This window comes from Emys orbicularis, chromosome 13 (assembly GCF_028017835.1).
Source record: "Emys orbicularis isolate rEmyOrb1 chromosome 13, rEmyOrb1.hap1, whole genome shotgun sequence".
Classification (NCBI taxonomy): domain Eukaryota; kingdom Metazoa; phylum Chordata; order Testudines; family Emydidae; genus Emys; species Emys orbicularis.
Window position 1 is genome coordinate 6,498,253 of NC_088695.1, and position 142,884 is coordinate 6,641,136.

Below are 142,884 nucleotides of genomic sequence, written 5' to 3' on the forward strand. Positions count from 1 at the left end.
GCTGTCCTGGTGCCAGTCCCAGCACCAAAGGTCTTCGACCTCATGGATGTTCAGGTCTGGGAAAGAGAGAGACACACACACATTTGTCATTCGGGTTGCAGGGCTTGTGTCCTTCCAATCCCATTGGTGGCTGCACAGTGGGCAGAGCCCAACAGAACTGCGGGGGTGGTGGAGAACACAGAAAGAGATAGAGAGAGACTTATCCGCCAGCCGGGGTCACTCGGAGAGAAATTGGCTGGGGTCCCAGTCTCACTCGTCTAGCGGGTGCCAGTTCCCAGCCGGGTTCCTTACCCCTCTGGCGCAGCAGGAGCTGGTAGAGCCGGTAAACCCCCTCCCTGGCCTGCTGGCTGACGTCCTGGTCTGGGTCACTGATGGACAGAGCCAGCTGTGCCACGTGGTGGCCCATCTTGGGGAATTCGGCTGAGTTCTAATGGAAGGGAGAGGGAGAGGGGACTCCATCAGCATTTTCCTGTCAGCTCCCAGTCCCCGCCTGGGCCAGGACTCTCCTTCCCCTCAGCCCCTCTGCAGGAGATGCTAGAGGATAGGAGCTAGAGCTGGATCCTTAATTCTCTCTGCCCGCAAGGGAGCCCGGACAACAGGGATGCGGGCAGGGCCCTCCATGAGGATTTGCTTCCCCAGCTGCTCCAGGATGACAAGAAGGCAAGAACCTGGAGCATGCTCCCCTTACAAGCGAGAGTTGCCACTTAACCAGGAGAAGAAGAACTTGACTCAAGCCAGGCTCATTCTCTGCTCTGACTCTGCCTCCCCAAGAGGACCACTCCTAGCCCACAGCCCCTGCAGCAGCAGATCCTCCAGCCCGTTGGAGCCAGCCCCCCTACGCCTGGAGTCAGGAAGCTGGGCTCAGAGGCCACTTACGTCAAAGTCAGGGAGGGTGATGACGGACGTGAGCAGGGCCGCGCTGCTCCTGATGGCCCTGGCTCTCTCTTGTGGCACCCTGGACACGGTCCAGTAGTTAATGTGCTGTGGGGAAAGGAGGCAGCTCAGGATTGATGGGGGGGGGGGTGCATGTGTTGTGCTAATGGCCCCTCTCCATCCCCAGGGGGCTAAGACATTGTATGCGGTGGGGGTGGAATATCCGATTCATTGACCGCAGAGCTTTAGAAGGGGACTCTTGCCCCCAGGACGATGCTTGTATCCTGCAGGTCACAGCTTGTCATTGTCTCTCTAGATTGGGACAATACTCAGTGTCGGGGCTGGTCCCATCCTCCCTGAACTCCTGATTCCTGAGCAGCTCCCCAGGAAGGAGACAGACCCCTCCCCCCTCCCTGGTTCTCAAGTCCTTGGCTGGGTGAAGGGACTGAGTGTGAGCACAATCCCCCCAGGAATCTCGGGGCCCGTCAGAGACAAGGGCTGATTCTCTGGGGCCCTCCTGTTTCTCTAGGAATGAGGCTGTGGCTCTTCTCTGAGGACCATCTTCTGGATCTCCCAGGAGGGGTTCAGACTCTCACTCCCCAAGCCAGCCAGCGGCCCTGTGGTTAGTGCTCGACACAACCAGGCAGAGCTCTGGGTGAAGTCCCAGCTCCTTCCTCTGTCCTTCAAGGAGGAAGGGCCTGACCCTGCATTGCACTGACTGCCCTGACCAAGGACGGCCACTGGGGGCCCAGCTAGGAGGACAGACTGGAAAATGGATCTAAGAGTGAAGGTCAAATTGCCCCCACCCCTCTCATCGGGCTCACCTCCAAGATGTAGTGGAGCTTGTCAATGTCTGGGGTCTTTGCCAGCAGGTTCCCCAGCATGGCATCCAGTAGTTCTGCTATGAGCCTATGCAGATCCTGCAAAGCAAGGGAGAGCCATGGGTCAGACTTAGGGAAACTGGGGCTACACCTGCCACAGGATGGGAAGAGGGGTCTCTGGGAAGCACTGGTGAGACCCCCAAACACATATCCTGGCCTCTCTCATTCACATCCCACTGCAGGCAATTAGCAAGGATTCAGGCAGGATGACAGCTGGTTCTTCAATCCATGATTTAGCTGATCTACCTGGACTTGGGTGGTGTCCTTCTCCATGCCCAGGGTGAAGACGGTGTGCAGGGTGGCTTGGAGGAGGTGGGTCTCCAGCTCCGGCTCCAGGGCAGGTGTCATGGTGCTGGCAAGAGAGTGGAGCCGGTATTAAGACTGTGCAGTGCGGGGGTGGGACTGGCACCGACACGGACGTGAAACTGCAGGGAAATAGGCAGAGGCTGGCGAGAATGGAAACTGAGGCACTGAGCCAGGGAATGATAAGGCCAAGGTTTTCCAGACCGACAGTGGCAGGGCAGGAATAGCGCCTGTTCCCTGGACCCTGCTGCCCCTCCTGTATCTGATCCTGGGAGTCAGCCTCTCCCCAAAGCCATTGCAATGTGACTGGAGTGAAAAGAACAGAGCAGCCAGGCGAGGGAGTGACCCTTCCCCGCACCTCTGCCAGAGGAGCCCCCCTGGCTTGGGAGGTGACCTGGGAGTGGGAGGGGCAGTGACTCCCAGCCCTGGGCCTGAGCAGCACCGGGGTTAGGGGAACCGGGTGGGAGGGTCTCGGTACCTGAGGTTGGCCACAGCAAAGAGGGAGTTGGCCAGGACGGCGCCGGGTGGAGAGTCAGGAGGAAGCTCCTCAATGAGCTCCTGTGAGACCCAAAGGAGACAAAGGAGCATGTGAGATTTGGGCCTCACTGACACTTCCCAAAGAGGAGATTACACAGCCAGCAGGATCCCCCCAGCTGCCTCCCGCTCCTCCGATTCCTGCCCACTAGTTCTCCCGTCTCTTCTCCCCAATCTTCAGCCCCAGCAATCCCTGCCCTCAGCTGCCCTCCAGCACCAGCCATCCCCCAACCATCGGCCCGGGGAGACCCCTGCCCCTCCCATGCCTCTGTCCACCCTCCAGCTGCCGGGCGCCGTGTCTCACTCACCACAATCCTCTCCACCACAGCCGCCTTCGAGCAGTGTGGCTCCAATGTGTCCTCCCCTCTCTCCTGGGCAGCGAGGCACGCGGGGTAGATGGCGTGCAGGAACTCGAGCTGCTGCGCCTCGTCCTGCGCCCACCAGGAGTGGGGTTAGGGGAGAGAGAGCCAGTTAGCCAGGGACCTCCCTGCCCCAGCCACACCAGCTGCAGGACTTAGGCCTGAATGGGGGATAGTGGGGACCCGCCTATTGTCCAAATCACCCACGACTCCTCCACAATCAGGGTCAGGAACTGGGACAGTGCCTGTGGGGGGAGGAGACCCCGGCTGGTGTGTGACAAACACCCCCATCTTGGGGGTCCCAGATCATGGAGGAGAAAGGTCCCCATTAGGGCCAAGACCGTCTGCAGGGGGTCGGAATGCTGGGAAGGAGCAGGACAATCTCAGTTCCAGCACAGCTGGGGAACGTTTGTACCTTTTCTCGGCCATGGAGCTGCTCTCGGATGTTCATGAGAGCAGCCTCCTCTGTTACCAAGTCTACCCCTTCTTCTTCCTCCTCGTCGTCCTCGGAGTCCCTGGCGGACGCTGCACCAGGGAGAGAAGGGGACAGGGTGACGCCTGCTGCCACTCGGGGGAAGGACAGGGGCATGGTGGGACAATGTGTCCCCTTCCCACCTCCGGGACATAGGGCAGATTGGGCCCCACACTCCCCCCTCTCAGTGATGTCATCAGCCCCCAACTCCTTCAGGAGCCCATAGCAAAGAGACACCCCCCCCCCCCCCGCACTGTCCTGGACTCCCTTGGAGGTGCCTCCCCCCCCCCCCACGCAAAATGGAGCACCAAGGACCAAAGTGGCAGCATCTAGTGTCGGTGGGGTTCACATGGCTCAGGCCAGACACCTGGGCTGGAGACCCACCCCCATAGCACTGCTCGAGGGCCTGGGCCCAGGCTGTTCACAGCCCCCTCCTCACTCCTCCCTGAACCCAGCCTGGCTCCTCACCTGGAAGAAAGCAGAAGCGTCCATCGGCCAGGGTGCTGTCCGAGTCGCAGGCGCTGCTGCTGTCGGATGGGGAGCGGCCCGAGCTGCTGGGGCTGGCAGAGGGATCCTCCACCTCCTGCCCTGGGGAGGCTGGAAGGTCCTCACTGACCGAGCAGGGCGATGCCCCCTCTTGGAAGTTGGGGCTGGGCTCCTGGGGCCGCTGCTGCCCACACAACCACAAGCCCCAGAGCCACCCTGCCTGGTTCCGCCCCTGGGCTGGGTCCTGCCTGCCCAGCCGCAGCCTGGCCCAGCTCCATTTTGGCCTGGGAGGTGATGCTCCCACCTCGGCGCCTGCGCCGGGAGTGGGTTTCCTCTGCCAGAAGGCTGGGCACTTCCACCTCCTGGCGCGGCCGGGAGCTCCTTCCCCGCCAGCGGGGACGGAGGGGCCGCTCCGCTCCTGGGGAAGATGGTGGCTGCTTCCCTCAGGCTCTGGGGCCACCTGCAGAGCCTTCTTCCTGAACATCCTCAGGAACCTGGCCATCCTGGAACCCAGCGGGGAGCAGGCGTGAGTCTGGGGTCAAGGCAGCCTCTCACTAACCAGCCTGTTTGCTCCCTCCCCATCCCTGCCCCAGCCAGAGCAGCTCCTGCTCCCCCCACGGGGGTGCAGGGAGGGCAAGCTACACACACTGGCAGGAGTTCATTGCATGATCTGCTCCCCCTCAACGCTCCCCCTCGTCATCCCTGGGGCTGCAAGAACCGGGGAGTCTCGTCCTTTTCGAGCACTGGGGTCAGCCACAAAGACCACTGGTCACTTTGGACAAGCAGCTCCCTCCTGCCACCCCAGACCACACTCACCCCCCCCCCATCCCCGCCCAGGCTAGAGAAGGAACAGAACCCAGGCAGGGCCGGCTTTAGGCCGATTCGCCCAATTCCCCGGAATCGGGCCCCGGGCCTAAGAGGGCCCTGCGCACTCACCCCGGCGGCAGTCGTCTTCGGGGGCCCCGCTCCCCTGGCCAGAGCGCCGGCCGGAGCGTGGCAGCCCCGTAGCCCCGCAACCCAGGCTGGAGCACGGCAGCCCTGTCACCCCGTGACCCCGGCCGGAGCGCGGCAGCTCCGCAGCCCCACGACCCAGGCTGGACCGTGACAGCCCCGCGACCCCGGCCAGACCTCCAGACGGAGCGCGGCAAGCCCGGCGGGGCCCGCTCCCCCAGCCGGCAATCCGAAGTGCCTCCCCAGGAATCGGGCCCCGCACTTGCTAAAGCCAGCCCTGAACCCAGGAGTCCGGACTTCTTCTGGGAAACCATTCCCCACTTCAAAGTCCCTAGGCATAGCAAGGCCAGGGCCCCCTCAGTTCTCATTGATTTCCATGCTCAGCAGCTCACCGGGTCTGGCCCAGCTCAGAGACTCTCAGCCTGGGGAACAGTCTCCCACAAGGGAAGGGCTGGGAGCCCCATTGCTGGGACCTTGCCAAACACACTAGAGATGGCTCTGGAGAAGCCCCTCCCCGGTCTGAGTGCGAGGGGTTCCTGGGGGCTGTTTGCAAATCCAATCTCCTTTGGGAGAGATTCTCTCCCCCTCTTTCTGCCTCTCCCCGGACAGACAGGGGATGCCACTGAGGAACCCTAATGCCACTCACTTGCTCTGGTGACGGAGCGATGGATGGAGGATGTTCAGGGTCGTCCCTCGCCCTTCTCCTCACTCTCCAAGCCCAAGGCAGGCTGGAGAGGGTGGTGGTGACCTGAGGAGTTACCCTGCCCAGCAAGCAGGCAGGGTGATGGCACGGGGCGATCAGCTGGCTGTGAAAACAAGAGTCTGTCTTATTTCCAAGGGACAGAGAAACTCGGCCAGCAGCAGGGGGTGCCGGACACCGCCCTAGTGCGGGGGTGACAGCGCGTCCGGGATCCCGACATCCCAGCACTTTACACACCTTCCTGGAGCCTCCCAACCCCCCTGGGCTGTCGGGACTGCGACCCCAACCCCACTGATGAGAACCAGGCCTGGGGCGGGGAAGCTACTGGCTCAGGGTCACACCAAGTGTCAGAAGAATGGATGGGACCCAGCAGGCCTTCTTTCCAGGCCCCTTCGCTAACCACTACTGCGCACTCCCTCCCACAGCTGGCAATCACAAGCAGGCCCTCACGTCCGCTCCCCCTGCTTTGAGAGGGAGTGTGCTCCACTGGAGTGACTGGACCAGGGGATTGGGAGTCAGGACTCCTGAGTTCCATTGCTGGGTTTCCTGTTGGTTCCACTGCTGGGTGTTTTCCTTTCCCTGTGGGACTTTGAGCAAATTGCTCCCCCCTCTCTGGCTCTGTCCCCAGCAGTCAAATGGGGATTTCATACTTTCCCACTATTGGAAAGTCCTGGGAGAAGCCCCCAGCAAAAGCTGCTCTGACAGCGCTAAGCAGCATCTGCCCATTGAAGGTGGGAGCGCACTGCCCAGGAGGAGGAGTGTTTGGCTCTGGGGTTTCACTTCAGCCCAGTCTATAGAGAGGGGCCCAGCCATGGAGTTTGGCTCAAGAAGACCAAGTCTCCAATTTGTTAAGGGCGTTTTGAATTCCAATCCTGTGCTCCAAAGTGCTTGGTGTCATTTGCAAATTGTAGAAGCATGCTCTCCACTCCATTTTCCAAATCCTTAAGGAAAATATTGAATACTACCGGCCCCCGGACTGATCCCTGCCGGACCCAGTAGGTACACCCTCTCCGTTGGACAGCCAGACATGGAGAAGGGCTCTTGGAGTCTGGGCTTTCAACCAGCTCTGCACTCCCATTCCACTGATTACATCTAGACCACATTTCCCTCGTTCGCTTGTGAGAATGTCCCATGGGACTGTGTCAAAAGCCTTAGAAACACCAAGAGAGATCACATCTACTGGTTACCCACCTCCACTAGGCCCGGAACCCTGCCAAAGAAGGAGCTAGGATTGGTTTGGAATGATTTGTTCTTGACAAGTCCATGCTCACTAGTCCTAAGAACCAAATTATCCTGTAGGTGCTGACAAAGGGATTGTTTAATGATGTATTCCAGTCTCTCTCCAGCTATGGAAGTGAGGCTGGCTAGTCTGTAAGTCCCAGGGTTCTCTTTGTTCCCCTTTTACAGATAGGTCCTGTCTTGTTAATGGATGGGAAGAGGTTCTTTTTCAGGGATCGCAGACGAGAACTGGGGCACAGCATCTGGTTTGTTAAGGCCACAAAAATGGAGGCAGGAACCTCTTCTCTCCTGCTGGCAAAGAACCCCAGGTACCTAAAAGACAGGGCCTCACATCCCTGAATGGGCTTTTTAAAAGACAATGCTTAAAAAATTTGGCCCCGACCATTTCTTGTTTCCGCAGACTAGATATTTTAGCAAACTTTAGAATTCCTTGGTGCTAAACACTGAGAAATTCCCCTTTCTCCTTCACAGAGGGCTTTAACGCCCCTTATCTCACTTAGGCTCACGACCGCCCAGAGTTCGAGAATTGTCCCTGTTCGCATTGGACAGATGGGGAGGAGCCTGAGCTACAGAGAAGGGAAGGGACCTATCCAAGGGCCTAGACAGCAAGGCGGTGGCAGAGCCAGAAAGAGAAGCCACCAGTCCTGACTCCTGTTCTAATGGACAACAAACCCCCCCAGAGGCACGGCAGAGGGGAAAGTAAGCCGGTCCGGTCTGGTACAGCGTACCGGCAAGAGCCAGTACGCCGTGCCGGACTGGACCGGCTTCTGCGGCGGTGATTTAAAGGGCCCGGGGCTCCCCGCTGGGGATCGGTGGCATAGCCAGGTTCTAAGAGCAGGGGGAGCAAACTTTAAAAAGGCGCCCCCCCTTGGCTCCTCCTCTGCCCCCCCCATGGCTCCTCCGGCCGTGCCGTTCCGCCCCCGCGACCCCCATGACTCCTCTGGCCGTGCCGCCCCCCCCCCATGGCTCCTCCGGCCATGCGGTGCCGCCCCCGCGGCCCCCCATCAGGGCCGGCTCCAGGCACCAGGCAACCAAGCACATGCTTGGGGCGGCACCTGGTAAGGGGCGGCCAATCTTGGGGTGGCGGGGGGCAGCGCGGCACGGCATTCCACGGGGGGGCGGGGGTGCTCCGGCGGCGCGGCGCTCGGCGGGGGGGGCGGCGCGGGCCGCGGCGCTCGGGGGGAGTCCGGCGGCGCGGCGCAGCGCGGCGCTCGGCGGGGGGGGGGGGGCGGCGCGGGGCGCGGCGCTCGGCGGGGGCGCTCCGGTGGCGCGGCGCCCGGCGGGGGGGCGGCGCAGGGCGCGGTGCTCGGGGGGGGGGGTGTTCCAGCGGTGCGGCGCTCGGCGGGGGGGGGGGCTCGGGGGCGGCGCTTTTTTTTGCTGCTTGGGGCAGCAAAAAAGTTAGAGCCGGCCCTGCCCCCCATGGCTCCTCCGGCCATGCCATTCCGCCCCCGCGGCCCCCCCATGGCTCCTCCGGCCGTGGCGCCCCCCCCTCCCATGGCTCCTCCGGCCGTGCTGCCCCCCCTTTACGTGCAGGAGGTCAGCGCCAGCCAGGCAGGCCAAGCTTCAGAGCGGAGTGTGGGCCCCTCCTGCTGGCGCCATGGTAACCCCTAACTAAGGCACCGCTTTTGGAAAATGTGCTGAGGGGAAGTGGCTGCTTCCCCTGCACCCCCCCTAGCTACGCTACTGGTGGGGATCACTGCCGGGGCACTACTTCAGCCCCACATTTTTGGGTGGACCTCCCCCAGTGGGAGCTGCAGAGCACTCCCCCGCGACACACAAACACACACACCCTGGTGTTGGGAGGGGAACAGGGGAAGGACAAAAGAAGCAAGAGAAGAAAAGAAAGGAGGGAGGGATGGAGGAAAAGGTGAAACCAAAAGGACAAACCCCAATGTCCCCAGTGAGTCTAAGGGACAAAATCCCAGGTGCGGAATCAAATTCTGCCTCCTTAAGCTGGTGTTTTCCATGCCTAGAATTCAACTGTCACCAGATGGATCAGACTGAAGAGGTTTCAAACCTCGAGGAGGCTCTTACCTTCTAAACAGGGACGTCTGCTTTCTAATACAATCACGGAAAGGGAAGGAGAAAACTCGACAGAGGTTCCTCCTGCCGCTCACGTACGTGAACCCGAATATTCTCTCAGTCCTCAAAGAGAGACCTCGAGACAGAGACTTGCTGAAGCAAAGCCACAGGAGTCTCTGAGGTTTCCCGGGCCACTCGCCTCTGTCCTGCCTGGCTGATGTCAGCATCTCTCTGTGAGGTCACCACCTTTGACCAATAGTCTGAGGTCCTGCAAAAGGCCTTTGTGATGTCACTGCCACGCCCCTCCCTTGCTGTGCTAATGTCCTGCCCCTGGCCAGGCACTTTGGAGGTTTGAGCTACTCCCTGTGGATCACCCCACTCAAGGAGTGTTCATTTTAGGAAGCAAGCCGACTAGACGGTAAAACCTCAGACGCTGCTCCCAATGCTACACTCAGTTTTTCGGAAATTAGTAGACTTGATGGCCAGAAGAGACCTTTACAGCATCTAATCTGACCCCCGGCATGTCACAGGCCTCCTGTATGACACAATAGCTACTTTGGGGGCAAACGCATTCCAGAAAGGCATCTAGTCTTCATTCAATGACATCAAGAGATGGAGAATCCACCACTTTCCTTGGTAGCTTGTTCCTGTGGTGAATCATTCTCGCTGTTGAATATTTGTGCTTTATTTGTCATATGAATTTGTCTCTTTTCACCTTCCAGCCACTGGGTCTTGTTCTGCCTTTCTCTGCTCGATTAAAGAGCCCTTTAATACCCAATCTTTTCTCTCCATTAAGGCACTTCAACACTTCAATGAAGTCACCTTTCGATCTTCTTTTGATAAGCTAAAGAGGTTGAGCTCTTTCAATCGCTCACTAGAAGGCATTTTTCTCCAGCCCTCAGAACATTTGGTGGCTCTTTGCTGCCCCAGCTCCAATTTCACAACATCTTTTTCAAAGGTGGACACCAAAACTGGATGCAGTATTCCAATATCAGTCTCACTGATGCCGTGTCACCTCCTGTGACGCTATTGACATAATCTGTAACTGTATAGATCACCGTTGCGACCACTGTTCTATATTTGCAGCCAATATTGTATAAAGGTTGTCGTGGAAGGGGTCTATGGAGAGGTTCTGATTGGCTGATTATAATTATGCTATCTGTATATGTGTATCAGTTTTGTAGTTGACGTTATGAATATTGGCTCTATACTGTCTGTATTTCAAACTTGTGCTATGCTTCCGGGGAACACCCCAGACAAGTTGGTGTTAGTTCTGCCTAGCCTGCTTGATGGCCGACTAAGGACCATGAGCTATACAATTGACCCATTGAGAGAAGGTAGATACACCTTGTGACTCAGCAAGGCATGCAGGGACCTGCCTATGGACAGAACTCTAAGGTTTTTCTATGCCACATGCTGGATAGAGTGTCCTTGGGACAAAGAAAGCAAAGACCACACGGCAAGAGACTATAAAAGGCTGATGCCTTGTCTCCATCTTGTCTTCAATCCTGCTTCATACCTCTGGAGGGACTTTGCTAAAAAAGGAAGCTCTATACAAAGGACTGAATGACCCATCCCAGCTGTGGATGTACACCAAAGACTTGATTTGAACCTGCAGTTTATTCTATCACTGCTACAAGCCTGGACCGAGAACTTTGCCATTACTGTATGCAGGGCTGGCTTTAGGAAGTGCGGGGCCCAATTTGAACATTTTAGGCGGGGCCCCGACAGGGATGACTAAAAAAAAAAAGACGTAAAAAAACCCCTTTCATTTCTTCCATGTATTATTTACTTTCCATAACTATATCAATAAAATCAAAATGATATATTACATATATTCCTTGCTGGCAGGGCAGGGGCAGGGCAGGGGCTGACTGGAGGTAGGGTCTGCCTGGAGGCAGGGCAGGGGGTGCAGCAGGGGCTGGCTGCAGGCAGGGGGTGCGGGGCTGGCTGCAGGCAGGGGCTGGTGCGGGCAGGGCAGGGGGTGCGGGGCTGGAGGCAGGGAAGGGGGTGCAGCAGGGGCTGGCTGCAGGCAGGGGGTGCGGGGCTGGCTGGAGACGGGCTGGCTGAGGGCAGGAGAGGGGGTGCGGGGCTGGAGGCAGGGCAGGGGGTGCAGCTGGGGCTGGCTGCAGGCAGGGGCTGGTGCAGGGCAGGGCAGGGGGTGCGGGGCTGGCAGCGGGGCAGGGGGTGCAGCAGGGGCTGGTGGGGGCAGGGGGTGCTGGGCTGGCTGCAGGCAGGGGCTGGCTGGAGACAGGGGCTGGTGGGGGCAGGGGGTGCGGGGCTGGCTGCAGGCAGGGGCTGGTGCGGGCAGGGTAGGGTGTGTGGGGCTGGAGGCAGGGCAGGGGGTGCAGCAGGGGCTGGCTGCAGGCAAGGGCTGGCTGCAGACAGGCGCTGGTGGGGGCAGGGGGTGCGGGGCTGGCTGCAGGCAGGGGCTGGTGCGGGCAGGGCAAGGGGTGCGGGGCTGGAGGCGGGGCAGGGGGTGCAGCAGGGGCTGGCTGCAGGTAGGACAGGGCCCCCCCTGCTTCTACCACCCTGTTGATGTCATTAGGCCTATATGAGCCAAAGTTCTTCCATGTTTAAACTCTGTCCTTCCATGTTTAACTGTAATCGGCCTCAAAAGCCAAGGACAGAAATTGGAATGTGTAAATAGTAAGTTACCAATTACGACCTTGCTCATACCAGGTACCAAGCAATAATGATGAGGTTTGCATGTTTCTAGCTGGAGAAGGGGTAATAAACTAAGGGTAAACAGAACCAAATAACTGTTTAGAATAATGTTACTAACAAGCTAGATTTATAGCCCTAGAATGATTTAACGGCTTAAATGTATAAACATGCCTTCGGTAGAGAGGGGAGGGGGAGTAGAGGGGGGGTGGTAGAGGGGGAGAGAGGGGGGGGCTTAGTTGTGAAAAGTATAAGAAGAGAGAAACTGTTTTTTGCTGGTGTGCTTGATTTGAGACTTGCCTGTCTCCTTGCACCACTTTGAGATCTCAAATAAACTTTGATTGTTTCTCCACCCCGGTATGTTTATTGGCGCGAAGCACGCCGGGCAACGAACCCCGCTGTTGCTGTCCTCAGGCCTCTGTGCCGGTGTGACGACACGAAACACAACCCTCCCGTTTTGCAACTGGATGCGGTTTCTGCCACGCAACGTGACAGTTTGGTAAACAGTTTGTTAACTTGCTACCGCCTGTCCATGGGGTTGCGAATCAGGAGGGATGGGGTAAGTGGTCAAAAACAATCCCGATCTGCTTCCTGACCAGAGTGGCTCCTTTCGCTGAATTTGTGAAAAGGGAGGTAGGGTTTGGGGGGATGGAGCATGCCCCTGAGCCCAAGGTGAAACCAGAGGGGCCCCTTTCATTTTTTCCACTGGCTTCCTCCTTGCTTATTTCCAATGACTTGGCTGCTCATGCACCTGTCACTGGTCCAGGGATGGTTGCAAAACAGGAGGGATGGGGTTTGTGGTCGAAAACACTCACGGTCTGCTTCCTCTGGGGATGGTAGCAAAACGGGAGGGATGGGGTTTGTGGTCGAAAACACTCACGGTCTGCTTCCTCCTGGCTAATGTGCCAAATTGATCTAGTGGGCAATTGAGGCACGCTGTTTCACTTTTTTGTGTGTGAATCCGTGAAAAGAGAGGTAAAGTTTGGGGGTACGAAGCATGCCCCTGAGCCCAAGGTGATAGCAGAGTGTCCCCTTTGATTGATCTGCTTCCTCCTGGCTAGCATGCCCCTGAGCCCAAGGTGATACCAGAATGGCCACTTTCACTGTTTTCACTGGCTTCCTCCTTGCTTATTTCCAATGACTTGGCTGCTCATGCACCTGTCACTGGTCCAGGGAGGGTTGCAAAATGGGAGGGATGGGGTTTGTGGTCAAAACCACTCACGACCTGCTTCCTCCTGGCTAATGTGACAAATTGATCTATTAGACGATTGCTATATCCTGAATAGTGGTGACTGGGAAGGGGGGGGGGCGGGGAGTGTAGCAGATGCCAATTTGCGATGAATGTTCTCTTGGCCAGATTCTACTGGGTTTATGGTGCTTTGTGCTATGGACTGGAGCAAAGTGGCTGGTGAATAACCAAGAATCTGGTTAATAATTGTTCTCTAAATTCAGCTTTTTTCTTTCTCTCTCTCTCTCTCTGAATTATCACTAATTCAAAATAGTAGTGTGCAAGTTGACTGGATAATGGTAATAGCATAATCTCTTGTTAAAGCATTGTAAACTTACTACCTGATTTTTATATTAAACACTTACTATACTTAATACAATAAATCCGACAGAAACAAAACCTAGGAAAGTTTGTTTTCTGTTTCTTATTTAAAGTTTCCCAGTAATCTCCTCTTGCTTCAGAATGCCTCGTGTCTCACCCATACTGTTTGCAATAGGATTCAACCTGTGGCTTGGCTGATAACTCTTTACTGCTTCCTGAAGAGCTGGGACCTCAATATTCATCTCAGATACTATATGCAGAAGCACAACTCTGTATATATGGGGGGAATTATTGACCTTGTGCATATGTAATGGTGTTTGTAAGACAAGGTATAATAATCACACTTCCCAAATTGCAATGAACTGTGGAAAAGTTCCTGTTTGGTGTGAGAGATGTTACTTATACCTAGATGCACTACCCTTCCCCACCCCCAGCCCTACGCATGCTGGCTTGGGAATATCACTGCTGTAGTGTCAGCTTTTAAGAGAGTTTCACATGCACCACTTCTAGTATTACGGTAAGTTAAAACAAGCTACAGTACATTGGGACATTAATACTCTATTACAGTGTTTGCATTAGCATATTAAAAGCAATAACACTTAACAGACCAGTATATCCAGGACATTACTAGCACACTTTCCCCCCACCGATACCTAGTAGTTGCACTGTCATCTCCCATAGCTACTTACATTGCAGCTTTTTTTGTTAAAACTAAATTGGGAAGAAAGACTACTGATTCAGAACTTGTTTAATGGTTACGTTCTTGCCAAAGGGGGTAGTGGGGTGTAGGCTTGGAGGGAGGAAGGTTTCTATGATGTAGGCAATATCAGGTGTTTTATCCAAAACCGGAATATGAATGGTGCTGGTCTTCTTGGTCTTCTTATTGATAAAGGGATTGGCCTCAAATACCTGGTGGTAGGGCTCTTCCATGGTGTAGTTTTCATCTTGGGTGGCCTGGTCCTAATTATATTAAAACATGTACTTTAGTCTCTGTAATTATCGGTTATAACTCTGTAGCTTTTTATGAAGGCAGCAGTAAAATAAAAGTAGCTGCAATAGTTCCACAGTTAACTAAAACTGAAAATTTACATAATTTAAATCAGACTCCTAATCTTAATTTTTGCTTAATAAATAAGTCCATAAGAAAACTCTATTGGGAAACTGCTACAGTTTACTAAGGAAGTGCACTTCTCCTATATAGGTCATAAGGATCCTATCTGTCTGAATACTGGCTGCTCTTTCTTTCTTTGATCTGCAGAGTGACTGATGCTTTTCAGACATCAGTTGTGGGTACAGAAGGGTTTCATTGCATCTTCTCTCTTGGCCCCAGCTACTGTTCTCCCTCCTTGTTGCATTGATAGTGGGTGGGCGTGTCTCGCCTTTTTTTTTAATCCTATATGCTAGGGACAGTCTTGTCCTCTTCTCCTCTCCTGATGTCAGTGTAGATGCAGGCAGTGCAAAATGTACTACAGTCATATAGTATCTCAAATGCACAGCTGCATTTCAATGTGGAACTAGCTATTCTTCTTCGAGTGATTGCTCCTGTGTATTCCACAGTAGGTGTGCATGCTCGCCACGTGCACCGGTGCCAGAAGTTTTTCCCTTAGCAGTACCCGTAGTGGGGGAGCACCGCTGCGACCCCTGGAGTGGCGCCTCTATAGCGCGCTATAAAGGGAGCTGCGCACTCCCCCCACCCTCAGTTCCTTCTTGCCGCCAGTGAAGGTAGTCGGAACTTTGTGCTCCAGCCTTGCTGTAGCCCTTCCAGTAGCCTTAGTAGTACTCATCTTCCCCTTAGTTGGATAACTTCTTTAGTTTGTTGCCTGGTGCGGGGCATGCCCCGTGCCCCAGGCTTCAAGTCGTGTGACTCCTGTCGCAGTTCTATGCCAAGAAACGACCCGCACACTCCGTGTCTTCACTGCTTGGGCGAGACTCACGTAACCGATCGCTGTAAGATCTGTCGGTCGTTCAAGCCTTGAACGAAATGTGAGAGAGATATCCTGCTCCGGGCCCTGCTGATGGAATCTGCGTTGGCCACGGCACAGGCACGCCGATCGGACTCGGCACAGGGTGCCTCATCCTCGGTGCGGAGCGAGGCGCCCTCCACCAGTCGGCACCGCTCACCTGCTACGAAGCAAGGGAAGACTCAGCGGCGCCGACAAAAGGACAGGGCTTAGGCCGGACTCGCGCTGGGCAGCCCATGATCCCCCCCCAGGACCCAGACCTCTGACTCGTGCCGAGTGGAGTAGTCCAGTCCCGTCCACGCGTGCCTCTCCCGCAGTGAGAATGCCATCGACGCCGGAGGCTGCACAGGCCGCGCATGACATCCTTTCCTTCCCGGTGCCAGGTGCGCCACCCGAGACAGGCCCCCGGTCCTGAGGGAAGTGGCCATTGGGAGCACACCAGCCCTCCCCAGCAACAGACAGCCCGCGCTCCGAGGACCGTGCGCCCCGTTCGCCGAGGTCCTCACATAGCTCGCGTCAGTCCTCCACTCCGATCAGACTGGCTGATTCGCCTGCACGGGAGCCTCGACGGTCCTCCACTCCCCATCGGGAGCGCAGGCACTGAGACAAGCGGCGTCGACGCTCCTCTTTGGATAGGAGCTCCAGGAGCAGATTCCGACGCCATCGTTATGGACGCTCGGGCTCGAGTGCCCGCTCCGCTAGACACCATAGACGGAGCTCTCCTCGGGCGTTACCGGCACCGAAGCGTCGAAGCTACGATCGCCGGGACGACTATGAGAGTAGCACTTCGGTCGAGTACCGCTCCTCCTCCTCATCAAGGTCCAGATCTCGAGGTCGGCACCGGCACGACCGTAGACGCTCCAGTCGTTCCTACGGCACCGTGCGGTCAACAGCGACCTCGGCCTCGGCACCCAGCCACCCGTCCCCGAGCCACTCCAGGCCCCAAGAGCAGCCTGCACCGCTCGGCACCCAAGCCAGTCAGTGGCAAGGGGTGCCGTGGCAGGGCCAATGGTGTCAATGGGCACCGTGGCCACAATTGCCTGCCCAGGCGAGACCCCGCTCGGTAGCCAGGGCGTCCCAGACCCATTCGGTGTCCCTCCCTCGACAGAGTCAGAAGTCGACGGGCACCGAACCGGCGGCACCGGGCCCAGACTCGGTCTTGGGAGTCGAACCAGCGGCACCTCCCGATGCCCTGGTAGCCAGACAGGCCCCCTCGCCGGCACCGGAGGAGACCATAGCGGCACCTCCGTCCGTTGTACAAGAGATCTTTGAAGCTCACCAGGAGCTCCTCAAAAGGGTAGCCTCGAATCTCCAACTCTAGGCTGAGGAGATGGAGGAGCCGTCGGACACCCTTTTCAATGTTCTGTCCTCCTTGGCACTGGGCCGTGTGGCCTTACCCCTTCACCAAGGTGTGGCCAACATATCGACTGCCCTGTGGCAGACCCCAGCTTCCTTGGTGCCCATCTCCAAGAAAGCAGAAAAAAAGTACTTTGTTCCAGCTAAGGGACATGAGTACCTGTACTCCCACCTGGCACCTAACTCCCTGGTGGTGGAGTCAGTCAACCATCGGGAACGCCATGGCCAGCCTGCAAGCACCCCCAAGGACAAAGAAGCCAAGAGACTTGATTCTTTTGGCAGGAAAGTTTATTCTTCTGCGAGCTTTCAACTTTGGGTGGTGCTAAAATTTGCCATATTATGATGGTCTCTTCATATAGTGGTAGAAAGACATACAATATTTGTGGTGTGTTAGGGCACTGGCTCTCAACCAGGAGTGCACGTACCACTGCGGGTATGCAGAGGTCTTCCAGGGGGTACATTAAACCATCTAGATATTTGCCCAGTTTTAAAACAGGCTACAGAAAGCAGTAGCAAAGTCAGTACAAACTAAAATTTCATACAGATAGTGACTTGCTTATACTTATTTATATGCTATACACTGAAAAATAAGTACAATATTTATATTCCAATTGATTTACTTTAGAATTATATGGTAAAATGAGAAAGTAAGCAATTTTTCAATAATAGTGTGCTGTGACACTTTTGTATTTTTATGTCTGATTTTGTAAGCAAGTAGTCTTTAAGTGAGGCAAAACTTGGGGGTATGCAAGACAAATCAGACTCCTGAAAGGGATACAGTAGTCTGGAAAGGTTGAGTGCCACTGTGCTGGGTGATAGAGTTTATTTCTTTACTGAGTGTGGCATGTCTGGTTGTGGCAAGGCATAGTTCAGTTAAATCATATTGCACGTATATTTTGATGCGTAGTTGAGGGACACTTGCTTTATTTCTGACACAATCTATAAAAAGTATAATGATTAAAGTTAAAAATGAACTTTAGTTTCTTCTTCGGGTATGTGTCTGTATGAATCCCACTGTAGGTGCATATGTGCCTTGGGAGTGAGGTCAGGTTTTTTTTGAACAGCATTGTCTGGGGGTGCACATGCACCCTGTATCTCCTTAGGCTCCCGCATGAGGGCATAACGGGTAGAGTGGGTGAAATTTATTTCTCCCCTTGCAGTTCCCTCTTATCAACCATGATAGTGAGCACATCGCTCGCCCGCGCCGCTTCTCGCCACCCCCATTGGCCCGGGACGGCGAACCGCAGCCAGTGGGGGCCGCGATCGGCCGAACCTGCCGTGTCAGCAGGTAAATAAAACTGACCCGGCCCGCCAGGGAGCTTACCCTGACGAGCCGCGTGCAGAACGTTGCCGACCCCTGATCTATGTGCAAACCTCTCATGGACATCACTGGTTTTGTGCAAAAATTTAGGATAGAATGTTAAAGACTTTTTTTTTTTTTTAAAAGAGAGAAATACTTTAGTGCACTCTTTTATACACAAAGTGTACTCATTTCCATGAGACCCAGAAGTGTGACAGATACTGTGGATCAGATACAGCAGGGGTCGGCAACCTTTCAGAAGTGGTGTGCCGAATCTTCATTTATTCACTCTAATGTAAGGTTTCGCATGCCAGCAATATATTTTAACGTTTTTAGAAGGTCTCTTTCTATAAGTCTATAATATATAACTAAACTATTGTTGTATGTAAAGTAAATAAGGTTTTTAAAATGTTTAAGAAGCTTCATTTAAAATTAAATTAAAATGCAGAGCCCCCCCCCCCCCCGACCGGTCGCCAGGACCAAGGCAGTGTTAGTGCCTCTGAAAATCAGCTTGCGTGCCGCCTTCGGCAGGCGTGCCATAGGTTGCCTACCCTACCCCTGAGATACAGTATCTAAACTGTGCTTAGTGCAGTTTGTGAAGGAAAGAGGGGTAAAGGTGCTTTAAGGTTCGAGTTATGTCTCCTGCGTCTCACTGCTGACTAGCTGCAGACCTAGTGCTCAGAATTAAGGAATGTTCTCAGGGCTAGCTACATAACTCTATACTAGTTTTCAATGGCCTGCTAAATGCTTCAGACATGCCACCTTCCTGAATAGCAGGGCCGCCCAGAGGGTTCAGGGGGCCTGGGGCAAAGCAATTTCGGGGCCCCCTTCCATAAATAAAAGTTGCAATACTACAGTAACATGTATTTGGAAATGTAAAAAATAACCAGTGACATACATTCAAAAATTAATTTGTAATAATTTGAAAAAACACTAAATACATTATTTAAAAACATTAAATGCTTTAATGGTATGTATTCATTTGCAATTACATAATGGGCTGTTGCTGGGTGATGGTGATGGTTGGGATGGGGTCGGGGGGTGTGTGTGCCCGGACCCTTACCATGCTGCTTACCCCCTCTCCTGGAGCCTCAGCGTGCTGCGACCAGGAGCGGCCCCGGACAGCGTTGGAGCCACCGCGCTGCAGTGTGCCAGGGCCGCTCCCGGACGCGGCACGCTGAGACACCGGGGGAAGACGGAGGCGGGGGCAGCCTCCGACATATTCGTGGGGGCCCCTGCGGAAAATTGCCCTACTTACACCCCCCCCCCTCTGGGCGGCCCTGCAACACTTGTATAGGATAGAGAGGAGCTGCGGTGATTAAGCTTTGACAGGCTAGGAATTGGAGGCCTGTGCCTTTAAGACCCCAGTCCCAGGAACCCGCCCCCTGCTCCGAGGCTGACATGCAGCGTCCTGTGAGCAGAACGAAAACAGCCTCTGCCCCCCACACCCCTAGATTAGCGAGCACAGTGGGTGGCTCATCCCACGGGGTCACTGTCCCCCCCTCTCCCCCTCCCTAAACGGGGGTTTTGTACCCGCACGGGGTCTGGCAGTGTCTCCCCCCCCCCTTAGCCCCGGCTCTCACCCCCGACCACCGATTTTCCCCCTTCAGCCCCTCTTCTGCCGCTAGCTACAGTAGCTTGAGCCCCCCAGGCCAGTAAAATTCTGCCCCCTGCTCAGACCCTGACAGCCCCCCCCCCGCTGCGCTTTGCCCCCCTTAATCCTTTTAAACCCCCCCAAAGAGGAGGCAGCAAATCGTAAGTAGAAGTGAGGGCAGAGAGAGGGCAGTGGTGACAGCGAAGGTTACTGGGCATGCTCAGTTCGGGTGCGCATGCTCAGTACACCCAAAGTAGCAAAACGGGAGCGAGACCTGTTTGTGCCGCTACCAGCCGCTGCGGGTCTCTGGCTCCCAGCGAGATCCCCAGGCCCCGGCGGCTGGTGCTGGGAGCCCGGAGCCCTGGCTGCAGCCGGGAGAGGGGAATCTCCAGCAGGGCCCTTCCCGCTGCTCCCCGGGAGCCTCTCCCAGGGCAGAGCCCCCGGCCCGGCCCCTGCCCCAGGGGGCCCCGCTCGGAGGGAAGGTAAGAGAGACCCGCCCCCCAGCACACCCGGGCTGCAGGGGGAGGTTTGGCCCCAGGCTGCTCCCAGCGGAGCTGGCTGCGATTCCCGCCCTGGGCCCGGGAAAGCTGCCGCCAGCCCCCGGTGTGCGCGGGGCGGGCAGAGAGGGGACTGGGAGAGGCCCACGGGCGAGGGGGAGCCGAGAGGCGGCAGGGGATGGGTATTAGGGGATTGACGGGGGGGGGACGGGGATGCGTTAGGGGACAGAAGGTGGGTGATGGGGGGCAGGGATACAGGGGGATCGGGGTGGGGGGGAGGATCGTGGGGCTGAGGGGAATGTGGCTGGAATAGAGGGAAGATGTGAGGGAAAGGGGGGATGTGGGGAGGGGAGGCTGTGGGGAGACTGGCTGGGAATGGAGAAGGGGGGACACACACACACAAGGCACCTCCCCAGCCATGGGGTAAGGGAGGGTGAGGGGCTGCCCCGTCCAGCAGCCAGCTGGGAATTTTTTCCCCTGTAGGTGTTCAAACAGCCATGTCGGGGCAGGGGACTAAAGTCTCAGGGCTCAGAAACTACTCGACAAATACCCAGGCCCCTGCCACCCCCCCAACCCCCACCCCCTGCTCCCAGTGTATTATTGTCAGACACACCCGTGCTGCTGGGGTGTGTCTCCTGAGTGTTGGGGGCTGCCCAGGGTCCTGGTCTGATTTTCCTGCAGGATTCAGATCTGAGCCACACCGGAGTCAGACCGGAGTCACTGCTGGCTCTGGCAGGGGTTGAGTGTGGATAGGCCAATGAGATCAGCCTCTGCCTGCCTGTCCCTGGGGGCTGCCGGGGCAGGACAGGGAGGCTCAGGCATTAGCTGCTGCCACCAGAGGGCTCCGGTTCTGGCTACGGGAGAGGAGGAGGCCGGTGCGTGTCTCTTCCTGCTTGTGTGATTACTGCTCAGTCTAGGGTATTTTTTGTTACTAAGGATAGATATACAACCCTGAGATAGATTGGCAACCCAAGAATTCAAACCTTATGAGTTATGCACCCAAAAGTCTAGAATTTAAATAAGGAAATAAATACATTTTGTTTTTCTTTTATTACCTTTTGTGTCTGAGCCTTTGGGGTGTACTAGCTTTATAGGCCTGGTCTACGGGGAGGAGAGGGGGGAAAGAATCGATCTAAGTTACACAGCTTCAGCTCAGTGTGGAAAATGCTGCAAGTGGAGCTAACTCCGTGTTGGACATCATAAGAATGGCTATAGTGGGTCAGAGCAAAGGTCCATCTAGCCCAGTATCCTGTCTGCCGAGAGTGGCCAGTGCCAGGTGCCCCAGAGGGAATGAACAGAACAGGGAATCATCAAATGATCCATCCCCTGTCGCTCATTCCCAGCTTCTGACAAACAGAGACTACGGACACCATCCCTGCCCACCTGGCTAATAGCCATTGATGGACCTATCCACTATGAATTTATCTAGTTCTTATTTGAACCCTGTTATAGTCTTGGCATTCAAAACATCCTCTGGCAAGGAGTTCCACAGGTTGACTGTGCGTTGTGTGAAGAAATACTTCCTTTAATTTGTTTTAAACCTGCTGTCTATTAATTTCATTTGGTGACCCCTAGTTCTTGTGTTATGAGAAGTAGTAAACAACACTTCCTTATCTATTTTCTCCACACCAGTCATGATTTTATAGATCTCAATCATATCTCCCCTTAGCCACCTTTTTTTCAAGCTGAAAAGTACCAGTCTTATTAATCTCTCCTCATACGGAAGCTGTTCCATACCCCTAATAATTTTTGTTGCCCTTTTCTGAACCTTGTTCAATTCCAATCTATCTTTTTTTGAGATGGGGCGACCTCATCTGCACTCAGTATTCAAGATGTGGACATAACATGGATTTATATAGAGGCAAGATGATATTTTCTGTCCTATTATCTATCCCTTTCTTAATTATTCCCAGCATTCTGTTTGCTTTTTTTGACTGCCGCTGCACATTGAGTGGATGTTTTCAGAGAACTATCCACAATGACTCTGAGATCTCTTTCTTGAGTGGTAACAGCTAATTTAGACCCCCTTATTTTATATGTATAGTTGGGATTATGTTTTCCAATGTGCATTACTTTGCATTTATCAACATTAAATTTCATCTGCCATTTTGTTGCCCAGTCACCCAGTTTTGAGAGATCCTTTTGTAGCTCTTCGCAGTCTGCCTGGGTCTTAACTATCTTTAGTAATTTTGCATCATCTGCAAATTTTGCCACATCACTGATTAACCCTTTTTCCAGATCATTTATGAATATGTTGAATAGGACTGGTCCCAGAACAGACCCCTGCGGGACACCACTATTTACCTCTCTCTATTCCGAAAATTGACCATTTATACCTACTCTTTGTTTCCTATCTTTTAATCAGTTAGCAATCCACGAGGGCAGCTTCCCTCTTATCCCGTGGCAGCTTACTTTGCGTAAGAGCCTTTGGTGAGGGACCTTGTCAAAATCTTTCTGAAAATCTAAGTACACTATATCCACTGGATCCCCTTGGTCCACATGCTTGTTGACCTCCTCAAAGAATTCTAGTAGACTGCTGAGGCATGATTTCCCTTTACTAAAATCATGTAAAGGTAGCCATCTTACAGCAAAAAAACTTCAGGACCAGACTCCAAAGAGAAACTGCTGAGCTCCAGTTCATTTGCAAATTTGACACCATCAGATCAGGATTAAACAAAGACTGTGAATGGCTATCCAACTACAGAAGCAGTTTCTCCTCCCTTGGTGTTCACACCTCAACTGCTAGCAGAGCACCTCACCCTCCCTGATTGAACTAACCTCGTTATCTCCATACTGATTTATACCTGCCTCTGGAAATTTCCATTACTTGCGTCTGATGAAGTGGGCATTCACCCACGAAAGCTTATGCTCCAATACTTCTGTTAGTCTTTAAGGTGCCACAGGACCCTCTGTTGCTTTTTACAGATTCAGACTAACACGGCTACCCCTCTGATACTTAAAATCATGTTGACTCTTCTTCTATATGTCTGACAATATTGTTCTTTATTATAGTTTCAACCAGTTTGCCCAGTACTGAAGTCAGGTTTACAGGCCTGTAATTGCCGGGATCACCTCTGGAGCCCTTTTTTAAAAATTGGCGTCAGATTAGCTATCCTCCAGTCATCTGGTACAGAAGCTAATTTAAATGATAGGTTGCAGACTACATTTAGTAGTTCTACAATTTCACATTTGAGTTCCTTCAGAACTCTTGTGTGAATACCATCTGGTCCTGGTGACTTATTGCTGTTTAATTTATCAATTTGTTCCAAAACCTCCTCTAATGATACCTCAATCTGGGACAGTTCCTCAGATCTGTCACCTAAAAAGGATGGCTCAGGTTTGGGAATCTCCCTCACATCCTTCAGCCATGAAGACCGATGCAAAGAATTAGTTTCTCCGCAATGTCCTTATCGTCCTTGAGTGCTCCTTTAGCACCTCAATCGTCCAGTGACCCCACTGGTTGTTTAGCAGGCTTCTTGCTTCTGATGTACTTAAAAATGTTTTGCTATTACTTTTTGAGTCTTTGGCTAACTGTTCTTCAAATTATTTCTTGGCCTTCTAATTGTATTTTTACACTTCATTTGCCAGTGTTTATGCTGCTTTCTATTTTCCTCACTAGGATTTAACTTCCACTTTTTAAAGGATGCCTTTTTGCCTCTCACTGCTTCTTTTACTTCGTTGTTTAGCCACGGTGGCTCTTGTTTGGTTCTCTTTTTATGTTTTTTAATTTGGGGTGTACATTTCAGTTGAGCCTCTACTATGGTGTCTTTAAAAAGTTTCCATGCAGCCTGCAGAAAGATTTCACTTTTGGCACTGTACCCTTTAATTCTGTTTAACCAACCTCCTCATTTTTGTGTAGTTCCCCTTTCTGAAATTAAATGTTACAGTGTTGGGCGGCTGTTGTATTTTTCCTGCCACAGGGATATTAAATTTAATTATATTGTGGTCACTATTACCAAGCAGTCCAGTTATATTCACCTCTTGTACCAGATCCTGTGCTCCACTTAGGACTAAATCAAGAATTGCCTCTCCTCTGGTGGGTTCCAGGACCAGCTGCTCCAAGAAGCAGTCATTTAAGGTGTCAAGAAACTTTATCTCTGCATCCCGTCCTGAGGTGACATGTACCCAGTCAATATGGGGATAATTGAAATTCCCGTCAGAGACTCCTCCCCACAGCAGGGAAATTCTCTCAGGACCCTGATCAGGCCATAATGACAAACCCATTTCCTCGTTCCCACACACGTCAGGGGCTTTTGGCTCCCAAGGATCCAGCTGCCCATGGCTGGGGTGAGGATCCATCAGCAGCCGAGCATCAGCTGGTCAGTGACCCACAGGCTCTCCCTGGTCTAAGCAAACCCCAGACAAAGGAGGAGAAGCCCCGATCAGCCCCTCCTCCCTGCTGCAACCCTGACTGCTGAGCTGACAGGCCACAGTTGGGGAAGGGAGAGAGAGAAACTCCTCCAGCTGCTCCCTCTGCCTGGCTGAAGTTCCCCCCTCTCCCTCCCCCTCCCAGCCGGGATCCCCCTGCCATGGAGATGAGGAGAAGGACACTTGGGCCAGGCCCCACCTTCACTCTAGACACCTGTTCCCATCCCCCATCTTCCACCAGCCCCTGAGATGGGCTCCCCCACTGACTTGAGCTGTTCCCTTTTGGGCAAGTGTCCCTGGGGGCTGGTAATTCCTCCCCTCCCCAAATCCCGCAGGGTGCTGGGCTCTGGGGAATCAAATGTTAAGGGACCAGGACTTTGGGTTCTGTGGATGTCTCTGGGGATTGAATGGCTGGGGCTGGTGGAGCTTGATATCAGGAGGAACTGGGTGCTGGGGTATCAAGTGTTTGGGGAATCATAGGATAAGCGCATTCAGACAGCGCCACTGAGAGGGACTGATTCCCACAGACCGTTTGACAGAGGCTTGGAAATCCCACCTCTGCCGCCGTAGAATCAGCCTCTGAAGTTCTGGCTAGGCTAGGAGGTGTGGTCAGGATTAGCCAGCAGATCTCTGTGACCTCCACCAGATTTCCTAGTATAAACTCACTCTGAGCATCTGATGTGTTCTGACCAGTGTTCCCTCATTTTTTACATCCATGTGTGGAATGAATTTGGTTCTATGCACCAGTATGTGACACATCATCTCCATACTGGTGCACAGAACTTAATTCATGTGGTGGGGGTGGGGCCAAGGGGTTTGGAGTGTGGGAGGGAGCTCAGTGCTGGGACAGAGGGATGGGGTGCGGAGGGTTGAGGGCTCTGGCTATGTGTGTGGGCTGTGGGGTGGGGCTGGGGGTGAGGGCTTTGGGGTGCAGACTGCGGTGAGGAGAGGACTGCCCCCAGCCCTCTCTCACCACAGCAGCTTGGGGCCGGGTGAGAGGCACCTCTCCCCAGCCGTGGCAGCTCCTGTGGTCCTGGGCTGGAGCGAGGGAGGGGTTTCTCTCCCCAGCAGCTCCAGTGGACCTGGGCCAAGCCTGGGGAGGGGCTCCTCTCCCTGCCTGCCTTCACGGCCCTCGATAGCCAGCCGGTCACACCCTCCCCATGTCCCGCTGTGTCCTGCATTGGGATGACAGAGAGTTTCTTTGCCCCAGTCGCCCCACACTGCATCCCTCTTGTGATAACCTCTGCATCCCATGTTCACCACTTGTGTATGGTTATGATATTTTGTGTGCAAAGTGTGCCTGGTGAGGGATCATTGGAAAACTCATGATCTGCTGAATATTGTGCCACTGAAATGCGTGTGACACCAGTGCATGTAGAATAGTGAGATTTTAATGTATGTTTCTTGCTAGGCTGATCATATTCCAGGTGCTCCAAAAGAGGACACTAATGGGGGGTGGGAGCTGACAGGGGGTGTAGAGTTAGGGGTGCTGGAGGGTGTGCGGTGGGGTACTCATGAGGTGAGGGCGGTGTTGGCTGCTGTCACAGTGGCAAGGCACTGGCAACAGCTGTCAGTCAGTGCCGACCTGCGGGATGCCTGGGAGTCTGGGCGTGGGTGGGCAGGATCTGGCACCAATCAATCAGCTATGGATGCAGGGCAATTGGCTAGTTGGGAAGGTGACTAATCAGGGATGTTTCTGAGCTTCAGCCCTTGTGCTCTGCAAACACCCCTGGACATTTGCTGTTATGGCAAAACCCGTTCAGCAGGCTCAAAGACGAGGATCTGTCCATAAAGACCCAGACATATATCAAAGTTCTGGGGATTGTACCACTCAAACTCCTCAGAGATGACAAAGGACCAACTGTGGGTGTTAGAAAACTCTTATCTGGCCATCCATCACCAACAGGAAGAAAGGGGAAACAAAGAAATTTATAATTCACCTGAAGGATGCTTTGGAAGTTGTCTGACCCCATGACTGTTGGCCCCTTACTGAAACTGAGTGAGGGGTTTTTGCTTGGCTTCTCCCAGTACCAAAAGACAGGAAGGGCCAATGAGAAATGAAAACCCTCAGACTAGTCCCCAGGGCGAATGGAGAGCGGCCAAGGCACTAGGTCAACCTCGTTGACAGGGCAGGCAGGCCAATGAGGGAGTCAGTTGCCAATTCTCTGTGTGAGCTGGAGCTGCCTGCCAGAGAAGGGCAGAGCTAAGGGCAGAGGAGCAGCCAGAGCTGGGTTGGAGGCAGAGCAGCAGAAGCACTGATGCAGAGGGTTGCTGGGTCTGCAGCAGTCTGGAGCTGGGTGTGGTGAGCAGCTGGGGAGAGCAAGGTGCAGGACCCTGGGGAGCATGGGATGATACCATGTTTTCCTTTCCCCTTTCCCATTTTTTACTTAATTTTTTTTACTTGCTGTTTAATAAATCGTATTTGTTCTGAACTCAATGCGATGCTGAATGGCGACATCAGGGATGTGTCCGGAGGGAAGAGAGCACCCCAGAGTGGGGATAGGAAACCCTAGCCTCTGTCCTGAGGGATCGCAACAAAATTGGGGATGAAGACCCCGCAGGAATCTTGGGGCCAGCCTTGTCAGGGTTTCAGACACCAGAGTGGAAGGGGGGTCTCCAGGTAAAGGGAGTGGGAGCGAGGACTCAGCTCCTTTTGCTATTCGATTCTATCAGGGTGGTGTATAAGCCAGAAGATTTCCCCACAATAGTAAGACCGTTTCCCCCGCTTACCTCTGTGCATATTTATTGGTTTCTCGTAAAGTTAGTTAGGATTATAGGGGAAAGTGTCAGAGCGGGCACCAGTGAGAGTTGCTGGCCACACTCTGAGGCCACCAAATTTGGTCGTGAGAATCCCTGGGCTAGATGCTCATGATGGGCCCATCGGACCCTAGAGCCTGTGAGTGGAACAGGAGCCGGACACAGAGATGCTGCAGCGCGGTGGGTTGATCGCTAGGACCCAGGAGCAGCTGGGAGGCGGCTCTGGGGGGAGCGATCGCTGGGCTCAGTCCCGGCAGCAGGAAGTGACTCGCAGCCGCTGCGGGTCTCTGGCTCCCAGCGAGATCCCCGAGCCCCGGCGGCTGGTGCTGGGAGCCCGGAGCCCTGGCTGCAGCCGGGAGAGGGGAATCTCCAGCAGGGCCCTTCCCGCTGCTCCCCAGGAGCCTCTCCCAGGGCAGAGCCCCCAGCCTGGCCAGGCCCCTTCCCGGCCCGGCCCCTGCCCCGGGGGGCCCCGCTCGGAGGGAAGGTAAGAGAGACCCCCCCCCCCAGCACACCCAGGCTGCAGGGGGAGGAGGATAAAGACGGGCAGCGGGTGGGTGAGGGCAGACGGGGGGAGCGGGATGGGGGCAGGAGGCGGGTGCTGGGGATGCGGGGGGCAGGCTGGGATGGGGCGGGGGTGCACTGAAGGGAAGATGGGGCGATGCAGGGGGATCGGGGGGGTTGTGGGGCTGAGGGGAGCGAGGCTGGAATGGGGGAAGATGTGAGTGGGGGGCACTGCGAGGGAAGGAGGGTGTGGGGAGACTGGCGGGGGACAGAGCAAAAACCCAGCCCCCACACCCTGCTCCGAGTGTGTTATTGTCAGACACACCCGTGCTGGTGGGGTCTGTGTCTCATGAGTTTTGGGGTCTGCCCAGGGCCCTGGTCTGATTTCTGGGCAGGATTCACATCTCAGCCACACCGGAGTCACTGCTGCTTTGGGCAGGCAGGGAGTGTGGATGGGCCAATGGGATCAGCCTCTGCCTGCCTGTCCCTGGGGGCTGCTGCAGGAGTCCAGGGCAGCTCATTCTTTAGGTGATGCCATCAGAGGGCTCCTGCTGCTCCTAAGGGAGAGGAGTTTACACAGCAGTGTGGGGAAATCCCCTAATGTGGCCCCTTTAGTTCTGCTTTTTTTCTAGCATTTGGCTCAGAGATACTGTTACTGGGAGGGTCTGAAGAGGCTGGGGGGGAGCCGGGGTGTGACATGGACTCCAGCCCCTTTTGTAACCTCCCCAATCGCACCTCTCGCCCCGACAGGCTGAGGAATCATATCCACATTTCGCTCCAGATGGGCCCGTCTTCCAGGACACAGGGAAGGGAAATGTCTGTGATGGAGCCAGCTCAGGTAGGGGATTTTCAGGGAGCTCCTGGGCAGGGGCAGGGAGGAGACAAGGTGTGATAAACCTGCTGATTTTCTGAGTGGGCCCATTGGTGATGGGGGAGGGGAGACGGGACATTCCCCCATTTCTCAAACAGGATACAACCCCCCAGCACAGAGCTGGGAACATTTTCAAGGCTCCCAGTGCTGGAGTGAGACCCCACTAGCCTGAGGCTGCTGTGAAATACGAAGGGAAGCTGTTGGGATTCCTGTCCCTGTCCCTGGCTCAGAGCTCTGCTTCCCGTATCAGCCTGTGTCTGGCAGGTATGTGGGAAATGAGAAGACCCTGCCCTGCTCTGTCTGCTGGGGGGGACAAGGAGCTCTCACCTTCTTCCCACCCCCTGAAGCCTCCTGGCTGCTCGGAGCAGGATGGGGGTGGGATTCTGCTACTCTGGCGCTCCCAGAGCTTCCATTTCTTTATCCGTCCTCACACGTGACTAGTGGGATTGTGGCTGGAGCAGCAGGTGCTGAGTGGGGGCTTTTGGTGTTCCAGATGCCGGTGACCTTCGAGGAGGTGGCTGTGTATTTCACCCAGGGGCAGGGGGCTCTGCTGGACCCCACTCAGAGAGCCCTCTACAGGGACGTCATGCAGGAGAACTATGAGATGGTGACCTCGCTGGGTAAGGGATTCCCATACCCTCAGATACTAGAAGCCGTGAGGTCTGCGTGTCTGAATCTGGTCAGGTTCTTCCCATGTCAGTTAGATCAGAGGCGAGTGGTTCCATAATGCACATCTGCCGTGTGAGAGAGACTTGCATCTCTGTGCCCTTTCCAGTGGGACATGGGTGTCAAAACCCAATGGACAAGCTAAACCGTCCCCACCCCTCCAGCTTTCAAAGGAGCATAAATCCAGCATTGTCCTGTCTGTGTTGTTTCTCGGCTGCACACACAATCCCTGTTCACCTCCCTCCTTGGGAATAGCTCCAGCCATTGGGAGGGCTCTGGGCTCTGCAGGTTTAGAAAGAGGCAGAGGTTTAAGTGCAGAGCTGTGTGTGAGTCAGCAAGGCCCCCAGAACGCACAGATCCTGGGAATGCCTAGTGAGGGTGTAGTAATAATTCAGCTCACCTCCCCAGACAACTTCCTCTGCGCGAGGGGGCTCAGTGACCATTTCCCCATCTTCTTGGATTCCACGTTCCTCCAGCAGAGCGCAGGGACAGGTTCCACTCACGGAATGTCCTTTCAGACAAATACTCCACCCTGATCTGATCTGATTTCACCCTCTGCGCAGGATTTCCCATTCCCAAACCTGAGCTGATCGCCCGGCTGGAACGAGGGGAGGAGCCATGGGTGCCCGATCTCCAGGCCTGCAAAGAAAGAAGGCTTCCGAGATGCACCCGCACAGGTGAGGACTGACACAGAAACCATCTAGGAAATGAAGTCAAAAGTTGAGAATCCCAAAATATGGTAAAAAGAACAGGAGTACTTGTGGCACCTTAGAGACTAACAAATTTATTTCAGCATAAGCTTTTGTGGGCTACAGCTCACTTCTTCAGATGCATAGAGTGGAACACACAGACAGAAGATATTTATACATACAGAGAACATGAAAAGGTGGAAGTATGCATACCAATTGTAAGAGGCCAATCAATTGAGATGAGCTATCAGTAGCAGCAGAAGAAAAAACTTTGAAGTGATAATCGAGATGACCCATAGAAGGTGTGAGAACTTAACATGGGGGGAAAAAAATTCAATTAGTGTAATGACCCAACCATTCCCAGTCTCTGTTTAGGCCTAAGTTAATTGTGTCTAATTTGCATATTAATTTGAGTTCAGCAGTCTCTCTTTGGAGTCTGTTTTTGAAGTATTTTTGTTGCAAAACTGACACCTTCAAGTCTGTCACTGAGTGATTAGAGAGGTTGAAGTGTTCTCCCACTGGTTTTTGTATGTTACCATTCCTGATGTCAGATTTGTGTCCATTTATTCTTTTGCGTAGAGACTGTCCAGTCTGGCCAATGTACATGGCAGAGGGGCATTGCTGGCACATGATGGCATATATCACATTGGTAGATGTGCAGGTGAACGAGCCCCTGATGGTGTGGCTGACGTGGTTAGATCCTATGATGGCGTCACTTGAATAGATATGTGGACAGAGCTGGCATCGAGCTTTGTTGCAAGGATAGGTTCCTGGGTTCGTGTTTTTGTTGTATGGTGTGCGGTTGCTGGTGGGTATTTGCTTAAGGTTGGGAGGCTGTCTGTAAGCGAGGACTGGTCTGTCTCCCAAGATCTGTGAGAGTGAGGGATCATCTTTCAGGATAGGTTGTAGATCTTTGATGATGCGCTGGAGAGGTTTCAGTTGGGGGCTGAAGGTGGCGGCTAGTGACGTTCTGTTATTTTCTTTGTTGGGCCTGTCCTGTAGTAGGTGTCTTCTGGGTACTATTCTGGCTCTGTCAATCTGTTTTTTCACTTCAGCAGGTGGGTATTGTAGTTTTAAGAATAATTTGTAACCAAAATATGGTGTGAGTAAGCACCCTCAGTTCTTCCTCATCTCAGCCAGGACAGGGCTGCAGTCATCAGATATAGCTCACGCCATTCCACCCAGCCTCTTAGCTGCAGGAGTTTGCTTCCCAGCTTTCCTTCCCTGTGAGGGTTTGGGTGGGATGTGGAGGCGGAGTCCAATTGCTCAGTCTTTGTGTTGGGTTTGCCCTTTGTGATATTCCTCTTTCTCCCCAGCACAATGACTCCTGTCTGGATTGTGTCTCTCCCAGCAGGTGCTGAACGAGGGAGTGAGAATGAGGCGGGGAATCATCATGAGGACGTTCCTGGGGAAGTGGAACCGCAGGGGACCTTTGTAGGAAGAGCTGAAGGAAATTTTCCCCAGTGCTTGGAGCAGGCAGAAACCTGGGGAAGTTGGCACAGGTCAGAGAGGCTTCTGGGAAACCACCCAGGGAAGAAAGTGGATGAATCTATTAATGGTGGGGGAGGAGAGGAGGATCCCAGAGCGCCACAGACAAATCCCAAGCAAGAGACACCGTGGCACTACCTTCACTGTGGGAAAGGATTCATTTTGAGATCACAGTTTGTGACACATCAGACAATCCATACTGGAGAGAAACCCCTTCAATGCTTGGACCATGGGGAAAGCTTCAGTAAGCTCTCAGATCTTAATAACCATGGGACAAGCCACACTGGAGAGAAACCCACTCAATCCCTCGAGTGCGGGAAATGTTTCATTTCGAAGACACAAATAATTAGATATCAGTTAAGCCACACAGGGGAGAGACCCCATAAGTGCTTGGTCTGTGGGAAAAGTTTCATACAGAGGTCACACCTAGTTCATCATGAGGCAATCCACACAGGAGAGAGACCCCACAAGTGCTTGGATTGTGGGAAAAGTTTCATAAGAAAGTCAACCCTTGTTGAACATCAGGCATTACACACAGGAGCGAGACCCCACAGGTGCTTGGACTGTGGGAAAAGTTTCATACAGAGGTCACACCTAGTTCATCATGAGGCAATCCACACAGGAGAGAGACCCCACAAGTGCTTGGATTGTGGGAAAAGTTTCATAAGAAAGTCAACCCTTGTTGAACATCAGGCATTACACACAGGAACGAGACCCCACAGGTGCTTGGACTGTGGGAAAAGTTTCATACAGAGGTCACACCTAGTTCGTCATGAGGCAATCCACAAAGGAGAGAGACCCCACAAGTGCTTGGACTGTGGGAAAAGTTTCACACAGTGGTCATACCTTGTTAAACATCAGGCATTACACACAGGAGAAAGACCCCACAAGTGTTTGGACTGTGGGAAAAGTTTCATACAGAGGTCAAACCTAGTTCGTCATGAGGCAATCCACACAGGAGAGAGACCCCACAAGTGCTTGGACTGTGGGAAAAATTTCATAAGAAGGTCACACCTTGTTAAACATCAGGCTTTACACACAGGAGAAAGACCCCACAAGTGCTTGGACTGTGGGAAAAGTTTCATACAGAGGTCATCCCTAGTTCGTCATGAGGCAATCCACACAGGAGAGAGACCCCACAAGTGCTTGGACTGTGGGAAAAATTTCATAAGAAGGTCACACCTTGTTAAACATCAGGCATTACACACAGGAGAAAGACCCCACAAGTGCTTGGACTGTGGGAAAAGTTTCATACAGAGGACACACCTAGTTTATCATCAGGCAATCCATACAGGAGAGAGACCGAACAAGTGCTTGGACTGTGGGAAAAGTTTCATAAAAAAGTCACACCTTGTTCAACATCAGGTAATCCACACAGGAGAGAGACCCCACAAATGCTTGGACTGTGGGAAATGTTTCACAGGGAGGTCAAACCTTGTTCAACATCAGGCAATCCACACAGGAGCGAGACCCCACAAGTGCTTGGACTGTGGGAAAGATTACATACGAAGGTCAGACCTTATTAAACATCAGGCATTACACACAGGAGAGAAACCCCACAAATGCTTGGACTGTGGGAAATGTTTCACAGTGAGGTCAAACCTTGTTCAACATCAGGCAATCCACACAGGAGCAAGACCCCACAAGTGTTTGGACTGTGGGAAAGATTACATACGAAGGTCAGACCTTATTAAACATCAGGCATTACACACAGGAGAGAAACCCCACGAGTGCCTGAACTGTGGGAAAAGTTTTCTACAAAGGTCACACCTTGTTCAACATCAGGCAATCCACAGAGGAGAGACTCCAGAGGTGCTTGGACTGCGGGAAAAGTTTCATACGGAGGTCTGACCTCATTAAACATGGAAGAATCCACACAGGATCTAAACTTCTGTGACACATGGCATGAAAGGGTTAAGCAACTTGTATGTAATTGACTCAGATTCAACTTTTAGAGAGAGATTTTAAAAATGTGTCCACCTTAGATAAGCTAGAGTTTGAAATGTAAATGTGTATTTTTAAAGACTTGGAAGAAGAGGGCACGTCATTTCTGAGTAACCTAATTGCCTTCTATGACGAGATAACTGTCTCTGTGGATGAGGGGAAAGCAGTGGATGTGTTATTCCTTGACTTTAGCAAAGCTTTTGATATGATCTCCTACAGTATTCTTGCCAGCAAGTTAAAGAAGTATGGGCTGGATGAATGGACCATAAAGTGGATAGAAATCTGGCTAGATCGTTGGGCTCAACGCGTAGTGATCAATGGCTCCATGTCTAGTTGGCAGCCGATATCAAGTGGAGTGCCCCAAGGGTCGGTCCTGGGGCCGGTTTTGTTCAGTATCTTCATTAATGATCTGGAGGATGACGTGAACTGCACCCTCAGCAAGTTTGCAGATGACACTAAACTGGGAGGACTGGTAGATACGCTGGAGGGTAAGGATAGGATACAGAGGGACGTAGACAAATTAGAGGATTGGGCCAAAATAAATCTGATGAGGTTCAACAAGGACAAGTGGAGAGTCCTGCACTTAGGATGAAAGAATCCCATTCACTATTACATACTAGGGACCGAATGGCTAGGCAGCAGTTCTGCAGAAAAGGACCTAGGGGTTACAGTGGACGAGAAGCTGGATATAAGTCAACAGTGTGCCATTGTTGCCAAGAAGGCTAACGGCATTTTGGGCTGTATAAGTAGGGGCATTGCCAGCAGATCGAGGGACGTGATTGTTCCCCTCTATTGGACATTGGTGAGGCCTCATCTGGAGTACTGTGTTCAGGTTTGGGCCCCACACTACAAGAAGGATGTGGAAAAATTATGAGGAGAGCCCGAGGGATCTGGGATTGTTTAGTCTACAGAAGAGAAGAAAGAGGGGCGATTTGGTAGCTGCTTTCAACTACCTGAAAGGGGGTTCCAAAGAGGATGGATCTAGACTGTTCTCAGTGGTACCAGATGATAGTTGTCTAAACTGCTCTCAAAAATCTCCAGTGAAGGAGATTCCACAACCTCTCTAGGCAATTTATTCCAGTGTCTAACCACGCTGACATATAATAGTTTTCAAGTACCTAAAATGTTGCTAAGGAGGACGGAGAAAAATAATTCTCCTTAACCTCTAAGGATAGAACAAGAAGCAATGGACTTACATTTCAGCAAGGGAGGTTTAGGTTGGACATTAGGAAAAAGTTCCTAACTGTCAGGGTGGTTAAACACTGGAATAAATTGCCTAGGGAGGTTGTGGAATCTCCATCTCTGGAGATATTTAAGAGTAGGTTAGATAAATGTCTATCAGGGATGGTCTAGACAGTCTTTGGTCCTGCCATGAGGGCAGGGGACTGGACTCGATGACCTCTCGAGGTCCCTTCCAGCCCTAGAATCTATGAATCTATTTACCTCAGACCATTTCTCCAGTTTGTCCAGATCATTTTGAATTTTCATCCTATTCTCCAAAGCTCTTGCAACCTCTCCCAGCTTGGTATCATCTGCAAACGTTATAAGTGTACTCTCTATGCTATTATCTAAATCATTGATGAAGACATTGAAAAGAACTGGACACAGAACTGATCCCTGCAGAACCCCAGTCGTTATGCCCTAAAGCATGACCATTGATAACTACTCTCTGGGAACGATTATCCAACCAGTTGTTCACCCACCTTATAGTAGCTGTATTTTCCTTTCTTTTGTTTAGGGTAGATCAAAGTGATTGTTAAATGTATCTGAATGTATTTGATGTTTAAACTTCCTGGCAACTAATGGGATGTTACTTGCATTGTTTTCACTTATCTATATCCTGTTATAATGTAGTAGTGAATATTTCCATTGTGTATACCCCATAACTAAATAACCCATCAAACGAGGAAGAAGCCTAGTGGAATGCAAATGAAGAACTTTAACATGATACCAGACACCTCTGTGTTCCTGGGGAACCAGGGTGCAGTATCCAGCCGATGGAAGACCCCCCCCCCCCCAGCCTCTGCTTAAACCAAAACCCATCAGAAGAAGAAAACTTGCAGAGAGCAGTGAAGGGTGTTGGGAGACACACCTAGACCCCTCCTGACAAGGGTGACAAGATTAAGACATCTCCATTAGCATACAGAATGGAGAGCAGAGACAACTCCCCTAGCCTCATCTGCATGAAAGATGGGACAGGAAGACCTCTCAATTTACATACAGAATGGAGAACAGAGAATCACACTGAACTCTGGGACCAGAAAAAGCAGGGAAGCACTGCATCATGGGAATCTCTGCTCCAGATGCTAATGAACCTATGTCTGCACACACCCAGCTCAGCAGTTATCAGACCAATTCTAGTAATGAATCCTTAATTGATATCCAAATACTGAAGCAGCCTAGTTGCATTGTGAGCTCCCTGGAAGAAAACACCACCCATAGCCAAGAGTGATCAGCTCCTATTGTCTAGTCTAAAGAAAACCCTTGAGTCATCAGCTTACCTATAAACAAATCTAGTGTTCTCCCTTGAACCATTGTACTTTCTCTACAAAAATCCCTACTCACCCTCTAGTCAGGGTTCTGATGCTTAGATCCAAACTATGCATCAGTTCCACTGGAACTCCGTCTTCTGACTGATCGTGCTGGGGGCTCTGCCTGTCTCCAGCATTCAGGACCCTCAGCTACCACCATCACCTGGGAACCCTGACCAGTTCAAGCCTCATGGAGTGGGTGAGATCCCCCCTCTTTTTCTCTCTCTGTTTTCCTTTCTACCTTAGGTATTAACCTTTAATCATGTATGTTAGGTTGGTTTAGCTCTCCTTGTGTGGTTATCACTATTATTCAATAAATAACTTCTATGGTTAAGTTGGTTGCTTCTCTCTCTCTCTTGCTGAACTTTACTCGTTTGTGTTTTTAGCTTCCCCCATTCGCTCTACAGCAACGCTTCTTTTACCTAAGCTAAAGATCCCTGCAGCACCCAAAATACTGTGGGGTTTGCTCAACAAGTAGGTTACTGCCAGTACAATTGTGTTGGGGGAGTGGGGATAGGGACGTGCTGAATTTGGGACGCATAAGGGTAACAGCTTGAAAGTGCTACTTGACCCAGTCCATGGAGCCCAGGGGCATATAAGGAGAGACAGCTTGAAAGTGCTGCTTCCTCCAGCCCAGTGAGTCCAGAGACATATAAGGGGTCAGCTTGACAGTGCTGATTGACCCGGTCCGCTCAGACTTGCTCTGTTAATGTACGTGTGGGTGTGGGTGTTTATCTGGTTCTGGGGCGGGTGTAACCCAGCCCTAGGGACCCTAGGTCCTGCAGGATAGCTCCATTGGGAGGGGATTTGCAGAAGGGAGAAGTAGAGCTCCATATGAAAACACAAGTGACACAAGCAGTACATTGACAGGATTACAGAACCCCCTTCCCCAGAGGAGTAACCCGAATAAATGAGCATACCCCAAAGTAATGGGCACATCTGGTAACAAATTGGTGAGAGGCACGTGACTCTAATCACATGGTAATTGTTGAGTAGTTGCTGTGGAGTGGGGAAACTGAGGCACAGACCTGAGTAAGCTTTCTGTTCCTTTTTCAGACCAAGGTCCTTTAGCAAGGTCTCTCTCTCATAGACTATTTGGTAACCTTCTGTTAAGAATTGTGCTTAGAATACCTGTAGAACTGTGAAATAAGGAGTTAAGAGTAGTGCCTTCAAAGTAAAGGTGTTAGAAAGAGCTGTTGGTGGGGATCATTATTGAAATAAGGAAATAGAGATGGCTGAAAAAGACCTTTTTGCTGCTCATTTGAGACAGGAGAAAACCAACAGGTTAGAGAGATGGGTAATAAAAAAAAAGGGAAATGCCCCTGGGAAAGGGGGTGTTTTAAGGGTGAGAATCCCTTGACTGAAGCTAGTCTGAGCTTGGAACAATACTGCACAACCTTTAAGCCACGTGGTAGTGCAAAGGACGCAGCTGCTGCATGGGCATCATTTTATGCATGTCTGGACATGGTTGAAATGGTAAAGAGAGGGCAGGAATTAGAGCTTGAGAAAAAGCAGTTACAACAGCGTTTGAACAAATGTGAGACAGACGGGTGTGAACTGATAGCAGAAAAGCTCAGAATGGTGACTGTACTCAGAGATATACAAGAGGAGAGAGACAAGGCCAGCAGGAATGCAGAACAGTATAGAAAAGAGTTAACACACACACAAGTTCTGTTAGAAGAAGCAAGAGCAGCAACTCGCTTCTTGGCAGAAGAGAACAGGGCAGCAAAGGTAGCAGCAGACCATCAGGAGTGTGAGGCAAAAATTAGTAAATTGTGTGCCCAACTTAGTGCCCATAAGGGGGTGATAGCAGCTGTAAGGTTGAGAGAAGATGGTGATTTAGAGCCCCCTGGGAAAATAAAGATACCCCCTGATGCTGTCCCCCAAAACCCATTTAACCCCGATTGGCCACACAGGCATAATGTTGCCCCTGTTTCCACAAGGGAAGTTCAAACTGTTTGTCTAGTCAGAAAAGCAGTTTAAGTTGCAGGAGCTGATCTTCCCACAACAGAGCTGGTCACGGACGTAGTAAGGTGGTCTCCTAGTCAAGCCAAGGCTATTGCTGAGAGACTGGGGCCACTGAACCGTGACACAGCCGTTGCATGGCTGGCCCGTGTTTGGCAAATGTACCCCTCTGCTGATGGCATGGACTTAACCCAATTGGCTCAGTTATGCGCCTCTCCTTGTGATGCAGATGCTCTAGACATAGGCATAGGTCCTTGGGAGCGGACTGCCACTGGACCCCGAGAATGGACGATAAGTGCTCTTAAAATATTACTGCCTGCGTTTTCCCTTAAGAAACTGTATATAATGGAAGAGCAGAAACCAGGAGAGGCCCCAGAAGCTTACCTAATTCGAAAGAAAATGCTGGCTGCCCTCTCTGATTCATTACCCCAGACAGAAGAGAATGGGATTATCACTTTCCAGTATCAGGGACACGAATTAGTACAGAGCACTTATGCAGGACTAAATTCTCAGACAAAATTGACCATGGGGACTGTGGATTTAGAACACCTAACCTGGAGTGAACTAGTGGCAAAAATCAAGCAGGCAGGAGATTTGCTGCGAGAAACTGGTGTCTTGAAAAGACAAGTCAGCAAAAAGACTACCTCAGAGCCTGTGCAGGCTATCACATTTACAAATAATGGTCCTCACTTTGCCAGGCACCCTCCCAATCTTAATTCCCCTACCTCCCACAACCCTGGGCAGCGCCGACCCAAGGAGACCCTTAGGAACATGATTTGGAAGGAGCTGGTGAATTTAGGAGAGGATATGGGAAAATATGATCGCCAACCCCTCAGCATCCTGATTAATGCTTTGTCTCAGGTCATGCGGAAAATGGAGTTAATGCAGGGAGCTCCCCCACAACCCACTGCTCCGGTACAGAGTCCATTCCCCACGTCCACTCCCTGTCAAAGCCAGATCCCTGCCCCCTCTTCTGAGTGGAGGCTCTGGGAGTCTGACGATCAGTAGGGGTGCCTGGTTCCCCACGGGCCTCCCCAGCTGATCGCAAGACGTCAGTGTGACGTATGGAGGAGACCCACTGTGAGGGCTACAGCGGGGAACCCAAGGATGTTAGCCCAATTGCTAGCAGATAGGATCTCCGAAGGGAGACCCACCACTAAGCAGGTTCAGCTCAACGGGTATGAGGGAGAAACTGTCTCCCATGGTTTGTCTCTTGGGAGTGGCAATTTGCCTGTTAAGAAAGCCATCCCAATCTCCCAGTGTTTGTCTGTGAAAAGCCATGTGGTCTGTGACAACGGGGAGGGAAGTTCAAACTGTTTATCTAGTCAGAAAAGCAGTTTAACTGCTGGGGAAGAAAATGGCTCCAGTGTTCTGACTGTGGAACAGGCAGAAAGTACCTCTGAGTTTATGCTGACTGAGAATTTGTCAGTTGTGCCAGAGGTGGTTCTGGACTCAACTAAAACCCAGGAAGGAAGTGTTCCTAAGCCTGTGTCTGTTGGGGGTAATGACTTTCCCATGGAGGGAGCTACCCCAATCTCCAAAAGTTTGTCTGGGAACAAAGGGGAGGAAATTCCAAACCTTGTGACCGTTAAGAATGGCAGTTTATCTGCTGGGGGAGAGTTTGTCTCCAATCTTCTGTCTGAGGAGCAGACAGAATGTGCCTCTCAGCTTATGCTGATTGAGGATATGTCAGTTGTCTCAGAAGTCGTTCTAGACTCAACTGAAACCCAGAAAGATGCTCAGGAAGAAGTTTCTGTAGAGCAACCCCTAGCTGAAAAGGGAAAGGACAAAATTTCTGGGGAAAATGAATTGTTGCCTAAAAGTGCTGAAGGAGTAAAACCTCAGGCTAGCTTTTGCAAGCAGTTTGCTGCAACTGAAGGGTGTGGAAGTGAGTTAATTGAGTTAGCTCAGAGTGAATCCTTGCCTGTAGCAAGCAACAGTGTAGGTGCTGAGGAATTTGGTTCAGTTTCTAGCTGCCAAAGTTTCTCAACTTTGTATGAATCCACTGACTTTGTTTTAGAAGGATCCAGGGTGGAAGCCATCCCTACTAAAACCAACACTGCCTCTGTCACTGCTAAGCATCTCTTTACATGCACCTGGGATGGCTGCAGCTCTGTTGTGAATCAGGCCAGCCCCAGTGTTTGTCAGGTAGAAATCCTGAATGGGAAAAATGGAAAACCGTGGCAGAAATGTTTTAATTCTTCACAGCTCAAAGAATGGAAGGATAAACCACCTGACCCTCAAAACTGTCTTCTCCATCCTGCCGGCCACCCTTCTTGGCCAGCAAGAAGGAACGTCTTTGAGCCGCTGGAAAATACGCATCGAGTGGGCTGGTCAGTGCCTACCCCGATGTTGAGATAGGAAAAGGCCAGAAAAGTCCTTAACTTATTATGGTCACCCTCACTGCTTCATGTTCACCCTGTAATATTGGTCCCTGTCTCTCCCAGTATATACGGGAGGAGTGTGGGAAGTTTTTCTCTCTTCTCTGCCCCCTCACAGATCCCGTACATGAGCCATGACATCTCACCGGTGCACCAGCACCCTGCTGTTCATAAGTGTCTGGAATCTGATGCTGTCCAGGCTCTATGCTGTATCTGTGATCCCTCTGAACCTCTGGAGGTGCCTGCCCGCTGGAGCCCAGAAAGTAAAATTGCTGTGCCACATGCATGGATTCTATGGGATTGGGAGCAATCCCCTGGCCCTGCAGCGTCACTACCAGTTCTATGCTGTTGGCAACTCCTCGGGTTGCCCCTGGAAAAGCATTGCCAATTGCACGCAGAGTGCCACCGGAGAGTCACTCAATTTTTGTTATGAAACTAAGACCACACCAGACTCCACCCCATTCTTCTGTAAGCCGTTGTGGTCTCAAACAGGACGTACACCCTCAAACACACCCAGTGACAGCCTCCTGGGTGCCGGAAGGTGCAGGGTAGCCCTGGTTTCCTCCGCTGTTTGGGGAACAACCACGCCCCTACCTGTCATCATTGTCATTGGAACTCAGACACCTCCGTTACCCGGAGAGGAACTGCAGCTGTCTCTGATCACACCAGCAGGCAAGAATATCACACGGTTCCTCATAAACTGGGATCTGCTGAACTGGACTTTAGCTGGACATGACCTGACTCAGCAAGGTCCCCCTGACTGGGTAGTCCCATTAAAGGGGCACACATTGTGACAAGCTCATGCCAGCAATTTGGTTTAAATTCACATTGCACCTGCATGTGCTCCCTTGATTAGAACTAGCCATAAGGGTTGGGATGAATGGGTAACCTGGGAATAAGTCTCAATGTTCCTTAGATGTTATCCAGGAAGAGGGGTCTGTTATTGTCTATGTTGGTCAAGCATGTGTGTGTGTAAGGACAAGATGTAATATTGTATTAATTAATGGGACATTGGGTCCAACCCATGGTGCCTTATGTTAATCGCGGTTTCTATAAGGTAACCACCATTGTTAGTTGTGATATTAAGTTTTCTGTGCCTATATGAACTGTACAACATTTAAATGCCTATCCTGAGCTCTACAAGGAGGTTTCCCCCATTTCACTGGAAATGGGTCTCATTGCCATTAAGGTAAAAACACAGGCCATCACTCTTGGTGGGGGACTTTGCTTGGGTGGAGCCCCAGTTATCTGTATCCTGTTATAATGTAGTAGTGAATATTTCCATTGTGTATACCCCGTAACTAAATAACCCATCAAACGAGGAAGAAGCCTAGTGGAATGCAAATGAAGAACTTTAACAGAAACATGTTATTTCAAAGCAAGTGGGCGTTGTGCCTGAGGATTGGAGATCAAAGACTCAAAATGCATTCCTCACTCTCCATTATCAAAGGGAATGCTCACGTGGGTAGTGACCCTCTCAGCCTGTTTTCTATGAGAGGAAGCCGTAAGTATGGATTCAGAGAAAGCTTGTTCATCTCCGGGCTGTTTGCACTCTTACAGGGAAATGTACCTGATACAAAGCTGTGACCCCCAGGGCCAATCTGGGTACCCTGAAAAGACTTTTGGGAAACTGTCAGTTTATTACATCACTGCCACCCTTTGGAATTACAAACTGTGACTCACCTGTGCCTATATTTTACCTGCTCTAACCTCTCCATAGCTCTCACTTCCTTTTCTTAGCTAATGAACCTTTAGTTAATTTACTATAGAACTGGCTGCCTGCGTTGTCTTTGGTGTAAGATCTAGGGTACCAATTGCTCTGGGGTAAGTGACTGATCTCTTGGGACTAGGAGCAATGTGATCAGATGTGATTTTTGGTTTAAGTGACCATTTATCACAAATTCCAGTTTGTCTGGTTGGCAAGACAGACTGGAGAGTCTAAGGGGACTGTCTGTGAGTCTAGGGTAAGACTGCGATAGTGATCCAGGAGTTCACATTTATCACTGGCTTGGTGAAATCTAATTACAGAACGAACCAGCAGCCTGGGATGTCTGCCCGGTTTTCTGCTAATCCGCCTGGAGGTCAGCACGCCCAGTTGTGAACCACTCCAGACAGTGTGCAAACTCACCTGGAGCATCTTATCTATTCAGATCCCCCCTATTTATGTACAGGCGTGACTACCTGCCCTTTCCTGGTTATTATACGCGGCCAGTCCGCATCCACATCCAGTAATTAAAAAATAAATAAATAAACTAATAATTTAAATTGGAATTTCATCCATTAATAAGTATTTATTATATAATTAAAACCATTCTATTGAAGGACAGATATTAAATAACACTAAATAAATTAATGTTCAAAACAATATTAAAAATTTGAAAATTTAGAGCATGGAAACCAAAATAGCTAAAATTTAGTTTTGGCAAGATACACGGAATGGAAACTCCGGGATCTTTACCTGTCACTGAATATAGCCATCATACCAATAGTGGAATATAAAACAAGTCTACATATACTCTCCTTAAAATTTTTACTTCTGTCCATTCCCAATAATTGTAACAAATCATTATTACCTTCACTCCACTTGCCACGCGCCCCAAGCACAAAACCAAAGAAGTGAATATTTTTACCTCCCGTTAAGTTTTTAATTTCTTCCTCTAACTCAAGATAATAAGCCACCTTCTCACTGTGGGCTTGTTCCAAACTTCCGGCATTATCCTCCCATCGCACTGTAACATCAACCACCACTGCTGTATCTCCTTTTATAAATATAATATCCGGCTTTCTTAACTCACCCTTACTATTTCTCAAATGGGGCTCTATCATTGCCTTCCATCCTAATTTACCAACCTTATCTACAACTGCAGACACTACTCTATTATGCCTTTTTATCCTAGCATTCTTAGTCTTATAACATTGTCCTGAGATATGGGGAACAGTCTCCCGCACTTTACCGCACCATCTACAAAGAGCATTCACACCTCCTCTTCCTCTTGCTAATGTCTCCCTAGTAGGATAAATATTTGCCCTAAGCTGCAATGCTGCGATATACGCTGACGATTTAACTTTACTAGAGTTTCTAAAAATCGAATTACTAATTAAATCATTTTTAAAATATTTTATCCCTATTCCCTGACATCTCAGTTCCGACCATCTTAAAAATTCCTCTTCCCTCCATTTCTTGGGATGAGATGTTACTGCACTAAATGACAATATTTTATCCACAAGATTTTCTCCTGCATATAGATAAGATAGGTCCATCCAATCATCTCTCGAGACAATATGTCTCCTCCATTTACGAATTAACATATTTGGGATTTGCACACTAAACTTAGTGAGAGCTAAACCACCATCCCTACCTCTAGAATAAAATATCCCATCTGTGGTACACTGAGGTAAATGTAAAATCGCTTTAACTATTTTTCTAACTAACACATCAAGATCGTCTAAAAGATTAAAAGGGGGTTCTATTAAAAGAAGATTATAAAATAGCTTCGGTAAAATATATGTCTGTAAAATTAATATTTTTTGGGCCGGTTTTAATGGGGCCTTAATTAAATTCTCACTCCAATCTTTCAATTTTTCTTTAAGTACCGGTCCCCCTACACCTATCCAGGGATCTATTCTAGCTCCTAAATATTTTTCAAAATCCCCTGGTTGAACATATTCAATCTCCTCTGACCCTATCTGCCAATTATCCTTAGGATTAACTACATAGGTTTTATGCTTAGTTAAAATATGAAAGCCTTTCGTTTTCTTCACATTAACAGAGAGATTAGTATTTTTACAAAACTCCTCTAAGATACCCAAATTTTTAATCATTCCTTTATATGAGCTACTTAAAATTGCCACATCATCGGCAAAAGCCAATGACGTGACACCATTGCCCTTAACATAAAAACCACTTCCTTCTACTTCTAATCTAGTTAAAAGGGGATCCATAGCAATATTAAACAAAATTGGGGACAACGGGTCACCCTGCTTGACCCCCCTCCTAATTAAAATAGACTCAGTAACTTCATCACCCACCCATACCCTAGTTGTGCAATTATCATAAAGGTCCCTAATAATATCTATAAAATGTTCATCTATACCAAATCTTCTCAACCCGGCTATTATATGTCCGTGTCCCACAGAATCAAAAGCTTTAGCCAGATCTACGAACACTATTGCAATTTCATTCCCATTTCGTTTAGCCCCTTTAATCAAATTATCTAATATAGCAATATTTTCCTCACACCCAGGGGCGGATATAAACCCTTTTTGTCTACTACATATCTTAACTGTTTCCACCAGTCTTTTTGCTAATATTTTGGTATAGATTCTAATCCAAACTGACCCAATTGTCAATGGTCTCCAAGATGTTAACTTCTTCATTTCCTCCTCATCTTGTGTCTTTGGTATTAAAATCGTTCTATTTTTCTTAAATTCATCTGGTACCTGTCTATTTAGAAACCATATATTAAAAATTTTTGTAAGTATTAAGGAGTCTAAATTAAAAATATCCCACAAATTGCTCACTTTTACTTTATCTGGGCCAGGAGCACTATCTTTTCTTATTTCTCTTAAAGCTATTCTAATCTCATCCACAGAGATCGGACTCATTAATATATCATTATCCGCATTCTCTGTGGATGATGGCCACCCTATCATATTACCATGTCCAATTGTTCCCAAAATATTCACATAGTATTCCTCAATTTCTTTCATAGGGATAGCACACTTAGCCTTATCTGGCTCTCCCATTATAATGCGAGTCAATCTTCTTCTATCCTTATCAAATAATTGTTGATAGAATTTATACTTAGCTTTCTTTGTAGCATATCTCCTAATTGCATTAAATTGCTTCCTTCTCCCCTCCTTTCTCATCTTCCCTTTTCCTTTATTCCTCAACTCTATTTGACTTTCATTTCTAGGGTCCTTTCCCTCTACTAATGAATAACATAATTTTTCCAACATTGCCCATCCGAGAGCTTTTGTACACTTAACAGAGTGATCGTTAGTCACTGAGTCCCCCCGTGGGGCCGGATTGTCTCATTCCCAGATAGTCTCACATTATTCCAGGCCGCGCTGAAAAGCGTTGAGTGTTTGTACATTTTCTCCCTTATGGGCCAGAATTAAACAGATGCTAAAAAAGGTGGGAACTGGGACAGAAAAATGTGGTTGTGACATTCTATCCCTTGGGGGAGCATCCTGTAACCCCTGTATTCCTCATTTATTTATCATTGTGATATTGCATATAAAGCAGGCCATGTGAGATATCAGGGCAAAGGCTATGATCTGCTGAAAGTCACTGTTCTAGCTAAATATATATATATATCATGAATGCATGTGAAGTTATGAGAATTGTGTTGTATGCTTGTCAGCAATACATGCTGTAAGTTTGGGAAGCGCCCAGATGCTAGCTCTCCAGAGACAATGACATGAGAGGTAACCAATGCCCTGGTGGGTGCTAAATAGACATGACCACCCATTGTCCAGCAGAGGAGTTACAATTCAATGACTCACCTGCATAAGGCCACAGGAGGGGTATTGCTCAACCTTGTCTGGGCCAGCAATGCCCACCAGACATGCCTGGACTTGTGTTCTCCAAGCACATGGATGAGGGTTTAACACGGAACACAGAGTGGCCGCATGCTTGGCCTTTCTCCTGCCCCCACCTATGCTGCAAGCAACAAGACACTCAGAAGAAGACTGAAGACTCCAACAGAGTAGACTGGCCCAGGTTTGAGACAAATCTGTTTATTAAGCACTGAAATATCCAGTGGGGTGAGAAAAACTGCTTAATCTAGATGTTGCCCAGTCTAATAGGGTTGAGAGTTTAGACTGCGTGCTTATATTTTATTGTCTTTTGGTAGCTAACTCTGACTTATAATCACTTAAAATCTATCTTATGTAGTCAATACATTTGTTTTACTTTTTTTCTTTACCAGTGAGTTTGCCTGAAATGTGTGGTAAACCTCCTCAGGTTAGCAAAGGCTGGTGTATAACCACTTTCCATTGATGAAGTGGTGAACCAATTAATACATTTGCACTGCACGTCTTGAGGAGTACTTGGTCCTGCTAGTGAAGGCAGGGGGCTGGACTCGATGACCTTTCAAGGTCCCTTCCAGTTCTAGGAGATAGGATATCTCCATTATTTTATTTATTTTATTTTTTTTAAAGATGGTATAGTCCTGAGGTACAGTGCAGGGAGCAGAGGGAATTTGGCCGGTTCCTTTCTTTGTGTGATTCATGAGTGGCTCTGGGAGCATTCATGCAATCTAGCTGGGTGTATGGCTGCACATACTGTTGTGCTGAGTGATCGCAGCGCCTGGAGGGGTTTGCTGCTTGTCACTAGCAAAGCATGGTGAGACACAGCCCAGGCTGGAGAGAGAAGGGGGCACAGCGGTTCCACAGACCCAGGCTGCACCCTGGGGATCCCATCACAGCGATGTTTTAGCTTCTGTGCTATTTGAAGGTGATGGGGTGAGTCTGAGGGCTTGTCTATACTTACACGCTGGTTTGGCGGCAGGCAATCGAACTTCTGGGTTCGATTTATCGCGTCTTGTCTGGACGTGATAAATCGAACCCAGAAGTGCTCGCCGTCGACTCCGGTAATCCTGCTCGGCGCGAGGAGTATGCGGAGTCGACGGGGGAGCCTGCCTGCCGCGTCTGGACCACGGTGTCTGGACCACGGTAAGTTCGAACTAAGGTACGTCGACTTCAGCTACGTTATTCACGTAGCTGAAGTTGCGTACCTTAGTTCGAATTGGGGGGTTAGTGTAGACCAGGCCTGAGGGTTTCCCTCCTTTCCCCATCACCGTAACGCTCCACTCCCGAAACAGCAGCCTCTGTCCCAGCAATGGAGAGTTTTATCCAGCCCCTGTTCAGTCCCTCCACCTCCCAAGGTGGCACTTACCATCGTGTCCCTGGCTCTCCATGCTTAGGAGTCAACTGTTTTGATAGCTGTAATCCCTGAGGGCCGGAGAAGAAAGTGTCACAGACCTGGAAGGGAATTCAAATGAATCTGAAGGCACATTTTTCACTTTTCTGATCTTATAACCCCGTTTCCATCGCTTGGTAAAATTGCGTTCAGTTTTTGTCTAGGCTAGGCCAGATCATTTGTAGATGGGAAGCTGCTTTGTTTGTTCTGGGTTTATGATGCTGCTGCTAAAACTTTTGTAACTAATGACCAAATCATGAAGCAAGAAGGAAAGCAGGTTTAGCCCCTTCAGAATAAAATGGGTACACTTATTTCCTGGAGTTTGAGTCTTCAGTTTCTCTGGGGTTTCACTTTATGAATGTGAAAATGTTTTATAGCCCACCCTGGATTGTGGGGTTTTTTCTGTTCCTGAGGGCCGCTTGGTCACATACTTTGATACTTAGTCTGTCGGGACGTAGCTCAGATTTATTGAGAGCTACGTGAGACAAACGTTCATTTGCCGGAACAGTCCTTTTTAATTTAATTTTAACCTTTTTCTACCCCATGTCAATTGATTTATCAATATTCATCAGCACAAGCGCTGAGGGTGCGAGCTAGATTCACACTCCCAGAGGCAGACACTGAAATGGAGAAGGAAGTTACCACCTGATCTCGGTAGTGATGTGAGATACAGACAGGAGGGGGAGAGGGTTGGAGATGGGGTTGGGGAGACAGAGCTGGGAACCGCTGGGTTTGCTCTTCAGAGCCAGACAGCTGAGGTCGAGAACTGTGCACTCACTGCATCAGCGCCAGAGAGAGACAGGAATTATCCTGTGAGTGTGGGGTCAAGCCGTGCCTGAATTTTAAAATGATGTGACTCATGCCCGAGGGGGCAGCTGATAGGACGAGTCTGGGCAGAGGTGAGAAGGAGGCCAGGGATGTTAGGGGACCTAAGCAGCTTTGAAGCCAGGCATAGGATACCCATCATGGAGGCCACAGGGAGATGAGGAGCCTGACAGCCCAGCTGTCCATCCTTTCCTCATCTACTGCAGAGTCCTGTGTGGGAATGATAGAGACTGTCTGCCCCACTCACCCTACACTGCATCATAGAATATCAGGGTTGGAAGGGACCTCAGGAGGTCATCTAGTCCAACCCCCTGCTCAAAGCAGGACCAATTCCCAACTAAATCACCCCAGCCAGGGCTTTGTCAAGTCTGACCTTAAAAACCTCTAAGGAAGGAGATTCCACCACCTCCCTAGGTAACCCATTCCAGTGCTTCACCACCCTCCTAGTGAAAAAGTTTTTCCTAATATCCAACCTAAACCGCCCCCGCTGCAACTTGAGACCATTACTCCTTGTTCTGTCAGCTGCTACCACTGAGAACAGTCTAGATCCATCCTCTTTGGAATCCCCTTTCAGGTAGTTGAAAGCAGCTATCAAATCCCCCCTCATTCTTCTCTTCTGCAGACTAAATAATCCCAGTTCCCTCAGGCTCTCCTCATAAGTCATGTGCTACAGCCCCCTAATCATTTTTGTTGCTCTCCACTGGATTCTTTCCAATTTTTCCACATCCTTCTTGTAGTGTGGGGCCCAAAACTGGACACAGTACTCTAGATGAGGCCTCACCAATGTCGAATAGAGAGGAATGATCATGTCCCTCGATCTGCTGGCAATGCTCCTACTTATACAGCCCAAAATGCCGTTAACCTTCTTGGCAACGAGGGCACACTGTTGACTCATATCCAGTTTCTCGTCCACTGTAACCGCTAGGTCCTTTTCTGCAGAACTGCTGCCTAGCCACTCGGTCCCTAGTCTGTAACAGTGAATGGGATTCTTCCATCCTAAGTGCAGGACTCTGCACTTGTCCTTGTTGAACTTCATCCGATTTCTTTTGGCCCAATCCTCTAATTTGTCTAGGTCCCTCTGTATCCTATCCCTACCCTCCAGCGTATCTACTCCTCCTCTCAGTTTAGTGTCATCCGCAAACTTGCTGAGGGTGCAGTCCACGCCATCCTCCAGATCATTAATGAAGATATTGAACAAAACCGGCCCCAGGACCGACCCTTGGGGTACTCTGCTTGATACTGGCTGCCAACTAGACTTGGAGCCATTGATCACTACCCGTTGAGCCCGATGAACTAGCCAGCTTTCTATCCACTTTATAGTCCATTCATCCAGCCTATACTTCTTTAACTTGCTGGCAAGAATCCTTCCAACCTGAGCTCTTTGGATTCCCAGCTCTTGGAGTGTTTGCTTTTGTGACGGGGTCCCAATGTCTCTCATGGCTTCTCGGCACTTTTCTCCCCATTTTCAGATGTAGCTGTCTTGTTGGAGCGTGCGGGAATTGGGTGCAGCAGTGGGCTGGGACTGAACTGGGCTTGTGCTTGTAATAAAGTAGAATTTAGTTTCTCCCACTCCTAGTCTCCTTTGTTTTGCATGAAATGGGGACCCACTCCAGAGTTAAGGTTCAAGGTAAAGCCAAGGCAGACGTGGTCTGGGATGGAAATGCACAGTGAGGTCGCCCAGCCAACCTCACCCTGCCCTGTCATAGGCTCCTCAGACTTCCTATAGAGATAAAACTCTCTAAAATCTTGTGCCCCTCTCCCTGACCCCAGTACAAAACAGGAACTGTCTGACTGGACTTCCAGATTCATCCTCCTCTCCCTCACCTGGGTGCTATTCAACAGTAATCCCCCTGGTGTCACTTGACCTGTCTACGCCAGTGTGCAGTTGTTGTGAGGGGAGAATCAGACCATTGGATTCTTGGGGCTTGGCTACACTTGCGAGTTAGAGCACATTAAAGCAGGCCCGGGTGCCCTAGCTTACTACCCGTCCACACTGGCAAGGCACCTAGAGCGCTCTGACTCCAGGGCTAGAGCGCTCCTGGTACTCCACCTCGGTGAGAAGATTAACACTTGGTGTGCATTGGCTGAAACGCCCGGGTGTCAGTGTGAACGGGGTGTTGCATTACTGCGCTCTGATCAGCCTCCAGAAACGTCCCATAATCCCCTTAAATCAAGTGGCCACTCTTGTCATTGTTTTGGAATCGCAGCAGGATTGCAGATATGCCCTTTGAAAGCTCAGTTTCTGACAGCCGGCTGCTTATCTGCTCTGAGAGAAAGCAACCATTACTGTGAAATGCTGTGTGTGAGAGAAAGGGACGGGGGGCCTGCTGCTGTCTGAACTTACAAGACAGCATGCTGACATGCTCTCAGCCCCCCAAAAATCCACTCTCTCTCCACCCACATACACACAACACACTCCCTGTCACACTTCACCCCACCCCACCCCCATTTGAAAAGCACGTTGCAGCCACTTGCATGCTGGGATAGCTACCACAATGCAGTGCTCTCTGTGGCCGTTGCAAGAGCTGCTAATGTGGCCAGTGCGCTTGCAGCTGTCAGTGTCGACAGATTGCAGCGCTTTCCCCATTGCGCTCTACGAAGGCTGGTTTAACTCAAAGCGCTCTAGATCTGCAAGTGTAGCCATGCCCTTGGTCTCTTTGCAGGAGATACACTCCCACATTGTGCTAAAACCATGGAGTTGACAGTGCCTCTGTCCTCACACAACCTTACCACCTACCATGGGTGGCATGCGAACCCCTGTTTTGGGGAGGCTAGCCTGCCGGCTCCGCCCCTTCTACCCAAGGCTCTGACCACCACACGCCAGAACCCAAAGACCTCAGTATTATGGTCACCACTTTTACAAAATGATAAATCTTCTCCAAAGTATGTCTTGTGAGGTATCATAGGAAAAGTCAGCGTCTGCTGAATATTATTGTCCCGTTGAAATGTGTCTATCAGCACTATCCATGGAGCTCTGAGAGTTTGCTGTATGTTTGTTACATGCTGTAAAGCTGGAAAACGCCCACAGACAAGCTCCCCAGAGACAATGGTACCTGCACACCAGCTAGGTGCTAAGTGGCCAGTAATTGCTCAGCCGGCCATTCACCAGCTGTGGAGCTGTGAACAAGGCCAGGTCTACACTACCGCGGTAGTTCGACGGCTAGCAATCGAAGTTCCGGGTTCGATTTATCGCGTCTGGTCTGGACGCGATAAATCGATCCCGGAAGCGCTCGCCGTCGACTGCGGTACTCCAGCTCGGCGAGAGGAGTACCGCGGAGTCGACGGGGAGCCTGCCTGCCGCGTGTGGACCGCGTCTGAACCACGGTAAGTTCGAACTAAGGTATGTCGACTTCAGCTACGTTATTCACGTAGCTGAAGTTGCGTACCTTAGTTCGAATTTGGGGGTTAGTGTAGACCAGGCCCAAGAGAGTTACAATTCACCGGAAGGACGGCTGGACGCTCACTTAGGCCACAGACTGACTGTCACCTGCCCCTCGGCTGGGGGGTGAACCTCAAAGAGGAGAGTGGTTCAAAAGCACAAGGGAGAATTGCCTCCATTTTCACCTCTCCTCTCCCATCTTTACAGAAGGCAACAAGATGGCTTGAAAGGCAACAGGGACCTTGGAGTGGGGAGGACGGACCAACGCTGGAAGGAAATCCAGCCTGGGTACTAAGAACTGTGAACTGCCTGCAACAGCGGGTGGGGTGGGAAATCCTGTTTGCTTCGCATCTTCCTTAGTTTAGTAATATTTAGGATTTAAAATGCATGTTTAAATTGTATTTTTTTTTAACCAGTTCTGACCTTTTACATCTTTCTCCCTTGTAATCCCTGTAAACCCCCTTGTTCTGGTTTTAGTGTTTTGTCTGGACCTGTGTGTTTTCATTGAATTGTTTGGGGGGATTTGACTTGAGAGAACAAGGCTGTGGCCTAATCAGGCCCCGTTGTGGGGATGACAGACTGAGCAGTCCAAGATGCACGTTCCCGGGGTGCAAGGCTGGGAGTAGAAAACTGGCTGATGTTGCTGTGTCGTTTGGTACGTTCCTGAGTGTCTGGCTGGTCGCACTCAGTACAGTGCAGCCAGGAGTGACTGTGAAGGCTAGTGGCTGTGTGGGAGCAGAGCGTGGGGGGGTTTGTTGTTCACACAGGGCAGCAGTGTAAAACATGCCCTGGGATGGAGAATTAAGCAGTTCAACAGTCCAGATTGTACCCTGGGGTATGTCTCACACCCGCTGTCTCCTGGGACCCAGCATGGCACCATTGGGCTTTCATCATCCTGATCCTGAAAGGGAAGCTGAGCAGGACAAACCAGACAAGGGGAACCAGCCGACATCCTCAACTGCTTCGGCTAAATCCTGAACTCCCCCTGGCATGTGAGACTTGAGGTGCTGCTGCCAGCCTTCCCCTCATGCATCTGTTTCCTTCCCACTGGTCTAAACTATTATGCCACCCCCCACTTCTGCTCTCTCGCCTTTTGCCTTCTCTCTCTCCCCTACAAATCTGGCCCAGCCAGCTGAGACAACCAGACTTTTGCACCAGTGCCGGTAGCCTGTGACCAGGGAGGCAGGTTAGAGCAAGGCCTTAGCCAGCCCAACGGGGAGAGAAGTTTGCCACAGCTCAGACGGGCCCGATTTCTCCTGCAGGGAGGCTGCAAACGAGACTGAATGCTGACAGAAGACGTTTCTATGCAGGATGCCCCCTTAATGCTGGGAGAAGCTGCCTGAGCCCGGGGCCGGTGGATCCCCAAGGTGCGGGGGCAGAGATGCTGCAGAGCGGTGGGTTGAGCGCTAGGACCCAGGAGCGGCTGGGAGGCGGCTCTGGGGGGAGCGATCGCTGGGCTCAGGCCCGGCAGCAGGAAGTGACTCGCAGCCGCTGCGGGTCTCTGGCTCCCAGCGAGATCCCCGAGCCCCGGCGCCTGGTGCTGGGAGCCCGGAGCCCTGGCTGCAGCCGGGAGAGGGGAACCTCCAGCAGGGCCCTTCCCGCTGCTCCCCAGGAGCCTTTCCCAGGGCAGAGACCCCAGCCCGGCCAGGGCCCCTTTCCGGCCCGGCCCCTGCCCCAGGGGGGCCCCGCTCGGAGGGAAGGTAAGAGAAACCCTCCCCGTCACCCCCGGGCTGCAGGGGGAGGAGGATAAAGAGGGGCAGGCGGGGGGAGCGGGATGGGGGCAGGAGGTGGATGCTGGGGATGCGGGGGACAGGCTGGGATGGGGGTGGGGCTGCACTGAAGGGAAGATGGGGCGATGCAGGGCGATCAGGGGGATTGTGGGGCTGAGGGGAGCGAGGCTGGAATGGGGGAAGATGTGAGGGGGGGCACTGCGAGGGAAAGGGGGGATGTGGGGAGACTGGCGGGGGAAGGGGGGGGAGATGGATGACAAGGCAGCTTCTCCGCCCCATGGGACACGGGGGTGTATAGCGGTACACATGGACTGAAGCCCCTTCTGTAACCTTCCCCATCGCCCCTCTCGCCCCATGGGACACGAGGGGGCAGGGGTGGAGAGAAGCTCTTCTCCTCCTGGAACTGGTCAAACCGGCTTTGGGAGGGATCAGGGCACTAACCCCTCAGGGCGCAGAAGCTACAAGGCAAAAACCCCGACCCCCCCTCTCCCCCACATACCCTGCTCCATGTGTATCATTGTCAGACATACACGAGCTGGTGTGGTGGGGTCTGTGTGTCCTGCGTTTTGGGGGCTGCCCGGGGCCCTGGTCTGATTTCCCTGCAGGATTCAGATCTCAACCATACCGGTGTCAGGCCGGAGGCACTGCTGGCTCTGGCAGGGGTGAGTGCAGATGGGCCAATGGGATCAGCCTCTGCCTGCCTGTCCCTGGGGGCTGCCGGGGAAGTCCAGAGCAGCTCATTATTCAGGTGTTGCCACCAGAGGGCTCCGGCTGTTGCTAAGTGAGAGGGGTTTACACTGCAATGGGGGGCAATCCCCCAAAGTGGCCCCTTTGATTCTGCTCTTTTTCTAGCATTTGGCTCAGAGATGCTGTTACTGGGAGGGTCTGAAGAGTCTGGGGGGGAATCAGGGTGTGACATGGACTGAAGCCCCTTCTGTAACCTTCCCCATCGCCCCTCTCACCCCGACAGGCTGAGGAATCACGTCCACATTTCGCTCCAGATGGGCCCGTCTTCCAGGAGACAGGGAAGGGAAATGGCTGTGATGGAGCCAGCTCAGGTACGGGATTTTCTGGGAGCTGCTGGGTGGGGGCAGGGAGGAGACAGGGTGTGATAAACCTGCTGATTTTCTGAGTAGGCCCATTGGTGGCGGGGGATGGGGGAGGGGACATTCCCCCATTTCTCAAACAGGATATAACCCCCAGAATATAACATTTTCCAGGCTCCCAGTGCTGGAGTCTGACCCCACTAGCCCGGGCGTTCTCAAACTGGGGGTTGGGACCCCTTAGGGAGTCACGAGGTGATTCCATGGGGGGTCGCAAGCTGTCAACCTCCACCCCAAACCCCGCTTTGCCTGCATCATTTATAATGGTGTTAAATATATAAAAAAGTGTTTTTAATTTATAAGAGAGGTCGCATTCAGAGGCTTGCTATGTGAAAGGGGTCACCAGTTTGAGGGCCACTGCATTAGCCAGAGGCTGCTGTGAAATACGAAGGGAAGCTGTTGGGATTCCTGTCCTGTCCCTGGCTCAGAGCTCTGCTTCCCGTATCAGCCTGTGGCTGGCAGGTGTGTGGGAAATGAGAAGACCCTGTCCTGCTCTGTGTGCTGCGGGGGGGACGGAACAAGAAGCTCTCACCTTCTCCCCACCCCCTGAAGCCTCCTAGGTGCTCTGAGCAGGGTGGTGGGGGGGGGATTCTGATCCTCTGGCCCTCCCAGAGCTTCACGTTTTTTTTTCTTTCCCATGAGTAGTGGGATTGTGGCTGGGGCAGCAGGTGCTGAGTGGGGCACTCTTCTTGTTTCAGGGGCTGGTGACCTTCAAGGAGGTGGCTGTGTATTTCACCCAGGGGCAGGGGGCTCTGCTGGACCCCGCTCAGAGAGCCCTCTACAGGGACGTCATGCAGGAGAACTATGAGACAGTGACCTCGCTGGGTAAGGGATTCCCGTCTCCTCAGTTATTAGAAGCCGTGGGGTCTGCGTGTCTGAATCTGGTCAGGTTCTTCCCTGGTCAGTTAGATCAGAGGCGAATGGGTTCCATAATGCACAGCTGCCATGTGAAAGAGATTTGCATCTCCGTGCCCTCTCCAGTGGCACATGGGTGTCAAAACTCAATGGACAAGTTAAACCACCCCCCCCCCTCCAGCTTTCAAAGGGGCATAAATCCAGCATTGGCCTGTCTATGTTGTTTCTCGGCTGCACACACAATCCCTGTTCACCTCCCTCCTTGGGAATAGGTCTAGCCATGGGGAGGGCTCTGGGCTCTGCAGGTTTAAAAAGAGGCAGGGGCTTAAGTCCAGAGCTGTGTGTGAGTCAGCAAGGCTCCCAGAGTGCACAGATCCTGGGAACGCCTAGTGAGGGTGTAGTAATAATTCAACTCACCTCCCCAGACAACTTCCTCTGCGCAAGGGGGCTCAGTGACCATGTTCCCGTCCTCCTGGATTCCATGTTTCTGCAGCAGAGTACAGGGACAGGTTCCACTCACGGAATGTCCTTTCTGACAAATACTCCACCAATGTTCCATGCACCCTGATCTGGTCTGATTTCACCCTCTGCACAGGATTCCCCCTTCCCAAACCTGAGCTGATCTCCCTCCTGGAACGAGGGGAAGAGCCGTGGGTGCCCGATCTCCAGGCCTGCGAGGAAAGAGAGATCCCAAGAGGCACCCATGCAGGTGAGGACTGACACAGAAACCGTCTGGGGAATGAAAGGAAAAGCTGAGAATCCCAAAATACGGTGTGAGTGAGTGCCCTCCGTTCTTCCTCATCTCACCCAGGGCAGGACTGTAGTCAGCAGATATCGCTCACGAATTTCCACCCTTTCTGTTAGCTGCAGGAATTTCCTTCCCTGTGAGTATTTGGGTGGGATGTGGAGGCAGAATCCAATTGCTCAGTCTTTCTGTTGGGTTTTCCCTCTGTGCTATTCCTCTTTCTCTCCAACACAATGCCTCCTGTCTGGATTGTCTCTCTCCCAGCAGGTGCTGAGCGAGGGAGTGAGAAGCAGGAGGGGAATCATCATGAGGAAGTTCCTGGGGAAGTGGAACCACAGGGGACATTTGTGGGAAGAGCTGAAGGGAATTTTTCCCAGTGCGTGGAACAGGGAGAAGCCTGGGGAAATTGGCACAGGTCAGAGAAGCTGCTGGAAAGCCACCCAGGGAAGAAAGAGGATGAATCTATTAACTGTGGGAGAGGAGACAAGGATCCCATAGCGCAGCAGACAAATCACAAGAAGGAGACACCATGGCACTGCCTACAGTGTGGGAAAGGATTCATTGTGAGATCACAGCTTGTGACCCATCAGACAATCCACACTGGAGAGAAACCCCTACAATGCTTGGACCGTGGGGAAAGCTTCAGTAACCGCTCAGATCTTAATAACCATGGGAGAAGCCACACTGGAGAGAAGCCCATTTGCCTCGAGTACGGGAAATGTTCCAGTTCTAAGTCAGCACTAATTTCACATCAAGAAAGCCACACAGGAGAGAGACCCCATAAGTGCTTGGACTGTGGGAAAAGTTTCACACGCAAGTCAGATCTTGTTAAACATCGGGTAATCCACACAGGAGAGAGACCCCATAAGTGCTTGGACTGTGGGAAAAGTTTCAAGCAGAGGTCACATGTTCTTAGACATCAAGCAATCCACACAGGGGAGAGACCTCACAAGTGCTTGGACTGTGGGACAAGTTTCAAGCAGAGGTCTCACCTTCTTAGACATCAAGCAATCCATACAGGAGAGAGCCCTCATAAGTGCTTGGACTGTGGGAAAAGTTTCAAGCGGAGATCAGACCTTGTTAATCATCAGGCAATCCACACAGGAGAGAGACCCCATAAGTGTTTGGACTGTGGGAAAAGTTTCAAGCGGAGATCAGACCTTGTTAATCACCAGGCAATCCACACCGGAGAGAGACCCCATAAGTGCTTGGACTGTGGGAAAAGTTTCATAGGGAGGTCAAAACTTGTTAAACATCAGGCAATCCATACAGGAGAGAGACCCCATAACTGCTTTGACTGTGGAAAAAAATTTATAACGAGATCAGCGCTTATTAAACATCTGGCAATTCACACAGGACAGAGACCCCATAAGTGCTTGGACTGTGGGAAAAGTTTCACATGGAGATCATCTCTTGCTACACATCAGGCAATGCACACAGGAGAGAGACCCCACAAGTGCTTGGAATGTGGGGAAAGTTTCATATGGAGGTCAAACCTTGTTAAACATCAGGCAATCCACAAAGGAGAGAGACCCCATAACTGCTTGGCTTGTGGGAAAAGATTCAGACAGAGATCAGACCTTGTTAATCATCAGGCAATCCATACAGGAGAGAGCCCCTGTAAGTGCTTGGACTGTGGAAAAAGTTTCAAGCGCAGGTCAGACCTCGTTAAACATCGGGTAATCCACACAGGAGAGAGACCCCATAACTGCTTGGATTGTGGGAAAAGTTTCAAGCAGAAGTCACACCTTCTTAGACATCAAGGAATCCACACAGGAGAGAGACCTCACAAGTGCTTGGACTGTGGGACAACTTTCAAGCAGAGGTCTCACCTTCTTAGACATCAGGTAATCCATACAGGAGAGAGCCCTCATAAGTGCCTGGACTGTGGGAAAAGTTTCATACGGAGATCAGACCTTGTTAAACATGGGAGAATCCACACAGGATCTAAACTTCTGTGACACATGACAAGAAAGGGTTAAGCTCAGATCAGGCCTTGTTACACATCAGGGAAGCCACACAGGAGAGAGACTTTATAAATGCTTGGCATGTCGGAAAAACTTCAGTAACCAAGAATCCACAGAGGTATGAGAGACCCTAGGAATAGCCCGACTGCAGAAAAAGATTCAATTTGACTTCACACATTAGTGACGCACACAGCAGAGAGGCCTTGAATGTGCGGGAAGCTTCATTAGGTGCTCCCGGAGTATCAAGCATCCAGAAATCCGCACAGGGAAGAAACCGCTGAGATGTTCAGTGCGGAAAATGCTCCAAGTGCAGCTAACACCATGTTGGTCATCAGAGACTCCCCCACACAGCAGGGAAATTCTCTCAGGGCCCTGACCAGGCCATAGTAACAAACCCATTTCCTCGTTCCCACACACGTCAGGGGCTTTTGGCTCCCAAGCATCCAGCTGCCCATCGCTTGGGTGAGGATCCAGCAGCAGCCAAGCATCAACTGGTCAGTGACCCTGTGGCTCTGCCTGGTCTAAGCAAACCCCAGGCAGAGGAGGAGAAGCCCCGATCAGCCCCTCCTCCCTGCTGCAGCCCTGGCTGCTGAGCTGATGGGCCACAGGTGGGGGAAGAGAGAGAGAGAAACTCCTCCAGACACTCCCTCTGCCTGGCTGAAGTTCCCCCCACTCCCCGTTCTTTTTGCGAATACAGACTAATACGGCTCCCACTCTGAAACCTCCTTCCCCTGTCACTGTCATGCTCCATTCTCAACACAGCAGGTTCTGTCCCAGCCATGGAAAGTTTAACCTGTCTCCGTTCTATCCCTCCACCTCCCAAGTTGTCACTTACCACCCTGTCCCTGGCTCTTCATGTTTAGGAGTCACGGCTTTGATGTCTATGACCTTAAGTCAGACTCCTGAGTGCTGGAGAAGGAAGTGTCACAGGCCTGGGTGTGGGCAGGGAAATCTCAATGACCTTCAAAGCACAGTTTGACCTTCAGATTTTATAGCCCTGTTTCCATCTATTGGTAAAATTGCTTCCTGGCTTTTTCTAGGTTTAGTCCAGATCATTTGTAGATGAGAAGGTTGTTTTGTCTTTCGTTCTCTTTCTTTTATGACGATGATGCTAAAACTTTTGTAACTCATACAGCCGAATAATGAGGTGAGAAGTGAAGCCGGTTTAGCCACTTCTAGGGTGACCAGATGCTAACTGGAAAATATCGGGACCGCCGCAGGGGGAGCGCTTTTCAATTGTTACACTCACCTGTCCGGGTCTTCGGCGGCAATTCGGCAGAAGGTCCTTCAGTCGCTGATGGTCTTCGGCGGCATTTTGGAGGTGGGTAATAAACCTTGCCACCAAAGAAAGAAGTACCCGCCTCCGAAATGCTGCCGAAGACCGTCAGCGACTTAAGGACCCTCCGCCGAATTGCTGCAGAAGACCCGGATCACTGAATGTAACAATTGAAAAGGCGCTCCCCCTGCAGCGGTCCCGATATTTTCCTAAGCAAAAACAACAACAACAAAAAAGCGCTCGAAAGAAAATATCGGGACAAATGGCGTCCCGACCGTACTTCAGTTGGGACGCGGGACAAACTGCTCGACATCGGGACAGTCCCGATTTTATCGGGATGTCTGGTCACCCTAGTGACTTCACAAGAAAATGGGTAAATTTCTTTTCCTGATTTTGAGTCTTAAAGGATTCTCTGAGATTTCAATTTATGAATGTGAAATCATTTCATAGCCCACCCTGGACTGTGGATTTTTCTCTCTTTGTGAAGGCCGTGAGGTCACGTACTTTGATATTAGTTTAGTTTGATAGGATGTAGCTCAGATTTACTGCAGATTTCAAGAGACAAATGGTCATTTGCCAGAATCGTCCTATTTTAGATTTTATTTTATTTTATAGACTTTAAGGTCAGAAGGGACCATTATGATCATCTAGTCTGACCTCCTGCACAACGCAGGCCACAGAATCTCACCCACCTGCTCCTGTAACAAACCCCTAACCTATGTCTGAGTTATTGAAGTCCTCAAATCGTGGTTTAAAGACCTCAAGGTGCAGAGAATCCTCCAGCAAGTGACCCGTGCCCCACGCTGCAGAGGAAGGCAAAAAACCTTCAGGGCCTCTGCCAATCTGCCCTGGAGGAAAATTCCTTCCCGACCCCAAATATGGCAATCAGTTAAACCCTGAACATGTGGGCAAGACTCACCAGCCAGACACCCAGGAAAGAATTCTCTGTAGTAACTCAGATCCCACCCCATCTAACCTCCCATCACAGACCATTGGGCATATTTACCTGCTAATAATCAAAGATCAATTAATTGCCAAAATTAGGCTATCCCATCATACCATCCCCTCCATAAACTTATCAAGCTTAGTCTTGAATCCAGATATGTCTTTTGCCTCCACTGCTCCCCTTGGAAGGCTGTTCCAGAACTTCACTCCTCTAATGGTTAGAAACCTTCGTCTAATTTCAAGTCTAAACTTCCTGATGGCCAGTTTATATCCATTTGTTCTTGTGTCCACATTGGTACTGAGCTTAAATAATTCCTCTCCCTCCCGGATATTTATCCCTCTGATATATTTATAGAGAGCAATCATATCTCCCCTCAGCCTTCTTTTGGTTAGGCTAAACAAGCCAAGCTCTTTGAGGCTCCTTTCATAAGACAGGTGTTCCATTCCTCGGATCATTCTAGTAGCCCTTCTTTGTACCTGTTCCAGTTTGAATTCATCCTTCTTAAACATGGGAGACCAGAACTGCACACAATATTCCAGATGAGGTCTCACCAGTGCCTTGTATAACGGTACTAACACCTCCTTATCTTTACTGGAAATACCTTGCCTGATGCATCCCAAGACCGCATTAACTTTTTTAACGGCCATATCACATTGGCGGCTCATAGTCATCCCGTGATCAACCAATACTCCGAGGTCCTTCTCCTCCTCTGTTACTTCTAACTGATGTGTCCCCAATTTATAACCAAAATTCTTGTTATTAATCCCTAAATGCATGACCTTGCACTTTTCACTATTAAATTTCATCCTATTACTGTTAGTCCAGTTTACAAGGTCATCCAGATCCCTGAGGACAGGGCCGGCTCTGGCTTTTTTGCCGCCCCAGGCAAAAAAGCCTCCCGCCGCCCCCCGCCCCCCCGGCAGAACACCACAGAACACCGGCAGAACACCACCCACTCCCTTCACTAGCCTGTCTATTCTTCTGCCTAGCTCTCTTAGTCTCCCCCGCAAACTCCCCTTGCAAACTCCCACTGAAACTCCCCTGTTTACTCCTGTGCTGGGATGACAGAGACTCTCTTTGCCCCCCATGCCCCATGTTCACCACTTATGTATGGTTCTGATATATTGTGTACAATGTAGGTCTGATGAGGGATCCTTGGAAAACTCATGATCTGCCGTTGAAATGCGTGTAACACCAGTGCATGTAGAATGGTGAGATTTTACTGTATGTTTGTTGCTAGGGTGACCATATCCCACGTGCCCAAAAAGAGGACACTGATGAAGGTGGGAGCTGGGGGGGGGGTAGAATTGGGGGTGCTAGAGGGGATGCTGTGGGGGTATTCACAAGGTGAGGTGTAGTGGTGCAGTTTCCCACTCTGTGAGAAGAGGGGTTAAAGCAGCCCTCGGAGAGGCTGTGCAAAGCCCAGCCAATGAGAGGAGGGCTTGCAGAGAGAGCCTATGGAAAGAAGGTTTGATGGAGCAGCCAATAAAGGCCAATGAGGGCCATATAAAGAGGACTGTTCTGCAGAGCAGAGAGCAGTCTCTTTCTCCAGCCTGAGGGAAAAGGACTAGCCGTCTATAAAGGGAAGTGTCGGGAACAGCGGTGCGGGGTGGAGTCAGGTCAGGTCAGGCGAGCAAGCGCAGCTCCAGCCTGACTGGCTGCCAGACTGAAGCCCCGATAGGGGGCAGGGAAGGTGCTGGGGCTATGGGGAAGTGGCCCAGGGATAAAGAGGTAAGCAGCAGAACTTGGAGGAGAGGCAGTAAGTGCTGCTGCTAGAGGGTCCTGGGGGTGGGGCCCAGAGAAGCAAGCGGGCCTGATCCTGTCCCATTTGCTGCCAAAGAGAGCGGCCCATCAAATAACTGCAGTTTGCCCCTGAGGGAAGGGCTAGACTAGGGGCTGCAGTTTGTCACCACGGCGAGAGGCTGGAAGCAAGGACTAAGGGCTGCTGGTTCCCCTGTATGACGTTATCTGATTAAAATATGAACATATAGATCATTGTTGCAACCACTGTTCTATGTTTGCACCAGTGAAGCATTTGGCCATCGTATTATGATGGGACTATTCAAATTGAGGGGTCCATCAAGAAGTACATGACTGACAATGGGCCTTGGGAGATGCCAATCCACATCTGATGAGCCTGCCTGGGAACATTCAAACTAGCATGTGGGCCATGGCGTCTACCTGTAAAGAACTGAGTCATGCATGGACGGGTGATTTGCCCATGTGATGGCTCATGTGACTGGACACCATCTTGTTACTGTTCTTTTCCACAGTAAGAACAATGGGATTCCCTCCACATGACACAAGATATAAAAGGTCCTGGAAATGTTTCCATCTTACTTCTTTCCTGCTCCAGCTTCTCTGCTCCTCAAACCTCTGGACTATGCACTTATATGAATGGGAGCTTTCCAACCAGGGAACGGAGGTCCTTCTAATGATTTGGAAGTAACCAGAAACTTGACTTAAGCCAGCAGTTTATTCCATCGCTGCTATAAGCCTGAATCAAGAGCTTGGTGATTATTGTATGTATTTGATTCCTTGGACCAATTTTAACTCTCACCTTTCTTTTTATTAATAAACCTTTAAATGTTAGATACTAAAGGATTGGCAACAGCATGATTTCTGGGTAAGATCTGATTTGTATATTGACCTGGCTGTGTAGCTGATCCTTTGGGATCAGGAGAACCTATAACAGGGGACACTGGTTTTAATAACCACTCATCCCGATACATGGGGACTGGAGTATCTGAGGGAATTGCTTCTCTGACTTTGTTAGCCAGAGTGATGGCACAGAAGTTCGCTTTTTGGTGTACCTTGTGAGTGAAGGACTACCAGTCTTGGGCTGTGCCTGCCCTTTCTCTCAGCAGTTCATCCTGAATTGCATACTCTCAGTAGTGTCCCACTAAAGCAAACCTTTACACCCCAGAAGGGGGAGAACAGAGTTTGGGGCACAGCCGGAGGACTGTACCTTGAAGAGGACACTGTGGTCCAGGAGCGATGCGGATCCAGATTCCGAAGAGATGGAGACAGCGAAGCAGTGACAGAGCGTGAGACACCACCAGAGGAGGGCAGGGCCACCCAGAGGATTCAGGGGGCCTGAAGAAAAGCAATTTTGGGGGCCCCTTCCATAAAATAAGTTGCAATATTATAGAATACTATATTCTCTTGGGGGCCCCTGCGGGGCCGGGGGCCTGGGGCAAATTGCCCCACTTGCCCCGCCCTCTAGGTGACCCTGGAGGAGGGTGCCCTGCTGATGGACTGAGATAATTCCCTGGATGACCAGCAGAAGGTGCCGCGGTGGTGAGTTTGCACCCGGTTACATGAGGGCAGTGTCAGTCCTGTCAGCAGCAGGGCGCCGGCACAAGCCCAGAACGCAGCGACAGCTGTCAATCAGCACCTTCCTGCAGGACCCCTCCCCAGGGCTGGGAGCTGGGGCCTGGGTGGGCAGGATCCGGCAGCAATCAATCAGATGCAGGAGAATGCACCAATTGGCTATGGATGCAGAGGAATGGACCAATTGGGAAGTGGACCAATCAGGGCTTCTTTTTGAGCTGCAGCCTGTCTGCTCTGCAAATTACGGGGACATTTGTTGTTACCGGAAATCTCCACTGAGCAGGCTCAAAAAAGAGAGGTTTCAGAGTAGCAGCCGTGCTAGTCTGTATCCGCAAAAAGAACAGGAGTACTTGTGGCACCTTAGAGACTAACAAATTTATTAGAGCATAAGCTTTCGTGGGCTACAGCCCACTTCTTCGGATGCATATAGAATGGAACATATATTGAGGAGATATATATACACACACACACAGAGCATGAACAGGTGGGAATTGTCTTACCAACTCTGAGAGGCCAATTAAGTAAGTGAAAAAAAACACTTTTGAAGTGATAATCAAGATAGCCCAGTACAGACAGTTTGATAAGAAGTGAGAGAATACTTACAAGGGGAGATAGATTCAATGTTTGTAATGGCTCAGCCATTCCCAGTCCCTATTCAATCCTAAGGTGATTGTATCTAGTTTGCATATCAATTCCAGCTCAGCAGTCCAACGGGAGACTAGATACAATCACTTTAGGATTGAATAGGGACTGGGGCGATGCAGGGAGATCGGGGGGATTGTGGGGCTGAGGGGAGTGAGGCTGGAATGGGGGAAGATGTGAGTGGGGGGCACTGCGAGGGAAGGGGGGATGTGGGGAGGCTGGTGGGGAAAGGGGGAGAGATGCCAAGGCAGCTTTCCGCCTCAAGGGACACGGGGGCGGGGGGGCGGAGAGAAGCTCTTCTCCTCCTGGAACTGGTCAAACCGGCTTTGGGAGTGATCAGGGACTAACCCCTCAGGGCGCAGAGGCTACAAGGCAAAAACCCAGCCCTCCCCCCCCCCCCGGCTCCCAGTGTGTTATTGTCCGACACACCCGTGCTGGTGGGGTCTGTGTGTCCTGAGTTTTGGGGTCTGCCCGGGGCCCTGGTCTGATTTCCCTGCAGGATTCAGATCTCAGCCACACCAGAGTCAGACCAGAGTCACTGCTGGCTCTGGCAGGTAGGGAGAGCGGATGGGCCAATGGGATCAGCCTCTGTCTGCCTGTCCCTGGGGGCTGCCGGGGAAGTCCAGGGCAGCTCATTCTTCAGGTGTTGCCACCAGAGGGCTCCGGCTATTGCTAAGGGAGCGGGGTTTACACTGCAATGGGGGCAATCCCCCAAAGTGGCCCCTTTGGTTATTCTCTTTTTCTAGCATTTGGCTCAGAGTTGCTGTTATTGGAAGGGTCTGAAGAGCCTGGGGGGAATGTGGAAGTGTGAAAAGGGGATTTGCAGCAGCCATCTTAGTGTCGTTAAGAGACAGAGCAGAAGACAGGCTGTGAGGGGAAATTTAGCAGGTCTTAAACTTTAATCAAGGTCCTGAGTTTGGTCAAGCTTGCTTACAGGCCTTGGACTAAGATCCTGCTTGTTTCTGTGTACAAGGGGCAGAAGGAGTCAGAGTGGAAAAAATCCCCACCACAGGCTTGGCTCAGGTCCACCGGAGCTGCTGGGGAGAGGAACCCCTCCCTCAGCCCGGCTCAGGACCACAGGAGCCCCCGCGGCTGGGGAGAGGTGCCTCTCACCCGGCCCCGAGATGCTGTGGTGAGAGAGGGCTGGGGGGTGTCCTCTCCCCACCGCAGTCTGCACCCCAAACCCCTTGTAAGGGAAAATCCAGTGGCATCCAAACCTTATAGGCCCAAGCCTCATGTCAAGCTGCCAAGGTCAGCTCGCTTAAATGGGGGCACAGAGGAGGCAGTGGAAAGTACCCAACAGTCCCTTAGCCAAAAACAGGGCCGGTGCTACCATTTAGGTCAACTAGGCGGTTGCCTAGGGCGCCAAGATTTGGGGGTGCCAAAAAGCGGCGCCCCCATTTAAAAAAAAAATTTTTTTACAGCGGCCGTTGCGCTGGGAGGGAGAGGGAGTCTGAGCCGCCGGCAGGCAGCCCAGGGGTTCCCCGGGTCAGCGCACCGCCGGCAGCCCAGAGGAACCCCTGGGTCAGCGCGGCGGCGGCAGCCCAGGGAAACCCCTGGGTCGGCGCGCCGCCGGCAGCCCAGGGGTTCCCCTGGGTCAGAGCTGCTGCATTGATCCCGGTTCGGGGGGTGGTGAGCTGCCGCGGGGGGGTGCCTCAGGGCGGGGGGGAGCTGCCACGGGGGGGGCGCCTCAGGGTGGAGGGGGGGCGGGGAGCTGCCGCAGGGCTGGGGGGGCCTAGGGCGCGAAACTTCCTTGCACCGGCCCTGCCCAAAAACAATTGTGCAATATCCCTTACCGTCGCCGTTTAACCGCAAAAGGACAGACAGTAAATAACAGGAAAGGCCTAATATGGGAAGAATTTAAGTTTGCTCTAATTTGTATTGATTTTGCAACATTTCTAGTAAGGAAATAACAAGGAAATGTGTGCAACCTTGTGTAACTAATTTGTCGTTTTAGGCTTTATAAGCCTGTCTGTAACCAGCTTCGGGGAGGCCGTTTCCAACAGCGGTCCTCTCCTGTGCACTTGTAATCAATACAAGGCCTTAGGCTGTTCTGATCCAAACACAACGCTTGGTCGTTTTTCCAAGACAAGGCTAACCTTAACCCTAACAGCGCGAGATTTGTAGAAGCTGGGATTGTGTAAGGCGGATGGGAAAACTACATGGGAAGCTGTTTTCTAACCTTGCTTTAAGATGAGAATGGACTGCTGACTAAGATAATGGGGAGGAAAATGTATGAACAAGATTCAGCTGTATCCGTTGACATATGTGAGGGGAATCTATAAATACGTGCTTGAAACTGTTGTACTTTGGAGACCTGCCTAAGGAAGGGGACCCCCCTGTCTGTAGGCTCCCCCTGCAATTGCTTGAAATAAAGTGCCTCTGACTTGCTGCTAACAAACACAAGAGTGAAGACTCTGTTTCTTCCACAGGAATCTGGGGGTGACATGGACTGAAGCCCCTTCTGTAACCTCCCCCATCGCCCCGACAGGCTGAGGAATCACGTTCACATTTCGCTCCAGATCGTCCCGTCTTCCAGGAGACAGGGAAGGGAAATGTCTGTGATGGAGCCAGCTCAGGTAGGGGAATTTCAGGGAGGGGGAGGGAGAGGCAGGGAGGAGACAGGGTGTGATAAACCTGCTGATTTTCTGAGTAGGCCCATTGGTGGCGGGGGAGGCGAGAGGGGACATTCCCCCATTTCTCAAACAGGATGTAACTCCCCTCGGCAGGGCTGGGAACATTTTCCAGACTCCCAGTGCTGGAGCCTGAACCCACTAGCCCGAGGCTGCTGTGAAATACGAAGGGAAGCTGTTGGGATTCCTGTTTCTGTCCCCAGCTCAGAGCTCTGCTTCACATATCAGCCTGTGTCTGGCAGGTGTGTGGGAAATGAGAAATCCCGACCCTGCTCTGTGTGCTGGGGGGGGACAAGGAGCTCTCACCTTCTCCCCACCCCCTGAAGCCTCCTGGCTGCTCTGAGCAGGGTGGGGGTGGGATTCTGCCAGTCTGGCCCTCCCAGAGCTTCACGTTTTTTTCCCTTTCCCATGACTAGTGGGATTGTATCTGGGGCAGCAGGAGCTGAGTGACGGACTCTTGGTGTTTCAGATGCAGGTGATCTTTGAGGAGGTGGCTGTGTATTTCACCCAGGGGCAGGGGGCTCTGCTGGACCCCGCTCAGAGAGCCCTCTACAGGGACGTCATGCAAGAGAACTACGAGACGGTGACCTCGCTGGGTAAGGGCTTCCCGTCCACTCGGTTATTAGAAGCCGTGGGACCTACGTATCTGAATGTCTTCAGGTTCTTCCCTGGTCAGTTAGATGAGAGGCGAGTGGGTTCCATAATGCACAGATGCCATGTGACAAGTTAAACCATCCCCGCCCCTCCAGCTTTCAAAGGGGCATAAATCCAGCATTGTCTTGTCTGTGTTGTTTCTCGGCTGCACACACAAGCCCTGTTCACCTCCCTCCTTGGGAATAGCTCCAGCCATGGGGAGGGCTCTGGGCTCTGCAGGTTTAGAAAGAGGCAGGGTTTTAAGTGCAGAGCTGTGTGTGAGTCAGCAAGGCCCCCAGAGCGCACAGATCCTGGGAACGCCTAGTGAGGGTGTAGTAATAATTCAACTCACCTCCCCAGACAACTCCCTCTGCACAAGGGGGCTCAGTGACCATGTTCCCATCCTCTTGGATTCCATGTTCCTCCAGAAGAACACAGGGACAGGTTCCACTCACGGAATGTCCTTTCTGACAAATACTCCACCAATGCTCCATGCACCCTGATCTGGTCTGATTTCACCCTCTGCACAGGATTTCCCATTCCCAAACCTGAGCTGATCGCCCGGCTGGAACGAGGGGAAGAGCCGTGGGTGCCCGATCTCCAGGCTGGCGAGGAAAGAAGCCTTCTGAGATGCACCCGTACAGGTGAGGACTGACACAGAAACCTTCTGGGGAATGAAGGAAAAAGTTGAGAATCCCAAAATGTGGTGTGAGTGACGCCCTCAGTTCTTCTTCATCTCAGCCAGGACAGGGCTCTAGTCAGCAGATATCGCTCATGCCATTCAGGGCCGGCTCTAGGCACCAGCGCTCCAAGCATGTGCTTGGGGCAGCACTTTCCAAGGGGCGGCACTCCAGCCCCCCCCCCCTTTTTTTTTTCTTGGTTCACAAAAAGCCGGAGCCGGCCCTGAACCAAGCTGTTCCCTGTCAGCTGAGGCTTTCAGGCTGTTGGAACTGACACTGCAGTTCTGGCTGCTGTCGCTAGATGGCGCTCATGGCAGCCTGAGTCGCACAGGCTGGACTGGTATCAGGGGGTGGCCGTGTTAGTCTGTATCTACAAAAACAACAAGGCGTCTGGTGGCACCTTGAAGACTAATGGATTTATTTGGGCATAAGCTTTCGTGGGTAAAAACCTCACTTCTTCAGATGCATAGAGTGAAAGTTACAGATGCAGGCGTTATATACTGACACATGGAGAGCAGGGAGTTACTTCGCAAGTGGAGAACCAGTGTTGACAGGGCCAATTCAATCAGGGTGGATGTGGTCCACTCCCAATAACAGATGAGGAGGTGTCAATTCCAGGAGAGGCAAAGCTGCTTCTGTAATGAGCCAGCCACTCCCAGTCCCTGTTCAAGCCCAGATTAATGGTGTTAAATTTGCAAATGAATTTTAGTTCTGCTGTTTCTCTTTGAAGTCTGTCTCTGAAGTTTTTTTGTTCAATGATAGTGACTTTTAAATCGGTAATAGAATGACCAGGGAGATTGAAGTGTTCACTTACTGGCTTTTGTCTGTTACCGTTCCTGATGTCCGATTTGTGTCCATTTATTCTTTTGCGGAAGGACTGTCCGGTTTGGCCAATGTACATGGCAGAGGGGCATTGCTGGCATATGATGGCATATATCACATTAGTAGATGTGCAGGTGAATGAGCCCTTGATGGTGCGGCTGATGTGGTTGGGTCCTCTGATGGTGTCACTAGAGTAGATATGGGGACAGAGTAGGCAACGAGGTTTGCTACAGGGATTGGTTCCTGGGTTGGTGTTTCTGTGGTGTGGTGTGTAGTTGCTGGTGAGTATTTGCTTCAGGTTGGGGGGTTGTCTGTAAGCGAGGACTGGCCTGGCTCCCAAGGTCTGTGAGAGTGAGGGATCGTTTTCCAGGATAGGTTGTAGATGGTGGATAATGCGCTGGAGAGGTTTTAGCTGGGGGCTGCGGCGGCGAGAGGGGCTCAGCTCCGGGGGATGATGCTCCGGCTCTCCAGCGGCCGGGCAGCCTGAACTGCAGCCCAGCCTGGGTGTGAGGAGCCGGGGCGGGAGGGAGGGAAGTGGGGCCCGGGATGCAGGGAGGGGGGAGGGGTCCTGCTGCCACTGCTGCTCTGAGTCTCCCCAGGGCGGCGCGGCGTTTCCCCGCCCGAGGGGGCTGTGCAGGGCGTCGCCGGGCTGGGCAGGGGACGCGGATCCTGGCTGGCGCGCTGACAGGGCGAGTGGCTGGGCAGCCCGCGCTGCCAGGGAGCTGCCGCCGCCCCCTCCTGCCCCCAGACCCAGCCCGCTGCCACCTCCCCCGCCTCAGCCCCGCGTTGCCTGCCCTGGGCGGGGAGAGGCAGAGCCTGGCTCTGAGCGGGGCAGCGGGGGATACTGCCCTGCCGGGGGACCCCCGCGGCTCGGGCACCTGGGGGTCAGTGTCCGTCCTCTCGGCTCTACCTGCACGGGGCTGGGGAAGCAGCTGTCAGCGCCTGCCCCTCTCAGCCCTTGCACCCCCCATCCCGCTCGCAGCCCCTCCACTTGTATCTCCCCCCATCGCTCCTTCGCTGCACCCCTGCCCCTTGTCCTCTCCCTTCACCCGCACCTCTCCCCTTGTACCCCCCCCAGCCCTCTTCTCCCGCACCTCCCCCCTTCCCCGCACCTCTTCTCCCACAACACTCCTGATACCCCCTCTCCTCCTCCACCCTCCACGAGTACATCACACCCCGCCTCTCTGCCAGTGTAGAGCCCCCAAGCGCCCCCACACCCGCTCCTCTGCCTGAACCTCTTTACTAGCTCCCCATCCCTTTCTGGGTACAAGGTTTGAGGGTTAGTCCCTATGCCTTCCATTGCATTTGGAGCACTAAAGATGGGGTTGCTGGGGCGAGATTTATACTAAAGTGAAATAAAAATAGGAGAAACGGTTTGATCCCCACTGCAAGTGTAAATGGGGTTTGCTGTGGTGAACAAGGAGGTCATGTTTGGAGGGGGGGAGCTCAGGGCTGGGGCAGCAGGGGGTGCGGGTGGGGGGGGGGAGAGAGAGCCCAGGGCTGGGGCGTCAGGGGGTGTGGGTGGGGGAGGGCACTGGTGGGGGGGGGGGAAGAGCCCAGGGCTGGGGTGGGGGGCAGCCAAATTTTTTTTTTGCTTGGGGCGGCAAAAAACCTAGAGCCGGCCCTGATGCCATTCCACCCAGCCTCTTAGCTGCAAGAGTTTCCTTCCCATTTCTCCTTCCCTGTGAGTGTTTGGGTGGGATGTGGAGGCGGAGTCCAATTGCTCAGTCTTTGTGTTGGGTTTTCCCTTTGTGCTATTCCTCTTTCTCCCCAGCACAATGACTCCTGTCCGGATTGTCTCTCTCTCCCAGCAGGTGCTGAGCGAGGGAGTGAGAAGCAGGAGGGGAATCATCATGAGGAAGTTCCTGGGGAAGTGGAACCACAGGGGACATTTGTGGGAAGAGCTGAAGTGAATTTTTCCCAGTGCGTGGAACAGGGAGAAGCCTGGGGAAATTGGCACAGGTCAGAGAAGCTGCTGGAAAGCCACCCAGGGAAGAAAGAGGATGAATCTATTAACTGTGGGGGAGGAGACAAGGATCCCATAGCGCAGCAGACAAATCGCAAGGAGGAGACACCCTGGCACTGCCTACAGTGTGGGAAAGGATTCATTGTGAGATCACAGCTTGTGACCCATCAGACAATCCACACTTGGGAGAAACCCCTTCAATGCTTGGACCGTGGGGAAAGCTTCAGTAACCACTCAGATCTTAATAACCATGGGAGAAGCCACACTGGAGAGAAGCCCATTCGCCTCGAGTGCGGGAAATGTTCCAGTTCTAAGTCAGCACTAATTTCACATCAAGAAAGCCACACAGGAGAGAGACCCGATAAGTGCTTGGACTGTGGGAAAAGTTTCAAGCAGAGGTCAGACCTTGTTAAACATCAGGCAATCCACACAGGAGAGAGACCCCATAAGTGCTTGGATTGTGGGAAAAGTTTCAAGCAGAGGTCACACGTTCTTATACATCAAGCAATACACACAGGAGAGAGACCTCACAAGTGCTTGGACTGTGGGAAAAGTTTCAAGCGGAGGTCTGACCTTCTTAGACATCAAGCAATCCATACAGGAGAGAGCCCTCATAAGTGCTTGGACTGTGGGAAAAGTTTCAGGCGGAGATCAGACCTAGTTAATCATCAGGCAATACACACAGGAGAGAGACCCCATAAGTGTTTGGACTGTGGGAAAAGTTTCAAGCACAGGTCAGACCTTGTTAAACATCGGGTAATCCACACAGGAGAGAGACCCCATAAGTGCTTGGATTGTGGGAAAAGTTTCAAGCAGAGGTCACACGTTCTTATACATCAAGCAATCCACACAGGGGAGAGACCTCACAAGTGCTTGGACTGTGGGACAAGTTTCAAGCAGAGGTCTCACCTTCTTAGACATCAAGCAATCCATACAGGAGAGAGCCCTCATAAGTGCTTGGACTGTGGGAAAAGTTTCAGGCGGAGATCAGACCTTGTTAATCATCAGGTAATCCACACAGGAGAGAGACCCCATAAGTGTTTGGACTGTGGGAAAAGTTTCAAGTGGAGATCAGACCTTGTTAGTCACCAGGCAGTCCACACCGGAGAGAGACCCCATAAGTGCTTGGACTGCGGGAAAAGTTTCAAGAAGAGGTCACACGTTCTTAGACATCAAGGAATCCACACAGGAGAGAGACCTCACAAGTGCTTGGACTGTGGGAAAAGTTTCAAGGGGAGGTCAGACCTTGTTAAACATCGGGTAATCCACACAGGAGAGAGACCCCATAAGTGCTTGGATTGTGGGAAAAGTTTCAAGCAGAGGTCTCACCTTCTTAGACATCAGGTAATCCATACAGGAGAGAGCCCGCATAAGTTCCTGGACTGTAGGAAAAGTTTCATACGAAGAAACCTCTGAGATGTTCTCAGTGCGGAAAATGCTCCAAGTGGAGCTAACACCATGTTGGACATCAGAGACTCCTCCACACAGCAGGGAAATTCTCTCAGGGCCCTGACTAGGCCATAGGAACAACCCCATTTCCTCGTTCCCACACACGTCAGGGGCTTTTGGCTCCCAAGCATCCAGCTGCCCATCGCTGGGGTGAGGATCCAGCATCATCCGAGCATCAACTGGTCAGTGACCCTCTGGCTTTGCCTGGTCTAAGCAAATCCCAGGCAGAGGAGGAGAAGCCCCAATCAGCCCCTCCTCCCTGCTGCAGCCCTGGCTGCTGAGCTGATGGGCCACAGGTGGGGGAAGGGAGAGAGAGAAACTCCTCCAGACACTCCCTCTGCCTGGCTGAAGTTCCCCCCTCTCCCTTCCCCTCCCAGCCGGGATCCCCCTGCCATGGAGATGAGGAGAAGGACACTTGGACCAGGCCCCACCTTCACTCTAGAAACCTGTCCCCACCCCCGATCTTCCACCAGCCACTGGGCTGGGCTCCCCCACTGACCTGGAGCTGTTCTCTGCAGGGGGAGTGTCCCTGGGGTCTGGTAACTCCTCCCCTCTCCACATCCCCCAGGGCGCTGGGTTCTGGGGGAATCAAATGTTAAGGGACCAGGGCTTTGAGTTCTGGGGAGGTCACTGGGGATTGGATGGTTAGGGCTGGTGGAGCTTGAAATCAGGGGGAGCTGGGTACTGGGGTATCGAGTGTTTGGGGATCATGGGATAAGCGCAGAGGGAGAGCACAGGGGTAGAGAGGTGCTGCCTCGCCTCACTCAGCCCGTCCCCTCTGCATTCAGACAGCGCCACTGAGAGGGACTGATTCCCACAGGGCCTGTTGTGGGAGGCCTGGAGATCCCACCTCTGCCTCCGCAGCATCAGCCTCTGAAGTTCTGGCTACGCTAGGAGGTGTGGTCGGGATTAGCCAGCAGATCTCTGTGACTCTCCACCAGATTTCCTAGTGTAAACTCACTCTGAGCATCTGATGTGTTCTGACCAGTGTTCCCTCATTTTTTACATCCATGTTCGGAATGAATTTGGTTCTATGATTCAATATGTGACGCATCATCTCCACATTGGTGCACAGAATAAAATACATGTGGTGGGGGTGGAGCCGAGGGGTTCGGAGTTTGGGAAGGGGCTCAGGGCTGGGACAGAGGGATGGGATGTGTGTGGGGGGGGTGAGGGCTCTGGATGCAGGTACAGGCTCTGGGGTGAGGCTGGGGATGAGGGGATTGGGGTGGGTGGGGGGATCAGGGCTGGGCAATGGGTTGTGTGCAGGGGGTGAAGGCTCTGGCTAGGCGTGTGGGCTGTGGGGTAGGGCTGGGGATGAGGGGTTTGGGGTGCAGACTGCAGTGGGGAGAGGACTCCCCCCAGCCCTCTCTCACCGCAGCAGCTCGGGGATGGGTGAGAGGCACCTCTCCCCAGCCGCGGGGGCTCCTGTGGTCCTGAGCTGGGCTGAGGGAGGGGTTCCTCTCCCCAGCAGCTCCGGTGGACCTGGGCCAAGCCTGGGGGGCGGGATCCTCTTCCTGCCTGTCTCCAAGGCCCTCGATAGCCTGCTGTGCAGCTGCATAGTCTGCAGGGAACACAGTTTCTGACTCCCGTTAGCAGAGTGATTGCTAGTCCCTGAGTTCCCCCTTTGGGGCCAGTTTGTCTCATTCCCAGATAGTCTCACATTACACCAGGCTGTGCTGAAAAGCATTTAGTGTTTGTACATTTTATCCCTTATGCACCAGAATTAACTAGATGCTAAAAAAGTGGGGAGCAGGGACAGTAAAATGTGGTGTTTTAGCTTCTGTGCTATTTCAGGGCGATGGGGTGAGTGCGAGAGATTCCCTCCTTCCCCTAAAAAAACTACGAGGAGTCCTTGTGGCACCTTAGAGACTAACACATTTATTTGGGCAGAAGTTTTCGTGGGCTATGACCCACTTCATCAGATGCATAGAGTGGAACATACAGTAGGAAAATATATACAGAGAACAGGAAAAGATGGGGGTTGCCATACCAACTCTAAGAGACTAATCAATTAAGGTGAGCTGTTAGCAGGAGAAAAAAAACTTTTGTAATCAGGATGGCCCATTTCAAAGAGTTGACAAGAAGGTGTGAGTAACAGTAGGGGAAAACTGATAATAGCTCATCTTAATAGATTAGTCTCTCAGAGTTGGTATGGCAACCGCCATCTTTTCATGTTCTCTGTATATCTATCTATCTATCTATCTATCTATCTATCTATCTATCTATCTATCTATCTATCTATCTATATCTTCCTATTGTATGCTCCACTCTATGCATCTGATGAAGTGGGTCATATCCCACAAAAGCTTATGCCTAAATCAATGTGTTAGTCTCTAAGGTGCCACAAGTACTCCCCGTTCTTTTTGCGAATACAGACTAATACGGCTCCCACTCTGAAACCTCCTTCCCCTGTCACTGTCATGCTCCATTCTCAACACAGCAGGTTCTGTCCCAGCCATGGAAAGTTTAACCTGTCTCCGTTCTATCCCTCCACCTCCCAAGTTGTCACTTACCATCCTGTCCCTGGCTCTTCATGTTTAGGAGTCACGGCTTTGATGTCTATGACCTTAAGTCAGACTCCTGAGTGCTGGAGAAGGAAGTGTCACAGGCCTGGGAGTGGGCAGGGAAATCTCAATGACCTTCAAAGCACAGTTTGACCTTCAGATTTTATAGCCCTGTTTCCATCTATTGGTAAAATTGCTTCCTGGCTTTTTCTAGGTTTAGTCCAGATCATTTGTAGATGAGAAGGTTGTTTTGTCTTTTGTTCTCTTTCTTTTATGACGATGATGCTAAAACTTTTGTAACTCATACAGCCGAATAATGAGGTGAGAAGTGAAGCTGGTTTAGCCACTTCTAGGGTGACCAGATGCTAACTGGAAAATATCGGGACCGCCGCAGGGGGAGCGCTTTTCAATTGTTACACTCACCTGTCCGGGTCTTCGGCGGCAATTCGGCAGAAGGTCCTTCAGTCGCTGATGGTCTTCGGCGGCATTTTGGCGGTGGGTAATAAACCTTGCCACCAAAGAAAGAAGTACCCGCCTCCGAAATGCTGCCGAAGACCGTCAGCGACTGAAGGACCCTCCGCCGAATTGCTGCGGAAGACCCGGATCGCTGAATGTAACAATTGAAAAGGCGCTCCCCCTGCAGCGGTCCCGATATTTTCCTAAGCAAAAACAACAACAACAAAAAAGCGCTCGAAAGAAAATATCGGGACAAATGGCGTCCCGACCGTACTTCAGTTGGGACGCGGGACAAACTGCTCGACATCGGGACAGTCCCGATTTTATCGGGATGTCTGGTCACCCTAGTGACTTCACAAGAAAATGGGTAAATTTCTTTTCCTGATTTTGAGTCTTAAAGGATTCTCTGAGATTTCAATTTATGAATGTGAAATCATTTCATAGCCCACCCTGGACTGTGGATTTTTCTCTCTTTGTGAAGGCCGTGAGGTCACGTACTTTGATATTAGTTTAGTTTGATAGGATGTAGCTCAGATTTATTGCAGATTTCAAGAGACAAATGGTCATTTGCCAGAATCGTCCTATTTTAGATTTTATTTTATTTTATTTTATAGACTCATAGACTTTAAGGTCAGAAGGGACCATTATGATCATCTAGTCTGACCTCCTGCACAACGCAGGCCACAGAATCTCACCCACCTGCTCCTGTAACAAACCCCTAACCTATGTCTGAGTTATTGAAGTCCTCAAATCATGGTTTAAAGACCTCAAGGTGCAGAGAATCCTCCAGCAAGTGACCCGTGCCCCACGCTGCAGAGGAAGGCAAAAAACCTTCAGGGCCTCTGCCAATCTGTCCTGGAGGAAAATTCCTTCCCGACCCCAAATATGGCAATCAGTTAAACCCTGAGCATGTGGGCAAGACTCACCAGCCAGACACCCAGGAAAGAATTATCTGTAGTAACTCAGATCCCACCCCATCTAACCTCCCATCACAGACCATTGGGCATATTTACCTGCTAATAATCAAAGATCAATTAATTGCCAAAATTAGGCTATCCCATCATACCATCCCCTCCATAAACTTATCAAGCTTAGTCTTGAATCCAGATATGTCTTTTGCCTCCACTGCTCCCCTTGGAAGGCTGTTCCAGAACTTCACTCCTCTAATGGTTAGAAACCTTCGTCTAATTTCAAGTCTAAACTTCCTGATGGCCAGTTTATATCCATTTGTTCTTGTGTCCACATTGGTACTGAGCTTAAATAATTCCTCTCCCTCCCTGATATTTATCCCTCTGATATATTTATAGAGAGCAATCATATCTCCCCTCAGCCTTCTTTTGGTTCGGCTAAACAAGCCAAGCTCTTTGAGTCTCCTTTCATAAGACAGGTGTTCCATTCCTCGGATCATTCTAGTAGCCCTTCTTTGTACTTGTTCCAGTTTGAATTCATCCTTCTTAAACATGGGAGACCAGAACTGCACACAATATTCCAGATGAGGTCTCACCATTGCCTTGTATAACGGTACTAACACCTCCTTATCTTTACTGGAAATACCTTGCCTGATGCATCCCAAGACCGCATTAACTTTTTTAACGGCCATATCACATTGGCGGCTCATAGTCATCCCGTGATCAACCAATACTCCGAGGTCCTTCTCCTCCTCTGTTACTTCTAACTGATGTGTCCCCAATTTATAACCAAAATTCTTGTTATTAATCCCTAAATGCATGACCTTGCACTTTTCACTATTAAATTTCATCCTATTACTATTAGTCCAGTTTACAAGGTCATCCAGATCTTCCTGTATGATATCCTGGTCCTTCTCTGTGTTAGCAATACCTCCCAGCTTTGTGTCATCCGCAAACTTTATTAGCACATTCCCACTTTTTGTGGCAAGGTCAGTAATAAAAAGATTGAATAAGATTGGTCCCAAAACCGATCCCTGAGGACAGGGCCGGCTCTGGCTTTTTTGCCGCCCCAGGCAAAAAAGCCTCCCGCCGCCCCCCGGCAGAACACCACAGAACACCGGCAGAACACCACCCACTCCCTTCACTAGCCTGTCTATTCTTCTGCCTAGCTCTCTTAGTCTCCCCCGCAAACTCCCCTTGCAAACTCCCACTGACACTCCCCTGTTTACAGCTCAGTTTGCTGGCTCCTGTGCCGCTGCAGCTGCCCTTTGTTGTGAGTTTTTTGTGTGTGGTTTGAACAATGACAGTGATCAGTATCTCTCAGCATGAACACTGATGGTGAGAGCTAGATGCAGAATGCGACAGACAGAGACTGAAACGGAAGTTACTGAAACGGAAGTTACTGCCGAGGGAGCTCCGAGAAACACAGGTGCAACAGCTAATCTTAAGAAAGCCGTTAACCACCAAAGAACAACTTGTTAAAACTATACAACTTGGTTTTGCTGTGTTCCTAATAAGGAAATATGAATGAGGAAGTGTGCTTATCTGAATATTGTTACAAATCTATATAAGCTTTTAGTTTTTTCATCTTTGCAGAGCAGCTCGGTGCAGCTGTCTCTCCCTACATGCTTGTATTACAATAAAGGAGCCTCAGGCTGTCTGATCCAAACACAAGGCGTGGTTAATTTCCACGACACCGCCTGATCCCTGCCGAGATGCTGTTGGGACGGGGAGAAGTTGGGGGGACAGAGCTGGGAAACTGCTGGTTTTGCTCCTCCGAGCCTGACAGCTGAGGCTGAGAACTGAACTCACTGCACTGGTACCAGAGAGGGACTCGACTTGGACTGTGAGTGTTGTGTGAAGCTGCCCCTGAACTCTAAAGGTCCATGAACGACACCCCAAACAATGATAGGGGAGGTGGTTGCATCTCCCTATTCTTGAGATGCCAAACTTGGGTTCAGGCAAGAAGGGAGCCGGGGATGTCAACAGACCAGGGCAGCCTTGAAGCCAGGCTGACCCCCATCACTGAGGCCAGAGGGAGATGAGGAACCTGACAGCCCAGCTGGTCACCCCCTCCCCATCTACCGCAGTGTCCTGTCTTGGGATGGCAGAGACTTTCTTTGCCCCCCATGCCCCATGTTCACCACTTATGTATGGTTCTGATATATTGTGTACAATGTAGGTCTGATGAGGGATCCTTGGAAAACTCATGATCTGCCGTTGAAATGCATGTAACACCAGTGCATGTAGAATGGTGAGATTTTACTGTATGTTTGTTGCTAGGGTGAGCATATCCCACGTGCCCAAAAAGAGGACACTGATGAAGGTGGGAGCTGGGGGGGGGTAGAATTGGGGGTGCTAGAGGGGATGCTGTGGGGGTATTCACAAGGTGAGGTGTAGTGGTGCAGTTTCCCACTCTGTGAGAAGAGGGGTTAAAGCAGCCCTCGGAGAGGCTGTGCAAAGCCCAGCCAATGAGAGGAGGGCTTGCAGAGAGAGCCTATGGAAAGAAGGTTTGATGGAGCAGCCAAGAAAGGCCAGTGAGGGCCATATAAAGAGGACTGTTCTGCAGAGCAGAGAGCAGTCTCTTTCTCCAGCCTGAGGGAAAAGGACTAGCCGTCTATAAAGGGAAGTGTCGGGAACAGCGGTGCGGGGTGGAGTCAGGTCAGGCCAGGTCAGGCGAGCAAGCGGAGCTCCAGCCTGACTGGCTGCCAGACTGAAGCCCCGATAGGGGGCAGGGAAGGTGCTGGGGCTATGGGGAAGTGGCCCAGGGATAAAGAGGTAAGCAGCAGAACTTGGAGGAGAGGCAGTAAGTGCTGCTGCTAGAGGGTCCTGGGGGTGGGGCCCAGAGAAGCAAGCGGGCCTGATCCTGTCCCATTTGCTGCCAAAGAGAGCTGCCCATAAAGAACTGCAGTTTGCCCCTGAGGGAAGGGCTAGACTAGGGGCTGCAGTTTGTCACCACGGCGAGAGGCTGGAAGCAAGGACTAAGGGCTGCTGGTTCCCCTGTATGACGTGATCTGATTAAAATATGAACATATAGATCATCGTTGCAACCACTGTTCTATGTTTGCACCAGTGAAGCATTTGGCTATCGTATTATGATGGGACTGTTCAAATTGAGGGGTCCATCAAGAAGTACATGACTGACAATGGGCCTTGGGAGATGCCAATCCACATCTGATGAGCCTGCCTTGGAACATTCAAACTAGCATGTGGGCCATGGCATCTACCTGTAAAGAACTGAGTCATGCATGTGTCACGGAGTATGGGGGGACTCAGGGCCCTGCACCCCCGGCGTCCTGCGATTCACCATGACTCTCAGCCAGCCAGTAAAGCAGAAGGTTTATTTAGACGACCGGAATACAGTCCAAGACAGGTCTTGCAGGCACAGACAACAGGACCCCCTCCGTTAGGTCCATCTTGGGGTCCCCGGACACCCTAGCCCCCCTGGGAGGTCAGAGCCCCGTCTGCCTCCCAGCCATGGTCACTAGCCAGCTCCTCAGACTCTGCCTTCAGCGACCCCTCCCACAGCCTTTGTTCAGTTTCCCGGGCAAAGGTGTCACCTCGCCCCAGCCCCCTCCTGGGTTCTCAGGTTACATGCTCAGGTATTCTCCTTCGGTCAGTCTCCCATCCCCCAATGCAGACTATCCTAGCTACACCCCCCTGTCAGCATTCACAGACCACAGTAAGAACAGTCCCAGTTCGTCACATCTCTCCCCCCTCCGAGACCGAACTGAGCGGGGTCACTTTAACCAGTGACCCGGGGAAGTTCGAACCTACCCCCGTTCCCATGGATGCCCCAGCATCCCTCCCATTCCTTGGTGAGAATTACACCAGGCCCCTCCAGTTTCACGCCCCCCCCTTAGGTCGGGGGTGCTCGATGGCACTCGCAGTTCGCATGTGGGAAGGGTTATGCGGCCTGTGCCCTTTTCCCACCCCAATACCCCTGGGGTTCCAACTGGGCTGCGGTCTTCTCCCAGCGTTCCAGTCTGGAGGTCTGTGCTTCGGGCTCTCTTGGTTCAGAGCCCCCCTTTTTACCTTGGCCACCCTCTGGAAAGGCTCCTCTATGCTGGGCAAGGGTCCTAAAGCCGTTTTCCCCTTGTCCCGGGCCTTCCTCCCCCTCTGACAGGGGTCACAGGATCGGCAGTACTGTCGGACAGTAACAAAGACCCCAGGCCAGTAAAAGCTCCGTAGCAGCCTCTGCTGGGTACGCCAGGTTTCCTGGTGCCCTGGGAAGGGGGTGTCATGGGCCCGGTACAGCAGCTGGCGGCGATACTTCTGGGGTACCACCAGCTGCCTCCTGATCCCCCCTGACCCCATCTTCCCTGGGGGAGCCCATTCTCGGTACAGGAACCCCTTCTCCCACAGGAACCTTTTCCGGCCACCTCTCCCCATGGTCTGTACCGCACCGAGGTCGGCCAGGTCCCTTATCTTCCGCAAGGAGGGATCTTTCTGCACCTCGGCCTGGAACTCAGCAGCTGGGACAGAGATGGCCACCTGCTCTCTCTCGCCGGCTGGGTCTGAAGCCGCAGCCTCCCTGAGCCGTGTCCCTGGGCGTTCCCTCCCCACCAGGTTAGGGTCCTGCGCCTCGGGCAAGGCACCCTCCCCAAGGCCAGGGCGCAGTGCCCCTCGCCGGCTCTGACTGCGGCTCACAACCAGTGCACTTTGTGGGTTGCTTGACCAGTCCTCCAGGTCTCCCCCCATCAACACCTCAGTGGGCAAATACGGGTGTACCCCCACATCCTTGGGGCCCTCCTTGGCCCCCCACTTCAGGCGTACCCTCGCCACGGGCACTTTGACTGGTGTCCCGCCCACCCCCGTCAGGGTCAGGTAGGTGTTGGGCACCACCTGATCTGGGGCCACCACCTCGGGCCGGGCCAGCGTCACCTCTGCGCCCGTATCCCAGTATCCATCGACCTTCCTCCCATCCACCTCCAGGGGAACGAGGTACTCTTTCCGGAGGGACCGCCCCGCGCCCACCGTATAAACCAAAAACCCTGAGTCTGGAGCATCCCGCCCCACAGAGGAGCAGGCCTGGAGCTCTCCTTCCTCCTTAGCAGGTGGTACTCTGCCAGCCCCCCTTCCCTGGGAGTGCTGCCTCTCGCCCGGCTGGGTCTCTACCCAGTCAACCCTCTGTGGGTTTGGTCTGCTCAATCTGTCCCTGAGCCTGGGGCACTGGGCCCGTATGTGACCTCTTTGGTCACAGTGATAGCAGACCATGTCCCAGGGGTCCCCTCGAGTGGGTTGGATGGACCTGACGCTGGATCTTCCCCTTTGGTGGGGTTTCTCCGTATTTTCCCGCTGGGAGGGCCCATGGTGACTCTCGCTCTGCGTTGTGGTGGGACTGTTCCTTTGGGACTCCTCCCTGCCAGCCCCTGACCGGCTCTTCACAAACTCATCGGCCAGCCGGCCTGCATGTCGCGGGTTCTCTGGTTTTTTGTCCCTCAACCACAGCCTCAGGTCGGATGGGCACCGCTCATACAGTTGCTCCAGTACCAGCAGTTTAACCAGGTCCTCCTTTGTCTGGGCCCCATCAGCCCACTTGCTGGCGTATCCTTCCATGCGGACGGCTAGTTGCAGATATGAGATCTCAGGGGTTTTATCCTGGCTCCGGAACCTTTCCCGGTACATCTCAGAAGTCAGCCCAAACTCACGTAGCAGGGCCTTTTTGAATAGTTCATAGTCCCCTTTTTCCGCCTCTTCCAGTTGGCGGTACAAGGCCACGGCTTTGGGGTCCAGTAAGGGGGTGAGAACCCGGAGTCTGTCTGCAGGATCAACCTGGTGCAGCTCGCAGGCCGTCTCAAAGGCATCCAGGAAGTCATCCATGTCCTCCCCCTCCTTACGTGGGGCCAGGATGCACTTATCAAAGCTCCGTGCAGTCCTGGGTCCCCCCTCACTCACCGCAGCCGGGGGCTCACGGCCCCTCAGCCTCGCCAGCTCCAGTTCCTGCTGACGCTGTCTCTCATTCTCCTCCCGTTCACGATGCCTCTCTCTCTCTTCATGCTGCCTTTGTCTCTCATTCTCCTCCCGTTCATGCTGCCTCAGTTTCTCTTTCTCCTCCCGTTCATGCTGTCTCTGTTGTTCACGATCCTCCAGCTCTCTCAGTTTTAGCTCTATCTCCCATTCCAGCCCATTCCGCTCCACGGATGCTGCGCGTGGCCGGGAGGATCCCCTGCTGGCCGGCGAGCGTCGCCGGGAGGATCCCCTGCTGGCCGGGGGGGTCACTGCGCCCTCGGTATTTGCTGGGCTCCTCCCCACCCTTCCCCTAGGCGTAGGAAGGAGGGGTCTCGGGAAGCCCTCAGCAGCCGGCTGACCACTCCCAGCTGGGACAGACACTGGGGCCTGCGCTGCATCTGCCAGGCTGCTTCCCTCAGAGACAGGGATCAGTTCATTCGAGCGATCTCCCTCCTCCAGCTGGGCAATGAGCTGTTCTTTGGTGAGCCTCCCAATGCGCACCCCCCTCTGCTTGCACAGCTCCACCAGGTCGCTCTTAAGCCGCTTGGCATACATCTTCCTGCTGGCCACTCACAGGCCTGTGTGCTCACCGCTCCCCACAGTTTCCAGGGGGACCCCTAGTGTGCCAGCCCTTCTCGAGGTCACCACCTCTCTGCCAGGGTCGAGCTGCAGACTCCTCCGCCCCTGGGACCACTCGCTGTGATCCCCCGGGGGACCCTGTTACTGCAAAAGCCCTTCTCACTGGTCACACACTCCCAGGGGTGATAACCGTCTCTCTCTGACTCTTCAGCACGCCTGGTCCCCGTCAATCCCCCTTCGCTTTACTTCTCCCCAGTCACTTACTGCAGGAAGCGCCGTCCACGGGGTGCAGTAGATCCCACCTCTGCCACCAGTTGTCACGGAGTATGGGGGGACTCAGGGCCCTGCACCCCCGGCGTCCTGCGATTCACCATGACTCTCAGCCAGCCAGTAAAGCAGAAGGTTTATTTAGACGACCGGAATACAGTCCAAGACAGGTCTTGCAGGCACAGACAACAGGACCCCCTCCGTTAGGTCCATCTTGGGGTCCCCGGACACCCTAGCCCCCCTGGGAGGTCAGAGCCCCGTCTGCCTCCCAGCCATGGTCACTAGCCAGCTCCTCAGACTCTGCCTTCAGCGACCCCTCCCACAGCCTTTGTTCAGTTTCCCGGGCAAAGGTGTCACCTCGCCCCAGCCCCCTCCTGGGTTCTCAGGTTACATGCTCAGGTATTCTCCTTCGGTCAGTCTCCCATCCCCCAATGCAGACTATCCTAGCTACACCCCCCTGTCAGCATTCACAGACCACAGTAAGAACAGTCCCAGTTCGTCACAGCATGGACAGGTGATTTGCTCATGTGATGGCTCATGTGACTGGACACCATCTTGTTACTGTTCTTTTCCACAGTAAGAACAATGGGATTCCCTCCACATGACACAAGATATAAAAGGCCCTGGAAATGTTTCCATCTTACTTCTTTCCTGCTCCAGCTTCTCTGCTCCTCAAACCTCTGGACTATGCACTTATATGAATGGGAGCTTTCCAACCAGGGAACGGAGGTCCTTCTAATGATTTGGAAGTAACCAGAAACTTGACTTAAGCCAGCAGTTTATTCCATCGCTGCTATAAGCCTGAATCAAGAGCTTTGTGATTATTGTATGTATTTGATTCCTTGGACCAATTTTAACTCTCACCTTTCTTTTTATTAATAAACCTTTAAATGTTAGATACTAAAGGATTGGCAACAGCATGATTTCTGGGTAAGATCTGATTTGTATATTGACCTGGCTGTGTAGCTGATCCTTTGGGATCAGGAGAACCTATAACAGGGGACACTGGTTTTAATAACCACTCATCCCTATAAGCAATGTGTCTAGTAGTGATTCAAGGGGACTGGAGTATCTGAGGGAATTGCTTCTCTGACTTTGTTAGCCAGAGTGATGGCACAGAAGTTCGCTTTTTGGTGTACCTTGTGAGTGAAGGACTACCAGTCTTGGGCTGTGCCTGCCCTTTCTCTCAGCAGTTCATCCTGAATTGCATACTCTCAGTAGTGTCCCACTAAAGCAAACCTTTACACCCCAGAAGGGGGAGAACAGAGTTTGGGGCACAGCCGGAGGACTGTACCTTGAAGAGGACACTGTGGTCCAGGAGCGATGCGGATCCAGATTCCGAAGAGATGGAGACAGCGAAGCAGTGACAGAGCGTGAGACACCACCAGAGGAGGGCAGGACTACCCAGAGGATTCAGGGGGCCTGGGGAAAAGCAATTTTGGGGGCCCCTTCCATAAAAAAAGTTGCAATATTATAGAATACTATATTCTCTTGGGGGCCCCTGCGGGGCCGGGGGCCTGGGGCAAATTGCCCCACTTGCCCCCCCCCTCTAGGCGACCCTGGAGGAGGGTGCCCTGCTGATGGACTGAGATAATTCCCTGGATGACCAGCAGGAGGCGCCGCGGTGGTGAATCTGCACCCGGTTACATGAGGGCAGTGTCAGTCCTGTCACAGCAGCAGGGCGCTGGCACAAGCCCAGAACGCAGCGACAGCTGTCAATCAGCACCTTCCTGCAGGACCCCTCCCCTGGGCTGGGAGCTGGGGCCTGGGTGGGCAGGATCCGGCAGCAATCAATCAGATGCAGGGGAATGCACCAATTGGCTCTGGATGCAGAGGAATGGACCAATTGGGAAGTGGACCAATCAGGGCTTCTTTTTGAGCTGCAGCCTGTCTGCTCTGCAAATTACGGGGACATTTGTTGTTACCAGAAATCTCCACTGAGCAGGCTCAAAGAAGAGACTCCCTTTGGGAAAACCCAGCCGTAGGGTAACCCTCTTTGTTACTGAAATATGGCGTAGTTCTGGGGAACTCCCACAGACTAACTCCTCAGAGACAACAAAGGACTGACTCTCCATGTTAGAAAACTCTTATTTGGCCGTCCACCAATAGGAAGAAAGGGGTAAACAAAGAAACTTGCAATTCATCTGTAGCACACGGTGGAGCTCACTTATGCCATGGAGTTCCCTGACCCCATGACCCACTAAAGACTTTTCCAGTGTAAAGATTCCGAGGATGAGAAGGGGGGGAAAGGGCTCTGGCCACCACCCCTCCCTTCCCCCATCTCTACTCAGGGCAGCAAGATCTCTTGAAAGACAATAGGAGCATCATTAAGCTGGGGGAGTGGTCCTAGCTGGAAGGCTACCAAGTGAGCCTATAAGGACTGCTGAAAGTTTTTGGGTGAGAGAAATCCCTTGGCTTGTAAGGGTACGTCAACACTCCAAACTTAAGTTGACCTGTATGAGGTTGACTTATAACCACTCCAGTAATGACTGCGGTAGCTGATGTCCACACAATCCTTCTTGGGTCGGTGGGGCGCGTCCTCACCAGGAGCACTTCCACCGACCTAAGGGGGGCAGTGTGGGGAGCTGAGAGCCAGGTCACTCAACTCCAGCAGCAGCTCTCTCCCAGGAATGTGGCTGCCCTACAAGCTCTGTGTGAACTGCCCCCTATCTAGACCCCATTCCCTGCTGGGCTGCCCCCCTCCACTCCCTCTTCCCTGCAAAGAGTGAGGCAGGAACATTCCCCCCTCTTACCTCTGTGCATATTTATTGGTTTCTCGTAAAGTTAGTTAGGATTATAGGGGAAAGTGTCAGAGCGGCCACCAGGGAGAGTTGCTGGCCACACTGTGAGGCCACCAAATTTGGTCGTGAGAACCCCTGGGCTAGATGCTCATGATGGGCCCTTCTGACCGTAGAGCCTGTGAGTGGAACAGCAGCCGGACACAGAGATGCTGTAGCGCGATGGGTTTATCGCTAGGACCCAGGAGCAGCTGGGAGGCGGCTCTGAGGGGAGCGATCGCTGGGCTCAGTCCCGGCAGCAGGAAGCGACTCGCAGGCTCCCAGCGAGATCCCCGAGCCCCGGCGGCTGGTGCTGGGAGCCCGGAGCCCTGACTGCAGCCGGGAGAGGGGAATCTCCAGCAGGGCCCTTCCCGCTGCAACCCAGGAGCCTCTCCCAGGGCAGAGCCCCCAGCCTGGCCAGGCCCCTGCCCCAGGGGGGCCCCGCTCGGAGGGAAGGTAAGAGAGACCCGCCCCCCCCCCCCCCCCCGTCACACCCGTGCTGGTGGGGTCTGTGTCTCATGAGTTTTGGGGTCTGCCCGGGGCCCTGGTCTGATTTCCCTGCAGGATTCAGATCTCAGCCACACCAGAGTCAGACCAGAGTCACTGCTGGCTCTGGCAGGCAGGGAGTGTGGATGGGCCAATGGGATCAGCCTCTGCCTGCCTGTCCCTGGGGGCTGCTGGGGGTGTCCAGGGCAGCTCATTCTTCAGGTGATGCCATCAGAGGGCTCCGGCTATTGCTAAGGGAGAGGGGTTTACACTGCAATGGGGGGCAATCCCCCAAAGTGGCCCCTTTGATTCTGCTCTTTTTCTAGCATTTGGCTCAGAGTTGCTGTTATTGGAACATGTTATTCATATGCATCCGAAGAAGTGGGTTGTAGCCCACGAAAGCTTATGCTCTAATACATTTGTTAGTCTCTAAGGTGCCACAAGTACTCCTGTTCTTTTTGCTGTTATTGGAAGGGTCTGAAGAGCCTGGGGGGGAATGTGGAAGTGTGAAAAGGGGATTTGCAGCAGCCATCTTAATGTCCTTAAGAGACAGAGCAGAAGACAGGCTGTGAGGGAAAATTTAGCAGGTCTTAAACTTTAATCAAGGTCCTGAGTTTGGTCAAGCTTGCTTACAGGCCTTGGACTAAGATCCTGCGTGTTTCTGTGTACAAGGGGCAGGAGGAGTCAGAGTGGAAAAAATCCCCTCCACAGGCTTGGCTCAGGTCCACCGGAGCTGCTGGGGAGAGGAACCCCTCCCTCAGCCCGGCTCAGGACCACAGGAGCCCCCGCGGCTGGGGAGAGGAACCCCTCCCTCAGCCCGGCTCAGGACCACAGGAGCCCCCGCGGCTGGGGAGAGGAACCCCTCCCTCAGCCCGGCTCAGGACCACAGGAGCCCCCGCGGCTGGGGAGAGGAACCCCTCCCTCAGCCCGGCTCAGGACCACAGGAGCCCCCGCGGCTGGGGAGAGGTGCCTCTCACCCGGCCCCGAGCTGCTGTGGTGAGAGAGGGCTGGGGGGTGTCCTCTCCCCACCGCAGTCTGCACCCCAAGCCCCTTGTAAGGGAAAATCCAGTGGCATCCAAACCTTATAGGCCCAAGCCTCATGTCAAGCTGCCAAGGTCAGCTCGCTTAAATGGGGGCACAGAGGAGGCAGTGGAAAGTACCCAACAGTCCCCTAGCCAAAAACAGGGCCAGTGCTACCATTTAGGACAACTAGGCGGTTGCCTAGGGTGCCAAGATTTTTTTTTTTTTTTTTTTTTTTTTTTTTTTTTTTACAGCGGTCACTGCGCTGGGAGGGAGAGGGAGTCTGAGCCGCCGGCAGGCAGCCCAGGGGTTCCCCAGGTCAGCGCGCCGGCGGCAGCCCAGGGGTTCCCCAGGTCAGCGCGCCGGCGGCAGCCCAGGGGTTCCCCTGGGTCAGAGCTGCCGCACGGATCCCGGGGCCAGGGGGTGGGGAGCTGCCGTGGGGGGGTGCCTCTGGGGGGGCGCCTCAGGGTGGAGGGGGGGCGGGGAGCTGCTGCAGGGCTGGGTGGGGTGGGGTGGCGCAAGGTGGAAGTTTCGCCTAGGGCGCGAAACTTCCTTGCACCAGCCCTGGCCCAAAACAATTGTGCAATATCCCTTACAGTCGCCATTTAACTGCAAAAGGACAGACAGTAAATAACAGGAAAGGCCTCATATGGGAAGAATTTAAGTTTGCTCTAATTTGTATTGATTTTGCAACATTTCTAGTAAGGAAATAACAAGGAAATGTGTGCAACCTTGTGTAACTAGATTGTGGTTTTAGGCTTTATAAGCCTGTCTGTAACCAGCTTTGGGGAGGCCGTTTCCAACAGCGGTCCTCTCCTGTGCGCTTGTAATCAATACAAGGCCTTAGGCTGTTCAGATCCAAACACAATGCGTGGTCATTCTTCCAAGACAAGGCTAACCTTAACCCTAACAGCGCGAGATTTGTAGAAGCAGGGATTGTGCGAGGCGGATGGGAAAACTACATGGGAAGCTGTTTTCTAACCTTGCTTTAAGATGAGAATGGACTGCTGACTAAGATAATGGGGAGGAAAATGTATAAACAAGATTCAGCTGTATCCGTTGATATACGTGAGGGGAACCTGTAAATACATGCTTGAAACTGTTGTACTTCGGAGACCTGCCTAAGGAAGGGGAACCCCCTGTCCCTAGGCTCCCCCTGCAATTGCTTGAAATAAACTGCCTCTGACTTGCTGCTAATGAACACAAGAGTGAAGACTCTGTTTCTTCCACAGGAATCTGGGGGTGACATGGACTGAAGCCCCTTCTGTAACCTCCCCCATCGCCCTGACAGGCTGAGGAATCACGTTCACATTTCGCTCCAGATCGTCCCGTCTTCCAGGAGACAGGGAAGGGAAATGTCTGTGATGGAGCCAGCTCAGGTAGGGGAATTTCAGGGAGCTCCTGGGCAGGGGGAGGGAGAGGCAGGGCAGAGACAGGGTGTGATAAACGTGCTGATTTTCTGAGTAGGCCCATTGGTGGCGGGGGAGGTGAGAGGGGACATTCCCCCATTTCTCAAACAGGATATAACCCCCTCGGCAGGGCTGGGAACATTTTCTAGACTCCCAGTGCTGGAGCCTGAACCCACTAGCCTGAGGCTGCTGTGAAATACGACGAGAAGCTGTTGGGATTCCTGTCCCTGTCCCCGGCTCAGAGCTCGGCTTCCCGTATCAGCCTGTGGCTGGCAGGCGTGTGGGAAATGAGATATCCCGACCCTGCTCTGTCTGCTGGGGGGGACAAGGAGCTCTCAACTTCTCCCCACCCTGAAGCCTCCTGGCTGCTCTGAGCAGGGTGCGGGAGGGATTCTGCTAGTCTGGCCCTCCCAGAGCTTCACGTTTTTTTTCCTTTTCCCATGACGAGTGGGATTGTATCTGGGGCAGCAGGAGCTGAGTGACGGTCTCTTGGTGTTTCAGATGCCGGTGACCTTTGAGGAGGTGGCTGTGTATTTCACCCAGGGGCAGGGGGCTCTGCTGGACCCCGCTCAGAGAGCCCTCTACAGGGACGTCATGCAGGAGAACTACGAGATGGTGACCTCGCTGGGTAAGGGATTCCCGTCTCCTTGGTTATTAGAAGCCATGGGGTCTGCGTGTCTGAATGTGTTCAGGTTCTTCCCCGGTCAGTTAGATCAGAGGCGAGTGGGTTCCATAATGCACAGATGCCATGTGAGAAAGACTTACATCTCCGTGCCCTCTCCAGTGGGACATGGGTGTCAAAACCCAATGGACAAGCTAAACCATCCCCACCCCTCCAGCTTTCAAAGGGGCATAAATCCAGCATTGTCCTGTCTGTGTTGTTTCTCGGCTGCACACACAATCCCTGTTCACCTCCCTCCTTGGGAATAGCTCCAGCCATGGGGAGGGCTCTGGGCTCTGCAGGTTTAGAAAGAGGCAGGGGTTTAAGTGCAGAGCTGTGTGTGAGTCAGCAAGGCCCCCAGAGCGCACAGATCTTGGGAACGCCTAGTGAGGGTGTAGTAATAATTCAACTCACCTCCCCAGACAACTTCCTCTGCGCAAGGGGGCTCAGTGACCATTTCCCCATCCTCTTGGATTCCACGTTCCTCCAGCAGAGCGCAGGGACAGGTTCCACTCACGGAATATCCTTTGTGACAAATACTCCACCAATGCTCCATGCACCCTGATCTGGTCTGATTTCACCCTCTGCACAGGATTTCCCATTCCCAAACCTGAGCTGATCGCCCGGCTGGAACGAGGGGAGGAGCCATGGGTGCCCGATCTCCAGGCCTGCAAAGAAAGAAGGCTTCCGAGATGCACCCGCACAGGTGAGGACTGACACAGAAACCATCTAGGGAATGAAGGAAAAAGCTGAGAATCCCAAAATATGGTGTGAGTAAGCACCCTCAGTTCTTCCTCATCTCAGCCAGGACAGGGCTGCAGTCATCAGATATCGCTCACACCATTCCACCCAGCCTCTTCTCTGCAGGAGTTTGCTTCCCAGCTTTCCTTCCCTGTGAGTGTTCGGGTGGGATGTGGAGGCAGAATCCAATTGCTCAGTCTTTGTGTTGGGTTTTCCCTCGGTGCTATTCCTCTTTCTCCCCAGCACAATGACTCCTGTCTGGATTGTTTCTCTCTCCCAGCAGGTGCTGAGCGAGGGAGTGAGAACGAGGAGGGGAATCATCATCAGGAAGTTCCTGGAGAAGTTCAACCACAGGGGACCTTTGTGGGAGGAGCTGAAGGGAAATGTTTCAGTTCAAAGTCAGCACGAAAGTCACTTAAAAGCCATACAGGAAAAAGACCCCACAAGTGCTTGGACTGTGGGAAAAGTTTCACAGAGAGGTCAAACCTTGTTAACCATCAGGCAATCCACACGGAAGAGCGATCCCATAAGTGCTTACACTGTGGGAAAAGTTTCACATGTAGGTCGGCGCTTGTTAATCATCAGCCAACCCACACAGGAGAAAGACCCCACAAGTGCTTGGACTGTGGGAAAAGTTTCATGCAAAAGTCACACCTTGTTAAACATCAGGCAATCCACACAGGAGAGAGACCCCACAAGTGCTTGGACTGTGGGAAAAGTTTTATAAGAAGGTCAAACCTTGTTGAACATCAGGCACTCCACACAGGAGAGAGACCCCACAAGTGCTTGGACTGTGGGGAAAGTTTCATACGAAGGTCAGACCTTGTTTGTCATCAGTCAGTCCACACAGGAGAGAGACCCCACAAGTGCTTGGACTGTGGGAAAAGTTTCATAAGAAGGTCACACCTTGTTCAACATCAGGCAATCCACACAGGAGAGAGACCCCACAAGTGCTTGGACTGTGGGAAAAGTTTCATACGAAGGTCAGAATTTATTTATCATCAGGCAATCCACACGGGAGAGAGACCCCACAAGTGCTTGGACTGTGGGAAAAGTTTCATACAGAGGTCACAGCTTGTTCAACATCAGAGAATCCACACAGGAGAGTGACTCTATAAGTGCTTGGACTGTGGGAAAAGTTTCACATGGAGATCAGACCTCGTTCAACATGGGAGTATCCACACAGGAGCGAGACCTCACAAGTGCTTAGACTGTGGGAAAAGTTTCACAGAGAAATCACACCTCATTAAACATGGAAGAATCCACACAGGATCTAAACTTCTGTGACACGTGACAAGAAAGGGTTAAGCAGCTTGCATGTAATTGACTCAGATCAGGCCTTGTTACACATCAGGGAAAACTAAATCCTCAGTACCACTTCCAGGGCCGGCTGTGGGGCGGCAAAAAAGCTAGAGCCGGCCCTTACCACTTCAAACTAATCTTATTGAGGGCGGCAACAGTTCCTCAGTACTGCTCTGCATTTGATTTTGTTACAAAATCAATAAGTTCGGATGGCGTGAGCCCAAGAGGGACAGACGGCTCCACGGGCAGTCCTCCTTCGATACCCCATTAGAGATTTCAAAAGGTCTCTTACCTCTTGATTGGCGTCTTGGGGTTCGAAGAGGAACAGTCCGCAGTAGCTGCCGCTGTGTCAGCCGGGCGTTACCATCCGAGTCACGGCACCAATAATTGTGGAAGAAAACAGAGTTTTTACTTTTAGGTTGGTTGTAACAAATCAGAGACAGTTTATTCTTAAGCAATTGCAAGAGGGGAACTACACACCCGGGCAGGGAATCTCCCTTCCTCCAGGTAGGGCTCCAAAGATAAACAATTGGGGCAAGCCTTTATACCTTTTTTTTATAGATAATAATAATAGCTGAACAACCTTGCCACTCGCTGAAACCAGAAAACTGGGTCTACGTAAAGGTCCATCAGCGAAAGACCGCCCTGGCTCCACGCTGGAAAGGCCCTTATCAAGTCCTGCTGACTACCAACACCGCTGTAAAGTGCCAAGGACTGACTGCCTGGACCCATACTTCTCACTTCAAAAATGCCTCTCCACCTCAAGAGGACTTTCCGACTGATGATCAGCCTGTTTCTCCTTCTGGTGCTGCTGTTTCTTTTGGACAGCAGAAAAAAAGGACAAGGTAAAGTGCTAGTAACCGCTCCCTTGTCCACTGACAGAACTACCATGCATTTGGATTTTGCTAAAAAAACTAAAGCATTACAGGGTGATGTGCTAGTAACCTCTCCCCTGCAAAATGCTAAACCACGCCTGTAGGAACACTCACTCCGCTGAAACCGCCAAAGTCCAGGGATTTCTGACCACAAAGAACATTAAAAACTGGCACTGGTGGCAAAAACGAAGTATTGTATACTAGCAAGAAGGAAATTGTGAGGACGAGTCTTAGAAATGTGGTATTCATTGGATTTGGGGGTTTATTCCAAGTAATGCGTGCGGTGCTTTTGGACAAGTACCTTTAGCATGTATATCACTCCCCAATTGGCTTTCAAATGATGAATACCAAAAGCGCTTTGCTGCCACAAACGCTACCCCTACCATCTCCCCCACCACCACTACCACCCCTGTAATATACCCAAATACAAATAATACCATATATTCTAATGAAATACACTGGCCAAGGCCTTCACATCTTAGTGATTTACTAAAATTCTGCTCAAAAAAATTCTTCTTTAAAATTCAAAATAAGTCATATAAGCAAACAATTAAGTAAAAAACAAATGGGTCAATAAAAATAAAAATATAGAATATCATTACAAATAAGCCCCAAAAATCTAAAATTAAAATTAATGGGTTCTATGGCGAGGTAAATATAATGGCCGTTCCCGAAATTTGTAGTATGTTAAATGAAAAAGACTCTTATTGTTACTTATCGGAGGGGTAGCCGTGTTAGTCTGGATCTGTAAAAGCTGCAAAGAGTCCTGTGGCACCTTATAGACTAACAGACGTATTGGAGCATGAGCTTCCATGGGTGAATACCCACCCCATGCATCCGACGAAGTGGGTATTCACCCACGAAAGCTCATGCTCCAATACGTCTGCTAGTCTATAAGGTGCAACAGGACTCTTTGCTGCTTTTATTGTTACTTAGTCACCCAATTAGTAAATAAGCAAACGTATACCCAAAAAGTCTGTTCTGCCGCCGGAAATTTTACCTGTCCTAAAATAATCCCAGTAACCAATAATTGAACCTGCACCATACTGCAAATATACCCCTTCCTGTGCTATTAATGCTAATGCCTCTCAAAAGTAGCTAAAAGTGTTTAGCCAACAAATGTGGTCTGGTACTTCACTGAAAAAAAAATGTGCTAAAATATCAATAAACTAATTAATGCTGCACTAGGGACTATAAACTGTACACTGCCCTTATCCAGTTTTCAGGTCACCTCTACATATTCTAATTGCTCAAAAGGAGCTGCCATTAGGTTAGCACAGCAAAGGGCCTGGGTTTCCTCTTTAAAAAAAAAAGAAAAAAAAAAGACTTAACTAATCACCTATAAAATGGTGCCAATAGCGCAGCTGCAATTTGGACTATTTATAAAGGCCAACCACATAAATAAATTAGGACAATTGGAAAAGGCCACGGGTCTTCTTACTGGAGCACAGCTAACCCAGGTACAGGCTGGAGTTGGTGAATTACGTGTTATCTCCGCCCTTAGTTCAATGACCCAGAAACTTCTGACGACGATGGTGCTAAATATCACTGAGGCTGGGAAGGAATTGCAGTGGGATCTGGCATGTTCAGAATTCAGGATTTCCTGAATGACCAGCTAATGGCCATTCAGAGTGATTTGGAGCATCAGGCTTGGCCCACTGCCCTTACAGACACTTCAGGAGTATCCTCTGATCTGTGGCCGTAAAGACATACTTGGAGATTTTCTGGGTGGAAGTGCAGGCCTTTGCAGTGCTCCTTCCAAGCATATGGACCGATTGGAGGGATGTAAGCTCCCACATACCGTATCCTGCCGGGTCCGTGGGAAGAATGCATGTGGGATTAAATAATTCACCAAAACATTTGGGAAATTAAACTACCTGGTATGCCTAAGCGATTTGTAGTCAGTGCTCCTGGAATAACCCCCGACATTTAAATAAAAATAGGGACTCAATGGACACTTTGGCCTTTAGAACCCCCACAGCTTCAGTGTGTACAAAAACTGAAGCTAGGGGAAGTTGTCACTGTTCATGACAACGTTTGTTGGAAGGGTAGGGGACAAAAAACTACCCTGACAGGACACCTGCTTTTCCAAGCTAATAATAGCTGTGTGTATGTCAAAGCCACCACTTTGCAAGACATATATTTAAATCTCATCACTGCTGCAGGCAATCCTATTATTTACTGGCCTGCAGATAGAGTTCTACAATCAGCCCTGAGATTCCAAATACCCTTTAATTGAACTGCCTTAGTACCCGACCGATTCTAAAATTTGCTTTCACTCCTACCAAAGGTCAATAAATCTCTGAATTTCAAGGTCAAATTCATATGCTCCAACATATATATCCAATTGAAAAGTGTGCCTTTCATACGCCCCATAGGGTATCTATTTTATGTACTAATTATGATGTATTGTGCTATGTAACTAAGGCTATACAACAACCCCATCATATTATTACAATGGGAATGTTAATGCTTTTATTGCTTTTGTTTAGCTTAAAATTATGTTATTGTAGTTTTAAGAATGCTTGATAAAGAACTTTGTCTCTGCCTGAGGGATTGGAGCAAATGCGGTTGTATCTTGGGGCATGGCTGTAGACAATGGATCATGTGATGTGTCCTGGATGGACGCTGGAGGCATGTAGGTAAGTATAGAGGTCAGTAGGTTTCCGGTATAGGGTGGTATTTATGTGACCATCACTTACTTGCACTATAGTGTCCAGGAAGTGCTGATCTCTTGTGTGGACTGGTCCAGGCTGAGGTCGATGGTGGGGTGGAAATTGTTGAAATCCTGGTGGAATTCTTCAAGGGCCTCCTTCCCATGGGTCCATATGATGAAGATGTCATCAATGTAGTGCAAATAGAGGAGGGGGCGCTAGGGGACGAGAGCCGAAGAAGCGTTGTTCTAAGTCAGCCATAAAAATGTTGGCATACTGTGGGGCCATGCGGGTACCCATAGCAGTGCCGCTGACTTGAAGGTATAAGTTGTCCCCAAATCTGAAATGGTTGTGGGCGAGGACAAAGTCACAAAGCTCAGCCACCAGGTGTGCTGTGGCCTCATCAGGGATACTGTTCCTGACAGCTTGTAGCCCATCCTCGTGTGGAATATTGGTGTAGGGAGCTTCTACATCCATAGTGGTTAGGATGGTGTTTTCAGGACGATCACCAGTGCATTGTAGTTTCCTCAGGAAGTTGGTGGTGTCTCGAAGATAGCTAGGAGTGCTGATAGCGTAGGGTCTGAGGAGAGAGTCCACGTAGCCAGATAATCCTGCTGTAAGAGTGTCAATACCTGAGATGATGGGGCATCCAGGATTTCCAGGTTTATGGATATTGGGTAGCAGATAGAATACCCCTGGTCGAGGCTCTGGGGATATGTCTGCGTAGATTTGTTCCGATGCTATAGCAGGGAGTTTCTTGAGCAGTTGGTGTAGTTTCTTTTGATACTCCACAGTGGGATCAGAGGATAGTGACCTGTAGAATGTGATGTTGGAGAGTTGCCTGGCAGCCTCCTGTTCATAATCCGACCTGTTCATGATTACTACAGCACCTCCTTTGTCAGCTGCTTTGATTAGAATGTCAGGGTTGTTTCTGAGGCCGTGGATGGCGTTGCATTCTATACGGCTGAGGTTATGGGGCAAGTGATGCTGTTTGTTCACAATCTCAGCCTGTGCACGTCAGCGGAAGCACTCTGTGTAGAAGTCCAGTCTGTCATTTCGACCCTCAGGAGGAGTCCACGCAGAATTCTTCTTCTTGTAGTGTTGGTAGGAGGGTTCCTGTGGGTAAGTGCGCTGTTCAGTGGTGTGTTGAAAATATTCCTTGAGTCGTAGACGTCGAAAGTAGGCTTCCAGATCACCACAGAATCGTATCATGTGCGGGCGGGTGGTGGGGCAGAAAGAGAATCCCCGGGATAGGACAGACTCTTCTGCCGGGTTAAATGTCTGGTTGGATAGATTAACAGTATTGTTGGTTGAGTTAAGGGTACCGCTGTTGAAGCCTCCTGTGGCATGTAGGAGTTTAGATCGTTTACTGCCCTTAATCGGCATCAGAAAATAAACACAGGAGAGAGACTCCATAAGTGTTTGGACTGAGGGAAAAGTTTCACAGAGAGATCAAGCCTTGTTACACATCAGACAGTCCACACAGGAGAGAGACCTTAAAAGTGCTTGGTTTGTGGGAAAACATTCATTTCGAAGTCAAACTTTATAACACATCAGAGAATCCACACAGGAAACAGACCCCATAAGTGCTTGGTGTGTGGGAAAAGTTTCACACAGAGATCAGCACTTCTCACACAACAGACTCTTCACACAGGAGAGGGACCTCCTAAGTGCTTGGACTGTGGGAAAGGTTTCATACTAAGCTCACAACTTATTAGACATCAGAGAATCCACACAGGAGCGAGACCTTATATGTGCTTGGATTGTGGGGAAAATTGTAACTGTGGCTCAAAACTCACTCAACATGAGAAAACCCACATATGAGAAAGACACTATAAATACCTTGAAAGTGGGAAAAGTTTAATTGGAGCTCTCATCATATTGCACACCTCACATTCCTTCTTAAGACAAACCTCAGAATTGCCTCGACTGTCGGAAATCTTTCCTGTAGAAGTCAGCCCTTGTAACACATCAAAGGATCCACACAGGAGAGAGACCTCACCAGTGCTTGGACTGTGGGGAAAGCTTCATTCAGCGATCACCCCTCATTAAAAGTCAGAGAATCCACAGAGGTATGAGAGAGCCTAGGAGTAGCCTGACTGCAGGAAAAGATTCAATTTGACTTCACACCTCAGTGACCCACACAGCAGAGAGGCCTTGAATGTGCGGGAAGCTTCATTAGCTGCTCCCGGAGTATCAAGCATCTAGAAATCCGTACAGGGAAGAAACCGCTGAGATGTTCTCAGTGCGGAAAATGCTCCAAGTGGAGCTAACACCATGTTGGACATCAGAGACTCCCGCACACAGCAGGGAAATTCTCTCAGGGCCCTGACTAGGCCATAGTAACAAACCCATTTCCTCGTTCCCACACACGTCAGGGGTTTTTGGCTCCCAAGGATCCAGCTGCCCATCGCTGGGGTGAGGATCCAGCAGAGTAGCTGGTCAGTGACCCACAGGCTCTGCCTGGTCTAAGCAAACCCCAGGCAGAGGAGGAGAAGCCCCGATCAGCCCCTCCTCCCTGCTGCAGCCCTGGCTGCTGAGCTGATGGGCCACAGGTGGGGGAAGGGAGAGAGAGAAACTCCTCCAGACACTCCCTCTGCCTGGCTGAAGTTCCCTCCTCTCCCTCCCCCTCCCAGCCGGGATCCCCCTGCCATGGAGATGAGGAGAAAGACACTTGGGCCAGGCCCCACCTTCACTCTAGACCTCTGTCCCCACCCCCATCTTCCACCAGCCCCTTGGCTGGACTCCACCACTTACCTGGAAGTTTTCCCTGAAGGGTGAGTGTCCCTGGGGGCTGGTAACTCCTCCCCTGCCCAAATCCCCCAGGGCGCTGGGCTCTGGTGGAATCAAATGTTAAGGGACCAGGGCTTTGGGTTCTGGGGAGGTCACTGGGGATTGAATGGTTGGGGCTGGTGGAGATGGGAAGCAGGAGGAGCTGGGTGCTGGAGTATCGAGTGTTTGGGGATCATGGGATAAGAGATGAGGGAGAGCACAGGGGTAGAGAGGTGCTGCCTCTCCTCACTCCGCCCCTCTGCCCCTGCCCCCACCTGCATTCAGACAGCTCCACTGAGAGGGACTGATTCCCACAGGGCCTATTGTGGGAGGCCTGGAGATTCTGCCTCCGCAGCATCAGCCTCTGAAGTTCTGGCTAGGCTAGGAGATGTGGTCGGGATTAGCCAGCAGATCTCTGTGACCCTCCACCAGATTTCCTAGTGTAAACTCACGCTGAGCATCTGATGTGTTCTGACCAGTGTTCCCTCAGTTTTTACATCCATGTGCGGCATAAATTTGGTTCTATGCACCAGTATGACACACATCATCCATACTGGTGCACAGAACATAATTCATGTGGTGGGGGTGGGGGCGAGGGGTTCGGAGTGTGGGAGGGGGCTCAGGACTGGGCAGAGGGTTGGGTGCGGAGGGGTGACGGCTCTGGCTAGGAGTGTGGGCTGTGGGGTGGGGCTGGGAATGAGGGGGTTGGGGTGTGGGAGGGGGCTCATGGCTGGGACAGAGGGCTGGGGTGTGGGGAGGTGAGGGCTCTGGCTAGGTGTTCGGGCTGTGGCAGGGGCTGGGGTTGAGGGTGTTGTGGAAAAATCGATCCACGCGTTGTGTTTTTCAATCAGCTCAGCCTGAGGCCTTTTATTGATTACAAGCACACAGGAGAGGACCGCTGTTGGAAACGGCCTCCCCGAAGCTGGTTACAGACAGGCTTATAAAGCTTAAAACGACAAACTAGTTACACAAGGTTGCACACATTTCCTTGTTATTTCCTTACTAAAAATAGTGCAAAATCAATACAGATTGGAGCAAACTTAAATTCTTCCCATATTAGGCCTTTCCTGTTATTTACTGTCTGTCCTTTTGCAGTTAAACGGCGACTGTAAGGAATATTGCAAAATTGTTCATTTAAGCGAGCTGACCGTGGCAGCTTAACATGAGGCTTGGGCCTATAAGGTGTGGATGCCACTGGATTTTCCCTTACAAGGAGTTTGGGGTGCAGACTGCGGTGGGGAGGGGACACCCCCCAGCCCTCTCTTACCACAGCAGCTCGGGGCCAGGTGAGAGGCACCTCTCCCCAGCCGCGGCGGCTCCTGTGGTCCTGAGCCAGGCTGAGGGAGGGGTTCCTCTCCCCAGCAGCTCCGATGGACCTGGGCCAAGCCTGGGGAGGGGCTCCTCTCCCAGCTTGCCTCCACGGCCATCGATAGCCTGCAGTGCCGCTGCGTAGCCTGCAGGGAACAGTTTCTGACCCTCCCAATCTCCCGTTAGCAGAGTGATTGCTAGTCCCTGAGTTCCCGCTTTGGGGCCAAATTGTCTCATTCCCAGATAGTCTCACATTACACCAGGCTGTGCTGAAAAGCATTTAGTGTTTGTACATTTTATCCCTTATGCAACAGAATTAACTAGATGCCAAAAAAGTGGGGAGCAGGGACAGTAAAATGTGGTGTTTTAGCTTCTGTGCTATCTCAGGGCGATGGGGTGAGTGCGAGAGATTCCCTCCTTCCCCTGTCACTGTCACGCTCCACTCTCCACACAGCAGCCTCTGTCCCAGCCATGGAAAGTTTAACCTGTCTCCGTTCTATCCCTCCATCTCCCAAGGTGTCACTTACCACCGTGTCCCTGGCTCTCCATGCTTAGGGGTCACAGCTTTGATGTCTGTGATCTTAAGTCAGACTCCTGAGTGCTGGAGAAGAAAATGTCCCAGACCTGGGAGTGGGCAGGGAAATCTCAACGAACTTCAAAGCACAGTTTGACCTTCAGATTTTATAGCCCTGTTTCCATCTATTGGTAAAATTGCTTCCTGGCTTTTTCTAGGTTTAGTCCAGATCATTTGTAGATGGGAAGGTTGTTTTGTCTTTTGTTCTCTTTCTTGTATGATGACGATGATGCTAAAACTTTTGTAACTAATACAGCCGAATAATGAGGTGAGAAGTGAAGCCGGTTTAGCCACTTCAGAAGCAAATGGGTGAATTTATTTTCCTGATTTTGAGTCCTAAAGGATTCTCTGAGATTTCACTTTATGAATGTGAAATCATTTTATAGCCCACCCTGGACTGTGGATTTTTCTCTCTTTGTGAAGGCTGTGAGGTCACGTACTTTGATTTTAGTTCAGGTTGATAGGATGTAGTTCAGATTTATTGCAGATTTCAAGAGAGAAATGGTCATTTGCCAGAATCGTCCTTTTTTAGATTTTATTTTATTTTAATGTTTCTCTAACCCTTTGTCATGAGATTTTTTGTGTGTGGTTTGAACAATGACAGTGATCAGTATCTCTCAGCATTGTTGGTGTCACTAGGCATCACCCTAGGTAACTCAGGGGGGTGGAAGACCACGAGAGTCGATGAAGCCCCCCCGCTCTAGGCCAAAGTGAACCAAAGCCCCTCCATGTTAAACTTTACTAACCTCACAGGCCAGCAGCTGGAAAGCGGTAGTGATAAGGGGAACCTACATGCTTCTAGCTGAAGGACAAGATAACTTGCAGAAGGGAACATTGCGAACAAGCTACACAGCCAAGGTTGTTTAATGTAACTGCTACAGGGGGAGGAAGGGGGGGAAGGTAGGGAAGGGGAAAAAAAGGATAAAAAGGGAAAAACTGCTTGTATCAGCGCGCTTGATTTGAGACATGCTGGTCTCCTAGTGCCTATTCAGAGCTCTTGAATAAACTTTGTCTGCTTCTCCACCCTGGTGTGTTCATTGGCGCAAAGCACACCGGGCAACGAACCCCGCTGTTGCCCCCTCGGGCCCTCTGTGCCAGCAACAGCATGAACACTGATGGTGAGAGCTAGATTCAGAATGCGACAGGCAGAGACTGAAACGGAAGTTACTGCCGAGGGAGCTCCGAGAAACACAGGTGCAACAGCTAATCTTAAGAAAACCGTTAACCACCAAAGAACAACTTGTTTTGTTTTTGCTGTGTTCCTAATAAGGAAATATGAATGAGGAAGTGTGCTTATCTGAATATTGTTACAAATCTATATAAGCTTTTAGTTTTTTCATCTTTGCAGAGCAGCTCGATGCAGCTGTCTCTCCCTGCATGCTTGTATTACAATAAAGGAGCCTCAGGCTGTCTGATCCAGACACAAGGGGTGGTTAATTTCCACGACACTGCCTGATCCCTGCAGAGATGCTGTTGGGACGGGGAGAAGTTGGGGGAACAGAGCTGGGAAACGGCTGGGTTTGCTCCTCCGAGCCTGACAGCTGAGGCTGAGAACTGAACTCGCTGCATCGGTACTACAGAGGGACTCGACTTGGACTGTGAGTGTTGTGTGAAGCTGCCCCTGAACTCTAAAGGTCCATGAATGACACCCCGAACAATGATAGGGGAGGCAGTAGCGTCTCCCTATTCTTGAGATGACAAACTTGGGTTCAGGCAAGAAGGGAACCGGGGATGTCAACAGACCAGGGCAGCCTTGAAGCCAGGCTGACCCCCATCACTGAGGCCAGAGGGAGATGAGGAACCTGACAGCCCAGCTGGTCACCCCCTCCCCATCTACCGCAGTGTCCTGTCTTGGGATGGCAGAGACTCTCTTTGCCCCCCTCACCCAATGCCCCATGTTCACCACTTATGTATGGTTCTGAATATCATGTACAATGTAGGACTGGTGAGGGGTCATTGGAAAACTCCCAGGTGCCCAAAAAGAGGACACTGATGAAGGGGGGAGGTGGGGGGGAGGTGAGCTGGAGGGGGTGCTGTGGGGGTATTCACAAGGTGAGGTGTAGTGGTGCAGTTTCCCACTCTGGGAGAAGAGGGGTTAAAGCAGCCCTCGGAGAGGCTGTGCAAAGCCCAGCCAATGAGAGGAGGGCTTGCAGAGAGAGCCTATGGAAAGAAGGCTTGATGGAGCAGCCAATAAGGGCCAGTGAGGGCCATATAAAAAGGACTGTTCTGCAGAGCAGAGAGCAGTCTCTTTCTCCAGCCTGAGTTGCAACCACTGTTCTATGTTTGCACCAAATGAAGCATTTGGCCATCGTATTGTGATGGGACTATTCAAATTGAGGGGTCCATCAAGAAGTATATGACTGACAATGGGCCTTGGGAGACGCCAATTGACATCTGATGAGCCTGCCTGGGAACGTTCAAACTAGCATGTGGGCCATGGCTTCTACCTGTAAAGAACTGAGTCATGCATGGACGGGTGATTTGCCCTGTAAAGAACTGAGTCATGCATGGACGGGTGATTTGCCCATGTGATGGCTCACGTGACTGGACACCATCTTGTTACTGTTCTTTTCCACAGTAAGAACAATGGGATTCCCTCTACATGACGGAAGATATAAAAGGCCCTGGAAACATCTCCATCTTGCCTCTGTCCTGCTCCAGCTTCTCTGCTGCTCAAACCTCTGGACTATGCACTTATACTAAGGAGAGCGTTCCAACCAGGGAAGGGAGGTCCTTCTAATGAAGCAGTGACAGTGTGAGACACCTCCAGAGGAGGGTGCCCTGCTGATGGACTAAGATAATTCCCTGTACAACCAGTAGTAGGCACCGCGGTGGTGAGTCTGCACCCGGATACATGAGGGCAGTGTCAGTCCCTGTCACAGCTGCAGGGTGCTGGTACAAGCCCAGAATGCAGCGACAACTGTCAATCAGCACCTACCTGCGGGACCCCCTCCCTAGGGCTGGGAGCCAGGGCCTGGATGGGCAGGATCTAGCATCAATCAATCAGATGCAGGGGAATGCACTGGTTGGCTCTGGATGCAGAGGAATGGACCAATTGGGAAGTGGACCAATCAGGGCTTCTTTTTGAGCTGCAGCGTGTTTCCTCTGCAAATTATGGGGACATTTGCTGTTACTGGAAATCCCCACTCAGCAGGCTCAAAAAAGAGGCTCCCTCTGGGAAACCCAGACGTAGGATAACCCTGTTTGTTACTGAAATATGGTGTAGTTCTGAGGAATGCCCACAGACTAACTGCTCAGAGACAACAAAGGACTGACTGTCCGTGTTAGAAAACTCTTATTTGGCCGTCCACCATTAGGAAGAAAGGGGTAAACAAAGAAACTTACAATTCATCTGTAGCATAGTGTGGCGCTCACCTGTGCCATGGAGTTCCCTGACCCCATGACCCAGCAAAGACTTTTCCAGTGTAAAGATTCCGAGGATGAGAAGGGGGGGAAAGGGCTCTGGCCACCTCCCCTTCCCCATAAGTTGACCTGTATTAGGTTGACTTATAACCACTCCAGTAATGACTGCGGTAGACGATGTCCACACGATCCTTCTTGGGTCGGTGGGGCGCGTCCTCACCAGGAGCACTTCCACCGACCTAAGAGGGGCAGTGTGGGGAGCTGAGAGCCCAGTCTTTCAACTCCAGTAGCAGCTCTCTCCCAGGAATGTGGCTGCCCTACAAGCTGTGTGTGAACTGTCCCCTTTCTAGTCCCCGATTCCCACTGGGCTGCCCCCGTCCACTCCCTCTTCCCCGCAAAGAGCGAGGGAGGCCACCTGGGGCTTCTGCTTCCCCCCCACCCTGCACCGTTCCCCTCCCAGTTTGACACCAGACCATAGATAACTACTCTGAGTGCAGTCTTTAGTTGTGCATCTACCTTACACTAATTTAATCTAGACCAATGAATTCCTCCCTGCTGGTCAGAACTGAGTCTAACCCAGCTGCCCCCTGGTTACTTCCTCCACAATCAGAAAGCAGAACTTGTCCCTGACGCGTTCCCAGGACTTACTGCACATTGGGTGCTGTTAGGGTGGCCAGGTGCCCGGTTTTCAACCATGAAGTCCAGCCGAAAAGGGAACCTGACAGTGTCTGGTTAGATCTACTGACCGGATTCCCAAAGTCTAGTTACTGTGTGTGTGTGTGGGGGGGGGGGGGGGGGGGGAGGCACTGGGTCATCACTCACACCAGACTCTACTCTTCTGGGGCTGCCTCCTACCTGCATAGGGCAGCTGCAGCTCCCAGGCCTGGCTCTGCAGACAAGTCCCTCCTGACCTGGATAGGGAGGGCGGGAAGAGAAGTGGAGGGCGGGCAGAGCCTTGGAGGAAGAGGCGGAGTTGGGGCAGGGCCTCAGAGTGAAGAGGCTGGGCAGGGGTGGGACCTTGGGGGGAAGAGGCGGGGCAGGAGAGGTTCCAGCACTCCTGCGTGAGTGTCCATTTTTAAAATATTACCAAGTTGGCAACACAAGTCATGAGCTGAGAGGTTGTGAAAAATATTAATAAACACAGATTTACTAGCTAGCAAAAAATAAATTCTGATTGTCATGTTTATATGTGTAAGGGGATTGTTGGCCCCTTACTGAAACTCAATGGGTTGGCCATTAGTTGGCCGTCTTAATCGGTTGGCCGTCACCTAGTACCAAAAGAAAGGGGAAGGGCCAACGAGAAATCAAGATCCTGAGACTGACTATGGGGAGGGGCCAATGCTCTAGGTCAGTCTGATTGACAGGGCAGGCAGGCCCATTAGGGAGTCAGCGGGCCGGGGTCCCCTCCTGTGTGTCAGCTGGAGCTGGCTGGGCCAGAGCAGAGTGGGAGAGCTGGGCTGGAGGCAGAGCAGCAGCAGTGCTGAGGCAGAGGGAAACTGGAGCAGTCCGGAGCCGGGAGCAGTGAGCAGACGGGGAGAGCGAAGGGGACCCTGCACAAAGAGCCCAGGGCAAGGAGACGCCCTCAGCCAAGAGGCCTTGCAGGCCAGACTGCGTGCGGGATCATAACCCTGACAGGAAGAGGCTGACGCTAGGAAGAAGGGTCCTGCCACTTAGAGCCTGAGGGCATGTGGCCACCACCAGAGTAAGTGTCTGACCCGCAGCATCCCTGCAGCAGAGCCAGGGCCTGGGACATGTGAGAGACAGACTGTGAACTGCCCTGACATGCCAGAGACGCTGGTTGTGGTTCCCCCCCCAGAGCGGGTGACGTGTTTTCCTTTAATCTTTCCCACTTTTCTCTTAATTGTTTTTTAAGTTGCTGTTTAATACATTGTATTTGTTCTGAACTCTGTGCAATGCTCAGGGAAGCATCCCACAATGGAGACACCTGTCCTGAGTGATCACAAAAGGATGGGGGGTCGAGCGCCTCAGGAACCCTGGGCGTAGACTTGGGGTTACGGGGCCAGAGTGGAAGGCGGGGGTGTCCTTGAGCTCATGCAGGCCTCTGGGTAAAGGACTCAGATCCTTTCGCTAGCCAATTCCCCCGGGGCTGTGTATAAGCCAGGAATGTTCCCCACAATAGCAGGACTGTTTCCCCGCGTACCCAAGTGCATATTTATTGGTTTGTCCTAAAGTTAAATAAGTATTTTAAGAAAAAATGTCGGAGCGGCCACCAGCGAGAGCTGCTGGCCACACTCTGAGACCACGAAAATTTTGGTCGTGAGAATCCCTGGGCTAGATGCTCTTCTGACCGTAGAGCCTGTGAGTGGAACAGGAGCGGGACACAGAGATGCTGCAGCGCGATGGGTTGATCGCTAGGACCCAGGAGCAGCTGGGAGGCGGCTCTGGGGGGAGCGATCGCGGGGGTCAGTCCCGGCAGCAGGAAGTGACTCGCAGCCGCTGCGGTGACTCTGGCTCCTGGCGAGATCCCCGAGCCCCGGCGGCTGGTGCTGGGAGCCCGGAGCCCTGGCTGCAGCCGGGAGAGGGGAATCTCCAGCAGGGCCCTTCCCGCTGCTCCCCAGGAGCCTCTCCCAGGGCAGAGCCCCCAGCCCGGCCAGGCCCCTGCCCCAGGGGGGCCCCGCTCGGAGGGAAGGTAAGAGAGACCCGCCCCCCCCCCGTCACACCCGGTCTGCAGGGGAAGGAGGATAAAGATGGGCAGGCGGGGGGAGCGGGGTGGGGGGCAGGAGGCGGGTGCTGGGGATAGGCTGGGATGGGGCGGGGGTGCACTGAAGGGAAGATGGGGCGATGCAGGGGATCGGGGGGATTGTGGGGCTGAGGGGAGTGAGGCTGGAATGGGGGAAGATGTGAGTGGGGGGCACTGCGAGGGAAGGGGGGATGTGGGGAGGCTGGCGGGGGAAGGGGGGTAGATGCCAAGGCAGCTTCTCCGCCCCATGGGACACGAGGGGGTAGGGGCGGAGAGAAGCTCTGGTCAAACCGGGTATGGGAGTCCCAGCCCCCTCCCCCGCCACACACACACCCTGCTCCCATTGTGTTATTGTCACACACCCCCAGGCCCGGCTCCAGGGTTTTTGCCACCCCAAGGGGGGGGGGGGAAGCCTAGGGTTACCATATCTGAACTTTCAAAAACGAGGGGGGTAGCCCCGCCGCCAGCCACTCCCTCCCACTTCCCGCCCCTCAGAACCCCCCACCCATCTAACCCCCCCCTGCTCCCTGTCCCTGACTGTCCCAACCCCTCTCCACACCCCTGCCCCCCTGACAGCCCCCCTGAACTCCCGACCCATCCAACCCCCCCACCCCGCTCCCTGTCCTCTGACTGCCCCCCTTCTCCAACTCCCCGGCCCCCTTACCGTGCTGCTCGGCTTAGAGCAGGTGTCTGGCCCCGCCCGGCCCCGCCCGAGCGCTGCCAAGCGGCGTGCTGAGGCTGTGGAGGAGGGGGGGAAGCGGGGGAGGGGCTTTGGCTGCCGAGGCCCCAATGCGAGCGGCGCTCGGCCGCCCTGTCAGCCGCTTTTCGGTCGATAAATAGCCGACCGGGGGGGAAATACCGGACATTTTTAGATTTTTATAAATCCCCCCCGGACGGCTATTCAAAGAGCGAAAAGCCGGACATGTCCGGGGAAACCCGGACGTATGGTAGCCCTAGGAAAGCCGCTATCGCGATCAGCGGCAGCTCCATCGCGCCGCTTCATTCTTCGGCAGCAATTTGGTGGCAGGTCCTTCCCTCCGGGAGGGACTGAAGGAGCCGCCGCCGAATTGACACTGAAGAGCCGAACATGCTGCCCTCTTCATTGGCCGCCCCAAGCACCTGCTTCCTACGCTCGTGCCTGGAGCCGGCCCTGCACAGCCTGATAGGGTCTTTGTGTCCTGAGTGTTGGGGGCTGCTTGGGTCCCTGGTCTGATTTCCGGGCAGGATTCAGATCTGAGCCACACGGGTGTCAGACCGGAGTCACTGCTGGCTCTGGCAGGAGGTGAGTGCGGATGGGCCAATGGGATCAGCCTCTGCCTGCCTGTCCCTGGGTCTGCCAGGGGAGTCCAGGGCAGCTCATTATTCAGGTGTTGCCACCAGAGGGCTCCGGCTGTTGCTAAGGGAGAGGGGTTTACACTGCAATGGGGGGCAGTCCCCCAAAGTGGCCCCTTTGATTCTGCTCTTTTTCTAGCATTTGGCTCAGAGATGGTGTTACTGGGACGGTTACTGAAGAGTCTGGGGGGGAATCGGGGTGTGACATGGACTGAAGCCCCTTCTGTAACCATCCCCATCGCCCCTCTCACCCCGACAGGCTGAGCAATCACGTCCACGTTTCGCTCCAGATCGGCCCATCTTCCAGGAGACAGGGAAGGGAAATGGCTGTGATGGATCCAGCTCGGGTCTGGGATTTTCAGTGAGCTGCTGGGCCGGGGGAGGGAGAGCCAGGGCGGAGACAGGGTGTGATAAACCTACTGATTTTCTGAGTAGGCCCATTGGTGGCGGGGGAGGGGGAAGGGGAAGGGGAAGGGGACAGTCCCCCATTTCTCAAACAGGATGCAACCCCCTCGGCAGGGCTGGGAACATTTTCCAGGCTCCCAGTGCTGGAGTCTGACCCCACTAGCCAGAGGCTGCTGTGAAATATGAAGGGAAGCTGTTGGGATTCCTGTCCCTGTCCCTGGCTCAGAGCTCTGCTTCACGTATCAGCCTGTGTCTGCAGGTGTGTGGGAAATGAGAAGACCCTGCCCTGCTCCGTGTCCTGGGGGGGGACAAGGAGCTCTCAACTTCTCCCCACCCGCTAAATCCTCCTGGCTGCTCTGAGCAGGGTGGGGGTGGGATTCTGCTACTCTGGCGCTCCCAGAGCTTCCATTTCTTTATCTGTCCTCCCGCGTGACTAGTGGGATTGTGGCTGGGGCAGCAGGTGCTGAGTGAGGGACTTTTGGTGTTTCAGATGCCGGTGACCTTCGAGGAGGTGGCTGTGTATTTCACCCAGGGGCAGGGGGCTCTCCTGGACCCCACTCAGAGAGCCCTCTACAGGGATGTCATGCAGGAGAACTATGAGACAGTGACCTCGCTGGGTAAGGGATTCCCGTCCCCTTAGATACTAGAAGCCGTGGGGTCTGCGTGTCTGAATCTGGTCAGTTTCTTCCCTGGTCAGTTAGATCAGAGGCAAATGAGTTCCATGATGCACAGCTGCCATGTGAGAGACACTTACATCTCTGTGCCCTCTCCAGTGAGACACGGTGTCAAAACTTAATGGACATGTTAGCTCATCCCCACCCCTCCAGCTTTCAAAGGGGCATAAATCCAGCATTGTCCTGTCTGTGTTGTTTCTCGGCTGCACACACAATCCCTGTTCACTTCCCTCCTTGGGAATAGCTCCAGCCATGGGGAGGGCTCTGGGCTCTGCAGGTTTAGAAAGAGGCAGGGGTTTAAGTGCAGAGCTGTGTGTGAGTCAGCAAGGCCCCCAGAGCGCACAGATCCTGGGAACGCCTAGTGAGGGTGTAGTAATAATTCAACTCACCTCCCCAGACAACTTCCGCTGTGCGAGGGGGCTCAGTGACCATTTTCCTGTCCTCTTGGATTCCACGTTTCTCCAGCAGAGCACAGGGAAATGTTCCGCTCACGGAATGTCCTTGGTGACAAATACTCCACCAATGCTCCACGCACCCTGATCTGGTCTGATTTCACCCTCTGCGCAGGATTTCCCATTCCCAAACCTGAGCTGATCTCCCGTCTGGAACGAGGGGAAGAGCCGTGGGTGCCCGATCTCCAGGCCTGCGAGGAAAGAGAGATCCCGAGAGGCGCCCGCACAGGTGAGAACTGACACAGAAACCATCTAGGGAATAAAGGGAAAAGTTGAGAATACCAAAATATGGTGTGAGTGACACCCTCAGGTCTTCCTTATCTCAGCCAGGACAGGGCTGCAGTCAGCAGATATCGCTCACGAATTTTACCCATACTGTTAGCTGCAGGAGTTTCCTTTCCAATTTTCCTTACCTGTGAGTGTTTGGGTGAGAAGGGGAGGCACAATCCAATTGCTCAGTCTTTGTGTTGGGTTTTCCCTTGGTGCTATTCCTCTTTCTCCCCAGCACAATGACTCCTGTCTGGATTGTCTCTCTCTCCCAACAGGTGCTGAGCAAGGGAGTGAGAACGAGGAGGGGAATCATCATGAGGAAGTTCCCGGTGAAGTGGAACCACAGGGGACATTTGTGGGAAGAACTGAAGGGAATTTTTCCCAGTGCTGGGAACAGGGAGAAGTCTGGGGAAATTGGCACACGTCAGAGAAGCTGCTGGAAAACCACCCAGGGAAGAAAGTGGATGAAGCTATTAACGGTGGGGGAGGAGACAAGGATCCCAGAGTGAAGCAGACAAATCCCAAGGAAGAGACACCCTTGCCCTGCCTCCAATTTGGGAAAGGATTAATTCTAAGATCACAACTTGTGACACCTCAGACAATCCATTCTGGAAAGAAATGCTTTCAATGCTTGGACTGTGGGGAAAGCTTCAATAATTGCTCAGATCTTAATAACCATGGGAGTAGCCACACTGGAGAGAAGCCCATTCAATGCCTCGAGTGCGGGAAATGTTTCAGTTCTAAGTCAGCACTAATTTCACATCAGGCAATCCACACAGGAGAGAGATCCCATAAGTGCTTAGACTGTGGGAAAAGTTTCACACGCAAGTCAGATCTTACTAATCATCAGGCAATCCACACCGGAGAGAGACCCCATAACTGCTTCGACTGTGGGAAAACATTTATAATGAGGTCAGTGCTTCTTAAACATCTGGCAATCCACACAGGACAGAGACCCCACAAGTGCTTGGAATGTGGGAAAAGTTTCATACGGAGGTCAAACCTTGTTAATCATCAGGCAATCCACACAGCAGAGAGACCTCACAAATGCTTGGGCTGTGGGAAAAGTTTCAGACACAGGTCAAACCTTCTTAATCATCAGGCAATCCATACAGGAGAGAGACCCCATATGTGCTTGGACTGTGGGAAAAGTTTTATACGGAGGTCAGACCTTGTTAGACATCAGGCAATCCACACAGGAGAGAGACCCCATAAGTGCTTGGACTGTGGGAAAAGTTTCATACGGAGATCAGACCTTGTTTCACATCAGGCAATCCACAAAGGAGAGAGACCCCATAAGTGCTTCGACTGTGGGAAAAGTTTCACATGGAGATCAGCCCTGTTTAAACATCAGAGAATCCACACAGGATCTAAACTTCTGTGATACGTGACAAGAAAGGGTTATACAGCTTGCATGTAATTGACTCAGATCAGGCCTTGTTACACGTCAGGCAAGCCACACAGGAGAGAGACTTAATAAATGCTTGGCATGTGGGAAAAGCTTCAGTTACAGCAGAAAACTTAATAACCATTGAAGAATCCACACAGAAGAGAGACCCTATAAATGCCTGCACTGCAGGTATGGTTTCCATTGGAAGTCAGCCCTTAATAATAAAAGGAGGAGTCTGGTGGCACCTTAAAGGCTATCAGATTTATTTGGGCATAAGCTTTCATGGGTAAAAAACCCACTTCTTCAGATACATGGAGTGAAAATTACAGATACAGGCATAAATATACTGGCACATGAAGAGAAAGGAGTTACGTCACAAGTGGAGAACCAGTGTTGGCAAGACCAATTCAGTCAGGGTGGATGTGGTCCACTCCCAATAATTGATGAAGAGGGGTCAATACCAAGAGAGGGAAAATTGCTTCTGTAGTGAGCCAGCCACTCCCAGTCCCTATTCAAGCCCAAATTGATGGTGTTAAGTTTGCAAATGAATTGTAGCTCTGCAGTTTCTCTCTGAAGTCTGTTTTTGAAGTTTTTTGGTTGAAGGATGGCTACTTTTAAATCTGTTATTGAATGTCCAGGGATATTGAAGTGTTCTCCTACTGGCTTTTGTATGTTACCATTCCTGATGTCAGATTTGTGTCCATTTATTCTTTTACGTAGGACTGTCCGGTATGGCCAATGTACATGGCAGAGGGGCATAACATTAGTAGATGTGCACGTGAATGTGCCCCTGATGGTGAGGCTGATGTTGTTGGGTCCTATGATGGTGTCACTAGAGTAGATATGGGGACAGAGTTGGCAAGGGGATTTGTTGCAGGGATTGGTTCCTGGGTTAGTGTTTCTGTGGTGTGGTGTGTAGTTGCTGGTGAGTATTTGCTTCAGATTGGGGGCTGTCTGTAAGCGAGGACTGGCCTGCCTCCAAAGGTCTATGAGAATGAGGGATCATTTTCCAGGATATGTTGTAGATCGTTGATGATGCACTGGAGAGATTTTAGCTGGGGCCTGTACCTGATGGCCACACAGGAGAGGGACCTCATAAGTTCTTGGACTGTGGGAAAGGTTTCATACTAAGCTCACAACTTATTAGACATCAGAGAATCCACACAGGAGCGAGACCTTATATATGCTTGGATTGTGGGGAAAATTGTAACTGTGGCTCAAAACTCACTCAACATGAGAAAACCCACATGTGAGAAAGACACAATAAATATTTTGAAAGTGGGAAAAGTTTAATTGGAGCTCTCGTCTTATTGCACACCTCACATTCCTTCTTAAGACAAACTTCAGAATTGCCTCGACTGTCGGAAATGTTTTCTGTAGAAGTCAGCCCTTGTAACACATCAAAGGATCCACACAGGAGAGAGACCTCATCAGTGCTTGGACTGTGGGGAAAGCTTCATTCAGCGATCACCCCTCATTAAAAGTCAGAGTATCCGTATGAGAGAGCCTAGGAGTAGCCTGACTGCAGAAAAAGATTCAATTTGACTTCACACCTCAGTGACCCACACAGTAGAGAGACCTTGAATGTGGGGGAAGCTTCATTAGGTGCTCCCGGAGTATCAAGCATCTAGAACTCCGCACAGGGAAGAAACCGCTGAGATGTTCTCAGTGCGGAAAATGCTCCAAGTGGAGCTAACACCATGTTGGACATCAGAGACTCCCCCACACAGCAGGGAAATTCTCTCAGGGCCCTGACTAGGCCATAGTAACAAACCCATTTCCTCGTTCCCACACACGTCAGGGGTTTTTGGCTCACAAGGATCCAGCTGCCCATCGCTGGGTGAGGATCCAGCATCAGCCGAGCATCAGCTGGTCAGTGACCCACAGGCTCTGCCTGGTCTAAGCAAACCCCAGGCAGAGGAGGAGAAGCCCCAATCAGCCCCTCCTCCCTGCTGCAGCCCTGGCTGCTGAGCTGATGGGCCACAGGTGGGGGAAGGGAGAGAGAGAAACTCCTCCAGCTGTTCCCTCTGCCTGGCTGAAGTTCCCCCCTCTCCCTTCCCCTCCCAGCTAGGATCCCCCTGCCATGGAGATGAGGAGAAGGACACTTGGGCCAGGCCCCACCTTCACTCTAGACCCCTGTGCCCACCCCCCATCTTCCACCAGCCCCTTGGCTGGACTCCACCACTTACCTGGAACTTTTCCCTGAAGGGTGAGTGTCCCTGGGGGCTGGTAACTCCTCCCCTGCCCAAATCCCCCAGGGTGCTGGGCTCTGGTGGAATCAAATGTTAAGGGACCAGGGCTTTGGGTTCTGGGGAGGTCACTGGGGATTGAATGGTTGGGGCTGGTGGAGATGGGAAGCAGGAGGAGCTGGGTGCTGGGGTATCGAGTGTTTGGGGATCATGGGATAAGAGATGAGGGAGAGCACAGGGGTAGAGAGGTGCTGCCTCTCCTCACTCCGCCCCTCTGCCCCTGCCCCCACCTGCATTCAGACAGCTCCACTGAGAGGGACTGATTCCCACAGGGCCTATTGTGGGAGGCCTGGAGATTCTGCCTCCGCAGCATCAGCCTCTGAAGTTCTGGCTAGGCTAGGAGGTGTGGTTGGGATTAGCCAGCAGATCTCTGTGACCCTCCACCAGATTTCCTAGTGTAAACTCACTCTGAGCATCTGATGTGTTCTGACCAGTGTTCCCTCATTTTTTACATCCATGTGCGGCATGAATTTGGTTCTATTCACTAATATGTGACACATCATCTCCATATTGGTACACAGAACAGAATTCATGTGGTGGGGGTGGGGCCAAGGGGTTCGGAGTGTGGGAGGGGGCTCAGGGCTGGGACAGAGGGATGGGGTGTGGGAAGGTGAGGGCTCTGGCTAGGCGTGTGGGGTGGGGCTGGGGATGAGGGGTTTGGGGTGCAGACTGCAGTGGGGAGAGGACTCCCCCCAGCCCTCTCTCACCACAGCAACTTGGGGCCGGGTGAGAGGCACCTCTCCCCAGCCGCAGCGGCTCCAGTGGTCCTGAGCTGGACTGAGGGAGGGGTTCCTCTCCCCAGCAGTTCTGGTGGATCTGGGCCAAACCTGGGGAGGGGCTCCTCTCCCTGCCTGCCTCCATGGTCCTTGATAGCCTGCAGTGCAGTTGTGTAACCTGCAGGGAACAGTTTCTGATCCCCTGACATCCCGTTAGCAGAGTGATTGCTAGTCCCTGAGTTCCCCCTTCAGGGCCAGATTGTCTCATTCCCAGATAGTCTCACAGTACACCAGGCTGTGCTGAAAAGCATTTAGTGGTTGTACATTTTACCCCTTATGCACCAGAATTAACTAAATGCTAAAAGAGTGGGGAGCAGGGACAGTAAAATGTGGTGTTTTAGCTTCTGTGCTATTTCAGGGCGATGGGGTGAGTGCGAGAGATTCCCTCCTTCCCCTGTCATTGTCGCGCTCCACTCTCCACACAGCAGCCTCTGTCCCAGCCATGGAAAGTTTAACCTGTCTCGGTTCTACCCCTCCATCTCCCAAGGTGTCACTTACTGCTGTGTCCCTGGCTATCCATGCTTAGGGGTCACAGCTTTGATGTCTGTGATCTTAAGTCAGACTCCTGAGTGCTGGAGAAGAAAGTGTCCCAGACCTGGGAGTGGGCAGGAAAATCTCAATGAACTTCAATGCACAGTTTGACCTTCAGATCTTATAGCCCTGTTTCCATCTATTGGTAAAATTTCTTCCTGGCTTTTTCTAGGTTTAGTCCAGATCATTTGTAGATGGGAAGGTTTTTTTGTCTTTCTTTTATGATGATGATGCTAAAACGTTTGTAACTAATACAGCCGAATAATGAGGTGAGAAGTGACGCCAGTTTAGCCACTTCAGAAGAAAATGGGTACATTTCTTTTCCTGATTTTGAGTCTTAAAGGATTCTCTGAGATTTCACTTTATGAATGTGAAAGCATTTTATAGCCCGCCCTGAACTGTGGATTTCTCTTTCTTTGTGAAGGCCGTGAGGTCACGTACTTTGATATTAGTTTAGTTTGACAGGATGCGTCACAGATTTATTGAGGATTTCAAGAGAAAAATGGTTATTTTCCAGAATCGTCCTTTTTTAGATTTTATTTTATGTTAATGTTTATCTAACTCTTTGTCGTGAGATTTTTGTGTGTGGTTTGAACAATGACAGTGATCAATATCTCTCAGTATGAACACTGATGGTGAGAGCTAGATTGAGACTCCAAGAGGCAGAATCTGAAACGGAAATGAAGTTATTGCCTGATCCCTGCAGTGATGTGTGATATCGTTGGGGTGGGGGAGAGAAGGTGAAGGGGAACAGAGCTGGGAAACCGCTGGGTTTGCTCCTCAGCCCCAGACGGCTGAGGCTGAGAACTGTGAACTTGGTGCACCAGTGCCAGAGAGAGACTAGACTTGGCCTGTGTAGTGTGAAGCTGGACCTGAACTCTAAAGGCCCATGAACGACACCCCAAGAGAAATGATGTGAGGAGGGGGCAGCGTCTCCCTATTGCTAAGATGCTGAGGTTCGGCAGAGTGAAAAAGGGAGACGGAGATGTTAGGAGACCTGGGCAGCCCTGAAGCCAGGCCAATCCCCATCACTGAAGCCAGACGGAGATGAGGAACCTTGCAGCCCTGCCTGTCATGCCCTCCCCATGTACTGCCGTGTCCTGTGTTGGGATGACAGAGTTTCTTTGCCCCACTCGCCCCACACTGCATCCCTCTTGTGACTAACCCCTGTGCCCCATGTTCACCACTTGCGTATGATTATGATATATTGTGTGCAAAGTGTGCCTGGTGAGGGGTCATTGGAAAACTCATGATCTGCTGAATATTGTGCCATTGAAATACCTGTAACACCAGTGCATGTAGAATGGTGAGATTTTACTGTATGTTTGTTGCTAGGCTGACCATATTCCAGGTGCCCCAAAACAGGACACTGATGGGGGGTGGGAGCTGGCGGGGGTGTTGAGTGAGAGGTGTTGGAGGGGGTGTGGTGGGGGTACTCATGAGGTGAGGGCAGTGTCGGCCGCTGTCATTGTGGCAGGGCAATGGCAACAGCTGTCAGTCAGCTCCGACCTGCGGGACCCCCTCCCCAGGGCTGGGAGCCCAGGCCTGGGGAGGTGCGATCCGGCAGTAATCAATCAGCTGTGGATGCAGGGCAATTGACTAGTTGGGAAGGTGACTAATCAGGGTTGTTTCTGAACTTCAGTGCTTGTGCTCTGCAAACACCCCCGGACATTTGCTGTTATGGGAAAATTTGCTGTTATGGGCTCAATAAAGAGGATCTGTCTGTAAAAACCCAGACATATGTCAAAGTTTTTGTTACCGAAATATGTCATAGTTCTGGGGATTGTCCCACTCAAACTCCTCAGAGATGACAAAGGACTGACCGTTGGTGTTAGAAAACTCTTATCTGGCTGTCCATCACCAACAGGAAGAAAGGGGTAAACAAAGAAATTTATAATTCACCTGAAGGATGCTTTGGAGCTCTCACACACCGTGAAGTTGCCTGGCCCCATGACTGCTGGCCCCTTACTGAAACTGAGGGAAAGTTACAGCACCGGTAGTTATAGCACCATTCAGAGAGTGCCGAAGTAAAACCGCTGTTGTATGTTCACACTGACAGCTGCCTGCGCAATAGCATATTCACACTTGTGGCACTATTCAGAGCGGTGCATTCTGGGGAGCTATCCCACAGAGCACCTCTTTCTCTTTTGCCACTAAGACTTGTGGCAAGGCGGAAGGGGTCACGGGGCATCCTGGGTCCTGTCCCAATGCCCCATGATGCATTGCTTTGCATCCCAGCAATCCCTGTGCTTCTGTCCGCATTTGGCACCATCTTTCAACGGTTTGTGTACTGCGCGCCCTGCCCTGCCTTGTTCTGGCTGCAGGAATGGATCCTGAGTTGTTGACAAGAATGCTGGTCATACTGATCAACACGTCACGAGTGGTACTGGAGTTATTCCTTAAACTACAAAGGAAAGAGGTGTGTGACATTGATCTCACCACGTGTAGTAGCTATGACATGAGATTTTTTGTGGCATTCACGGAGGTGCTGACCACTGTGGAACACCACTTTTGGGCTTGGGAAACAAACACTGAGTGGTGGGACCACATTGTGATGCACATCTGGGATGAGGAGCACTGGCTGCAGAACTTTTGCATGAGGAAAGCCACTTTCATGGGACTGGGTGATGAGCTCACTCCAGCCCTGTGGCGCAAGGACATGAGAATGAGAGCTGCCCTGTCACTGGAGAAGCGTGTGGCGATTGCACTATGGAAGCTGGCTACTCCAGACTGCTACTGATCAGTCGCTAACCAGTTTGGAGTGGGAAAGTCGACCGTTGGACTCGTGTTGATGCAAGTGTGCAGGGCCATTAATCGCATCCTGCTCTGAAAGACCATGTCTCTGAGCAACGTGCGTGACATTGTGGATGGCTTTGCACAAATGGGCTTCCCTAACTGCGGAGGGGCGATAGATGGCACACACATTCCAGTTCTGGCACCAGACCACCTAGCCACCAAGTACATTAATTGCAAATGGTATTTCTCAATGGTTCTCCAGGTGCTTGTGGATCACCGTGGGCGTTTCCCGGACATTAACGCAGGCTGGTCCAGAAAGGTGCATGACGCACACATCTTTCGGAATACAGGCCTGTTCAAGAAGCTGCAAGCAGGGACTTTCTTCCTGGACCAGAAGATCACCATAGGCGAAGTCAAAATGCCCATTGTGATCCTGGGAGACCCCACCTACCCCTTAATGCCGTTGCTCATGAAGCCATACACGGGGCAACTTGACAGCAGCAAGGAGCGGTTCAACAACAGGCTGAGCAAGTGCAGAATGACTGTGGAGTGTGCATTTGGCCGTTTAAAAGCCCGCTGGTGATGCCTGTATGGGAAGCTGGACATGGCTGATGATAATATTCCTATGCTTATAGCCGCGTGCTGTGCGCTCCATAATATTTGTGAACTGAAGGCTGAAGGCTTCACTCAGGGCTGGACTGCAGAGGCTCAGCATCTGGAGGCTGAGTTTGAACAGCAGGAGACCAGGGCTATTAGAGGGGCACAGCGCGGGGCCATAAGGATCAGGGATGCTTTGAGGCAGCAATTTGAAGCTGAAAGCCAGTAATATTTGTCCAGGGATCATACCCAAACTTCTCCTTTCGAGTATAATGCAGCAGATGCTGTACTTCAGCAGGACCAAACTGCAGCGGGATGGGTGTTGAGTGCAGTGGGTAGTGGGAGTCCACGGTGCTGGACTATGAGGAGGGAGGAGTGGAATGCTGCGGGTAGAGAGTGGAGCCAGGAGTTTGCTGAGAGTGTGTTGGTGGTGTGTGTGTGTGGGGCGCATGGGAAAGAGTTTTGTGACATCGACTGCAGGGGAGGGCTGGCTTAAAGCTGCTTGGTTTGAAGAGCTATTATTGCCTGGAGCATGTCTGCTTGGCACTCCATAACTGTTAAGAGCCGCTCCGTGGCTTCTTTCTGGTGTGCCATGTTTTCCTTCCGTTCCCTCTTCTCGGTGGCCCGCCACTCCTTCAATTTCTTTTTCTCGGCAGCGGAGTGCATCAAAACCTCGCTCATAAAGTCCTCCTTAGTTCTTCTTGTCCATTTTAGAATTCTTTGCAACCGTTCTGCTGCCGATAAGGGAGGCTGTGCTCCCAAGGTCATCTCTGTGAAGTTTAAATGCAACATTTTACAGAAGCACTATTGTTTGCAACACAGACAACACTGTTTCAATGCTTTAAAACACAGCCAGTACTCACACACCTGACACTAACTGGCTGACCCCAGGCAGGCGCACACAAGCCACAAGACCCCCAGAATGGTGAGTAGCCGCAGGAGCAGGATAAATCACTGTTCCTGGACCCTGCTGTACACTGGGAACATGGTTCTTGGGCACTTGGGGAGAGCCAGCACTGTAGGGTGGGCCTGATAATCGTTCCTGTCCCCACACTTTCCATAGGAGGTGATCATTATGGAAGATATCTCTCTGCTGATGGTGAGCAGGGAATCAAGGGAGGGTCTTCTCCAAGCCTGCAGCTTCCGCCCTGGCCCCTATGCGGCTAGCCTGTGTGTAGCTATGGTCCCCTCTCCCCCCGTGACGGCACAGTGGCGCGGGAAAGTTACCGTTAATGGGGCAAGAAACAAAGCAGCTCTGCCGAAGAACCCATGGGAGCGGATTGCCCGGTATCTCCACGAGAGTTTCCTGAAGATCTGAGGGAGATTCCCATGAAGTGAGGGAATGTATCAACAGCCTGTTCCACCGCTCAAACTAGGCATGATGTGGGAGACAAGCCTGCTTTCTGCAACCCTCCTGCCCCCAACAACTCGCTTCAGCAATTCCCCAAATCAGATCCACTTACCAGGGGCCTCCTCTCCTGCTTGCGCTTCGCCAAGCTCCGACACCTGTGACTGGCTAGGCTCCTCCAGGGTAGAAAATGTTATGCAGATAAAACTACACAGGATCTTTTCAGGGGACAAGGCAATATGCCACATTGATTATGATAACACATTTTGATTTATAACCAATAGTTAATATCTAATACCTACACACACACACACATCAAATGTTCTGCAGCTGCTGTAAAGTTACCAGTCCTGAACGTAGCTTGAGTCCGTGGCCTGATTTTGCAGCTTGGATTCGTAGCTCATGGTGGCTAACTGGCCAGGAAAGCCAGGCACAAGGAAGGGCTGGGTCTCTGTAGGGCAGGCACCAAGTCCCTTCGATGTTGGCAGTAGAACGTTACCCAAAGTCTTCCATCTCACCCATCTTTTTTATAGGCTTTAGTTTGAATCAAGGGTCTATAGGTCTTGCTGTGTCAGCAATCTGTGTGATTGATCACCCGTCAATTGCAGACGTAACTTTCAACCTCGGACCTGACTTTGATCTTGCTTCAATTGTACCTTTGTTCTTTTCTTTTAGGGTGGACTCTTCTCACTTTGTCAGGGCTGTTGTCTGCATCTTCAGCCATTGGTATTTGCACTTCACTGTGTCAGGACAGGCTGGGGCTGGAGGTTGCTTCCATTACCCATGCATACCTCATTCACCCATCTGAACTAAGTTAATGAGGTTACAGCAGGGTTTTGCAAAATGGAATAAGCATTTCAAAATGGAGTTTTAGTTACAATATGGAGTCTTAATAATAATAGTAATTTAAAAAAATTCATTCTTCAGCTCTATATTATCCCCCCTTTGACCGTTCAATCCAGAGGTACTGAATGGGTCACACTTTATGTAATTGTTTCAAGGCTGTGTCAAAATATATAATGTGAGCTTGTGGTTTCAGCTTAAAATACAGTCTTTTCATCCAACAGTACGTACCACACATTACAATTAACATTAAATTTATCAGAATAAAGAAAACAACAATTGGATGTAACATCATTTTTAAAGTTGAAGACCAAGAGGGGGCCCATCCTCTGAAAATATCATACCAATGGTGCGTCATGATTTGTTCTGCTTGGGCGGATATTCTTAATATTTCAGATCCCTGATGTAGAATAGCCAAACTGCGGATCTGAACTTGGGTCTGTGTGGTTTCAGTCAGTTGGCGAATTTATTTATTTTTCTTCATTAGGTTGTACAGACTTGACCCTCAAGGAAAAAATTAAAGTCTAGAATATTACTGATATCCCGTGTGTCAGTTCTTTTATCCTCATGAGTTGGGAAGTAATAGGTTAAGGTGGGAGTTTTTAACATAGTTATATTACACATATACTGCTCTACTGGCAGTTCTGAGATGTATTTATTTTGCCACACAAGCTCCTCTAATCCAATGACACAGACACAACTTTTCTTATCAAAATACACTTTAGTGGTACTGTTCTCTAATTCATTCCAGTAACAGGTTGCCAGACTTTTATGTTGTAAGGAGCAGGGCTCTTCTAATTTTGGTAAGGTAGGACATACCCATTGTTGTGCAGTCCACCTTGAACACAAGCGATGGTCGATGATTTCCCCTTGTTCATTTAAATATGTTCCTACTAATCAAGGAGCCCACAGATGTCTGCCCTGGAGAACTGGAAGGGCTATGAATGGCCATAGAGTAACTTTATGTTTGTGCGGCTGGACCCATATTACTTGTATAGTGCCCCGTGAGGGTCGATGTGTATACATTAGATTTCAGGACCTTGTACCATCCAGAAACATAGGGAAGGAAATGGTTATTTTCATGTTTTGTCAGCAAAGGAGTTAAGACTGTCATATCTTTAGCTCGTACCCAATCCATCTCCCTTTCGGTCAGCATAATAGCTAATAATTGTTGTTCAGAACACCACAAGGCTAATGCCATTATGTTTGTTATGTCCCTCATGGTGGGGCACAGCCATAGGCACCAACTCCGTGGGTCCTCTGGGGCTGTGGAGCACCCACGGGGAAAAATTGGTGGGCACACAGCATGCTCAGCACCCACCGGCAGCTCCCAGCCCCCCCACCCCAGCTCACCTCCGCCTCCTCCCCTGAGCATGCTGTGTGCCCACTTTTCCCCCCTAGCTCCCAGCGCTTGCACCGCAAAACTGCTGTTTCACGCAGCAAGCGTGGGGAGGGGGAACGCGGTGTGCTCGGGGAAGAGGCGGGGCCAGGGTGGGGATTTGGGGAAGGGTTCCAATAGGGGCAGGGAGTGGGCAGAGTTGGGGCGGGGACTTTGGGGAAGGGGTTGGAATGGGGACGGGACGGGGCGGGGACAGGGTGGAGTCAGGGCGGGGGGGGGGCACGAGCACCCACCGGCGCCGGGGAAAGTTAGCACCTATGGACACAGCACGGGGCCATAAGGATCAGGGATGCTTTGAGGCAGCAATTTGAAGCTGAAAGCCACTAATATTTGTTGCTATGCTCGGGATTGCAGTGCTTGTAATGCTGGGAGGTGAATCGTGCACATGATGCAAGAAGGGGCTTTAACATAGCTGTATGTATGTTGCTTTGCAGTGCTCTTTTTTCTTTCACTTAATAGAATAAAGATTGCTTTCAAACAAACACTATTCTTTTATTGAAAGACAATAACCAGAGGAGAGAGTCAAATGAAACAATTCATCAGCAGGGAGGGGGATGGGGGAATGGAAGGTCTCAACAGGAGGAGGGGTCCCAGGACAGCTACAGATTTGTGTATGTCCAGGGATCATATCCAACCTTCTCCTTCGGACTACGATGCAGCGGGTGTTGTACTTCAGCAAGGCCAAACTGCAGAGGGATGGGTGTTGAGTGCAGTGGGTATTGGGAGTCCACGGTGCTGGACTGTGAGGAGGGAGGAGTCGAATGCTACGGGTAGAGAGTGGAGTCAGGAGTTTGATAAGAGTGTGTTGGGGATGTGTGTGGGGGGGGGGCATGGGAAAGAGTTTTGCGACAGTGGCTGCAGGGGAGGGCTGGCGCACAGCTGCTCGGTTTGAAGAGCTAGTATCGCCTGGAGCGTGTCTGCTGATGTGCCAAGACTACTTCTGCCCCTGCTTTCCTGCCCTGGCATCTTGGGACTTCAGTGCCCTACCTGGTTTGAGCCAGACCCGCTAACCTGCTGCAAACCCAGATCCAGGTCTGAACCACGTCACCTAACAGCTATAGGCTTAATTGAAAGCAGCTTAAGAAGTGTTCCTGTCTTTAACACTCTGATGCCCAATTCCCAATGGGGTCCAAATCCCAAATAAATCCGTTTTACCCTGTGTAAAGCTTATACAGGGTAAACTCAGATTGTTCGCCCTCTATAACACTGATAGAGAGATATGCACAGCTGTTCCTCCCCTCCCCCCTCCCCCAGGTACTAATACATACTCCGGGTTAATTAACAAGTACAAAGTGATTTTATTGACTACAGAAAGTAGGATTTAAGTGGTTCCAAGTAGTAACAGACAGAAAAAAGTGAATTACCAAGTAAAATAAAATAAAACACGTAAGTCTAAGCCTAATACAGTAAGAAAACTGAATACAGATAAAATCTCACCCTCAGTGATGTTCCAGTAAGCTTCCTCTTACAGACTAATCTCCTTCTAGTCTGGGTCCAGCAATCACTCACTCCCTGTAGTTACTGTCCTTTGTTCCAGTTTCTCTCAGGTATCCTTGAGCCAGCTGAAGAGAAAATGGAGAGGTCTCCCAGGGGTTTAAATAGACTTTCTCGTGGGGGTGGATACCCCTCCCTCCCCCTGTGTAGAATTTCAGCTACAAGATGGCGTTTTGGAGTCACACGGGCAAGTCACATGTCCATGCATGACTCATTTTTTGCAGGCCACAGCCATTGCCCCCATGCTATCTCCATGTAGATTTCTTATGTGGATTGGAGCCTTCCAAGATCCATTGTCCATTACGTGATTCTTGATTGGGCACTTAACTTGCCCATTCCTTTCTCAGGTAGCTGACCAAATGCTTTCCTAAGGCTACTTAGAAATCAAGGAAGTACACAGCCAATATTCATAACTTCGAACACAAAAATGACACATGCATACGAATAGGATGAATAGATTCAGTAGATCATAACCTTTACAGAAATATGTTACATGGCATATGTAGCATAAAACATATTCCAGTTATGTCATATATACATTCATAAGCATATTTCCATAAAGCCTTATGGGGTGCAACGTCACACCATTATCCATGCATACCTCATTCACCCAGCTGAACTATGTTAATAAGGTTACAGCAGGGTTTTGCAAAATGGAGTAAGCATTTCAAAATGGAGTTTTAGTTACAATATAGAGTCTTAATAATAATAGTAATTTAAAACAAACAAACAAACACTTTCATTCTTCAGCTCTACAAAAAGAGCTCCGGCCTGCATGCATCTCTGGCCTCCGAGTCATCCTCTGCCTCTGGTTTCCCCTCCCCCTCTTTATCCAAGATTGCCTCCTCCTGGCTCGGTCCACTCTCGACTGGCAACGAAGCCAACGAAGTATCTACAGGGGACTTTGCAGTGGAGGTGGGGGTCACCACCGAGTATCACATCCAGCTCTTTGTAGAACCGGCAGCTTGTGGGCGCAGCACTGGAGCGGTGGTTTGCCTCCCGCACATTGTGGTAGGCGTTCCGCAGCTCCTTCACTCTGACCCTGCACTGCAACGTGTCCCGGTCATGGCCTTTTTCTGTCATGCATCTAGAAATCTGTCCGTAGGTATCAAAATTCTGATGGCTGGAGCGTAGCTGGGACTGGACAGCTTCCTCTCCCGAAATACTGATGAGGCTCAGCAGCTTGGCATTACTGCAAACGGGGGATGGCCTGGTGTGTAGAGCAGGCGTGGCCACCTGGAAAGAAGCACTGAGACCACTGCACGCATCACCGAGCAAACAGGAAGGGGACTTTCAAAATTCCAAAGGAATGTCTGGGGTGGGGCTGACGGTTGGTCATTTGAGGGCAGGGCAGTAGAGTTCAAACCAATGGCCAGAGAGGTGAGAACAGGCATTGTGGGACACCTCCCGGAGGCCAATCACAGTGCTGTAATCACCACGGTGTCTACACTGGTGGCACCGCGGTGCTGTAGCCGCGGTGCAGAAAGCTCTACGCCGCTCATCGAGGTGGTTTTTTTAGAGCGCTACAATTGTGCAGTTTCTGCGCACTAAGTGGCTTGGCAGTGTGTGCACCTCGGGAGTTACAGCGCAGAAAGCTGCTTTACTGCGCAGAAACTTGCCAGTGTAGACAGGGCCTAAGTGGTGGTTTTTTGGTTGGCCCTCTCCTAGTACCAAAAGGCAGGAAAGGCCAATGAGAAATAAAGACCTTGAGAGTAGTCCCCAGGGCGAATGGAGAGAGGCCAAGGCTCTAGGTCAGCCTCGTTGACAGGACAGGCAGGCAGGCCAATAAGGGAGGCAGGAGCCCGTCCTTTGTCTGAGCTGGAGCTGCCTGCCAGAGAAGGGCAGAGCTAAGGGGAGAGCAGCAGCCTGAACTGGGCTGGAGGCAGAGCAGCAGAAATGCTGATGCAGAGGGTAGCTGGGGCTGGAGCAGTCTGGAGCTGGGTGTGGTGAGCAGCTGGGGAGAGCGAGGGGGAACCCTGGGCAGCGTAGGATGACATCATGTTTTCTTTTCCCCTTTCCAATTTTTTCCTTATTTTTTTTATTACTTGCTGTTTAATAAATCGTATTTGTTCTAAATTCTATGCAATGCTGAGTGATGACATCAGGGAAGCGTCCGGAGTGAAGAGAGCACCCCACACTGGGGATACGACACCCTAGCCTCTGTCCTGAGTGATCGCAACAAGATTGGGGGGATCCTTGAAGTCAGGCAGGCCTACGGGTAAAGGGAGTGGGAGCGAGGACTCAGATCCTTTTGCCATTTGATTCCATCAGGATGGTGTATGAGACAAAAAAGTTCCCCACAGTAGTAGGACTGTTCCCCCTGCTTACCTCCGTGCATCTTTATTAGTTTCTCTTAAAGTTAGTTAGGATTATAGGGGAAAGTGTCAGAGCAGCCACCAGTGAGAGTTGCTGGCCACACCTTTGAGGCCACCACATTTGGCCCTGAGAACCCCTGGGCTAGATGCTCATGATGGGCCCTTCTGACCTTAGAGTCTGTGAGTGTAACAGGAGCCAGACACAGAGATGCTGCAACGTTATGGGTTGATCGCTAGGACCCAGGAGCAGCTGGAAGGCGGCTCTGGGGGGAGCGATCCCTGGTGTCAGTCCTGGCAGCAGGAAGTGACTCGCAGCCGCTGCGGTGACTCTGGCTCCCAGCGAGATCCCCGAGCCCCGGCGGCTGGTGCTGGGAGCCCGGAGCCCTGGCTGCAGCCGGGAGAGGGGAATCTCCAGCAGGGCCCTTCCCGCTGCTCGCCAGGAGCCTCTCCCAGGGCAGAGCCCCCAGCCTGGCCAGGCCCCTTCCCGGCCCGGCCCCTGCCCCGGGGGGCCCCGCTCGGAGGGAAGGTGAGAGAGATCCGCCCACCCCAGGGAGCGGTGCCCCCCGTCACCCCCGGGCTGCAGGGGGAGGAGGATAAAGAGGGGCAGGGGGTGGGGGTGGGGGCAGGCGGAGGGAGCGGGATGGGGGCAGGAGGCGGGTGCTGGGGATGCGGGGGGCAGGCTGGGATGGGGGCGGGGGTGCACTGAAGGGAAGATGGGGCGATGCAGGGCGATCGGGGGGATTGTGGGGCTGAGGGGAGCGAGGCTGGAATGGGGGAAGATGTGAGTGGGGGGCACTGCGAGGGAAGGGGGGATGTGGGGAGGCTGGCCGGGGAAGGGGGAGAGATGCCAAGGCAGCTTCTCCGCCCCATGGGACACGACTCGGGAGGGGCGGAGAGAAGCTCTTCTCCTGGAACTGGTCAAACTAGCTTTGGGAGGGATCAGGGGACTAACCCCTCAGGGCGCAGAAGCTACAAGGCAAAAACCCAGCCCCCCCCCCCCCCCCCACACACACACACACATAGCCTGCTCCATGTGTATCATTGTCAGACACACCCCTGCTGGTGGGGTCTGTGTGTCCTGAGTGTTGGGGGTTGCACGGGGCCCTGGTCTGATTTCCGGGCAGGATTCAGATCTCAGCAACACCGGAGTCAGACCAGAGTCACTGCTGGCTCTGGCAAGGGGTGAGTGCAGATGGGCCAATGGGATCAGCCTCTGCCTGCCTGTCCCTGGAGGCTGTCAGGGGAGCCCAGGGCAGCGCATTATTCAGGTGGTGCCACTAGAGGGCTCCGGCTGTTGCTATGGGAGAGAGGTTCACACTGCAATGGGGGGCAATCCTCCAAAGTGGCCCCTTTGATTCTGCTCTTTTTCTAGCATTTGGCTCAGAGATGGTGTTACTGGGAGGGTCTGAAGAGGCTGGGGGGGAATCAGGGTGTGACATGGACTGAAAGTCCCTTCTGTAACCTCCCCTCTCGCCCCTACAGGCTAAGGAATCACATCCACATTTCACTCCAGATCGTCCTGTCTGCCAGGAGACAGGGAAGGGTAATGGCTGTGATGGAGCCAGCTCAGGTAGGGGATTTTCAGGGAGCTGCTGGGTTGGGTGAGGGAGGAGACAGGGTGTGATAAACTTACTGATTTTCTGAGTAGGCCCATTGCTTGCGGAGGAGGGGGGAAAGGACAGTCCCCCATTTCTCAAACAGGATGCAACCCCCTCGGCAGGGCTGGGAACATTTTCCAGGCTCCCAGTGCTGGAGCCTGAACCCATTAGTCAGAGGCTGCTGGGAAATACGAATAGAAGCTGTTGGGATTCCTGTCCCTGACGCCAGCCCACAGCTCTGCTTCCCGCATCAGACTGTGGCTGGCAGGTGTGTGGGAAATGAGAAGACCCTGCCCTGCTCTGTCTGCTGGGGCGGGGGACAAGGAGCTCTCACCTTCTCCCCACCCCCTGAAGCCTCCTGGCTGCTCTGAGCAGGGTGGGGGTGGGATTCTGCTACTCTGGCCCTCCCAGAGCTTTATCCATTTCTTTATCCTTTGTCCCATAAGACTACTGGGATTGTAGCTGGGTCAGCAGGTGCTGAGTGGGAGACTCTTGTTCTTTCAGATGCCGGTGACCTTCGAGGAGGTGGCTGTGTATTTCACCCAGGGGCAGGGGGCTCTGCTGGACCCCGCTCAGAGAGCCCTCTACAGGGACGTCATGCAGGAGAACTACGAGACTGTGACCTCGCTGGGTAAGGGATTCCCGTCCCCTCGGTTATTGGAAGTCGTGGGGTCTGCGTGTCTGAATCTGGTCAGGTTCTTCCCTGGTCAGTTAGATCAGAGGTGAATGGGTTCCATAATGCACAGCTGCCCTGTGAGAAAGACTTGCATCTCTGTGCCCTCTCCAGTGGGACATGGGTGTCAAAACCCAATGGACATCCCCACCCCTCCAGCTTTCAAAGGGGCATAAATCCAGCATTGTCCTGTCTGTGTTGTTTCTCGGCGACACACAAAATCCCTGTTTACGTCCCTCCTTGGGAATAGCTCCAGCCATGGGGAGGGCTCTGGGCTCTGCAGGTTTAGAAAGAGGCAGGGGTTTAAGTTCAGAGCTGTGTGTGAGTCAGCAAGACCCCCAGAGCTCAGAGATCCTGGGAACACCTAGTGAGGGTGTAGTAATAATTCAACTCACCTCCCCAGACAACTTCCTCTGTGCGAGGGGGCTCAGTGACCATGTTCCCGTCCTCTTGGATTCCACGTCCCTCCAGCAGAGCACAGGGACAGGTTCCACTCATGGAATGTCCTTTGTGACAAATACTCCACCAATGCTCCATGCACCCTGATCTGGTCTGATTTCACCCTCTGCATAGGATGTCCCATTCCCAAACCTGAGGTGATCTCCCGCCTGGAACGAGGGGAAGAGCCATGGGTGCCGGATCTCCAGGCCTGCGAGGAAAGAAGGCTTCCGAAATGCACCCACACAGGTGAGGACTGACACAGAAACCATCTAGGTAATGAAGGAAAAAGTAGAGAATCCCCAAATATGGTGTGAATAACGCCCTCAGTTCTTCCTCATCTTACCCAGAGCAGGGCTATGGTCAGCAGATACCGGTGACGCCATTTCACCCATACTGTTAGCTGCAGGAGTTTCCTTCTCTGTGAGTGTTTGGGTGGGATGTGGAGGCAGAATCTAATTGCTCAGTCTTTGTGTTGGGTTTTCCCTCGGTGCTATTCCTCTTTCTCCCCAGCACGATGACTCCTGTCTGGATTGTCTCTCTCCCAGCAGGTGCTGAGCGAGGGAGTGAGACCAAGGAGGGGAATCATCATGAGGAAGTGCCCGGGGAAGTGGAACCACAGGGGACTTCTGTGGGAAGAATTGAAGGGAATTTTTCCCACTGCTGGGAGCAGGGAGAAGCCTGGGGAAATTGGCACAGGTCAGAGAGGCTTGTGGGAAACCACCCAGGGAAGAAAGTGGATGAATCTATGAATGGTGGGGGAGGAGACGAGGATCCCAGAGCGCAGCAGACAAATCGCAAGGAAGAGACACCCTGGTACGGCCTGCAGTGTGGGAAAGGATTCATTGTGAGATCACAGCTTGTGACACATCAGACAATCCATACTGGAGAGAAACCCCTTCAATGCTTGGACCGTGGGGAAAGCTTCAATAACCGCTCAGATCTTAATAACCATGGGAGAAGCCACACTGGAGAGAAGCCCATTCAATGCCTCGAGTGCAGGAAATGTTTCAGTTCTAAGTCAGCACTAATTTCAGATCAAGAAAGCCACACAGGAGAGAGACCCCATAAGTGCTTAGACTGTGGGAAAAGTTTCATACAAAGGTCAAACCTTATTAAGCATCAGGCAATCCACAGAGGAGAGAGACCCCATAAGTGCTTGGACTGCGGGAAAAGTTTCAAGCGGAGGTCACATGTTCTTAGACATCAAGCAATCCACACAGGAGAGAGACCTCACAAGTGCTTGGACTGTGGGACAAGTTTCAAGCAGAGGTCTCACCTTCTTAGACATCAGGCAATCCACACAGGAGAGAGACCTCACAAGTGCTTGGACTGTGGGAAAAGTTTCATACACAAGTTCTACCTTTTTAGTCATCAGGTAATCCATACAGAAGAGAGCCCCCATAAGTGCTTGGACTGTGGGAAAAGTTTCAAGCGGAGATCAGACCTTTTTAATCATCAGGTAATCCACACAGGAGAGAGACCCCATAAGTGCTTGGACTGTGGGAAAAGTTTCAAGCGGAGATCAGACCTTATTAATCATCAGGTAATCCACACAGGAGAGAGACCGCATAAGTGCTTGGACTGTGAGAAAAGTTTCATTCGGAGGTCAAAGCTTGTTAATCATCAGGTAATCCACACAGGAGAGAAACCCCATAACTGCTTTGACTGTGGGAAAAAATGTATAACGAGGTCAGCACTTGTTAAACATCTGGCAATGCACACAGGACAGAGACCCCATAAGTGCTTGGACTGTGGGAAAAGTTTCAAACGGAGGTCAGACCTTGTTGAACATCAGGCAGTCCACACAGAAGAGAGACCCCACAAGTGCTTGGAATGTGAGAAAAGTTTCATACGGAGGTCAAAGCTTGTTAAGCATCAGGCAATCCACACAGGAAAGAGATCCCACAAATGCTTGGGCTGTGGAAAAAGTTTCATACACAGGTCAAGCCTTGTTAATCATCAGGCAATCCATACAGGAGAGAGACCCCATAAATGCTTGGACTGTGGGAAAAGTTTCCTACAGAGGTCATACCTTGTTAAACATCAGATAGTTCACTCAGGAGAGAAACCGCATAAGTGCTTGGACTGTGGTAAAAGTTTCATACAGAGGTCAGATCTTGCTAAACATCAGGCAATCCATACAGGAGAGAGACCACATAAGTGTCTGGATTGTGGGAAAAGTTTCATACGGAGGTCAGACCTTGTTGAACATCAGGCAGTCCACACTGGAGAGAGACCCTATAAGTGCCTCGACTGTGGGAAACGTTTCATACGGAAGTCAGACCTTGTTAAACATCAGGCAATCCACACAGGAGAGAGACCCCATAAGTGCTTGGACTGTGGGAAAAGTTTCAAACGGAGGTCAGACCTTGTTGAACATCAGGCAGTCCACACAGTAGAGAGACCCCATAAGTGCTTGGACTGTGGGAAAAGTTTCACACGGAGATCAGTCTTGGTTAAACATCAGAGAATCCACACAGGAGAGAGACCCCATAAGTGCTTGGACTGTGGGAAAAGTTTCAGAGAGAGATCACACCTCATTAAACATGGGAGAATCCACACAGTATCTAAACTTCTGTGACACGTGACAAGAAAGGGTTAAACAGCTTAGGGCTCTTTAATCCGATTTCTGTACTCCACCTCGGCAAGTGGAGTAGCGCTTAAATCGAGATCGCAATCCCGGGTTAAAGGTATTGTGGACGCAATTCGACGTTATTGGCCTCCGGGAGCTATCCCAGAATGCTCCCTTGTGACCGCTCTGGACAACACTCTCAACTCCAATGCACTAGCCAGCTGGGCAGGAAAAGCCCCGGGAATTTTTGAATTTCATTTCCTGTTTGGTCACCATCAGCACAGGTGACCATCAGCACCGTCCACCATCACAGGCGACCATGCAGAGTCCACCATCACAAGAGATCACGGAAAAAACTAACTTGGAACGACATGTTCACCGAGCTCATGGAGTCCTCCCGCACTGATAGGGTCCAGCTAAATGCATGGAGGCAAACAATTGCGGAGTCCCGTAAAGCATTACAGGAACTTGAAGAGAGGAGGGATGCATGCGATGAGAGCAGGCAGGACGCTATGGTCAAGCTCATGGGGGAACAAACTGACATGCTCCGCTGTATGGTGGATCTAATGCGGGAAAGGCAGCAAGACCACAGACTGCCGCTGCAGCCCCTGTATAACCGCCATCCCCAAGTTCCATAGCCTCCTCACCCAGACGCCCAAGAACATGAGGGGGGAGGCTACGGGGACCCACACACTCAACCCCAGAGGATTTCCCAAGCAGCAGAAAGCTGGCATATGCGAACTTTTGATTTGGTTTCTGGATTTGTCCTTCCCTCCTCCTCCACCCCCCAACCCAATACCCGTCCCTCCCCCGGTCTACCTTCTGATTTCTCTCAATGTGTTGTGCAACAAATAATAAAGAACATTTTAAAAACTATTTTGACTTTATTTCCTTTCATATATATATATAGGGGGCGGGTAACTTCAAGAGAAACAAACACAACTGTCACACCGTAGCCTGGCCAGTCATGAAACCGGCTTTCAAAGCTTCTCTGATGCAGGGCACGCCCTGCTGCACTCTTCTAATCACCCTGTTGTCTGGCTGTGCGAAATTGGCTGCCAGGTGAGTTGCCTCAACCTCCCACCCCGCCATAAACGTCTCCACTTTAGTCTAACAGATATTGTGGTGGACACAACAAGCAGCAATTACAATTGGAATATTGGTTGTGCTGAGATCTAACGGTGTCAGTAAACTGCACCAGTGCACTTTCAAACGTCCAAAAGCACATTCTACCACCATTCTGCACTTGCTCAGCCTATAGTTGAACTGCTCCTTACTACTGTCCAGGGTGCATGTGTACGGCTTCATGAGCCATGGCATTAAGGGGTAGGCTGGGTCCCCGAGGATAACTATAGGCATTTCAACATCCGCAACAGTAATTTTCTGGTCTGGGAAGTAAGTCCCTTCCTGAAGCTGTTCAAACAGACCAGAGTTCCTGAAGATGCGAGCGTCATGCACCTTTCCCGGCCATCCCACGTTGATGTCGGTGAAACGTCCCTTGTGATCCACCAGTGCTTGCAGCACCATGGAAAAGTACCCCTGGCGGTTTATGTACTGGCCGCCCCAGTGGGCCGGGGCCAAGATAGGGATATGCGTTCCGTCTATTGCCCCACCACAGTTAGGGAACCCCAGGGCATTAAAGCCATCCACAATGGTCTGCACATTTCCTAAAGTCACTACCCTTGATAGCACTTGGTGAATGATTGCGTTGGCTACTTGCAGCACAGCAGCTCCTACAGTAGATTTGCCCACTCCAAACTGATTCCTGACTGACCGGTAGCTGTCGGTCGTTCATAGAATCATAGAAGATTTGGGTTGGAAGGGACCTCAGTAGGTCATCTAGTCCAACCCCCTGCTCAAAGCAGGACCAATCCCCAACTAAATCATCCCAGCCAGGGCTTTGTCAAGCCTGACCTTAAAAACCTCTAAGGAAGGAGATTCTACCACCTCCCTAGGTAACCCATTCCAGTGCTTCACCACCCTCCTAGTGAAAAAGTTTTTTCTAATATCCAACCTAAACCTCCCCCACTGCAACTTGAGACCATTACTCCTTGTTCTGTCATCTGCTACCACTGAGAACAGTCTAGATCCATCCTCTTTGGAACCCCCGTTGCAAGCTTCCACTGTGTTATGGCCACTCGCTTCTCAACTGTGAGGGCTGCTCTCATTTTGATGTCTTTGCGCTTCAGGGCAGGGGAAAGCAAGTCACAAAGTTCCATGAAAGTGGCCCTACGCATACGAAAGTTTCACAGCCACTGGAAATCATCCCAGACCTGCAACACTATGCGGTCCCACCACTCTGTGCTTGTTTCCCGGGCCCAGAATCGGCGTTCCACGGGATGAACCTGGCCCAGTGCCACCATGATCTCCCAATCGCCACATGCCGTGCTTCTAGGAACGTCTGTGTCCATGTCCTCATCAGTATAGTAATCGCACTCACCCGGTTTTGCAGGTACTGCACATACTGCTGGATAATGCGCAAGGTATTTACAATGGGCAAAACTGCAGCGGAGATCTGAACAGGCTCCATGATTGCTGCTCTATGGTGCCTGCATGGATAATCCTGGAAAAAGGGCGCAAAACGTAAGAGAGCTGTTCGGTTCAAGATGGCTGATAAAAGGTGGTAAATGTTTGTCTTCTGTAGTTTTCACAGGTTCAGGAAGCTCGCTAGAGCTCCAAGAGCGGGAGAGCAGAGTTTGCCACGGAAGCGTGAGCAGAGTTTGCGGCGGAAGCTGTGTGGCTCAGTTCACGATGGCCGAAAAATGGCGGGGAATTGTTGCCTTCTGTAGCTTGCATGCGAGCCCAGGACAGACAACATGGAAAAATTAGCTAGCGATGCAAGAGCGGGAGAGCAGAGTTTGCGGCGGAAGCTGTGCTGCTCGGTTCACGGTAGCCGAAAAAAGGTGGGAAATGGTTAGATAAAAGAGTAGATAGAAAGACGAGAGGACATGCAAGGTGGATTCATAGTACCAGGAGACAGGCGGTGCACCGAACTGCACCGTCTGCTGGCAGTATGGCGTCTGCCGTAGCTTTCACGGAGGGAGGAGCGAGTGACGACACACCCCCAGAAACACCCGCGAGAATGTTTTTGCCCCATCATGCACTGGGAGGTTAACCCACAATTCCAATGGGCGGTGGGGACTGCGGGAACTGTGGGATAGCTTCCCACAGTGCACCGCTCCGACATTCGATGCTAGCCTCGGTACTGTGGACGCACTCCGCCGAATTCACGCGCTTTAATGGCACACAGCACCGAATGTATAAAATCGCTTCCGAAAATTCGAATTGAATAAGTTCAAATTAATTTCGTACTGTAGACGTACCCTCAGATCAGGTCTTGTTACACATCAGGCAAGCGACACAGGAGAGAGACTTTATAAATGCTTGGCATGTCGGAAAAGCTTCAGTAACAGAGAATCCACAGAGGTATGAGACCCCCTAGGAATAGCCTGACTGCAGAAAAAGATTTAATTTGACTTCACACCTCAGTGACCCACACAGCAGAGAGGTCTTGAATGTGGGGGAAGCTTCATTAGGTGCTCCTGGAGTATCAAGCATCCAGAAATCCGCACAGGGAAGAAACCGCTGAGATGTTCTCAGTGTGGAAAATGCTCCAAGTGGAGCTAATACCATGTTGGACATCAGAGACTCCCCCACACAGCAGGGAAATTCTCTCAGGGCCCTGACTAGGCCATAGGAACAAACCCATTTCCTCGTTCCCACACACGTCAGGGGCTTTTGGCTCCCAAGGACAGGGCTGCCCAGAGGATTCTGGGGGTCTGTGGGAAAGCAATATTGGGGGCCCCTTTCATAAAAAAAAAAGTTTCAATACTATAGAATACTATATTCTCGTGGGGGCCCCTGCGGGGTCTGGGGCAAATTACCCCACTTGCCCCCCCCTTTGGGCAGCCCTGCCCAAGGATCCACCTACCTGTCGCTGGGGTGAGGATCCGGTAGCAGCCGAGCATCAGCTGGTCAGTGACTCTGTGGCTCTGCCTGGTCTAAGCAAACCCCAGGCAGAGGAGGAGAAGCCCGGATCAGCCCCTCCCCCCTGCTGCAGCCCTGGCTGCTGAGCTGGTGGGGCACAGATGGGGGAAGGGAGAGAGAGAAACTCCTCCAGCCGCTCCCTCTGCCTGGCTGAAGTTCCCCCCTCTCCCTTCCCCTCCCAGCCGGGATCCCCCTGCCATGGAGATGAGGAGAAGGACACTTGGACCAGGCCCCACCTTCACTGTAGACACTTGTCCCCTCCCCCATCCTCCCCAGCCCCTGCTGTGGGATGGGCTCAAGGCTGGGCAAAGGGTTGGGTGAAGGTTCTGGCTAGGCGTGCGGGCTATGGGGGGGCTGGGGATGAGGGGTTTGGGTTGCAGACTCCGGTGGGGAAAGGACTCCCCCAGCCCTCTCTCACCGCAGCAGCTCAGGGCCAGGTGAGAGGCACCTCTCCCCAGCCGCGGGGGCTCCTGTGGTCCTGGCAGGGCCAGTGCTACCATTTAGGCAAAGTAGGCGGTTGCCTAGGGTGCCAAGATTTGGGGGAGCCAAAAAGCGGTGCCCCCAATTTTTTTTTACATCGTTCCTACGCCCCCTCCCCGAGCGCGCAGTTGCCACTCCACTTCTCCCGCCTCCCAGGCTTGCAGCGTCAATCAGCTCTTTGGCGCTGCAAGCCTGGGAGGGGAGGAGAATTAGAGCGGGGGCGGCATGCTCGGGGAGGAGGCGGAGCAGAGGTGAGCTGGGGTGGGGAGCTGCCACACAGCTCCACGGGGGGGGGGCCTCAGGGCAGAGGGGGGGAAGCTGCCACGGGGGGGCGTCTCAGGGTGGAGGGGGGGGCGGGGAGCTGCCGCAGGGCTGGTGGGGGGCGCAAGGTGGAAGTTTCACCTAGGGCGCGAAACTTCCTTGCACTGGCCCTGGGTCCTGGGCTGGGCTGAGGGAGGGGTTCCTCTCCCCAGCAGCTCCGGTGGACCTGGGCCAAGCCGGGGGAGGGGCTCCTCTCCCCGTCTGCATTCACGGCCCTCGATAGCCTGCGTGCAGCTGCATAGGCTGCAGGGAACAAAGTTTTTGACCCCCCCCGACCTCCCGTTAGAGTGATTGCTAGTCCCTGAGTTCCCCCTTTGGGGCCAGATTTTCTCATTCCCAGATAATCTCACATTACACCAGGCTGTGCTGAAAAGCATTTAGTGTTTGTACATTTTATCCCTTATGCACCAGAATTAACTAGATGCTAAAAAAGTGGGGAGCAGGGACAGTAAAATGTGATGTTTTAGCTTCTGTGCTATTTCAGGGCGATGGGGTGAGTGCGAGGGATTCCCTCCTGTCACTGTCACTGTCACGCTCCACTCTCTACACAGCAGCCTCTGTCCCAGCCATGGAAAGTTTAACCTGTCTCCGTTCTATCCCTCCATCTCCCAAAGTGTCACCACCGTGTCCCTGGCTCTCCATGCTTAGGAGTCACAGCTTTGATGTCTATGATCTTAAGTCAGACTCCTGAGTGCTGGAGAAGAAAGTGTCCCAGACCTGGGAGTGGGCAGGGAAATGTCAACGAACTTCAAAGCAGTTTGACCTTCAGATTTTATAGCCCTGTTTCCATCTATTGCTAAAATTGCTTCCCGGCTTTTTCTAGGTTTAGTCTAGAATAGATCATTTGTAGATGGGAATCGGTTTTTTTGTCTTTCGTTCTCTTTCTTTTATTATGATGATGCTAAAACTTTTGTAACTAATACAGCTGAATAATGAGGTGAGAAGTGACGCTGGTTTAGCCACTTCAGAAGAAAATGGGTAAATTTCTTTTCCTGATTTTTGACTCTTAAAGGATTCTCTTAGATTTCACTTTATGAATGTGAAATCATTTTATAGCCCACCCTGGACTGTGGATTTTTCTCATGAGGTCACATACTTTGATATTAGTTTAGTTTGACAGGATGCATCACAGATTTATTTCAAGAGACGAATGTTCATTTCCCAGAATAGTCCTTTTTTAGATTTTATTTTATTTTCATGTTTTTGTAACGCTTTGTCATGGATTTTTCGGTGTGGTTTGAATAATGACAGTGATCAACATCTCTCAGCATGAACACTGATAGTGAGAGCTAGATTCAGAATGCGAGAGGCAGAGACTGAAAAGGAAATGAAGTTACTGCCTGCTCCCTGCAGAGATGTGAGATACAGTTGGGGGAACAGAGCTGGGAAACTGCTGGGTTTGCTCCTCAGAGCCAGACAGCTGAGGCTGAGAACTGTGAACTTGCTACACCGGTGACAGAGAGCGCCTAGGCTTGGCCTGTGAGTGTCGTGTGAAGCTGCCCCTGAACTCTCTAAAGGACAATGAATGACACCCTGAACAATGATAGATAGGGGAGGGGGCAGCATCTCCCTGTTGTTGAGATGCCAAACTTGGGTTCAGGCAAGAAGGGAACCGGGGATGTCAACAGACCAGGGCAGCCTTGAAGCCAGGCTGACCCCCATCACTGAGGCCAGAGGGAGATGAGGAACCTGACAGCTCAGCTGGTCACCCCCTCCCCATCTACTGCAGTGTCCTGTGTTGGGATGACAGAGACTCTCTTTGCCCCCCTCATCCCATGCCCCATGTTCACCACTTATGTATGGTTTTGATATATCGTATACAATGTAGGTCTGGTGAGGGATCATTGGAAAACTCACGATCTGCTGTTGAAATGTGTGTAACACCAGTGCATATAGAATGGTGAGATTTTACTGTATGTTTGTTGCCAGGGTGACCATATCCCTGGTGCCCAAAAAGAGGACTCTGATGGTGGTGGGGGCTGGAGGGGATGCAGTGGGGGTATTCACAAGGTGAGGTGTAGTGGTGCAGTTTCCCACTCTGGGAGAAGAGGAGTTAAAGCAGCCCTTGGGGAGGCTGTGCAAAGCCCAGCCAATGAGAGGAGGGCTTGCAGAGAGAGCCAATGGAAAGAAGGCTTGATGGAGCAGCCAATAAGGGCCAGTGAGGGCCATATAAAAAGGACTGTTCTGCAGAGCAGAGAGCAGTCTCTTTCTCCAGCCTGAGGGAAAAGGACTAGTTGTCTAGAAAGGGAAGTATCAGGAAGAGCGGTGTGGGGTGGAGTCAGGCGAGCAAGCAGACCTGCAGCCAGACTGAAGCCCCGATAGGGGGCAGGGAAGGTGCTGGAGCTACAGGGGAAGTGGCCCAGGGATAAAGAGGTAAGCAGCAGAACTTGGAGGAGAGGCAGTAAGTGCTGCTGCTAGAGGGTCCTGGGGGTGGTGCCCAGAGAAGCAAGCGGGTCTATCGCACTTGCTGCCAAAGAGAGCGGCCCATCAAAGAACTGCAGTTTGCCCCTGAGGGAAGGGCTAGACCAGGGGCTGCAGTTTGTCACCACGACGAGAGGCTGGGATCAAGGACTAAGGGCTGCTGGTTCTCCTATATGACGTGATCTGATTAAAATATGAACATATAGATCATTGTTGCAACCACTGTTTTATGTTTGCAACAAATCTTGTACAAAGGTGGTCAAGTGAGGTGCCTATGGAAAGGATATCAATAGCTGGGTATGATTATGCTATTTGTATGCATGTATCATTTTTGTATTTGAGATTATGAGTATTGACTATGTACTTATATTTCGATGAGTTTGATTCTGAGTAGCTCCAGTGAAGCATTGGGCCAGCGTATTGTGAAGGGACTATTCAAATTGAGGGGCCCATCAAGAAGTATATGGCTGACAATGGGCTTTGGGAGATGCCAATCCACATCTGATGAGCCTGCCTAGGAACATTCAAACTAGCATGTGGGCCATGGCGTCTACTTGTAAATAACTGAGTCATGCATGGACAGGTGATTTGCCCATGTGATGGCTTGTGACTGGACACCATCTTGTTACTGTTCTTTTCCACAGTAAGAACAATGGGATTTCCTCCACCTGACAGAAGATATAAAAGGCCCTGGAAACATCTCCATCTTGCCTCTGTCCTGCTCCAGCTTCTCTGCTGCTCAAACCTTTGGACTATGCACTTATACTAAGGAGAGCGTTCCAACCAGGGAAGGGAGGTCCTTCTAATGATTTGGAAGTAACCAGAAACTTGAGTTAAGCCAGCAGTTTATTCCATCGCTGCTATAAGCCTGAATCAAGAGCTCCAGCAGCAGCTCCCTCCCAGGAATGTGGCTGCCCTACAAGCTCTGTGTGAGCTGCCCCCCATCTAGGACCTATTCCCTGCTGGGCTGCCCCCCTCCACTCCCTCTTCCCCATCAAGAGCGAGGGAAGCCACCAGGGCTTTCTGCGCCTCCTCCCCCACCGTTCCCCTCCCAGTTTGACACCAGACCATTGATAACTACTCTGAGTGCAGTCTTTAGTTGTGCACCCACCTTACAGTATTTTCATCTAGACCAATGAATTCCTCCCCGCTGGTCAGAACTGAGTCTAACCCGCCTACCCCCTGGTTACGTCCTCCACCATCGGAAAGCAAAAGTTGTCCCTGACATGTTCCCAGGGCTTATTGCACGTTGAGTGCTGTTAGGGTGGCCAGGTACCCAGTTTTCAACCATGAAGTCCAGTCGAAAAGGGGACCTGACAGTGTCTAGTCAGATCTACTGACCAGACACCCAAAGTCTAGTTACTGCGGGTGGGGAGGCACTGGGTCATCACTCGCACCAGACCCTACTCAGCCAGGGCTGCCTCCTACCTGCATAGGGCAGCTGCAGCTCCCAGGCCTGGCTCCACAGACAAGTCCCTCCTGACCTATGCAGGGAGGTGGGGAAGAGAAGTGGAGGGTGGGCAGAGCCTTGGAGGAAGAGGCGGAGTCGGGGCAGGGCCTCGGAGGGAAGAGGTGGGGCAGGGATGGGACCTTGGGGGGGGAGGGGGAAGAGGAAGGGCAGGGGAGGGTCCAGCACTTCTGCTTGAGTGTCCATTTTTTAAATATTGCCAAGTTGGCAAACCAAGTCGCTAGCTGAGAGGCTGTGAAAAATATTACTAAACATAGAAATACTATTTTTTGCAGCAGCAGATTTACTAGATAACAGTAAATAAATTATGATTTTTATGTTTATAGGTGTAAGGGGATTGTTGGCCCCTTACAGAAACCTAATGGGTTGGCCATTAGTTGGCCGTCTTAATCATTTGGCTGTCTCCTAGTACCAAAAGAAAGGGGAAGGGCCAATGAGAAATCAAGATCCTGAGACTGACAATGGGGAGGGGCCAATGCTCTAGGTCAGCCTGATTGACAGGGCAGGCAGGCCAATCAGGGAGTCAGTAACCCCAGGGGTCCCCTCCTGTGTGTCAGCTGGAGCTGGCTGGGCCAGAGCAGGGTGGGAGCTGCTAAGGAGAGAGGAGAGCTGGGCTGGGAAAAGAGTATCACCAGCCAGAGCCAGAGCGGCGCAGCCCAGAGAGCTGGGCTGGAGGCAGAGCAGCAGCAGTCATAGGTGCCGACTCTGGAGCACCCATGGGGAAAATTGGTGGGCCAGCTCAAGGCACGAGCGGAGGAAGCACGTGCCTGGGGCGGCACATGCCAAGGGGCGGCATTCTGTCCATTCTTGGGGCGGCGCAGTCTGGGCGGCTTTTTTTTTGCTTGGGGCGGCAAAAATGGAGGAGCCGGCCGTGACCCACTAGCAGCTCCCCGCCCTGCCCCCCCCGCTCCAGTTCACCTCCACTCCGCCTCCACCTCCTCCCCTGAGCATGCCTTCCCAGCTTCTCCCCTCTCTCCCAGCGCTTGGGGAGGAGGGGGAATGCAGGACACTTGGGGTATGTCTACACTACGACATTAGATCGAATTAATAGAAGCCGGTTTTATAGAAATCGGTTGTATACAGCCGATTGTGTGTGTCCCCACATAAAATGCTCTAAGTGCATTACGTCGGCGGACCGCGTCCACAGTACCGAGGCTAGCGTCGACTTCCGGCGCATTGCACTATGGGTAGCTATCCCACAGTTCCCGCAGTCTCCGGCGCCCATTGGAATTATGGGTTGAGATCGCAATGCCCGAATGATGCAAAACAGTGCCGCGGGGGGTTCTGGGTACATTGCGTCAGGCCCCTCCCCCTCCGTCACAGCAACGGCAGACAATAGATTTGCGCCTTTTTACCTGGGTTACCTGTGCAGACAACATACCACGGCAAGCATGGAGCCCGCTCAGCTCAGCTCACCGTCACCATATGTCATCCGGGTGCCGGCAGACGTGGGACTGCATTGCTACACAGCAGCAGCAGCTAACTGCCTTTTGGCGGTAGACGGTGCAGCATGACTGGTAGCCTTCATCGGCGATCTGGGTGCTGGTAGCTGTGGGGCTGGCAGCCGTAGGGCTGCATTGCACCAGCCCCTTACCTTTTGCCTTTTGTCAGTAGATGGTTTATTACGACTGGTAACCGTCCTCGTCGTACAGCAGTGGCTATCAATCATTGGCACCTGGGCAGACATGCTCTGTCCTATCAAACTGTCTTGACAATGATGGCTATCAGTCGTAGTATACTATTTTCTGCCAAGCGCCCAGTATTTTCTGCTAAGCACCCAGAAGAGGCCGAGGGCGATCTGGGTGCTGGCAGACATGGGGCTGGCAGACGTGGGGCTACATTGCTACACAGCAGCAACCCCTTGCCTTTTGGCAGTAGATAGTATATTATGACTGGTATCCGTCATCATCATACTGCCAAGCGCCCAGTATTTGCTGCCAAGCACCCAGAAAATGCCGAGGGCTATCAGTCATGCTGCACCGTCGTCTTAAGATGTAAAAAATAGATTTGTTCTGTATTCATTTGCTTTCCCCCTTCCTCCGTCAAATCAACGGCCCGCTAAACCCAGGCTTAGGAGTTCAATCTCTGGGGGCATTCTGTGTGACAGTTGTTTGTATTTCTCCCTGATGCACAGCCACCTTTCTTGATTTTAATTCCCTGTACCTGTACGCCATGTCGTCACTCGCCCCTCCCTCCCTCCTTCCCCTGGTCCTTCAGATACTAGTTTCGCACCTTTTTTCAGACCAGACGCCATAGCTAGCACTGGGATCATGGAGCCCGTTCAGATCACCGCGGCAATTATGAGCACTATGAACACCACGCGCATTGTCCTGGAGTATATGCAGAGCCAGGACATGCCAAAGCAAAACCAGGACCAGCCGAGGAGGAGGCGATTGCAGCGCGGCGACAAGAGTGATGAGGAAATGGACATGGACCTAGACCAAGTCACAGGCCCCAGCAATGTGGAAATCATGGTGTTCCTGGGGAAGGTTGATGCCGTGGAACGCCGATTCTGGGCCCGGGAAACAAGCACAGACTGGTGGGACCGCATCGTGCTGCAGGTGTGGGACGATTCCCAGTGGCTGCGAAACTTTCGCATGCATAAGGGCACTTTCATGGAACTTTGTGACTTGCTTTCCCCTGCCCTGAAGCGCCAGAATACCAGGATGAGAGCAGCCCTCACAGTTGAGAAGCGAGTGGCGATAGCCCTGTGGAAGCTTGCAACGCCAGACAGCTACCGGTCAGTCGGGAATCAATTTGGAGTGGGCAAATCTACTGTGGGGGCTGCTGTGATCCAAGTTGCCAGGGCAATGAGAGACCTGGTGATATCAAGGGTAGTGACTCTGGGAAACGTGCAGGACATAGTGGATGGCTTTGCTGCAATGGGATTCCCAAACTGTGGTGGGGCCATAGACGGAACCCATATCCCTATCTTGGCACCGGAGCACCAAGCCACCGAGTACATAAACCGCAAGGGGTACTTTTCAATGCTGCTGCAAGCCCTGGTGGATCACAAGGGACGTTTCACCGACATCAACGTGGGCTGGCCGGGAAGGGTACATGATGCTCGCGTCTTCAGGCACTCTGTTTTGTTTCGAAAGCTGGAGGAAGGGACTTTCTTCCCGGACCAGAAAATAACCATTGGGGATGTTGAAATGCCTATCGTGATCCTCTGCACTTAAACCCCTGCTTCTTTCTAAACCTGCAGAGCCCAGAGCCCTCCCCATGGCTGGAGCTAGTCCCAAGGAGGGAGGTGAACATGGATTGTGTGTGCAGCCGAGAAACGACACAGACAGGACAATGCTGGATTTATGCCCCTTTGAAAGCTGGAGGGGTGGGGATGGTTTAACTTGTTCATTGGGTTTTGACACCTATGTCCCACTGGAGAGGGCACAGAGATGCAAGTCTCTCTCACATGGCAGCTGTGCATTATGGAACCCACTCGCCTCTGATCTAACTGACCAGGGAAAAACCTGACCAGATTCAGATAAGCAGACCCCATGGCTTCTAATAACCAACGGGACAGGAATCCGTTACCCAGCGAGGTCACCGTCTCGTAGTTCTCCTGCATGACATCCCTGCAGAGGGCTCTCTGAGCGGGGTCCAGCACATCCCCCTGCCCCTGGGTGAAATACACAGCCACCTCCTTGAAAGTCACCAGAATCTGAAACACCAAGAGTCCCTCACTCAGCACCTGCTGCCCCAGCCACAATCCCACTACTCATGGGAAAGGGAAAAAAACATGAAGCTCTGGGAGGGCCAGAGTAACAGAATCCCACCCACACCCTGCTCAGAGAAGCCAGGAGGCTTCAGGGTGTGGGGAGAAGGTGAGAGCTCCTTGTCCCGCCCAGCACATGGAGCAGGGCAGGGTCTTCTCATTACCGACACACCTACCAGCCATAGGCAGAGCTCTGAGCCAGGGACAGGGACAGGAATCCCAACAGCTTCTCTTCGTATTTCACAGCAGCATCTGTCCAGTGGGGTCAGGCACTGGCAGTGGGAGTCTGGTCAGTTTTCCCAGCCCCGCCCTGAAAATCCCCTACCTGAGCTGGCTCCATCACAGCCATTTCCCTTCCCTGTCCCCTGGAAGACGGAACAATCTGGAGCAAAACATGGACGTGATTCCTCAGCGTGTTGGGGCGAGAGGGACGATGGGGGAGGTTCCAGAAGGGCCTTGAGTCCATGACACACCCCAATTCCTCCCATGCTCTCTCCCTACAGACAGACGCTCTGGGCTCTGCTGCGCTGGGAAAACCCTCAGTCACTTTATCACAACACAGACTCGGTCCCTCCCCCAGCACTTTCAACCCCCCCCCCCCCCAGGAACAGAGTCTCTTAGACAAATGCTAGAAAAGAGCCGAATCAAAAGAGCCACTTTGGGGGATCCCCCCTGACACTGGCCCCGAAGGGCAGCGTGTCCCCCCAGCAGCGTGGGGACTCGGCCAGGGCAGGACCTGGCTTCTCCTCTGTCAGCTCCTCCCCTTGTTCCCAGGAGAATCAGTCTTCCCAGGGGGTGCAGGGAGTGGATCCGGGCAGGGCTGGGAGCTGGGAACCTCCCTCCCCACTTCCTGCTCCTGCTGCCCCTTTCGGTCTCACCCCTCCCCTTCCTGTCTCCTTCCCTCTCCCTCTGCCTGGGAGAAGTGGGGACTGTCCCGTTCCCATGGGCGTTTGCTCTCCAGGGTGAGCCTGGCTGTGTCACTGAGGGCAGCAGCTCTGGGACCCGCAGTCCCACGGGGAGCCCCCACCCCTTCCGCTACAAACTCACCAGCAGGTCCTTGAAAGGCCCTTTGTGCAGAGTCACTTTCCTGCCCGGCCCCTGGCCTGTCCCCAGGTCTCCCCATCACCTGCAGGCTCCGGCTCAGGGCTTCGTCGTGTGAACGTGTCCAGGCTAAATTCGAATTAACGCAGCTAAAGTCGACCTAAACTCGTAGTGTAGACCAGGCCTTGGGGAACAGGCGGGGGCCAGGGTGGGGATTTGGGGAAGGGGTC

General features: G+C 51.8%; 1 protein-coding gene and 1 pseudogene across 1 annotated transcript; both read left to right on the top strand.

The window, feature by feature from the left end:
- The first annotated feature begins 28,731 nt into the window (after window positions 1-28,731).
- LOC135888212 (zinc finger protein 250-like) lies at window positions 28,732-94,307 on the top strand (annotated as a pseudogene).
- A 13,043-nt stretch (window positions 94,308-107,350) lies between these two features.
- LOC135888213 (zinc finger protein 436-like) lies at window positions 107,351-131,737 on the top strand. Its single transcript, XM_065416022.1, has 10 exons — window positions 107,351-107,477; window positions 108,102-108,215; window positions 108,532-108,761; window positions 126,037-126,163; window positions 126,779-126,892; window positions 127,195-127,274; window positions 127,764-128,251; window positions 128,588-129,153; window positions 129,498-129,668; window positions 131,541-131,737. Exons 1-10 carry the CDS (start codon window positions 107,351-107,353, stop codon window positions 131,735-131,737), a joined length of 2,214 nt encoding a protein of 737 aa, XP_065272094.1.
- The last annotated feature ends 11,147 nt before the right edge of the window (window positions 131,738-142,884 follow it).

Excerpts from the sequence above, each read along its gene's own strand:
- LOC135888213 (XM_065416022.1), top strand. The coding sequence starts at position 107,351 with ATGCCGGTGACCTTCGAGGAGGTGGCTGTGTATTTCACCCAGGGGCAG. Across the intron at positions 107,478-108,101 it reads TGAGACAGTGACCTCGCTGG|GATTTCCCATTCCCAAACCT; the intron begins GTAAGGGATTCC and ends CCCTCTGCGCAG. Across the intron at positions 126,164-126,778 it reads CGAGACTGTGACCTCGCTGG|GATGTCCCATTCCCAAACCT; the intron begins GTAAGGGATTCC and ends CCCTCTGCATAG.